Source organism: Tenrec ecaudatus, chromosome 8 (genome assembly GCF_050624435.1).
Source record: "Tenrec ecaudatus isolate mTenEca1 chromosome 8, mTenEca1.hap1, whole genome shotgun sequence".
NCBI classification, from domain to species: Eukaryota; Metazoa; Chordata; class Mammalia; order Afrosoricida; family Tenrecidae; genus Tenrec; species Tenrec ecaudatus.
The window spans coordinates 139,996,791-140,125,538 of record NC_134537.1 but is presented as its reverse complement, the minus strand read 5'-3'; the positions used below and the strand labels follow the sequence as shown (position 1 = coordinate 140,125,538).

The following is a 128,748-nucleotide window of genomic DNA, read 5'->3' as shown; positions in this document are numbered from 1 at the left end:
AAGTCCACATTTCCAACATTCTTGTAACAGGATGTGATCCAGGCGTGAAATCCTGAACCAGGAAACAAACAACCCAGACCATGGAAGATGGTGAAAAGTGCCTGTTAGCTTGGGTAACTCCGAAACAACGGGATGGTGAGACTATCTGCCAGAAGACCGAAAGCCTTCCACCCCCACCCCCGCCGCCCCACCCCCACCCCGTGCGGGGAGCAACAATGTTGCAGGAGCAGCCAGTGTGTCCATGTCCGAAGGCAGTCAGGCTGTTTGGAAAGTTCGTCCAAGGACAGGCCAACGCCCGGGGAGCCGGGGAGCGTGGGGGAATGGTGGCCCCAAACAAGGACAAAGCCGTTGGGGGACATGGGGGCGGAGGGTCCTTTCCCCACCGAGTGCTCAGACTTCTTTGGGGGAAATGCCCCCACTGGACTTTCATGAGTACAGAGGCCTCGAGCCTGTGCCGGGTGCGCTCCTCCTGCTGTGGGAGTGCCAGGGGGCTTTCCCGGGAGCCAGGGGAAAAGCCAGCCTTCAGAAAACCCAGGGCTTTCCAGCAACAAGACCTGATGCGAGCTGAACCCGGTGGGATGCGGGCAAAGAAAGGGTGAGTGTCTGCGCCGTCCTCACGGAGTGGGTGCTCGCAGACCTGCCTGAGGGACACCCACCCCAACCCTGAAGCGGTCCTCTCAATGCCAGTGCGCCCGCCGCCGCCAGCCTGGAGGGAGTGCGAGGGGACCAGACGTGCGCCCGCATCGCCTTGACCTTCTTGCTCGTGGAGGCGGCTCTTCTGTCCGCCCATGCGCCCGCAAGTCACCGCCGAGTTCAAAACCTGTACAGCTCTGAAATCACCTCGGACACCCAGGTGACCTTTCCAGAGTCCGGAGCATCGTGGTCACACTCGGGTAGTCCCTTACAGACCATGACCTCGGCGGCTTGGCAGACATCCCATCCTGACAGGGAGAGCCTTTGAAGGCTGCAGGGCTCTCAGGGGACAGGGTGCCCATGGTCCCAGGAAGAGGACGGGGTGAGTTGGTGCAGGGGCGCAGGGCAGGGCTCACCAGAATAAGCCCTGATCTGCAGAAGGAGCAGCAGCACGTGCAGCTGAGGAAATATCGTGGGGGAGGCCCCAAGTTCATTGATAAAGAAATGAGTGCCAAGTGGATGGAAAGGGCTCACTCTGGACGGAACCTAATCCAGAGAAGCAATGGCAGGCAGACGTGGGGGCCTGGGAATGAACATGCTGCCTCTCACTTTAGGAACGTTTTGAAAAGAAGGCTGAAGCAGGTGACATGAGACAAAGTCTTAGTGAGAAAGGTGAAAAAGGACCAAGAGAAAAAAACACCATAAAGTGCGCTACTCAGAGTCATTATGGGAGGAGACTCTCCTTTCAAACAATCACATTTCTCCTCCTCCTCCAGGTTCTCTCCAGCTCCCAGTGTGATGAGAACCCCCAAACGCCAAATTTTTTTTAATTTTATGAACTGTATTGTGTTTTTATATTTAAACCAATTATTTCATTTTCCATTATTTCTTATGGGAAACATGGATTCAATTCTCAAACTTTTCGTTATTTGAACATGAATTTGGAATAAATTGAGTTTGCCATCGAAGTATCCCTGTAGTGGTAGTTCAAGTTAGAAAGGTCATGTATACAAGGTAAACAGCAATTGTATGGAGTTTGAGGTCTTATGTGCTTATAGTCTTATCTACTTTTCTATGTACATACACACCAATTTCCCCTAATATAAGCCTATGCTAATATTTTTTCATTTCTTATTTTGAAAGGAAAAGGAAGGCTCTGTGGGGGACCAGTCACCCCACAACTGAATGGGTCCAAAGGGCAGTTGTGTAATTGAAGGGTGAATTAAAGAGACATCGGACAAGATAAAGCATGCAGGGCTCACCTCTGTGAGTGCTCCAGGAACCAGGTTCTAGCAGAGAGAGCCCATAATGTAATCTCATGATGAGCTTATATAATCGCAGGCACGCAGGCCATGGTAAGCACATACATAGCAGGAAAGGGTTGTACAAGAGGCATACACGTAGCAGGAAGGGGATGAGCTAGGGGTATATACACAATAAGAGGGCTGTACAAGAGGCATACATGTGACAGGAAGGTATGTATGTAACAAGAGGGCAGGCTCTAGAGTCAAGGTGGCAGCCTAACCTTGGTCATCTCTGAGTTGGCTTGACCTCAGGTGTCTTTGAACTGTTCTAGGGGAGTAATCTATGGTCCCTATTAGAAGGGAGTGGGCCCGACTTAGGGTGGGACGGACTAAAGGGTCTGATTGCTTTTGATGGCAGACAGCCTTCAGGCAGATAACCTTCAGGCAGTTGAGCTTCAAGTGCACAGTAAGTAACCCTGTGCTGTGCGTGCCAACAGCACCTTACATTTGGCATTATTATGGGGGGACATCGTGAGGCATAACGTTCACTTTGGAGAATGTGAGGGGGTGCATCTCCAATGCCACGACAGTGAAGGTTTCCTCCACAGGAGCCCTGGCCTCCCAGATGCCTTAATGTATGAATGTGGAGAGTTTGTCTGCATACACTCTTCCCAGTTCTGTTTCCCACAAGGCTCAAACTTTGGAGCTGACTGATGAAGTCACATGGGAAAAATCACAAGGGTATCATAGCATGAGGATCCTGGAGGGAGAGTACCAGGTAAGTCCTGTACTAACTCTGCACTGTGACTTCTGAGAAAAGGCCTGAGTGTTAGCTGCCATCAAGTCGCCCCAGGTGATGGAGTAGAGCAACCCCATGGAGTGTTCTAGGCTGTGATCATCAGGACAGCAGATCACCAGGTCACCGGATCTTTCCCCCACAGAACTACTTGGCAGTTTGGAAGTGCTAACCTTTCTTTTTTTTAATTATAATTTTATTGGGGGTTCTTAAAGCCTCTTATAACAATCCATACTTCTGTTGTACCAATCACATTTGTTCATATGCTGTCATCATCATTTTCAAACATTTTCTTTCTATTTGAACCCTTGGTGTCATCTCTTTTTCCCCTCCCTCCCCAACCTTCCTTCCTACCTTCGTGAAACCTTGATAAATTATAAATTATTATTTTCATATTATTCGTCCCCCTGGAGGAGGCAGGGCAGTTAATACGTCAATCACCTCACGGTATTCCTGCTCCCACTGCTGTTCCTGAGGGGTTTCTCTGTCCTGGATTCCATGTGTGGAGAGCTCTTATCTGTACCAGTGTACATGCTCCACTCTAGCCGGATCTGAGACAGCACTGGGATGATGGTAGTGAGAGGGGGTAGGGGGAGGAAGCATGAAAGAACCAGAGGAATCTTGTGTGTTTTGTCGGTGTTATACTGCATCTTGGCTGACTGGACCTTTCCTGTGACCCGTCTGTGAAGGGATGTCCAGATGGGCTTTGGGTGTCCACTCTGAGAGGTTTGGGAAGTGCTAACTATTCCAGTAACCTAACCTAGCCACTTACTCACTGCACCAGGAGGGCTCCTCCTGAGATGGAATGCAGCCATTCCACTGACTCCAGAGCTCTGTGTGTGTACTCCTGGGCCTCCCCGTGCTTCCCGCTTCTTGTGCACACTCCCTCAGCCCAGGCCATTCATTGGAAATATTAAGTCAGCCAGGGAACCATTCACCACGTGCTCGTGTTAGTGCTTCAGCAAGGCAAGCAGAAATCAGCAAATTAAATCCCAGCAGAGATTAGTTTTAACAATGTACTTTAGGGAATCCAGGACAGATGATCCCTTCAGGACCAGTGGTGAGAGAGGGGATATCAGGAGGGTGAAGGGAGAGTGGGGGCAAAAGGGGGAACCGATTACAAGGCTCTACATATAACCTCCTCCCTGGGGGACGGACAACAGAAAAGGGGGTGAAGGGGGACGTTGGACAGTGCAAGACATGACAAAATAATAATTTATAAATTATCAAGGGTTCATGGGGGAGGAGGGTGGCTGGGAGTGAGGGGGAAAATGAGGGGCTGATACCAAGGGCTCAAGTAGAAAGCAAATGTTTTGAGAATGATGAGGGCAACAAATGTACAAATGTGCTTGACACGATGGATGTATGAATTGTGATAAGAGTTGCACAAGCCCCCAATAAAATGATTATTTAAAATGTATTTTATTTAACCCAACCGATCCCAATTAAAATGATACTAACATGAAAACAACTTTAACATTTCCAGTGAGACAGTTTAGCTTTCTTTTTCATTCTAAGTCACTCAAATATGAAAATCAGGAGAGAAATATAATCCTCTAGGACAGCGGTTCTCAACATGTGGGTCACGACCTCTTTGGGGGTCTAGCGACCCTTTCACAGGGGGCGTCTGATTCAGAACAGTAGCAAAATGACAGTGATGAAGCAGCAACGAAAATAAGCTTACGGTTGGGGGTCACCACCACATGAGGAACTGTATGAAAGGGTCTCCACATTAGGAAGGTTTAGAACCACCGGTCTAGGAGGTCAAAAGTAAGAAGCTCTCCCAGTAAGAAAGTCATACTTAAAATCTCTTGAGAAACAAAATCTAGAGTTTGTTGTTGTTTTTATCATTTTATTGAGGGCTCTTATAATGCTTATTACATCCATACATCAATTGTATCAGACATATGTGTACACGTGCCATCATTCTTTTCTAGACAGTTACTTTCTATTGAGCCCTTGGGATCAGCTCCTCCCCACCCTTGGCCCCTTGATAGATGATAAATTATTATTATTTTCATATCTCACACCGACCACTGTCTTCTCCCAGGGTTTCCATTGTCGTCTCCCCGGAGGGGGGACTGGTGGTTGTGAATTGATCATTATGATCCTTCTGCCTTCCTTCCCTCCTCCCCTGTTTGTTTTTAGACACAACAACAAAAACCAAAACTCTGAGTTGGAAATGGCTGCGGGGCAATTTGTTCTTCACCAGAGAGGGTCCCTAAGGTACGTCGTGGAGTTGTATTCCTTCCCCGTTCAGCAGCCCGAGAGGCCCCTGCACACCATCTGGCTGCAGCAGATGCGGAAAGCAAATGGTAATGCTGCCAGCGCTTCTTCTCCTGAACCTCCCCTCTCGGAGCTGCCGGTCCCCTTGCAGTTTCCCTTCCCAACAGGCCTGGCCACCGGCACTCTCATTCTTCATAAATGCCCTGCCCCAACTAAAGAACAGCTCCAGCTTTACCATGAGAGCCCTCCCTAGGAGGGGACTTCCCATGTGGGTCACAGCAGGGAGGGAGTTCTAGCTCCTCCCAGCCAGCCTCTGTCACAGAGAGCCAGAGGGGACAAGAGGGCAGTCAGGCTGTTGTTCCTGCCCAGCTCAGAATTCAGGTCGCAGGCTGAAAGGAGTCTCAATTTGGGTGGCTACCCAAAAACTCAGCAAAGAAGACCTGCATAAAGGTTTCCACATTGAAAATACCTCACCTCCGTGCGCTGGAAAGAGGGAACCGATTACAAGGATCTACATGTGACCTCCTCCCTGGGGGACAGACAACAGAGAAGGGGGTGAAGGGAGACGTCAGACAGGGCAAGATATGACAAAATAACAATTTATAAATTATCAAGGGCTCATGAGGGAGGGGCAGCAGAGAGGGAGGGGAGAAAAAGGACCTGATGCAAAAGGGCTTAAGTGGAGAGCAAATGCTTTGAAAATGATGAGGGCAATGAATGTACAGATGTGCTTTACACAATTGATGCATGTATGGATTGTGATGAGTTTTAAAAAGAAAGAAGGAAAATATCTCAAGTCCACAGATAAGTCTATGCTATATATATATCAGGGAATAAAATATACTTCTTATGCAGAGTAGCAAAAGAAACTCCACTTTTTAGCTGCTGAATTATCTGCCTCTTTCCCCCTCCATCTCAGAAAGTCTTACTAGTGATCAATTTTAGAATGGACAGTCATGTACCCAGGTTCTGGACACTATAATTAGTTTAGGTTATTCTTCAATATAATGTTTGTTTTCCTATTATTCCTTTTGATGTTGTCATCTGAATGGTGTAGTTAATCTTGTTATGGTAACCAGGATGCTGTAGTTGGATTTTGGTATTGTTTCTGTTATGATAAAGGAACGTACGGCATGCTTGCTCTTCTTGAAGTTACCAGAATGTTATAATCAATGCTGTACCCTGTAACGCTCCCTAACCTTAAAAGAATAGTAACATTCATTTTGTTTTCTGCTTCTGTCCACGCTTACTTTAATCTTAGACAAAGGATAAATGAGGATTTTTTTTTGCCTTAAAAGATAACTGAAATGTTGTTGACTTGGGACAATAATCAAAGAATCGCTTTTAGATGCTAGCAGTCCGGTTATAACTGAATAAAGATCCTTCTAAATTATCATGACATTTTAGTGATTGACATTTATTCAAACCTGCAACACTTCTGCCCTCATGATGTTTCTATTCAAGTATCGAAGATGACTGGGATCAGATAATCACGCATATAGATGAATAACTACAAACCGTGGTCATTGCTCCGAAGAAGAGCACTGTTTGTACGTAAGGGAGTGTTGATTCTGACTCATAGCGACCAGAAGAGAACCGATTTAGACTGGGAGTCAGGAAAACCTTTCTGAAGGAAGGTCATTTCAACAGAGGCCCCAGAGGATGAGCTAGCTGGGTGAAAAGAGGAAGAGGGTCCACTCAGAGCAAAGAGCGTGTGCAAAAGATATTGAGGCAAGTAAGATCCTGTTTTCATTAAGGAACCAAAAGAAGGCAGCCCGAAGACTGAGACAGGCTAGCAGGAGAGCGGAGGGAGGTGAGCCAGCCATCAAGGAGAGTGCGTCTAATTTGAAAAGCTGGTGACCAGCCTTTTCAAGGTTTTAGGGGAACAATAATCCCGTTTGATTTTTCAGACTGAAATGGTTAAGAAGCTATTGCTGTCTGGTTCGGAGAGGGAGTTGACCTGCACGGGGACAATGTTCAACAGGACATGGGATTGAGATATGTTTCTTATAAGACTGACTGTATAAGCTTCAATGACAGGTGGGGCGTAGTAGAGTCCAGGCTGGTTCTGGTTTAGGACACAGGCAGCTGCAGACTGATATTTCCGTTTGCTGAGATAGACAGGGAGGAGAAGCAGCTGTGGGGTCAGATGAGGAGTGGGCTTTGGAATGCTGACACGGAAATATCAGATGGATGTTTCCAGGGTGGAGATAGATGGAAAGTTATCAGTGTGGGGATGTGTATAGCCAAGGGGAAATGGAGAGAGAAGAGATGATCCCCGTAGAAGGGAGACTGGAAGGGGGTGTTCTAAAAGTCGGGAGTGAGGAGGAGTCCTCTGTCTTGGGTGATCTTGATCATGCCACTAAGATGGAGACTGGAGGTAATGTTCCTAAGAGGGCTGATCATGGGGAAATGGTCTGTGTTCTGCCCTGCATCACGGCAAGGAGAGGGGAGGAGAACCAGACAGAGGGATGGTGATAACCTGCAAACCAGGTGGACCTCCTGTTCTCCCACTGGCAGGCAGCTAGGAAAATAAATTTTTGAGTGGGAAATGATGGCAGTTTGGGTCATCAGTTGTGACGAGACCCCTCCTTACAGGGACAGAAGAGGGGCTTCTTTCTGCCCTGTCTGCTAAAGAGACAAGGAAGGAGCCTGTGAAACAAGTGGTGAACAAAGACGGTGAGAACTGGCGGGGTGAACACCTGAACCTTAAACTTTCTCGCAGATAATTCTGAGACACGGCTGTCCCTGAGCCACAGCCCAGATAAACCTGAAAGAAAGGATGTGTGTGCCCCAAGCGCGAACTCAGTAACTTATTAGAAAGTTGCTTGACCCTCTGGAGAGCAGCAATCCCCTCCCCTTTAAAATGCCACTGGAAAACTAGAAGCAATTGAAAATGATGAGGGCAGAGAAAGTACAGATGTGCTTTACACAATCGATGTATGTATGGATTGTGATAAGAGTTGTATGAGCCTCTAATAAAATGTTTTAAACAAACAAACAAACAAACTAGAAGCAGGCCCCTAGGCAACATTGTCACCGAGGGGCAGGGACAGACCTGCTTCACCCCCAGAGCAAAGGGTATGTTCTCTAAGTTTAGGGTGTCCTTCTCAGCGCCCAAGAGGGACCCCTGCTTCAGTTCTTTTGAAGTGACTCCATGCCTTAATAAACTTGTGGCTTACCTCTGCTGCTGGGTGTGCACGTGAATGGGCTCGTCAGTGAGCACGGCTCTCTCTGGCCCCTGACAAACCACACAGCTGCAGAACTTGCTAGTTCCCCCGTGGACGAGGGCCCGGGAACTAAACTTCACACGAATGTGGTTCTAATGCCATAGATATGTCTGTAATGGATTCATGGAGCCCTGGTGGTGTAGTGGTAATGCGTTGGGCCTTGGGCCGCGATCTGCATGGTCAGCAGTTCGAAACCACCAGCAGCTCCGTGAGAGAAAGACAAGGCTTTCTACTCCCATTAAGAGTGACAGCCCACAGGGTTTCTCTGTGACGCATGGACTCGGTGGCAGTGAGTGCTTAACTATTGCAACACCAGGGCTCCTGATCTAAATATGAGAGGAAGCCAAAACGGCTTGTGACTAAGATTCCAGTTCATACACGTATGGGCTTATCCCAAACAAAACTGCGTTTCAACATGCCTTTGCCAGACGGCTGCAGACAGGTAAGTCCTCTCAGTAACGCTCTTGTCTCAGTCTCACCAGGGTGCCTTACGGAAGTCCAACACCACACAGTGGCTTCTGAGGGACCAGCGGGGCCAGTTCAGTTTGAGGAGAGAGGTCAGCTCAGAAGGCTCTGGCAACTGTGTTTTGGGGGTTCCCAAAAGGTCATCTTGGGATATTTTCTTCTTCTTTTAAAATAGATATCAAAGTATATTAATAGTTACTAGGGTCAGTACAGAGAAAGTGGGGGGTGGAGGGTAGGGGTGATGGAAAAACTACATGGATCATGGAATGGTATGAAAAAACACATGGATGGAATGGTACGAAAAACTGCATGGATCATGGAGTGGTACGCTTGTGAACAGATTCTTGTAATTGCTGTCAATAAGGCTTAAACCTGGAAATCATAAACAGGCAAAAGTTGTGTGATCGATATACAAGGGGGCTTCAAAAGTTTGTGGGAAAGTTCCATTATTTTCAATTTTATTTGCAGTCACCGCTGGGGCTATTTCTTGCTGCTGATTTCTTTGCTGGCCTGCTCTTGCACCTGCAGGACCAGGACCAGGGCCTTCCCGAAAGCTTGCAGGACTGAGAAGCACGGCTACGGTAGGTTCTTCTTTGTTCTCAATTTCCTCCAGGTCGTAGTCCGGCTGCTTGGTCATCTTGGGAGAGCTGACTTTGAGCTGAAGACGTTCAAAGAGTCTCTCTCCGGGAGGAGGCACCGCTGGGCGTGCCGACTACACACTGCCCAGGCTGCGGGCACTTCTCTCTTGGACTATTTTCTTGAAGGACACACAGGACAATCGCATGGGCTTATTAGGAAGAAGGTTTTTTGTTTTGTTTTTTAAGGAAGAACTTTTAAGAATACTGAAAACTCTATTGGTGACCCCCACAAATTCACTTACTTATGAAAAGAATGAAGCACCTTCAGACTGAACACCCACATTGCCGAACCAAAGCTGAGATTTTAAAATGTTGTAAAAAGCAAACAAACAACAAACAAACAAACACCACCAACTCTCTGGTGAGAAAAAATGTGCTGAGGAATTTCCCCCATCACAACAGTGCACCTGCTCGCAGCCATTGTTTGAGAATAGCAAGGGTTCTCGTAGGACAATGGCACTGGGAAGTCTTACCTCAACCGTCCACCCTACAACTCTGACCTTGCTCCTTCAGACTTCTGACTATGCCCCTACCTCAAGGACATTGTGAAGCCCGGTTCGAGTCCCTCAGAGATCCCCAGGCTGTCGTTTGACCTGGCATCATTCAGAGAGCGCAGAATTCTTCCGAGGACGGTTAGTGAGCAGGCCCTCAGAAAGGAATAAGACCTGGATGTCCAGAACCCTAGCTTCACATTTTAATATCTTTGTTTAATGAAGACTCCTACAATTTTATATCAATGCTTTAAAAAATTTATCCTCATGTAAAGCTCCTGGAAGAATTCCATTACTAACTTCATTTTTGCCCCTATGAAGTTCCTGTGTGTGTCTCTGTGTGTGTGTGTGTTGCCATTTTCTCTAGCTATGCTTATACATTAGACTGGTAATCCCAAGGTCGGCAGTTCAAAATCACCAGCTGCTCCGCAGGAGAAAGGTGAAGTCTTCTATTCAGCGTAAAGAGTTACGTTTGGCCTCTGCCCTGTAGGGTCGTTATGAAGGGAAATGGCCTCAATGGCAGTGGGTTCAAGGTTTTTGTGTGTTTCCATTTTAGTTTCCTAACCCTAGATGAGCCCTGGTGTTGCTGTGGGTAAGGCATTGGCCTGCTAACAGCAAAGTGAGCTGTTCAAACCTTCCAGCTGCTCTGAGGGAGCAGGACGAGGCTGTCTGCTCCTGGAAAGATGGACGCTCTTGGAAGCCCTATGATGAAGGGTGGCTGTGAGCTGGAACGGGCGTGGGGCAGTTCATTTTGGGTATCCTAACTCTCAGGACCATGGTAGTGCCGTGTGTGGTCAGCTGCTAGTGAATGTGCAGCAGTTCAAACCCACCCAGCTGACCACAGCGGCATCCTAACTCCCACTTCCCAGCTGTGCCCTGCGGTCTGCAAATCCCACTGTGCTTCACCTGTCACACAGTGATGACACAGGACACTGTGAGGATGAGACGGTACACAGAAAAACAGTCAACACCGTGCCTGCGACGAGCTAACTATTATTAGTCTCAGGAGCTGAAGTTTACATCACTGAATTCTTTATCTTAAGATAATTTCCAAAGAGTTTTCTTTTTCACTGTCTTAGGTAGGAAAGGAGATAGATTCGAAAATGACATCAGCCACTGACTAGCAAATGATTATATTTTTTAAAAAATTATTATATTTTCTGTGCCTCGGTTTCCTGATCTATGAAATGAGGATCACAGTGGGCTTCAAAGAGATATTGTGAAGATTTACTGAATTAATCATCATAAAGCTTTTAGAACAGTGCCTGGCACATAGTAAATAGACTTTTACATTGTTTTTGGCTGCAAATCATCTTCCCAGTTTTACTGCCACCGTTAATTTTGAACTTAATAAAGCCAGGACAAATGGAAGGAATTATTTTTCTATGATAAAGTACAGGTGGTACTTCATGATACTTAATTATAAGAAAGTAGTAAGCAAAAAGCACAGTGGGTTGACCTCTAAACATCAAGGTCAATGAAGATGAATAAGCCTTTCCATAACAGTTTTGGATATTGCTTTTAGAATGATTGGTTTTTAGTCCCTAATAAAGTGTTAACAAAAATATTTACTAAATTAAAAAAAGAATGATTGGTTTTTAGTGTACTTTTATAAATGAGCATCTCTAGCCTTTAAAAAATATATAAAACATTTTGTAAGAGGTGAAAAGTCAATACAAGTTCATTTTAGTTGTCAAACAGAAGAGAAAGGAGGAGGAGGAAAGGAAGAAAGAGCGGGGAGGCAGGAGAGAGAGAAGAGAGAGAGAGAGAGAGAGAGAGAGAGAGAGAGAGAGAGAGAGAGAGAGAGAGAGAGAGAGAGAGAGAGAGAGAGGAAGGAAGCAGAGTAGAATATGACCTTCCACAAGAACCCATTTACTTAGGTGTTGTATAAACTGTCCGGAGCTTCTTGCTCTGCATGTTGATCACCACATCCTGCCAGATCCCCTGTCTCCAGCTGAACAGAACTCGATGGTGACAGGCATATTTCATAGAAGAACGTGGTTTGGGATGAAAACAGACCTGTGTCTAACTGTGGCACTGGCATTTCTAGCTGGTGACCATTGGCAAATGGCTTTACCCATGAGAATCTGCCTGCCTCTTCTTCTAGAATGCCAGGATCAGAACGCTGGTCTCACAGGGATCTTAGGATGCTCAGGGTCAATGGGGAGGGGTCTCTAGCACATCTGGCTCTGGTTAGTGGCCTAGGAAGAGTCCCCTTTGCCTCACCCTCTGCCTCTCTGTCCCCTTAGCTGTTTTGTCAGATAAGTAAAGACACCTTACTTCTCCTCCCCCCCCCCAAAAAAAGCCCCTTTTAACATTTTATTGTGGCATTGCACTATAAACATCTTGCTATCGAGTTGTGGTTTGGTTCACCAATCTAGAGCTATATTTATAATTTCATGAATAACTATGTTTAACAATGAAAACATTCGATGTTAAACCAGATTTGCCTGTTTGTTCCTGTTATTTACTTGCAACCCACCCATACAACAGATGACCTGCCAATCTCATGTTTTTGCATCCTTATTTCTCCTCGGTTTTGGAACAAAGCCTACGTTACACTTCCTCAGGACACCGTAAAGCTCCCTCCAAATCCCCAAGCGAAGGAGTCCCTGAATCAGAAGGCTTCCCTGGTCCAAAAGGCAAAAAAAGGAAGGAATTTAAGAAAAGACCTGGGAATCCTCAGTCCAGTGTTTTTCACTCATGGATTTTTCACCCTCTGGGTTGCTTACCATTGTTACCCAGTGATTGTTACATCATCTCCTGTCAGCTTGAAGGTGGAAGAGTGGAGGGGTGGAGGTTAGCCTGTCAATCAGGTCACAGCCTGATGATGCCTCCTTGTGGACGTGGCCTTCTCATAAGAAGGGTCCTAAAGACCACATATGCCACCCAAGCCATGGTATTTTCTTTTTTTGGGGGTCTCTGATCCATTTTATTTATTTATTTTTAAAAATCATTTTATTGGGGCCTCATACACTTCTTATCACAATCCATCCATTGTATCAAGCACAAATTGTTGCCATCATCATTCTCAAAACATTTGCCTTCTACTTGAGCCCTTAATATCGGCTGCTCATTTCCCCCGTCCCTCCCCACTCCCCCTACCTCATGAACCCTTCATCATTCATAAATTATTATTATTTTGTCATATGTTACACTGTCCGACGTCTCCCCCAGCCCTCTTCTCTGCTGTCCATCCCCCAGGGAGGAGGCTCTACATAGATTCTTGTAATCGGTTCCCCCTTTCCACCCCACATTCCCTCCACCCTCCAGGCATCTCCACTCTCACCACTGGTCCTGAAGGAGTCATCTGTCCTGGATTCCCTGTGTTTCCAGTTCCTATCTGTACCAATGTACATCCTCTGGTCTAGCCAGATTTGTAAGGTAGAATTGGGATCATGATAGGGGGGTGGGGTGGCGGGAGGAAGCATTCAAGAACTCGAGGAAAGTTATATGTTTCATCATTGCTACCCTGCACCCTGACTGGCTCATCTCATCCCCACAACCCTTCAGTAAGGGGGTGTCCGGTTGGTTACTGATGGGCTTTGAGTCTCCACTATGCACTCACCCCCATTTACAATGATATGATTTTTTGTTCCTTGATGCTTGATACCTGATTCTGTTGACAGCTCGTGGTCACACAGGCTGGTGTGTTTCTTCCGTGTGAACTTTGTTACTTCTGAACTAGATGGCCACTTGTTTACCGTCAAGCCTTTAAGACCCCAGATGCTGTATCTTTTGATAGCCCGGCACCATCAGCTTTCTTCACCACGTTTGCTTATGCACATATTTTTCTTCAGCAATCCTGTCAGGAAGGTGTGCATCCTGGAATGCCAATTTAATAGAACAACATGTTCTTGCATTGAGTAAGTGCTTGAGTGGAGGCCCAATGTCCATCTGCTGCCTTAATACTAAACTTATAAATATATGCACATAGATCTGATTCCCCACTCTCTTATATATTTACATACGTACATTCCAATCTTTAGAGCTCTATAAATACCCTTTGTCTCCTAGTTTTTTCCTCTTCTCCCACTATCATGCTCAGCCTTCATTTGGGTTTCAGTAATTTCTCTAGGTTACATTGCCCTTGATGAATCCCTACCAGGCCTCTCACACCCTCCTTGCCACTGATTTTGGATCACTTGTTGCTCCCCTGTCTCTGGGTTGGTCAGCACCACCTCCTTGCCCCCTCCTCCCCCTCTCCCGTATCCCCCCGGAACCATAGGTCCCATTGTTTTCTCCTCCAGACTATTCATCCAGTCAATCTTATCTAGATAGATCTGTAGAGATAATAATATGCACCAAACATCAAGCCATAGCAAGACAGGTGATGAGTGAGAACACAGCAACGACAACAAAAAAGGAAACCAATTACCCATAGAAGGATAAATTAATTAAAAGAAAAACATTTTTAAAAGAAAGAAAAAGCTGTAAATAGATCAAGGCCTGATTTTTGATCTCTAGGCATGTCCTTCAGTCAGGTCCGATGGGGTACCATGCTTTGGCCCCAGAGTCTGTCCTTTGTATTCCCTTGGCTGCTCCCTGCTCTGCAACTATGGTTGCTCTGCCGCATGCTTTTAGTGGTTTGCCTCAGTGTCACAGGGTCAGTCTGGGCCAGTCCTGACACTGAGTCTCCAGTGTTGTCCCCCTTAGGGCCCTGGGCCATCCAGGGACGGCGTGTCTCGTAGTGGGATCAGTCATATTGTCCACTCTGCATTGGCTGTTCAGAGCGGGGATATCATCCTCCAGGCCTGAAGGGCCAGGATGTGTTCCACTCTCTCTTCCTCCCCCTTCATTTGCTCCCATTTGCTCTGATCAGACATGCCCCTCTCCCCTAGCTGCAGCCTCAGTGCCGTCCTCTCAAGTAAATTCTTCTGGGGTGAGGGGCAGTTGTCCTCATAGCTGGTATGGGGGCCGAGCCCTCAGGCCCCTCCACTGGCTCCCCACTCCTTGCCAGCACACTGCATTCATCTGGCACTGGCTTTATATCTGGTCCCTCTTTCCCTGTGGAGACACAAACAATACTCTCCCCTTGGGTGAGTCAGCGCCCTATTCTCCCATCACACATCTTTTTTTTCTTTCCCCTTTCCTCCCTCCACCCCCTTTGTAGTTGGCTACCATATGTACCCCTGGATTTGGTCTGGCCCCTGCCATCCTACCGGGACCTCACTCCTGGAGTGTTTGTATACAGTAGCTCTTTCTCTGTGCCCCTTTTGCACTTACTTTTCTGTTCAGCGGACTCATGTTATACTTGTCCTTTTGTGCTTGGCTCACTTCACTGAGCATCATTTCCTCCAGTTCTTCCCATGTGGCGATATGCTTCATGCATTCATCACTGCTTTTTAGCGATGCATAGTACTCCATTGTATGTATGTACCACAGTTTTTTAATCCATTCATCTGTTGATGGAAATTTGGATTGTTTCCAACTCCTTGCGATTGTGAATTGTGTTGCAATGAACACTGGAGCACAGATGTCTGGCCGTAGTTTGTTTCTTGCCTCTTCTGAGCATATGCCCAGTAGGGGGATTGCCGGGTCGTATAGTAACTCAATTTCTATCTGTTTGAGAAATTGCCAAATCGATTTCCATAGTGCCTGTACATACCTACAGGTCCACCAGCAGTGGATGAGAGTTCCTATCTCCCCACAGCCCCTCCAACACTTGTTGCTATCTGCTTTTTGAATTGGGCTATCTTTGAGGGTGTTAGGTGGTATTTCATAGTTGTTTTGATTTGCATTTCTCTTATGGCTAATAATCGGGAACATTTTCTCATGTGTTTATTGGCCATTTGGATTTCAGATTCTGTGAAACTTCTGTTCAGGTCCTTTGCCCACCTCCTCAGTGGGCAATTAGTTTTTCTTTTATTGTAAGCTTGCAAAGTATTGTAGATTTTAGTAATAAGGCCTTTGTCTGTTGTGTCATTGCTAAAGATGTTTTCACAGTCAATGGACTCTCTTATTACTCTCTTGGTGAATTCTTTCGATGCACACAGGTGTCTTATCGTCAGTATATCCCACTTGTCTATTTGCGACTGCTCTGTATTTGTGTCCTTCCCTGTTTCTGATAGCCTATGTATTCCCTGTGCCAAGGTTCTCAGATTTGTCCCAATTCCCTCATTAATGGCCCTAATTGTTTGGGGTTTTATCTCAAGGTCTGTGATCCACCTTGAGCTTATTCTTGAGCATGGAGTGAGGTCAGGGTCTTGCTTCATTTCTCTGCAGGTAGATACCCATTTTTTCTGGCACCATTTATTGAAGATGACATCTGTTTCCCATTTAATATTTTTGGGCCCTTATCAAAGATCACTAGCTTACATGCTGATGTTTTTATTTCTGGGTCTTCAGCTCTTTTCCATTGGTCTGAATATCTGTCATTATGCCAGTACCACACTGTTTTGACTACTGTGGCTGTATAGTACGTGCTAAAGTCAGGTAGAGCAAGCCCTCCCACTCTGTCCTTCTTCTTGAGGAGTTCTCTGCTAATTCTGGGCAAGCCATGGTATTTTCAATCACTTCATAGGCCTGTGAAGGCTAGATAACAAATAAGGATACCATCTGAATTATGGTGCCAGCGAAGAATATTATATATACTCCCGACTGCCCAAGAACAGACAAATCTATCTTGAAAACAGTACAGTCAGAAGACTCTCTGAAAATGAGGCTGTACATGATCTCATGTCCTTTGGACATGCCTTCAAGAGGGATCCCTACCTGGAGAAGGACCTCGTGCTTGATGCAGTTTGTTGCTGTTTAGTGCCATGAAGCTGGTTCCGACTCAGCGACCCAATGTACACCCGGAGGAAAGAAACACCGGGTCCTGGGCTGTCCTCACTATACTCCTTATATGCGAGACCATCCATGCCGACACTGTCACTCCATCTGGTCCAGCACCTTCCTCTACTTTCCTAAGCACGATGTCCTTCTCCAGGGACTGGTCTCTCCTGACAACGCGCCCAGAGTACGTGAGATGAAGTTTAAGGTCAGTGGAAAGAGCTGTATTGACACAGTGGCTGCCACAATGGACTCAAACATAACCGTTGTGAGGACTGCGCCGGCTCAAGCAGTGTTTGTCCTGATACGAATCTCAGCCGACTCGACAGATCCAGCACCACCGCATGCAAATAGATCTTGTTGGGAAGAAGTGCCAATAAAACTGTTAAAAAAAACAACACCCCAAACCCAACAACCCCATAAATAGATTCTCCTCATCAAACTTTCACCGTTATTTTGGCATACTTTATTAATTCTTGCCTGAACCGATTTTTAGTACGATTTTGTGAAACGGTGCCTTTCTAACTCCGTGATTCCTCTTCGCTTATCCGTTGCTATTCCATCCGCTTGTCTTTTGATACATCTTTCTCAGTGCCTGGGATAGGTGCTCAGCCATTTGCTCACCGAATGAATGAACCCTCACCGGGGTTGGTGATCCCGGTCTGGCAGGGGCTTGCCTTCCTCAGCCAATCACCGCAGGGACCGAGGCTTCGAGCCTCCTCAGGGCTTCGCTCCCGCCTCTGCTTCCAACGTCAGCAGGGCTTTACCGTACTTGGCTGGGGTCTAATGAAGGCTCCGATTGGCTGCTGCAGTTACTGTGGGCCCAACAGACAGCGAGTAGAGTGGCGCATGGACCAATGGATGCTGGCAGGGGGCGGGCCGGGGGCGGGGCCCGCCACGCGGTCTCGCTATAACCGCAGGACCCGCGCGCGCGCTTCTCTCCCGGCGCGGTCCCTGGCACCAGACATGGCTGTGCCGTCCCTCGTGGCTACGCTGGCTGCCCGCTTGCTCCGACCCGCGCAGAGCTGCCGGTCCCGCCACCGCTCCCTCTGCCTGTCGGCAGTGCGGTAAGACAGTCGGAGAACGGGACCCGCGCGCGAAGCCGGCCCGATCGGGAGGCGGGGGCTGCCGGGGGGGCATTCTTTGCCGAGCGTCTCTGCCCGCGGCGGTGACCCCCGGGAGGGGTGGGTGTGGCGGGGCGACGTGGCTGCCGGGCGCCAATGCTCGCTCGCTGCGGTGTCCTGGTACCCAGAACGCGCCTTCCCTCGGAGCCGTTCTCCGGGCTGGGGCGCCCCGGGACGGGAGGAAGTGGGGGCGCGTGAAGGTGCCGGGTCGGCCCGAGCCCCCGGGCCTCCCTGCGCTGGAACGCCGAGGGACTCCGTGGGAGGGAAGGAGCGCTGGGGAGAGCGCCCTAAGGTCTGAATGGGCAGCTTGGGGCGCGCGGCGCCTTCCGAGGCCCTAGCGGCCGAGGGCGTCGGTGCAGTCTGATGAAATCCTCGCGCTGGTTTGCCCGCTGGGTACCCCCACTTCCCTCCACCGCCGGGGGTGGCGGGTGGGGGCGAGGTGGGTGTGGCTCACGCTGTGCTTCCCGCGCCTCCCGCCCCAAGAGTTACCGCTCCGGGGCCCCCAGGACTGATTGCCCACTTTCAGCTGAGGAGTGCCAGGCAGCATCCAACGGAGTGGTGATACTTAGGGAAGGGCCCAAGGAGAGCTATTTTCATCAGGGATGCAATAGGTCTTTCCGCTGATTTTTCGGGACCCAACGCTAGGAAGCCTAACCTTTGGGGAGAATGGCTGGGATTTCCCTCCCCAAATGTTTGCACTCTCCATCTCCTCAATTTTTAGAGCCTTCCCATTGCCAGGGTCCCAAGCAGTCCCATTACTCAGCAAATGCACTTCCTGAGTGCCAGGCACTGGGCCAAGCTGTGCGGACTGGGAGGCAAATAAAAGCTGCTCCTTCCCTGGGGGAGTCTCTGTGCCTATTTGGAGCAGACGCTCTCCAAAACCAAACTCCCAGCCCGGCAGAACTGCCCCGTGGGTTTTCAAGGCTGTAACTTGTTTGCAGGAGTAGAAAGTCCCGTCTCTTTCCCACGGGGAGAGACTGGTAGCTTCACACTGCCCATCTCGAATTTAGCAGCCCACTGCATAACCGCTGAGCCAAGAACTACCACTCCCGGTAAAAATGCTCTTAGAGACATTTCCAGGTGGTAGGTAAGTGAGGGAACTTTGAGGGTGGTTTACAATGAATGAGATGAAATTAAAATGTGTATTAATCATTGAATATAAAATGATGATCTGCTCTGTACACCCTCACCCAATTCACCATTTCAAAAAAAAGGGGGGTGTATTTCCCAGGTTGGAGCAGAGACAACATTCAGGCTTTCCTTGCTCCAATTTGGCCTACACCCCCTTTCCTGAGTGCTGGCTTAATGTGCCTATGGACCAGGTGGGTCATACGGTGCTATCATGATTGAAAAGAGATTTAGAAAGGTCCTTTAATTTATCATGTACAACCCTGAGGCCATAAGACAATGGTATCATTTAAAAAATATATAAGCCTGCATGTATCTCCCCTCCCCCTTTTTCCACCTTTAGAACTGACGGGGCGGGGGGGGGGGGCTGTCTTTCATACCATAAGTTTCAGGTACATAAATGTAGGAGAAATAGTCCTGGTGTTATCTAGGAGACAGTGAGATCTTGAGAAAATGGATCACACCAGTTGCCATTGAGGGGCCTCTGACTTGGGTGATACATGTATGCCAGTAGATCTGTGCTCCATAGGGTTTTCCATGGCAGATTTTTTTTTGGGGAGGGGCGGCGTAGATCGCCTAGCTTTGCTTCTGAGACACCTCTCAAGAAAACTCACTGCCCTTGATTCCATTCTGATGCATAGTGACCCTAGAGAAAGGGTCTATAGGGAGGGCCCCTGTGGGATTCTGAGATTGGACATCCTTATGGGTGTAGGAAGGCGCTAGGGAAGGGCTCCTAATCTTTTAGCTCTGCTGGTGAAAGGTTTGCTCCACCCAGACACTCCCTTCGTTCTCCCAGGATCCTCAGTCACACCAGAGCGATGGTGAACATCACACATCACGTAGGCAAGGGCTTTAGCCAAACAGCAGCCCCCTGCCTTCTGCTTGCTTGCAGCTAATGGCGAAAATACCTAGCGTCTCATGGTGATTCATCCCATTCCATTCCTCCTTGTATCTCTGGTCACTCAGTCCTGGTTCCAGTGAGTACTAAACAAAGAACTCCATAAAAACCAACTCCCTGCAATCCAGTTGATTCCAGTTTAGGAAAGGACGGAACTGCTCCTTTCGGTTTCCAAGACTAAATACTGATGGGAGCAGAAAGCCTCATCTGCCTCCTGGGGAACAGCTGGTTAGACTGCTGACCTTGCAGTTAGCAGCCCCACGTGTGAGCGTCTAGTCACAGACCTCCTTTCCAAAAGAACTTGATCATTAATTGTAAAACACCTGGTGGCAGTTTCTCACGGCTTCACACTGGCTGCCTCAATGGGCTACTCGTGAAGATGGGGCCGACTTGCCATGGGACCGAGCTAACCAGTTTTTCCTGGGAAATTATAGTTCAGTAAAACTTGAATTGAGAGGAAAGTGAAAATACAACTGATGTTTGATTTAGAGCTTTATTTCTTTTGATCAAGAGGCTCTATTAGTCAGTTTTGCAAAATCGAGGACTCAAGTCTCATGAGGAAAGGGCCAGTGTGCCCAGCCCAACAGTGGGTCCAGGAGCCCCTCCCCAGTGTCCGGTTGGCTGAGCACTGTTAACCATCTCTCCCCAAGTGGTCTACTTCCTTATTTAGAGTTTCTACCTCCAGGGCAGATTGCCTTCCCTCCCCCATGCCTCAATTAACCCAATTTACTCGATAACTTGAGTTTTATTTGGACCGTCTTCTTGACTTCTTCCTAGTCTGTTGATTCATTATTTTGGGAGAGGAATTAAGCACATCTGTGAAAGGATTTAGCTCTCAAATAAATGTTGGCTAAAGTAGTTAGAGTTTTTGGATTCCCTGTGGGCCTTGCCTTTTCTCCCTAACACCCCCTCCTTGTCTCCCCCTTGGCTGAGAGGAGTTAGAGGTAGTCATGACTTAATTCCCTGAATTGTGTTTTACTTCTTGCAGACTTGTGGGAAGCAGAGGAGGGCTAAATATTATGACAGGTTGGCATTACATTGTACCTTTTTGTTCTTGTTCTTGTTACTTTTTGCCAGTTTTTCTTTGTGTGTGTGTGTGTGTGTGTGTGTTTAAAAACAAGTTGGCATAACATCCAGAACCTGCCTTTGGCAGCGAAGGCTAGGACTTGGAACACTGGGTGCTCCTACAAGCCTGTGTCCTTAGTGCCAGTGCATCATGTTTTCTCCCAAATTGCTGCAACCAACTGCTTTACCTTCCGAAGGACGTGCAAGCTAAGGCCTTCTCACACACACACAGAGGCAAGTCCTTCCTAGGCATTAGCATATCTATTGTATATTGTGTGTGTTTGACCAAGAGAGTAGAGGATTTTTGTGACCATATATGGCTGGTCCTTTCTCTATGCTACTTTATGTAGTATGAATGCTTCTCCTTTTTCAAAAGCACTGGGCCTGCCTCCTAAGTGTCCTGTAATCTTTTGAATTGTTGGGATCAACTTGATCCCATCTAGATGGTCCTTGACAGAGGACGACGCTCACACGGCTGCCCTTGTTAAGCAGGCTTCACGCTGCAGTGTTTCAGTTTGGAATGCATTTTTGGCCCCGTGGGTATTCCTGGTACTAATATAGATCAGAAACGTTGCCAGGGATATTTGCACCAGCAAAGCTCTTTTATTGGTGCCCTTCAATTCTAATTCTGAAATTGACTTATAAATACTAAAATGTTTTCATTTTTTTTAAATTTTAATAATTTTATTGGGGCACATACAACTCTTAGCAGAATCCACACATACATCAATTGTGTAAAGCACACTTAAACATTCGTTGCGCTCATCGTTCTCAAAACACTCACTTTCCGGTTAGGCTCTTGGAATCAGCTCCTCATTTTCCTTTTTCCCCTTCAGTTCTTTAATATACCCTGGGGACAGTAGGCTCCAATCTCAAATATAGTTTAAGGAGAACATCTATTAAGTCTTAAAAGGACAAAAGGCATCACACAGACTGACTGAGTACCTGGATCCGGGAGACCATCAGCACGAGGCCTTAAGTCAGGATGCGAGTCAAATGGACAAAGGAAACCTTCACCAATTCATGACTGGTGGCAGATCAGTGTGTCATCGGGAAGGGACCTTGATTGGGGAGCATTGTGTTAGATAGAAGAGCTTACAAGGTTGGTGCAAGGCCATCAAACCAGGCAGCTAGGGCAGTGCCGCCCATCAGACATACAGAGAAAGACGCCTCCACGGGAGAGTGCCCCTCCCTGGACTGGCCGGAGAAGGGTGGACGTACTCCACATGGCAGTGCATGCTGCCCGTTACCCCCTTGCCTTAGTGACCAGAAGGAAACCTGCGGAGGTTGGACCTGCAGATGGATTTTGCGTTTTCACTGTCACCCACAGCCTTTGGTGAATTCCGTGCTCAGAATTAGCGCTCTATCACAGCACGAGGCGCTGGTCTACATTTTGCGCCGTGTTCCTCTCCATCAAGGAGAAGGGATGGGGCACAGCAGCTGCAACGGAGGGTCCCCACATCACTGCGAGGATGGCGCGGGACCAGGCAGTGTTTTGTTCTCCTCGACACTGGGTTGCCAGGAGTCGGAACCGAACAGCCGCGCCCAGCACCAGTGACAACTGTATCACGCCTTCAGATCCGGCAAAGTCTTTCTTTTTTTTTTTTTTAGCCTTACATCATTTATTGTTAAACTTGATTAGGAAGCAAAAAACCAAGGAATAAACCAGATTATTTGCCAATAGAAGTTCAAGTCATCAGATGGGGACAAAATTTGAGCCTGGGAAAATGCAGCCATGCGTGCCACCCTTCAGGGGGCTCCTTACAGCCCCAGCTTGGTTCTTCTCCAATGTCTTCTCTTGGAGTTGTACCTGATTTTATTACCGGTTTTCATTCGAATCCATTGGGGACTGGGCCGATTCTGCTTCCGTTTCGTGGCCAGGAAAGTCGGAGCACCACCGCGCTCCCAAAGTCTTTCTTTAGTGCACCACAAACCCTGGGGCTCAGTGGGATCAGTCTTGCAGGAAGTGCAGCACCTTGCTGGTGACCTCGAGAACAAGATACGTGCTACAAGGAGAAGCTGGTGTCACCAGACCCAGAAATCTTCCGTTGACGCAGGGAGAGTGTCCTTTTTTAAATTAAAAAAATTTTATTTTTATTTTTGGAGAGCTTCCTAAGGAATTCTGTCCTAGGTCAAGCTGGCCTCTCAGAGGCCAGAGCAGAATCTCACTGCCCATTGCTCCCCCTAGGCGTTGGTTTTCTGACCCCTGGCTCCAGTTACCGCCCATTAACACAGTGGTTCTCAACCCGTGGGTCGTTACCCCTTTGGGGAGTTGACCGGCCCTTTCACAGGGTCATCTGATCATCACAGTAGCGAAATGACAGTGAGGAAGTAGCAGTGACAGTGATCTTATGGTTGGGGTCCCCACACGAGGAAGTGTATGACAGGGCAGTGGCCTGAGGAAAGTGGAGAACCCCTGCACTCACATGACTGCTGTCTTTGCTGCTTGATGTCTTTCCAGTGTAGCCCCCTAACGCCCCCCCTCCCCCAGCTGGCCCTCTGGGGCTTCTCTTCGAAGTCTCAGGGGGAAGCTCTTAGGGGTCCAGCTAGCTGCCACTGCTCCCCGTGACTCAGCGTTTTATCCACAGGACCACTGGCCAGCCTGGAAATTGCTGTCCGTGGCCAGATCCTCGCCCCTGGCGCGTGGAGAAGGCCAGTGCCATGCTTGCTGACTGAGAGTCCCTCCCTGCCACCCAGCCAGCCTCACTGGCCGGTCTCGCCTAGATGGGGTTGTGGGTGGGCTTGACCTGTGCAGTATATTTATTGGTTTAATGCCATTGAAAAACCGATTTATACACTCAAAAGTACCATAAAAAGGTGGAGATAAGCGAGTAACTAGGAATTGGTTCGTAACATGTAACTAGGTGTAGACCAAACTACAAATGGCACAGGAGCATGTCAAGGATAAAACAAACCACCATGTCTCCATCCTGGTACCTTTCAGGAAACCAAGCTCTTAGCCACCGAGTTGATTCTGACCCCTGCCAACCCTGCAGGGCAGGGCAGAACTGCCCCCGGGGGCTCCTGAGACTAAATCTTGATGGGAAACCTCATCTCTCTCCCTCGACGGGTGGGGTTGGGTGGCAGTTTTGAACTGCTGACCTTGCAGTTTAGCAGCCCAGCTCCTCCACCCTTCCACCCTCAGGGCTCTTGGAGACTCGCCGCGACCCTAGGGCACAGGCTGGAGCTGCCCCCAGAGGGTTTCCAAATCTGTGCACGTTATGGAAACGGATTACCACAGCTTTCTGCCAAGGAGCCGTCGGCGGGTTCCAGCTGCTGTTGGAAATTATATCAGCCAAGTGCTTGACCACCTTGTCACCTGGGCTCCAAAGGGCTCAGAGAAATGCAAGTTAAAACAAGGGAAAACTTATGCAGAAAGAAAACTATTTCCCTATCCGCTTAACAGTACTCAGGAGGCTGGGCTGGTGTGGTGACAAGCCCGGGCTCCGGTGGACAGACTGTGTGGCCCTGTGCTCGCTGCCTCGACCCTCTGTCTACTTTCTCCTCACCACGTGGCCAGACACAACCTGACCATTTGGAATCTGTCCTAGATTTCAAAGGTTATCCTTTGGATCAGGCACGGCATGGTTTAATCTAAACTTTTTTTTTTGGTTATTTTAATGACCTTTTTGTGTTTAATGGCTTTTTTTAACTCTTTGTAGTCTAGTCTTGACTTCTGACAACAGTTGGAGTTACAGGCATTTGTGATTCTCTCGCTCTCTGCAGAAGTGAAGCCGTCGTCATTTCTGGAAAGAAGCTTGCCCAGCAGATCAAGCTAGAAGTGCGGCAGGAGGTGGAACAGTGGGTGGCATCGGGCAACAAACGGCCGCACCTGAGTGTGGTTCTGGTCGGCGAGAACCCTGCCAGCCACTCCTACGTCCTCAACAAGACCAGGGCCGCTGCAGATGTGGGTAGGTGGCACTCTAACGCCGGCTGCTGTTAAGGTTGACCTTGGGCAGATTCATGATTCTTTTAACTCATGAAGGAATCCTTGTGGTGCGGTGGGTTGTACAACTAGCTGTTCACCACAAGGTCGGCAGTTCGAATGCAGCAGCCCCTCGGCCAGAGAAAGGTGAGGCTTTCTGCCCCCGTAAAGATTTACAGCCCCAGAGACCCACAGGGGCGTTCTGCTCTGACCTGTAGGGTCATTAGAAGTCACAGTTGGTGGCAGTGGGATAGGTGTGGGGATTGCTAACTGCAAGGTCGGCAGTTCAAACTCACCAGCTGCTCCTCAGGAGAAGCTAGGGCTGGGCTGCTCTTGTAAAGCTTTATAGTCTCAGAACCTCTATTAGGTTCTGTTGAGGAGGCTGTTGAGGAGGCTGGCGGGCGAGACAGAGGAGTGTGGCTGTATTCTCGGTGTCAGCTGAAATAGAAGCTACATTCGGTTCTGAGTTTCAACACTGGACAGATGCCCTTGACCACGTTTCACATGTCCTTTCCCTGAGCAACAGTGAGAGCACACGCGTGTGCTTGCGCATGCACTTAAACGGTCGCTGCTGATACATGTGCTCTGTTGAAAGATCGTGAACATAAGGTTGTCGCTATTAAAGTCTGTGGCAGACCAATGGGTTCCCAGCGATTTAAGGCATAGGTAAAGAGGTTGGGGGCAGGGAGATGGATGGGAGTGAAACAAGGCCGCAATATAAGAGTATATAACTAAAGTCACTGATCATGATGGCTAGAAACTGGAGTGGAGTAAGGTTTGCTACTTATATTTTCACTAAAAACACGAAAAAAGAAGTAGTGGGCCTTTGAAATGCTGAAGGGTGAGGCGTGGGAGTCTAGGGAGTGTGTGTTCTAGGTCTCAATGTACCACACAGGCTGCAGCCAAGAAGTGGGCGGGCTCAGATGTGTCTCGGCCCACTCATCCAGGGATCAGCGTCCGAGTGCCAGATCCCTTGCTGCTCCAAAGGCCGTGACTCCACAGGCTTGGCTGAGCTAAGAGTTATTGGGCCGATGAGTTCTTGGTATGCTCTGTTCTTTATCCCTAGGGTAGTGATCTCCTGGGAAAATCCTTAGTCCCCTCTAGGAAATGGGAAGCCGCCACGCCTTTTAAGACCCTGGCAGGTAGCCTGGTGCAGCAGAAAGCATTTGGATCCCCAAAGTTCTGGGCTTTTGCCTTCCGATTCTGACTTTGCGACTCACTGCCGGGCTATTGAACTTCTCTGAGACGCCTTATCTGTAAAGTTGGCTTCCTGAGGATTGCACAAAGCAACGGGAACTGAGCACTGAAGTAGCATCCCCTCCTGTCTGCACCCATCGGTGAAGTTCTTGTTTAGGCCCTTCGGGAGCCGTTTTAGCTTTGCAGCAGCCAGGACCTGCAGTGAGAAAAAGCCTCTGATCTGGCAGACGGCTGGGCCCTGCCGTCCTCGGTGGTTTAATTCTGCTGATCTTGAACTTCCCCTCCAGGAATCAGCAGTGAAACCATCTTGAAGCCCGCTTCAATTTCCGAGGAGGAGCTGCTGGACTTAATCAACAAGCTGAACGGTGATGACAATGTAGACGGCCTCCTTGTGCAGCTTCCTCTCCCAGGTGAGCCGTAAGCTCGTGTCTAAGACGCGGCCTGAGGCCTGGCAAGGCTGCGGGTCGGACTGTGCTTTTCCCTTGACTTCTTGATTCGGTGCATGGGGGCGCTGGGGCTGGGCGGAGCGATTGGACAGAGGGTATTGGTGTTGGGATTTGCCTGCCCCGAGGCCAGTTGGCACGGGGGAGAAGCCGGTGAGCCGAGTGTGGACGGCGACTGCAGGCCGGGGTCTGGTTCCCTTCCAGAACACATCGACGAGCGGAAGGTCTGCAATGCTGTTTCTCCAGACAAGGATGTCGACGGCTTCCATGTCATTAACGTGGGCCGGATGTGTCTGGACCAGGATTCCATGTTACCTGCCACCCCGTGGGGGGTGTGGGAAATAATTAAACGAACAGGTAGGTACCCCTCAGACAGCTATGGCAGCTGAGCACTGAACAGCCCCTGCACCCAAGCACCGCAAATGTTGGCCATTCAAACCCTTCCCCTGGGGTTACCCTAGACGAAGAACTGGCCACCTGCTTCTGTAAAGGAAGGCTCAGCCCTACCTCTACAGTGTGCAGTTCTGCTTGCTGGCTCGCTTTCCTTTGCTGCTCCAGACAGTCTATTGCGTCCACAGGAATCCCAACGCTGGGAAAGAACGTGGTTGTGGCTGGGAGGTCCAAGAACGTTGGCATGCCCATTGCCATGCTACTGCACACCGATGGTGCCCACGAGCGTCCTGGAGGTAAGGGAACTGCGATCGCAGTGGGCCCCACGCTCCCGCAGGCTGGCCGCGTGGGGAGTCGCCTTGCCCGTGAGAAGCTGGGCTCAGGGACACTAGGCAGGGTCGTGACGTTTTTTGTGATGGAATTCTGTGCCTCTTGAATGGTCGGGAGTTTCCTTCTGTCAGAGATAAAGACCTAGGTAGACTTCCACCGAGCAAGGCTCAGTGACCTTGATAGTTGGAGAGGAGGAGGCGCGGGCACGCCAAGCAAGAGGCAGCTTCCCCTTCCGTATCATTTGGAAGGGAAATTGGGAAAGCCTAGCCTGCACCGCCTCCATTCATTTCCATCTTTGAGCCCGTTGGAGCCACGGTGTCAGTCCGCCTTGTGGAGGGCCTTCCTCTTTTTCACAGACCCTCCACTTTACCAAGCACAATGTCCTTCTCCAGGGACTGTCTCTCCTGAGAAAATGGCTTAGAGTTCATCTTTTGCATATTCCACGTTCTCCTTTTGGGAGAAAGGTGGGGCTTTCTACTACTCCTGTAGGCAGTGATCATCTCAGAAACTCAGGGGCAGTTCTGCCATGTCCTATGGGGCCACTGTGAGCGTGCATCAACTCAGCAGGGAGTGAGTGAGAAAGACGGACACACACACACACACACACATTCTCATGATTAGTGGATGCTTGCAACTGTTTCTCCTCATTGAGTTCTGCTCCATCAGTAAAAGAAGGGCCTGCGAGCACTCCCCCGTCCACCTCATGGCTGGCTGCTTGGAGGAGGCTGCTCGTCGGTCATGCTTTGAGTGATTCCAACCCTAGGGGCTATTCTTCCAGCACTGTGTCAGACGACGTCCCAGGGCTATTCATAGAGGGTTTCAGTGCTAAGCCCCTAGAAGGGGACGGCCCATTCCTTCTGGGTCGTGTGTCCTTAGGTCAGAAACTCAGGTGATTCTGCAGGTACTTGAAATACCTGTGAAATAGCATCAGGCACAGCATGCACTCCATCACAATACATCAGAATTACAAGTAAGTGGTCGCCAAGCATTGAATCAATTATTTACCAGAGATTTAATTTAGAGTTGAATTCCTGTGGTTGCCCGACTGAGACCGAAGATGCTCAGAAAAAAGGGAGGGAAGTAGCATTTTAAAACCGTTTACAAAGGTAAATTATAGAGGTAGGTGTATGTGTGCGTGTGCACTAACAATCCCATCCTTGACTCAGACATCAAGACGCCTGCGTTTCTGTTGCAGGTGATGCCACTGTAACAATATCTCATCGGTACACTCCCAAGGAGCAGCTGAAGAAACACACCATTCTTGCAGACATTGTCGTGTCTGCTGCAGGTAGGCCCGCGAGAGAGGCGGGGTGCAGCCCTTACGGCCACCCGTGAGTCTGCACGTCGCCCGCTTCGCTGTCATCGTGCTCACTGTCCCCCTAGAATTGAGGATGGACATGCTGTTTCTCATTCGCATGCTTTGAGATCTTTATGTGTCCTCTGTGGGGTTTCAGAAGCCCTGGCGGTGGAGTGGGCCCAGCGTTGAGCTGCCCAGCACAGGGCTGGTCGCTGTGCGTAGGAATGACTCGATGGCAGCAAGCATAATACATAACGCTTACATTGTTCTCTGGTGAATGCCATTTTGGGTTGTGTCTTTTTCAATATTAGTGTTTATAAAGTCTTGACAAACCTAGCACATCTCTTGAAGGTTGACAGCAGTCTGCATTTCAGGACTACGTGCATTGATCGTCCCTCCTCCCTTTCCAGGCATTCCGAACCTGATCACAGCAGACATGATCAAGGCAGGAGCAGCTGTGATTGATGTGGGAATAAACAGAGTGCAAGATCCCGTGACGGCCAAACCCAAGTTAGTCGGAGATGTGGATTTTGAAGGTAAACGATAACAATTTTTATTTACTTTTTTATATAATTTTTTTAAAAACCCAGCAACTTACTATTGTTACTGAATACACAATCTTTGACTCTGCTTTTTTTGGTGTGTGTGTGTGTGTCTGATTCCTTTATTGTATTCTTTCTCCTATCTTTCCTATTCTTTTTTTTTTACATTTTATTAGGGGCTCAAACAACTCTTATCACAATCCATACATATACATACATCAATTGTATAAAGCACATCCGTACATTCTTTGCCCTAATCATTTTCAAAGCATTTGCTCTTCACTTAATTAAGCCCTTTGTATCAGGTCCTCTTTTTTTTCCCCCTTCCTCCCCGCTCCCCCCTCCCTCATGAGCCCTTGATAATTTATAGATTGTTATTTTGTCATATCTTGCCCTATCCGGTTGACTCCGCTTTTTTTGTGTGTGTGTGTAAGATGGGAGACTCCGCTTTTTAATTAAATATAAGCAGCGTTTTTCTTTTCCTTTAAGGGTTTAAGCTTGTCGCCATGGAAACACCATTTGACACTTTTTTATATAAAAGAAGTCTTAACATTGTAGCCATTCTAGAATAAAAGGTGTCAGGAAGAGCAGTAGAATCTTTTCCAGGGAGTAGTTTGCTTCCTTAGGCCTGTATCATCATTGAAAGAGCTGCATTACTTTAAACATGTCTGAAAATTTCAGGGAAGCAATTCTTTCTGTGTCATGGAGTTTCCTAACCAGGGCTACAGATGCCTCATTGTCACCTCACGAGCAGCGATGCAGACTGAGAATGTTAACAGGCCCAGGAACGTGCTGCCAGCCTGGCCTTCTGGAATATGCTAGCAGATTTCTCCTTCCCGTTCTTAATCTGCCTTGCACGCTGATGACCCTGTTTCTGACTTTCCGCCTAGAGTCATCAGGCCCACGCCTGGATGTTTCATTTTGCCCTTTTTCCGATTGGGTGACAACCATTTGCCTTCTCGCTTTCCGGAAAGTGAGAGTGATCCTTTAGATCAAGGACACATTTTAGTTGACAGTTCAGGCAAGGCTTCCCAGTGTGGCTATCCGGATGCCACCCACACGCGAGGCTGCGCCTTTGTTGACGGGCTTCATGGGAAGGAAATGTTATGTCTGACCGGTAACCTGTCAGTCACTCCTGTGCTCCAAACCTTTCACGCTTGAGTCAGGTGGGTGTTATGTTTGATATGTGTGCGTGTGCGTGCTTGAGGTTTATCAGGGCACTTCTGTCTCGTATTGCTTTCTCCGTGCATGTTAAGATACATACATTTTCTTTGCTCTCCACTGAGCGGAGTGCCTTTCCTGTTGGTGTGTAGGCGTGAGGAAGAAAGCCGGGTACATCACTCCGGTCCCCGGCGGTGTTGGCCCCATGACGGTGGCGATGCTCATGAAGAACACCATCATCGCTGCCAAAAAGCTGCTGAGACCCGAGGAGCGCGAAGTGAAGTCGAAAGAGCGTGGAGTAGCATCCAACTAAGGATTATAGCTTCCGTGTCACCAACAGCTTTCCAAGCCAGCACAGGAGGCAAAACAAGCCCATAGAAAATGCAATGTTCTTTATTTATTGGACTGAGATGGTGCGAAACGATACTTTGTATTTATTGGGAGCCTCGGTGGGTGGGCCTTTGCACAGACAGCCCAAGTTCCTTACAGGGGAGCACTCCATTGTTGTGCTGGATCTGGAGTCTAGCCAAGAGCAACCATGAACAGTGATTGAACACAGACAGGGGCACTGTCTCATTGAGAATGGGCGCTTCACTCTGCCCAGCCGCTTCAGCTGTTAACATTGGCCTTTTCTAGAATGACTTTTCCCAAGTGCTACTCCAATCAGAACTGATAGTTTAGGTTTCCAACCTACTGAGTTCCACTGGTCAAACCAAAGGGAGACTGCTGATAGGGAACATTGGGAATAGTAAAAAAGGAGGACATGGTAGTCATTGGGTATCTTCTGTAAAAGTACCCTGATGTGTACATGTGTTCATTGATGACTAGCTTATCTGAATAAAACAATTGGGTGGGAATGAAGGAGAGCTACCTGCCAATATATTCCTCAGCGGTCATACAGGGGTTTAACTGTTACTCACGTGACAGTGTTTGGGGACGGTCTCTGGTACAGCTCTTGGCTTATGCCTGGTCCCATTCAGCGAGCTCTCCCATTTTAGTTTTCCAGAGCTTGAGAAACTTGTTATTTTATAAATTATTCTTGTGTGTTATCATCTTTGGCTTTGGCTATACCTTTACACTTTATTGTTAATTTTTTATACTACTAAAGGGTATCTGTTTTCTTGGTTATCTTGAAACCTATTTTTGGAAGACAAAACCGATACAGAGTTGGGTGTGATAATCATTAGGCAGCTTATGTTCCAAGTATGTAACATATCTTTTTACCAAAGCGTTGTCCAGTAGCGATCTGGTTTTCTCCGAGGTACCTGCTGGCTTACTAGAAAGGCTTTTAAGAGCTTGAATTAATAATCGAAGGAAACCAGACTGCGATGAAAGCATTTTTTATTATTTTTTTAAATAAAACACTTATGTCTGGTATGGAATGCGTTTTTGAAATATTTGGTCCCATCCCACTGTTGAGTTCATTGAATGCGAATTCGTTTTATCAGAGTGCACGCTGATCATTGTGTCCCCATAGTGGACGATACCTCGCCTACCCGCCAGGGGGTGGTAACTACAGCCGGGCCGTGGGGCTTTCACAGGAAACTTTCACACGCGCAGATACCTAGACTTTATCCTGGATTCTGGGTAAGAGTACAAACAAACATTGTTATTTGTCAGAAGGATGGGCGCTGAGTAAAATTTTTTTGAAAAGAGCATGGTAGGTCAAGTAACTTTGGGAACCCGTGATCTAGATAGTCTTGTGTGTTTAACAGCCAGCCCCAGCCTGAAACACAGACGTGGAGAGCTTTGGTCTTTTGTTCCCAGCAGGCTGTGCCACCCCAGCGGTGCCATCTCTGTGAGGCTCACTGAAGTAGCTAATCTTGGTCTCGGTGTTTTCCATACAAGTGCTCAGTATACACATGGCAGTGAAGGACTTACTAATGTACTTGCCAAAATCTCTCTCGCTCTCTGAATACGTATTTTTTTAAGTTGTGAATTTGTTTGGACAGAATTCTGCCTGGAAGGCAGTTGCTGGGGTGGTCAGTAGGTAGTGTGTGGGCAGCCACACTGGGATCTGGGCTTTCACAAAGACCAGGGCAGCTCCTGCCCTAGGGAGCTTGAGGCCGACCGAGAAAGAACCCGCGGATGTTGCCCCACTTCCTTCTGGTCCCTCTGCCAGCTGCCTCTGTTCTTGCACCAGCTTGCTGGAGACTGTTTTGTAAGCCAAGCCTCTGCTGGTCTACCTGAATTATTGAACGTGGAGCAAGATGGACAGACAGGGTTATGTTTTATTGAATTACAGTTACATTACAAGTGGGAAAAGTTACTGGTCTGGAGAAGTAACAACCGAGTGGCTTGATAAAGCTGCTGAAATTAAACTGTTTCTGTTTATACAAAATCCAAATGCCATACGAAAGGTGAACGCCACAGTGAGCAATCAAAACATATTAACCTTGTCATTTCCCAGCCGGTTTGAGTTTCACACGCTGGTACTCCTGAAGCCACACGATGTCCACCGTTTAGTCTGGACAGAGTGCTGGAGCAAAATCAGCCAGGTTTCACAACTGAAGCATCAAAGAGGACACAGTTGGCTCTTCCAGATGGGCCCAGATGCAGACAGACTGAGCACTGGTGCGGGATTAATGAACAGGTAAGTGCTACAGCTGCTATCTGCAGACGGTGGTGGAGGTTTATAGTGGCACCTCTTGGCAGTATCCCTTGGGAGCTCTGAGCTTTAGCAAACATTTATTGAGCACTTTCTATGGAGTGGGCACTCTATTAGGCTTTGGGGATTTACAGAGACTGTCCTAGTACTCCAGGGTGGTGGGGGTGGTTAGTGACCTAGTGTGATTTGTCTTAGAGAAGGCAATGCACCTGTGAGTAAATGCAGCAACCCCCCAAAATGATTTGCTCCGGAGTTGTTCTCATCAGAGTAAGGACGGTTGCATTTGTTTTTCTCTTAGTGTGGCTGTCAGGCACATAGTAGGTGTTCAGCAAATCTTGTTGGCGTTCGTTGGGCGATTAGAAGATGATGAGTGATAATTACGTTCCCTGGGGAAGGCATTGGTCACGGCTTTAGTCTCTGGTTGTTTTACCCAAACTGCATCCAGTCGTTCCTTCCCGAGGCGAGGCCAGTTAGTACGGCTGAGCCCTGGTCCTCCAGAACTCGGACATCAGCTCTGCCTAACCCGCCACACCCTTACAGATGGATGTGTGTGTGCCTTTGGACCTGAGGCCCTGGGAGATTACGGGAAGGGCTGATCTTTTCTGTAGGAGTCACTGGTTTCCCCTTCACTTTTAGCAAAACCGACTTTACTTGTAAGATACTTTAGCCCCTCAGATGAATCGGTCCTTTCATCAGCAGAGTTTAGAAGGGGCTTTTCCCGTGACTACGGCCCCCTGCTGCATTGGTTTTGGTGCAAGAACCTAATGCGCTAGTTCAGACGTTTCATCGGACCCTCAGAAAACGGAATGAGATGGGAAGAAAACCCGGGGCTTTTCCTAAGCATTTCTTACTACATAAAACTGCAAACCAATTTCCACCCTTGACTTAACAAAGAGTGTTTTAGTACTTCTAGAGCCATCTAAGCGAAATCTTAACCTGCATTCACTTTTAAATGGAAGTTCACTATTGCCTCTTTATCTTAACTATGGTTTTGCTGTTTTCTGTTTGTTTTTCCAAAAAGAAACATTAACGCTTTCTCTGCTGGATTTGAACAGTAAAAGGTGTGCATTTGGCTCCCAGTCATTTGCTAACGACACACACAGAGAGAGAGAGAGCTTCTGGTCGACAAATCTCCAGCTTCCTGTCAAGCAGGCAGACTTCCTCTGATGAAGGAAACTGAGGCATAAGCAGTTTAGACCTTTGACCCAGGCTCTCCCGATTTAGATGGAAGGGCGCCCCCCTGCTCTGTGCGCCACCTGGGAGCAGCGTCACCTTCCTACAGCAGGGTCTCGCCGTCGGCTTCTCTTCGGTATCTGCCCACGTCCGTGAAGTCGTAGTCAGGCTCCATCTCAATCTTCACCTGGGGCATGGGGAAGACCGGGCTCCGGGAGTAGCTGAAAGCCGGTGAGGCTGGACAGGAAATTTTGAAATGCAAGGTGATGCTGAGGGAGAAAAAGACAGAAGGAAAGATGATTGATTGGTCCAGTGTTTCGGGCACTTGAATGTTAATCCCCAGAGTGGAACCCGCATGCAAATAGTTTGGTCTGTGCTTATGGAAGCCCACAATCTCCTTTAGCTGCCGGGTTCCAGCGGTCGTCCTTGAACTGGTCTGTACCCCATTTTGGCCTAATTGCTGCCCAAGTGAACTTCCTAACTCACACTTCTGGTCCTGTGGTGATAGCTTCCAATGCTTCCCTGCTCTCAGAGGATGGGGTCCAAAGACAAGGCTTTCTGTGTTCACACTGATGCCCATGTGTCGTTAGACTCCTCCCACTCTCCCCCTTGTTCCGTGGCGGGTGTCTGTGTGTATGTGCGCACACCCGCTCCAGTGTTGCGTCAGACCTGTTCCCATTTCTCTGACTGCCCTTTTCCTGTTTAGTCTTACCCACGCTGTGCATCTGCCAGATTCCTAGCCTTGCTCAGATTAAAATCTGCTTCCTGGATTTGAGCTGCATGATTTCCTTGCTCCCTGGACCCGACCATTGGCCCATCCTTGGTCTCGCACTGGGTCTGTTTCCACACTGCCTTTCTACATCCTGCCTGGTAGATCATTGACGCTTATTCTTTGCTAAACTTGCAAAAAGCACAGGAGTCTAGATATCAAAGGTCTGCAGGTCTAGCCTGGACGATGGCGGGGTGTGATTTAAGGGATAGGTATTAATCCATATTCTCCCCATTGCCTGCGATCGGGGGCGTTAGTGATGCGATTCCACACAGGTTATTTTTAAGTGACAGCAAATCAGGAGGGACGGCTGCTTTTCCCCTAACACATTTAGAGCGAGGTTGGTTGGTGGTGGCTCATGTCCGGAGGTGGGGGGAGGTGGGGGCGGAATGGAGGTGTCCTGGGTCATCCCCCAACCCAGGAGGCTTGAACTGATGATGACACGTCTCGTCATCTCATCCTGGCACAAAGGTGACAGTGCTGGCTCCTAGCTCACAGGGTGTTTTTTAGAAGGTTTGGGTGAGTGCCATTTTCCTGTATATTTATATGCCTCCAGACTCAAAATAGCCTGTGTCCCCCTCTCGTGCTGGATCTAGTGCAAAGGGATTCCTGCCCGTTTTAGGGGCGTGTGGGAGTGGGGCTGTCCCTAGCAACCACTGAGCCCCCCTTATGTAGAACACTGCTCCCACTGCATGGGCGGCCCCTCAGGAAACACAAGGAGCCGATGGGGGCTTGGCTCCCGAACTGGAGGCTCGAATCCCGCCAGTCCCACGTCCCTTTGCTGGGGCATCTTCGGTATTAAATTAGTTTTTTGCCCTTTGCTAAATAGCCAGGCCGGTTGCTTAGAGCAATGCTTCCCAGAGCGGGTGGCGCTGCCCCCTGGAGGGCGCTGGAACCATCCAGGGAGCCTGCTGCACTTTTTCCTGGGTGAGGTGCTAGAGTCAGTGTCATTGCCAGGGGACACAGTAAGTGTTCTTTTTTCCCCCTGAAAAAAGGGGATAAAAGTCACATAGATTGGGAGCCTGTGCCGTAGAGGAACAGAGTGGCTGGTCTTCTGACCTCAGAATTTACCCCACCTTGCAACAACATTAACTTAAATCCATTCCAGACTTTTTCTCTCTTTTTAAAAAAATATTTACTTTCAATTTCTTTTCAGTCTACTACTTTACAATAGCTTCCTTTCCGAATAGTGAATTGCTTTGTGTAATATAACTTACTACGTCAGTAAGAGGGCACCTTACAGTAACCAATCATCTCATCATCTCCTGATCATAATCGGTCATCTCAGAGTTGGCTCCCATTTATCTCCGAGTAGTGGGCCGCGAGAGCCCGTTCCAAGCTGCTCAGGCTTCCTGACCATGTCTTAGCCTCTGATCGAGCCTCCGAGGAGTATTACCGTACCTTCGATCCAGTTCCGAGTCACTGAAGGAAGAATCAGAGCGAGTAGCTCCAACTGGAAGATCTTTGTCCTGGCGGGAAAACGAATAAGCACAGATGAGCGGGTCTGGGGACCGTACCTGGGAGCAGCCTGTTCCATCAGTGCCCTCGGCCCGCCCGCCCACTTCTCAGCCAACACTAAACGGGAGGAGTGCGGGGCCTCAGCGCTGGGGTGCTTCTAGGTCTATTATCCCTTCACCCTTAGGGCTGTTGGTCAGGTCGGGGGGACTTGGGGCATGAGGAGGACCAGGAGGAGAGAAGGGTGGGAGAACACGAGTGGGGCTTGGGAGGGAGACTCCAAAGGAAGAGGCGTCTGTGAAGGAGTGGTGGTGGAAGCCTTCTAGGGCCCTTGAGGGGTCAGTGGGACCCCTAGCAGCCAGCCCTTAATCTAGGGCTCTGAGGGAAAGTGCCAAACCCTATACTTTGAGGACTGTGGTGGGGACCTAGCCTGGGATCTTGCCGGGAATTCCTAGGACAGGATGGACCATGCCAGTGTGGGGCTGAGACGGGAGGGGTGTTTGCAGCAACATGATCTGCCAGCATCTTCATAAATGTCTGGTCCCTCCCAGGCAGCCTCCCTTCAGCAGATAGAGGTGCTTTGGTTAATGTCTAAACACAGATCTGACTAGTTTACAATCCCTACTGGCTGGACCTGGTTGTCAAGGGGACACTAAAACCACTGAGTGCTCAGTCATTTCAACAGGCATGTCTGGACTGGCCTGAAACGAAGCCAGGAGGGAAAATGGAATGAGTGTTTTGCCTAAGGTGAAGAGTGATCGCTGGCATTCCGCTGGGTTTGATTTGGGGTTACCATCTGATGGGTGTCCCCCTTACTCTGAGCTTTCCCTAGTAGCCCAAACCATGACATGCCCAGAGTTCCTTCGGAGAAGGGCTGGAGGGTGAGGGGTCAGGAAAGGAGAGCGAACCTGTGTGGTTACTTACGGGCAATGCACTGGAGACCGTTTTGGGGGTCTGATGGGACACTTTCCATGGGAATCTTTACAACTGAGGGGGGAGGGAACCGGGGCTGGAGAGAAACAGTGGGAGAGGCTGGTAAACACCAAGACACCTTTGGCTCCTTAATCAAGAAGGAGCAAACAAGCACGCACAGTAGGCAACCCACCCTCCTCCTCACATCCAGACAACAGACCGGAAACCCAGACACTGCTGCCAAGACCGTGCCCCTGCAGAGAACAGTGGGGCTGCCCCTGGCGTTCCTGAGGCTGTCTTACAGAGCAGACTGCCGCACCTTGGGGCCCTGATGGGCTCAAGCTGCTGACCTTTCAATTAGCAGCTGGCCATTTAAAACTACTTCTGACTCCTAATGAGTTTCTGAGATGACATGTCTATGGGAGCCAGCAGGCTGGGTTATTTTGCGGAAGAGCAAGCTGGTGGGCTTGAACTGCCCACCCGGAGGTCAGTAGCTCCAGGAGGCGAATACCAATTCTTGAGCCCATTGGAGGGGAACCCTTCCAGTCTGCTGGCCAGCTGAAGACAACTGCCCCAGGAGCGCTACTACGCTCATCTGCATGACAGCAACTAGTCACTAATGAGCTTCACCCAAAAGCTGCGTTATGGAGACGTGCCAAAAATGTTTGGTGTGCGTGGAATCTGTTGAATCTAGCTGGTCATTCAGAGACGCTGTTTCCCAACCTGGAATCCTTTGTGGCACATGGTAGCCACTCAAGTGTTTGTTGGATGAATCAATGAGAGGAAAAAAAATGTATTTGTTTTCAAAAGGCACTTTGCCTTTGCTTTTTCCTGAGCCTACCCTTACAAACTGCCTACCAGGAAACCATGTGCATATGCCATGGGACTCTGCCTTCCCTGGGAGAGGGCAGTATGAGGACCTCACTACTACCTCCGCCCGGATTTGCCTTTGCCTCTGCAGCTTCCATTGGCAAGAGATAAGCTCGGGAGGAGGACAGGGCAAGGTGGATGCAGGGGAGGTGGGTTGGGGTCCAGACTGGGAGACTGGGAGCCAGTCAGAAGGAGATAGCATGGGAGGCTTAGTATATTGGGAAGACAATGGTCAGATTCAAGGTTGGGGCGCTTCCTTCCCTCTTAGACATTTAGCTCTACGCCAGCTTGGGCAGGTCCTTGCCCTTCTGGGAGACAGTTTGTCTTCTGTAATGAGCACCGGAACTAGTGCTCATTAGCCTAATGCTTTGTAGTTGACCACCATTTCTGTCTGGACTCCATGTATTCAGGGGGTCAATGGGAAGAAGCACTGCATGAGAGGGGTACCTGGGACAGGTGGTCTCAGGTATCAGAGGCAACGTGGAGAAGTAGCCACCCTCCTCCACTATTCCCCTGGGGCTGGCCCATCCAATGGACTGACTGTCCAGGGGTCCAGTGTCTACTCGTGAATCCCCATCAGGTCCCTGCCCATTCTCTGGAGGTCAGTCCTGACATCTTCCCAGGACGGGAAGCCTGTCATCTGGTTCCCTCAGCAACCTGTGCTGTTGTGTAGTCCCGGGTCATGGGACAAGTGGGCACAGCCCATCAGAGGAAGGGTTTTATTCATTCTGGCCCCCCACTGAGGACAGTCACTGTGAACAGCTGAGCTCAGTGCCCACCCACGATAAGCCGAGGCTTTAGCTCATCCCGAACTGGACCCTGGTCACGCTATAGGCCGTCAGAGGAGCCGCCCGCCGCCCAGGGCCTGGCTGAGGTGGAGGGAGAGTCTTGATCCTGGTCCTTCTGCCCAGTCTGCACATCCTCCCCACCTCCTCCTCGCTGTCCTCATGGGCCCCCTTCCTTCTCTTCTTGTCGGTCTCCTTTTTCTCCTTCTCTGGGATGATGTTGTCGATCCAGGCCAGGTCGTGCTGCGAGAAGATGAAGTCCAGGAGCCTTCGGACAAGGATGAGGCCCAGGATCTGAGGGTGAGGAGACAGACAGGCTGAAGGGTTGTGGGACTTTGGAGAGAACTGGGCGGGGGTGAGTGTGTCAATGCTCCTGACTCAGGCCCGGCTTTCTGCTCTCAGTTAGCGAGGGACTTTGAAGCGAATTCAAACTTGTGTCCACTGCTTCACCCTCCCTCATCTTGGGTCCTTGAGTCCTGCTTCCACTGACCGCCAGGTGGTGGCCTCGTGTGAGGGGCATTGGTTACAATCACACCCAGGTGTCCCCCACACGAAAAGTGAAGAGTCCCAGGATAGCTTTTAAATCAGGGTTCTCGAACTTCAGTTTGTGCAGAATTGCCTGAAGCTCTAGTACCACTCAAGGTGGCGAGGGCCCACCCCCCAGAGTCTCTCTGCTGCTGGGTGGGCCTGAGAAACTGCCCTTCTGATCATAGAAATTGCCCTTCCCCATAGCCTGGCTGTCCTTTGTCTTCCCTGGTGGCCTGCTCCTGGCTGTGATGCTGGCAGCTGTGCCTGTGGGTTCAAATACCAACAGGGCTCCCCACCGGGACTGTCAGCCGGGCTTCCAGACTAAGCACAGGCAACCCTGGAGGACTCCTCCCCTCGCTTTGGAGGAAAGAGCCTGTAAAAGGATGCATCCTTCCAAACGCTGTCCTATATGAAGGCCTAAGGCAGGGAAGCAGGATGGTCCGAGGGCACTCAGAATGTGAGGGAGGAGGAGCTGATTTCTCAGGGGAGTCCCCAGGTAAAGCCTGTGGGCGTGGAGTCTTTGCGATCTTCATTTGCTGATGGGGAAGGAGAAACAGCTGCAAAACCCTGCTGATGATCGGGACTTAGAATGTGCGATGAATCTAGTAAAATGGAAAGTCGTCAAAAATGAAATGGAGCGCAAAGACTGATACCCTAGGCATTAGTGAGGTAAATGGACTTTTGAATCAGGAAATCATATGATTTACTATGCTGGTGTGGTAATTACGTAATCTGGTGCCAATTTGAGACTATTCAGAGTGTAGGGGTAGGGTTTAGCCTGTCAATCAGGTCGTAGCCTGATGACCTCATTTGGAGGTGTTATGAAGAAAAATAGCTCGCTGGAAGCGCAGGACACTGCTTCATCTTCCTGCTGACAAGCCAGATGCGCTATACTGATGGAGTCAGCCTTGGGGCCACATCACATCAGCTCTGAGATGCTTCCACCGCCACTGGATCCACAAAACTTTCCACCCACTAGCCTGTGATCTTTCTTCCTGCATTTGGCATCATTGCATGTGCTGTGTGAGTCTGAAGAAGAATTTATAGATTGGTAACGGACATACGGGCTAATATCAGATTTATGGACTTGACCTGGACTGGGATGTTTTCTTAATGTACAATTGTTTGATATAAAGTTCTCTCTTACACACGAGTGTCTGAATTTGTTTCTCTAGTCCACCCGGACTAACACAGACGGGGTAACACAATCAAGAGGAATGGTGTTGCATTCATTGTCAAAAGAGATTCCAAAAAATCAATCATGAAGTACAGTGCTGTTTGTGATAGATCATATCGATTCACCTTCAAGGAAATCAAATTAATAGAACTATTATTCAACTTTATGCATTAACCACAAAGGTTTGTGATGAAGAAATTGAAGAATTCTACTGATGACTTCAGTTGGAAATTCTTTAAATATGCAATCAGGATACACTGATGATTACTGGCAACTGAAATGCAGAAGTTGGAAACAGGAAGGGACAGCGGAGATCTAATAAGAGTTTTGCAAAAACAATGATTTCTACCTAGCAAATACCTCTTTTTCAACAACACAAAAAGACTTCTCCAGATGGAATACACAGAAATCAACTTGACTCCATCTATAGGAAGAGACAACAGAGAAGCTCAGTATCATCAGCTAAAACCTGGCCAGGGACTGACTGTAGAACAGACCATCAATTGCTTATATTTAGGGTCAGGTTGAAGCTGAAGAAAATTAAGACACAATTACAAGAGCCCAAACACAACCCCGAGTCTATCCCACCCGGATTTCTAGACTAGATGTGACACCTTGAACACTAATGTCTAGACCACTGTGGGAGGGCATCAAGAACATTCATGAAAAAAGCCAAAGGTCATTTAAAAGACAGGAAAGAAAGAAAAGATCAAAGTCGATGTCAGAAGAGACTCTGAAACTTGCTCTTAATTGTAGACTAGCTAAGGCAAATGGAAGAAATGATGAAATCAAAGAGCGGAACAGAACATTTCAGAGGCAGTTTGAGAAGACAAAAATATTAATAATGAAATGCGCAAAGACCTAGAATTAGAAAGCCAACATGGAAGAACACGCTCAGTGTATCTTAAACGGAAAGAACTGAAGAAAACGTGCAAGCTTTGAGTACACCATCGAAAGATTCTACGGGCAAAATATTGAATGATGCAGAAAGCCTCAAAGGAAGATAGAAAAAAAGATACACAGTTACTTTACCAAAAAACCCTAGTTGACAGTCCACCACTTCAAGATGGTATATGAGCAAGAAGGAAGACATTGAAGCTGCACTGCAGCATTAGCCAAAAACAAGGCACCAGGAATTGTTGGAATATCAATCAAAATGTTTCAACAGGCTGCTGAAGTACTGGAAGCATTTACTCATCTATGCCAGGAAATTTAGAAGACAGCTACTTGGCCAACTGACTGGAAGAGATCCATCCATCCCCAAAAAAGGTGATCCAACAAACTGCTCAAATTATTGATACCACATGCAGGTAAACTTTTGCTGAAGAGCAACCAACAGGTTGCAGCAGTACATTGGCAGGGAGCCGCCAGAAGTTCAGGCCAGATTCAGAAAAGGACATGGAACAAGAGCTACCACTGCTGATGTCAGCTGCATCTCGGCTGTAAGCAGGGAATGTGATATGCAGATGACATAACCTTACCTGCTGAGAGTGAGGAGGTTAAAGCACAAGCTGAAGACCAAGGCTTGGAGCTTTCAGTAAGGCTTACAATGCAATGAGAAGCAGATCCCAATGCTCACAACTAGGGCAATGGATGGCAGCATGCTCAATGGAGACGAGGGTGACGTTGTCAAGGACTTGTTTGGATCCATCAATGCACACGGAAGCAGCAGTCAAGAGATCAACAGACCACTTGCAGCTGCCACCCAAGACCTCTTTAGAGTACTGGAAAGCAAGGTTGTCACTTTGAGGACTAGGGTGCTTTGTTTCCTTTGCCTCACATGCATGTGAAAGGTGGGCACTGAATAAAGAAGACTGAAGAAGGATGGATGCATTTGAACTGGGGTGCTGGAGAAGACTATTCAAAGTACACTGGGCAGCTGAAAGGGCAGACTGATCTGTTTTGGAATATGGATGGCCAGAGGACTCCTTGGAGCAGTGGTTCTCAACCTGTGGGTCACGACCCCTTTGGGACATTTTTTTCACAGGGGTCGCCCGATTCATAACAGTAGCAAAATGACAGTGATGAAGTAGCAATGAGAATAATTTTATGGTTGGGGGGGGTTCCCATAACGTGAGCTGTATGAAAGGGTTGCAGCATGAGGAAGGTGGAGGACCACTCCCTTAGAGGCAAGGATGGCAAGACTTCATCTTACATACTTCGGACATGTCAGGAGAGACTCGTTCCTGGAGAAGGAACCCATACACTCAGTCAAGTGCAGCGAAAGAGAGGAAGACCTTTCAGGGGATGGGTTGGCACCACAGCTGCAACAATGGCAAGGATGGCACCCTTGGCCGGGCAGGGTCTCCTGTTGGGCATAAGGTCGCTGTGGGCGGAACCGACTTGGTGCAGCAACAGCGCCAGTCAGCTTCCACCTGGTGTTGCCGCTGCTGACTGGGGACCATGCTTCGCGTCCTGCCTCTCACTGCCTGCCTTGTGGAGAGCTGCCCAGCCTTTCACCAACACAGGACCCCAACAGTATCCTGGGCTACCTGCAATTCTTACAGGACATTTGGAACGCCTGACTGTTCTGGACGGAGAAGTTAAGGGGAGGAACGTGTTCAGTGGGGGAAGTTTCCCCACCTGGAAGCTGACATTCGAAAGTGCTGTGGGCCCCTGGGTGGGTCGCTGTGAACCAAGCACTGGTTCTGGAAGGAGGCCAGTGACAAAGCCACCCGGTGATGCAATGCTGACTCTTCCCGGCCCTGGAGCTCTGCGGTTGGGCAGCCCTGGGTTCTGGAGATCCTGACTCTGAAACAGGGCCGCCTGGGGGCCGATCTGTCTAGGAGGAGGCACAGCAGAATGTGCCTCCCAAGTGAAGCTGGTGAGGCTTTCCCCACCTCTGTTGGACGTGCTAGGTCACGAGGAAACAGGGACTGGGGGTTGTTCTTCTCCATGCTTCGAGACCTGCGTGTACAGGAGATTGGAAGGGAATCCGGCGAGTCCTTAGCCAGCCATACAGATTACTGGGCATGCGCCAATTCAAGCCTGAGCCAGGTGGCAGTACACCTGGGTGCCCCAAACTAGGCTCAGATGGGCTTCGTTCAACTCATGGGGTCAACCGATACCTTCGCCCATGCCTGCCAGGCAGAGGCCTCAAATACCTAACCAAGACCACCCCTCTTCTTCACCCTTCTACTCTGCCACCAGGCGGTCTCTCTGGCCTCAGGCCACCACGTGTGGGTGCGCAGTCCCACGAGGTTGCCTGTGTTCAGTGACTGTGAAACCTGAAACTTCTCCCGTCCTTGATAAAAACCCACTGGGATCACAAACCAGCCTTTGGCGTGAGGTCTGTCTCATGCGAAGCCAAGAACCGAGGTTCTTCCCACCTGAGAAACCTAGCACTGTCAGGAGGCACCAGTCCCCGGAGAAGAACCTCATGCTCAGACAGTGAAAAAGAGGCAGACCTGGAGATGAACTGACACGGGCTGCAAGAAAGGGCAGACATGTCGCCATTGCCAGGGTGGCACAGGACCGGGCAGTGCTGTGCCTAACAATGAGAACTCTCACATCATGGCTGGTGGTAGAGCACCACTCTGCACTTGACCCACCCAGAGGAGGTCATTGTGTCGGGGTGCTGGATCCTGGCCTCTTCCCCTGCTTGGTTTGGTGACTCGGGTCGCTCACTCACCCTACCTTTTCTGGTCACTCATCTGCTAATTTCTCAAAGGGAGCCTCTGAGAACTTCCCAGAGCCCTGAAAGCACCTGGCTGCTAACCAGAAGGTTGAACCTCCCCCGGGGCTCCTCGGGGGAAAGAGGTGGCCATTTTCCCTGTGAGACGTGCAGACAATCCTGGGGTCTCTGTGGGACAGCTCTGCTCTGTCTCCTGGGTCACCATGAGTCAGAATCAAGCCGGCACCCAGCAGTCTTGCTTTAGGGGCTGGCTTGAGGACGGCAAGAAACAGGCACTCAGTGGCCACTAGTGGCAGAAATTCTTACTGTTTACTCCACTCCCTTCCCTCTTGTTGGCAGCCTGTTGGGCGGGGATGGGGCGCTCCCCTGGAGTGGTGGGACAGCCCGCTGGCTGCACAGTCCACCTGTGGCCTGGAAAAATACCCTTGACTAGGTGTCCTCACAGGACGTAGGTATACTTGCCCTGCGTAGTCTTAGAATGCTTCCAGGTTGATTCTGGTGAGCAGCCTGTCAAGAACCATGAACTTGGGGGGTTACATAGGGGGTAGGGGATGGGGTGTTGAGGAGGTGATACCTAGGGCTCAAGTAGAAAGACACTGCTTTGGAAATGTTGATGGCAGCCTACGTACACGTGTGCTTCATACAATTGAGTGGTGGATTATTAGGAGATTTGTAAGAGCCCCCCCAATAAAATAAATAATAATAATAACAAAGAACCATGAACTTGGAGTGCCTGAGGGCTGTCTGGTGCCACTTCTGGATCCTCAGAAGCGGGCCTTAGTCCCGCCCACCCAGGACGCCCACCTGCCAGGTCTGGGCTCAGATGGGGTCACTAGGGGCCAACGACCCCTTGTCGTGTTTTTCCTTCCTTTTGGAACAGTTCCAAATTGACATACAACTTGCAGAATGGTCTACAAATCCCCAACACACAGCACTATGCTAATGTCAGCGGAGTTTGAAGTTCTTAATCCTTTCTCTCTTGCTGTTTGTTTGAAATGAATTTCTCACAAAAGACTCCAGGTCTCTCTTTCGATTGTACTTTTTTTTTTTTTTTTGCAGCTACTCAGACCACTAGGCTCCAGGGATTAGGAATTTGGAGGGGTTTGTTTATTTATTTGGGTTTTAAAGAAATAAGCTACATGTATTCACACAGCTCACAAGAAGCGAACTCAACCATATCCTGCTGATGTGGTCCTCCTCCTCCTCCTCATTCCTCCTCCCTCTCCCTTCACTTGTGGGAAACTAACACGGGGAAATATGACCAGGACTCTATTCCCTAAGTTATTACCGAGGGAATCTGGAAAGCTGGTATTCCACGGTAGGAAAGCCTCCACTTTGGGAAGTTAGAGGTAAAGTCCCAGTACATTATCCTGCTTTAAATGTCATTCCCCCAGATTCTCTCTCCTCTGAACAGCTCCACTGCCTTAAAGTGGGCACACGGTTGATGATATCTCCCTGAACAAGCAGACATGATCCTTTTGTTCTGTCAACCCTCTTTCTAGCTTCCCCCAACACAGGTATTAGGTTTCCTCACCTGTGAGCTCAAGGACCTTAATGTAGATACCACCCACCTTGTGACTCATGTAACTACTGAATAGGCATGTCTTTAATCTTGAAAAGAACACCCACACAACTTGAATGTAACACGCCAAGACTCTCTTATGAGTCATTTGTTCACACTCTCCAGTGTATAGACAACTTTCTGCATTCCTGTTAAGGCTACCTATAAATATCCCATGATAGTAAAGGCTCTCTCTCACTTCTCTCAGTTCCGAGTGGCCCGTCAAGAGGAGCAGAGGTGAGCATGCCACCATAAAATGTGCTGACTCCTTTATTTTACTCCCCGATCTTTCTTCTCCTCTTTGACTTCACTATAATCTTTACATATCTTCGCTGTACACTTGTGCCTCTGGCCCTTCGGTTGTTGGAGGCTGGCTTCCTCTGACATTCAATAACCTGTCTCTTAATGTCTCAGGTCTACCTTCTTTTCTGCCCCTTCCCTCCTCCCCAGTTATCTGTTCAAGTTCAGGTGTGATGAACAGTGGCCAGGATTTCGACTTAGCATGGATCCACTTCTGAGATCAGTTTGAATTGTGACAGTGGGGGATGTGTTCTTGAACCTGTCATGCCTCTCTGTCCCTCCCCAGTGAGGCAAGATTGAGCTGGGTGCCGGGGACATGGTGGAGGGGGTCACGGTGGGGTGCACCCACAGCACAGACACTCCTTCCTCTTTCCCATGCCCTGACCCCTTTCTGTAGCCTTGGCCTTGCTCTGTGCCTGCCTCTGCGGCCCAGGTCTTACCATGACTGGGAAGATGATGGCCGCCACGGTGGACTTGAGGACCCAGAGCACGGCCAGGCAGAGGGTCTGCACCAGGGTGAAGAGGTGGATGCGGCGCAGGGGCACGTGGCGCAGGAAGGCGTAGTCTGGCTGGTGCTTGGCCGGCATCAGGAAGAGCTTGCAGCGGTCCCAGAACTGCGGGAAGAGCTTGGGCTCAGCCACCTGGGGCCTTGGTGGGCCCACCAGGACCAAAGGCCATGATGGGGTCCCACAGAGGGCAGCCCTGCTCAGGCCTTCAGGTCTCCCTAGAGGGGGGCTGGAGGGGTTGGGAAGATCCAGGATGGGAGCAGGCGGCCCGAGGCGTGAGGTACAGAAGGGAATGGCCTCTGCCTACATTCACGGGGAGTGAAACTTATAGCAACCTTAGAGGACAGGGTAGAACTGCACGGGTGGATCTCCCAAACTGTATCTGTATGGGAATAGAAATCCCCATCTTCCTCCCTCAGCTAGTGGTTTCAAACTGCTGACCTAGTGGCTGGCAGCCCAACACGTAACCACGATGCCACCGGGGTTCCTCTAGGGAGAGCAACTTAACTGCAACACTGCCACTCTCCAAGGCATCCTGCAGCCTCGGGCAAACGAAGAACAGATCTAAGTGTGTTCTGTGGGCGTGGCCCGCCTCGGGGAAGAGGAGGAGGAGTGCCTTGTGCACTGGAGGCGGCCGGATCAGGCTATTGATCCTGAGCCAGAGGGGCCTCATCTGCCAACTGGGCCAGATCAAACTCACTGCCGAGCCGATGCTGACATGTGGCGACCCTGTGGGTTTCTGAGACTGCACCTGCTTCCCAGCCTTTCTCCCTTGGAGCCTACTGATGGTTTCGAACTGCTGACCCTGCGATGGCAGTCCAAGGCGTGGCCACCACACCACCAGAGGACCCCCTTCACAAGGAAATGATGTTGAGTAAATAGCGTAGCATCCCTTTCTCTCCACGCCACAGCATCGCCCGACAGTCAGAGCTGCCTTCAAAGTTATAGCCCCTGGTGGGGCCAAGCAAGGTAAGCGTGGTTTACGGATGCTTACTTAGGAATACGTTTGTTTCACCCCATCTTTGAACCAAACCCATTGCTGTGAACTGAATTCCTTGTCCCTGGAGGAGGGCGGGTGGGTCTGATGCGCTGAGCTTTCAATTGGCAGCCCGAAGCTTAACCCCACTACGCCACACGTGAAGCTGTTCCCTAGAGATGAGTAAGTAAGCACACACCTTCCCATGCTTACCGGACCAGTTGGCGGCCTGTCCTGTTGGCCTCGCACACAGTACGTGCAGGCAGTTGATGACTGCTCTTTTACTGAACTGGGAGCGTGAGCATTTGAGGACTTGGGTGACCCGCCACCAGGCCTGGGATGCTGACTGCTCAGAGTCTGATCAGCGTGGGGCAGGGGTGCAGGGGGTGGGGGTGGGGGAGTCCCTTACCTGAATGCCATTCAGAGAGGCCACGCCCATGTAGAGGAAGACTCCGTACAGCACCGGCATGGGGATGTACTGAGAAGAGGCCAAAGAAGAGCTTTGGGCTTGGGGACCGAGCCTGCCCAGTGTGGAGGCAGCCAAGGCCAGCCCTGGCCTTCACCGGGTTGGGGAGGAGCTAGGGCCTGAGGTGAGGGTCGCTGGGGCTCCAAGAAAACCTGTTCTTGCTGAGGTAGCCTGGCCCCTTCTGACCTTGCAGATGCCGAGTGGTCTGGCTGAAGACACGACTTGTGCAAACTGGGTAAGTGCCACAGACACCCCCCTCATTCCTGTCAGTCCCTGCCCAGCTGAGGCCCCCTCCTGAGGCTGCGTGCTCAGGCTGGTGGCTTGCAGGGGTCAGGGGATCGCCACTAGCAAGGAGCACCCAAGACTCAGGGCCAGTGAGTAGATTCCAAATCAAAAGGAAGGACCCTGTAGGGCAGCTGTGAAGAACCGGCCCTGGGGCTTTCTGAGGCTGTAAAGCTCAACCTCATGAGAAAAACCAGGCTCACTGGTCAGATAGAGACTGGCGAAGCCCCCAAAAGGCTTCCTTGGAAAATGTCATTCTTTGTACAATAAGCTTTCAATGTTTTCAGAGTGGCATTGTTTTTTTTCACATTGAACTCTTAGGTCGTTGATTAGCCTCCCCCGGAACACTTCCTATACATTGTCATTACCCTGTGGGGGCCCTGGGGAATCCCAGGGTCTTCCTCCTGTGCACCCCGTCTCCTCCATGCAGCCCCGGCCCCCACCGCCTCCTCCTCGGTGCTTTATGCTGTGGGCCATTGGTTGTCACACAGAAGCTTACTGAAAGGAGCTCCTATCCAGGGGGCACTGTTTATTTCAGAGCTGATCTATGATCTGGCTGACAAGCGACTTCCTTTCAGGAAGCGGGCTGAGTCCCACGTTTAAGGAGACACAGTCTCAGGGGTCATCTGGTCTCAACTGGCCCAGTAAGTCTGACCTTCCGTAGGGACTTGGAGATTTGTTCTGCATTTCGCTCCCTTCTATCTGGGCCCTTCCATCATGTTCCTGGCCAGAACATTGACTTTTTCTTCTTCCACTTTATTGTGGTCAAATGGGTGCTTTTATAATGGCAAACATGTGCCACATCTCCCTCTCTTCCCATGGGCAGTTGAATGACATTAATGATGTCCAGTGTGTGGTTTGGCCCTTCGAGTTTTAAAATTTGGAAAAGCGTGACCTAGGAGATACCAGCACTTCTGGATCTCAGCAAAGAGTAGGGCCTGGCCGAGCTCTGTCCTCCAGGATGAGAGGGCGGGCACTGAGGGCTGGAAGGAGCTGTGAGCGTGGCCTGGCAGTGCTAACAAATGCCGCATGCAGCACCACACACGACGGTAACATGCTGCATGCAGCATCACAGACGACGGTAACATGCTGCATGCAGCACCACAGACGACGGTAACATGCTGCATGCAGCACCACAGACGACGGTAACATGCTGCATGCAGCATCACAGACGACGGTAACATGCTGCATGCAGCATCACAGACGACGGTAACATGCTGCATGCAGCACCACAGATGGTGATGGCGATGCGCTTGCTGCATCGGCCCAGGGCTCTCCGTCAATGGGAGGTCTCGGAAATGAAGGGGGTCTGGAAGGGGTGGGGAGCCTCACCTTCAGGATGGGAGCCAGGAAGACCGAGATTCCCGTTAGGATGAAGACGATGATGCCGGTCACTCTCTGTTCCCTGGCAGAGGTAAGCAAGAGGCTGTGGTGAACTGGAGATGCCCAGCGACCCTCCCAGTCCCTCCTGGCCCTCTGTGAGCCCCCAAAGGTGGTCTCTAAGGCCTGGACCCCACAGGCTTTGGCTTCAGGGCCTGCCTGGCTGCCAGGAGCACAACTCTGCCTGAGCTCAGCTGCCCTCAACATGGGAGAAGAGGGAGCCTCTGACTGAGGACATTCTCAGGAGGCTGCCTCCCGTCGTGGCTAATGGCAAGAGTGCCAGGTAGAGAACTTGAATCGAATTTTGACTCTTTCATTTGGCAGTTGTATGGTCCCTAACTGTTTGCAACCTTAATAAAGTGAAGGTCACGGTGGCCTCTGCCCCAGGGCCACCGGGTGAGGGCTCAATGTGACAGGAGGTGCATGTTACCCTGTCCTCTGATGACAGTAAGAGCTGTGGCTGTAGAGGGCGCAGGACAGGCAAGGGTGGTGGCAGGGCCAGGGACTGGCTAGGTGGCAGGACTTTCCAAGTGTCCAGTAGCCTCTGCCCAGGCTGGAGCTCAGGAGTCTGGGAAGGGACATTGCCCTGGCCAACCCTGAGGGCTGGGGTCTGGTGGAGAGGGTGAGGGGGAAGGGCTGGGAACAGCCACCTGCCCTGCGAGTGTGTGACTGCTCTAGACTCTCTGAGAGGCAGGAGACACCAAACGGGCTGGACAAGGGTGCGTGAAAGCCAAGGGAAGGAATAGGCTGTGACCACGGGCGGGCGGGAGCAGAGGGCCCCAGGAAGGCTTTCCCAGAGGCACGGAGTGAAGCAGGACCTGAGTCCGGAGCAGGAGCAGGACTCTGGTATTGCCTCAGGGGGTGGGGGTGGGGTGAGAACAGACATGAGGGTCTTAAGGGGACAATAGAATGACAGGCCATAAGGAGATCCTTTGGGGGTCTGGGGTGGCCTACACTAATGTGTGCCTGGGTGTGGGGCACGTCTGCAGCATCTACTAAGACAACCCCACTTAAAACTCCCTCTGGGAGCTCCTTCCGGTCCTGGTACTTCCACAGGGGTCTTTTTTTTTTTTTTTTTTAAAGATCACATTATTCCGGGCTCTTACAGCTCTTATAAGAATCCATACATCCATGGTAGCAAGCATCTTTGTACATATGTTGTTATCATCATTTTCTAAACATTTACTTTTTACTTGGTCTCAGCTCCTCTTTTTTTCCCCTCCCTCCCCACCACCCCAGTGACTCCTTGATACATTATAAATGATTATTGTCTTCGTATCTTACACTGACTGCTGTCTCCCGCCACGGTTTCTGTTGTTCCTCCCTCCGCACACTCGGGTGGGGAGTGTGTGGTTATGTGTTGATTACTTCAATTGGTTCCAAAGTGGTCCTTTTTGCCCAAACATCTTGATGGAGAGTCAAGCAGGCTTCCTGCCTGCCGTCCACCCCCCATGGTGGTCCCCAGCTCCTCCTACCTCACCCCTAGGAACTGGGGCTGCTCCCCAGGGGCGCTGGTCTCCGTCTCCATCTTGAGGCTGTCGATGTGGGCGATGGAGATGACGGTGGCAGCCACGTACCAGGGCAGCCCCATGAAAGAGCACAGAGCCATGAGGATGCCCACCCAGAACAGGTCCAGGTGGTAGCCGGCGGCCTTCTGTGGGCAGGGGTGGGGATGGGAGAGATGGAGACTCAGGCTTGACTGCAGTCAGGATCTGAGCCCCCGGGGGAAGGGCTCTCCATTGCTGAATGAAGGGCCCCGGGGGGGTCTGAACGGAGTCAGGAGATGGGACCTGAACATTCTCAGACCCAGAGTTGGGCCAGGTGGCAGTCTCTGGGACCTGGAGGTCCAAAGAAGCTCCTCTCTTCACCATCTCAGGTCAAAATCCCCCTGTCGGGATCGGCTGGGACTCCCAGGTTCACTGGCAGGAGGGGCAGGCACAGATGGACGTGGAGGGGTGACCCTGGGAGAGGAGGGCTGTCTGCCAGGGACCATATGGCTGGCTCCTCTGGCCCTCCTGGTCTTGAGCCCCGCTGCCCTGGCCTTGTCAGCTGAGCTGCATGTGGAGGTCACACCAAGGGGGACTCTCGACGGCCACTCATGCTCCCCTTCATTCCTCTGCCTCCGTGGGAGGGAACAGGTCTCGCCCTTACCCTCAGCTTGTTCTCCTTCCGGTTGACAATGACGGCGGTGATCTGCTGGTCCATGAAGATCAGGATGGTCACCAGCAGGGCGGGTAGGATGCTCGCTGGGTACACCCACCATGGGTTCTTCCCAAACGGGGGCACGAACCAGCCTCGGTCGGGCCGTGTGGGCTGAGCGAGAGCAAACGAGAGGGGCCTGTCTCCCCACCCCACCCTTGCCCAGGTCCCCTCTCCTGGCCTTGGGGACAACCTCTCCCCTTCAAGAAATCAGGACTCCTGCAACTTTAGAGTCAAGAGAACAAGGAGGCCGCCAGCCCGGGAAGGACTCAGAGAAGGTGCCCTGGGGCTGCCTGGGAAACAGGTGGGAGAGCAGGGTGCAGGGTGTGGGTGGGGGGGCACACGGTCCCTAATGGTCAAATAGCAAAAAGTAGAAATGAGGGTTGAGGGTCGAAAAAAGAGTTTCAATGGACCCAGCCCCTGGTCCTTGTGCCTCCCTTCTGAGTCACCTGCCTGTGGGACACGGAACAGAACTGTCTGTGAAAAACCTCAGGTCAAGCCCTGCATGCGGAGTCTGGGCTAAAGACACAGGAGCTGGGCTGCGGTTTATTCAAGAGCAAGGGTCATTCTCATTGCCAAGGCCTCTGCGACAGGGGTTCTCAACCTTCCTCATGCCTCGACCCTCATGTGGTGGCGACCCCAACCATAACATTATTTTCCTTGCTATTTCATCACTGTCATTTGGCTAATGTCATGAATCGGGCGACTCCTGTAAAAGGGTTGTTTGACCCCCACCCCCAAAGGGGTCGTGACCCACAGGTTGAGAACTGCAGCTCTAAGAGTTGTAGGAGACTTGCTCCGGTTTCTGAGGAGAACCCTGAAATAGTCTTTCCGAGGGCCTGGTTCCAAACCCGGATCCCCACCATGGTTTTGCTGGTTGGGGCTCCCTGTGAGGGGGTTGGGCGTGAACTTGGCAGCAAGAGCTGGCAGTGAGACTGGACTAGCGGGTTGCTTCCCATACAGGGGAGCTCAGACCTGAGTGGGGCTCCCATGCCAGCCGGGACCGGCCTAGGGCCTGAGGAAAGGCAGGGGGGCAGCCTCCCCAGAATTGCTGATTCCTTAGGTTGGGGGCCAAGACTTTGTATTTCTAACTAGTTCCCAGGCAAGGAGGGGGTGCTAGTCTGCGGACCACATCTTGAGAACTGCAGCCTAAGGGGTAGCCAGTTCCCAGGTAGCCCAGCCCATGGGCTGCCTTGGGTGGGCAACAGGAAACCGCCAAGTGGCAATCAAGGGTCCTCAGATGCCCGCCTGTGGAAGGCGGGACAAGCACTTTCTCCACCCTGTGGCTTTGCAGCAGGATTTCCCCATCTCCAGGGTGTGGGAAGTTCCTCATTGGAAGCTGAGACCACTGTAGATCTGGTGCTGCCTCACCCCTCCCCTGGAGGGCTACAAGGAGGGGGTAGGGTGGGGTGGGGACACACAAAGACAACCTCCAAGGTCAGGTGGCAGAGAGGAGGAGGTCTGATCGGTGTGCAGGGAGGGCCCGAAGCGAGGGCAAGCAGAAGGGATGCCCCGAGCAGGATCCATGGCCATACCTTGATGACACTGGGCACGTGCAACTTGGGGGTTTCCAGGCCAAAACAGGCATCAATTCCACAGAACATCAGGATGGAAAAGACGATGGAAAAGTCAGCCACCAGCGCCCGGACCTGCAGAAGGGAGGTGGTCAGTCGGCGAGGTGCTTGCCCAGCTCGGGGCTGACTCAGGCCTGGGGCCGAGAGGAAGGAGCCTGTTGAAGGCTTTGGACTCTCTCGTCCACAGACCTGGTCTCAGATCCTGGCTCCGCCCTGGCTGGCAGTGGACCCTTGGGGCAACCTGGTCATCTCTCTGAGCCGCAGCTTTCTTGGCGTCAGATGAAGCAGATGATCGTTCCTGCCTCGTAGGTGTAAGTGAGCTAGGATGCACGTGGCGGTTACACAGTCTCATGTCAACTTGGTAAGAGAATGAAGGGGTGGGGTCTAGCCTGTCATTCGGGCCACTGCCTGAAGATGTCTCCTTGTGAGCGTGCACCTAATCATAAGGATTCTGGGAACTCCCTGTCTTCCTCCTTGGAAGTGGGACACTCTCTCTTTCTGCTTCACCATTCTGTTGACAAGCCACATGGAGCCATGCTGGTGGCAGCCGGAGCCCTGGAGATGCATCCACCACCATTGGATCCACAAGACGTTCCACCCACTGGCCTGCGATCTCCCTGCATTCTGCATCATTGTATGCGGTGTGTGAGTCTGAAGAGTAATTTATAGACTAGGATTAGACACATGGGCTAATACTGGACTTTATGGACTTGATCTGGACTGGGTTGGGGAGTGTCTCTGGATTTATTTCTCTAGTCCACCCAGACTAACAGAACACATTTGCTGGCTTGGTTTTTCTGGGCCAAATTCGCCACTTTTCGAGCAATTCTTTCAGGAGAGAATACCTCCATTTTCCTTCTCTGACAGGTTCCTGCCTACACAGATTGCATCTTTTGTGGGTTTTATTGTCATACCTAGGGGGCCATGGCAGCCACTACTGAAGACCTTTGGGGGCATGGCAGATGAAACTGGTCATCCACCAGGTGTGGGAGGGCAAGGGCTGAGCTCAGAGGAAACCTGTTTCTAAGATCCGATGTAGATGGTTACACTGCCACCTGCACTAGGAAGGTGCCCCTCAAGTCCTGGGGGTCAGACCTTCTGACCGTGTGGTGGTTACATCATCCATGGTCTATTGGAGAGGATTCAGAGTGAAGGGGTGGAGTCTAGCCTGTCAATCAGGTAGTAGCTTGATGACCTCATTTGGAAGTGCTAAGGAGGTAAATACCTCACTAGAGGTGGGACACACACTCACCCCCTGCAAGACATTCTTGTTGACAAGCCACATGGAGACAGGCTAATGGCAGCCAGGCCTCAGAGCTGGAGATGGAGAAGCCATGTGGAAACTCCTGCCAGTGCTGAGATGCTTCCACTGCCACTAGATCCACAAGACTTCCCACCCACTGGCCTGTGGTCTTCCTGCATTTGGTGTCATTGCATGGCTGCCTGAGTCTGAAGAAGAACTTATAGACTGATGTTGGGCATATGGGCTAATATCAGATTTATGAAATTGATCTGGACTGGGCTGGGATGCTTTCTTAACATACGATTACTCTTTGATATAAAGCTCTTTCTTATGTACTTATGAGTCCCCCTGGGTGTGTTTCTCTAGTCTACCTGGACTAACACAGCCCACGACAGGTCCTCGTCCCCCGGCTCCTTCATTTTCAGGAGGCCCTTCCTAGGCCAGGTTCTGAGAACTCCGGCCCTGTCCTTTCTGGACCAGTCTCCTCAGAGTGCTTCCGCATCAGTCAACATCCCAAGTCTCAGACACACGAGGGTCCCCGGAAGTCCAGCCTGCTAACCAGCTGGTGGCTGGCTATTCAGAGACAGCCATCTCTTGAGAAACTACGAGAGAAGTTTAGGAGAGCAGGGGCAGGTGAGAGCACAAGAAATGATTTTCCTGGACTTCCTGCTCCCCTTTAAGATTGTGAGCAAAATAAGGTAGGTACTTGATTTTTAAAACAGAATATTATTAAAAACAAACCAACCCAAAAACCTTCCAGTGAAAATCGAAGCCCTGCCTTCCAGTCCAGGCCCATTCACTTACGTCTGCTCAGCTTTAAGCGTCCCTCCCTGTCAGTAAAAATAATAGTACATTTACAGTGTTGTGTTCTGATTTCCTAATTTAAGGCACTCTTTAGCTCTTTCCCCTGCTATGAGGGCTGCTCTTTGTATCCCTATGTATCTATCGGTGCTCCTTGCTATGTTTCTATGTATCTACCCATCTATGTGTTACTATCAGTGTATCTTTTTAAGATACATTCTATTTATTTTCTTCTGTCTGGTGTAAGTAAGGAGCTAGCTGACTAGCGGGAGTCCTGCTCTCTCCTCCTTTCTAGTCTGGCGGAGTTGTTTTCTAGTCTGGCGGAGTTGTTTTCTAGTCTGGCGGAGTTGTTTTAAAACTCTCCCAGGGGTATTCTGGTGGTTACGCATTGGGCTGTGATCCACATGGTCGGCAGTTTGAAACCACCAGCAGCTCCTCGGAAGAAAGCCTGGGTTTCCTACTGGAAACGGTGACGAGGTCTCACCATCTTTGCCTGCTGGTTGTACATCTTCCCAAACAGCTCCGGCTGCTCCTTTGGCAGGCCGTGCATGGCACTTTCAGTGTGCTTCACCGGCACCAGAATCTTCTTCCCCAAACAACATACAGCATTTCTCCACGTGCCTATTTATTTATTTTCCGTTGCACCAAAATGGCCTTGTGTTATTTGTCACCTTCCACTGCGCGCTTCCCTTGCTCAGCATCCTGCCTGGTGACTTTCCTTTTGGAGGGAGGTGGCTGCGCAAGCTCGTCGCCTCATGTGTGTACGGAGACTGTTCAACACATGTTCACTGTGGACAGAGCCATGTGGATCCGCTCTGGTATCTTTCTGGTTAGAGCCGAGGTTCCTTCCGGTAGACATTCTTGCGCACGTGTGGGGGCTCTTCTGGGGTCCAGCTGGCAGTGGATGTGGAGGGTGGGAGATTCTCCCAGGGTGGGAGACCCGCCCCCTCCAGTTTTCTCATAATGCCTATTGGCTCTCCAGATCCCAGGCTCCTCTGTACATGCCCCGAGAACTGCAAACAGTTAATACGCTCAGCAGCTGCTGACCCCCAAATTAGAGGTTCCAGTCTACACAGCAACACCTCAGAAGAAAGGCCAGGCAATCTACTTCTGAAAGATCCGCCACTGAAAACAGTGCACAGTTACACTCGGACACACTTGGGATGACCCGTGTCAGAGCTAAATTCCGGGCACTCTGTTTGGATGTGGATGTGGACGTGCAAAGCCCAGGTCCATTTGCAAAGTCCCCACAGGGATTAAGCCTCCATTGAATTCCTACTGACTCTAACTAAGGATGTGAGCAGGCTTGCCCTTGGGCACAGTGCATTGGAAATAGATTACCTTGACTTCCCTCCAGCCTGCAAGCCCAGAGAGGGGCAGTCTGCTTGTGTCCTCGATGTGTGTGTGTGTGTGTGTGTGTGTGTGTGTGTGTGTGTGTGTGTGTGACCGTATTGGGAGGGTAATCCTAGTCATGAGTCATGTCCTGACTGCCTGGGTCAGAAGGCCCTGGACCAAGTTTGTAAGCCCCTCGAACATCATGCATGGGTCCCATTCCTGGTTTAGTTCCCATGTCTGGAGCCCCCTGGTACCAGGGATGTTTTGATGCTGCCGCCCATCATGTTTTGGTGATAGTTCCCTTGACCTCCCAAGTCCTTTTTAAAGCTTGGCAGCTCAGCGGCCCCCAGGACCCCATTATGGTCTTGTGCCGATCGATGCCCCTCATCCAGGTGACACGCCCCTTCATCTCTGTCCTATCTGACATAAATGTTCTTGAATTACACTTGGGATTTGGGGTCTCTGGTGTCCTTCAAGAGAAGGGACTTGACAACAACTGGCTTTTCATTCACTCCCCCTTCATTGCTTTCATCAGTGACTTGGGCACTGGTGGTGAGAAACAGGGCAGCCTCATCAACACCAAATTCCAGATGGCATCTGAGCAATTTTAAAGCAATTTTTTTTTGGAAAAATTGGTGGCAGACACATTTCACACTAATATAATCCTAATGATTCCCCCGGCGATGTGACAAATAGACACTCTGTGATGTCACTTCTGCTCTAGAATGTCTACAGAAGGGAGCCTCAGGGCAGTGCCTGGTTGAAGTGGGAGATCTGGGGGGGTGCATGTGTGTTGCTGGACACTGTTGTTTACACGGTTGGTGTATTGCAAAGCTTCCTGAAGGGCCTTTGATTCAGTCCTTACTGGGGGAAACGCCATTGTGAGTGCCATTATCACTACAAGTGACAGTGGTATCATTTGTCTACAACAGCATTCTGAGAGTGCTCATGGCTTGATGGTGGGGAATCGTCGCTGAAATTCTTCCAGGATCCCTGGTGGCACGGCGGACTACTTGTTAGGCTGCTCACCAGTTCAAACCCACTGGTCTCTCTGAGCGAGAGATGAGGCTCGTGGCTCCTGTGAAAACCGACAGCCTAAGAAACCCAAAGGGGTTTCCTTTCCACTCAGTCCCACACGGTCTCTGTAAGTGGGAGGGTTTCCAGGGAGTGCGTCTCTCCTCCTGACAGCCATTTCTCAAAACAACAAGTGCTTCCGCTTTGGTTTCTGAATTTGTTTGTCCAGCCACAAACAGAAAGTGACATTAACAGATAGCAGTTCACATTTACAATGACATTAAAAAAATAAAAATACTTAGGAATAAATCTAGCCAACAATGTGTAAGACCTCTCCAAACCAAGACGTGTAAAACACAGCAGGGAAAGAAGAGATCTAAGCCCCCCGAGAGGGATGCCAGTTTGTGGATCACAAGAGCCAACATCGGAAAGCTGTCGAGTCACCCCAGGTTGACACAGAGAATCAATACGGTCCTATCAAGAAGACATGTCTTGACTTTGGCAAAATTGAGGACAACTCTAAAATTCATGTAGAAATGCAAAGGGTTAAGAAAAGCCAAGTGTGGTAGTCACCTAATCTGGTGTCAATTTAAGGCTGAAGAGTGTAGGGGTGGAGTCTAGGCTGTCAATCTGGAGATATCCAATGAGACTTCTGTGCGGGCATGGCCTTCTCCTGAGAATTCCAGGAAATCTGGCACTTCCTCCTTGGAGGTGGAAGACAACTCTCTCTGCCACTCCTTGGGAGACATTGCAGAAGACAAGCCACATGGAAACAACCAGACCTTGGAAGCCAGAGAAGCCACAGTGAGACCCCTTGCCAGCACTGAGATGCTTACAACACCACTGCACCCAAAGACTTCCTACCCACTGGCCTGCAAGCGTCCTGCATTTGGCTTCATTGCATGTGTTTTGTGAGTCTGAAGAGCACTTTATAGAATGGCATTGGACATATGGGCTAATATTGGGTTTATGGCCTTGGACTGGACTGGGTTGGGATGTTTTCTCAATGTTCAATTCCTCTTGTATCTAACCCTCTCCCTTATATGTACATGTGTGTGTCCCTGGATTTGTTTCTCTAGCTTACCCAGACTAACACACCAAGACACTCTTGAAAAAGTAAAACAAAAAGGGAGAATTTGGATTATGAGATGTTTGGGCTTATGATAAGCTATAGAAAGAAATACAGTGTGGTCTTGGTATAAGGGCAGACGACTAAGTGACTTTTGATATAATTTTGATCTATCTGACTACAGCAAAACTAAGAATTTGTGTTAAACCAAAGATACTAATAAAATGAAACAGTCCAAAGAGTCCAGAAATAGACTGTGGCGTGCGTGGATACTTGATATAATGGAAAAGTAAGCACTGAAGAAAAAAAAAAACCATCAGCATTAGAATGAATGAGTCTTTAGACAAAGCAAACCAACCAACAAAAATGGTACAAAGGAGAGTGGCCGGCCCCACACCGCAGTCAGTTCTGATGCACTGTAGCCCTGGTGTGAAAGGGAAAGCAACGAAGCTTGAGATGTTGTTTGTCCGGTATCTTCCTTAAGGAAATATTGTTATCTCTGACGACGGTTAAAACTAGCCATTTCTGTTCATCAAAAAATATCAGCAAGAAAGTAAAAAGTCCAGACCCAGATCTGGAGGAGCTATAGGAAACACCGATGACGACCAAAGGGTTTTTACCTAGAATCTAAAGAACTCATGAACCTCAGAAAGAAAAGACAGAGTACGCAAGAGGAATGTTCCAGACTCTGAGTGGGCACTTCCAAAAAGAAAGTCGCATGGCCGTCGGCCAATAGACACACAGTAAGGTTTTCACCTCAGCTGTCATCGGTGAAGTGAAAAAGAAATAAATGAAATAAAAGCACAAGATACTACTGAGACAGAAAGGTTAAAGATAGAAGTCCGACTGTACCAAGTGTTGTCAAGGGGACTTGAACCCAGTTCCCTCTGGTCCTGAAATCTGTGCTCTTCCTGCAACCTAAGGGATGTTGGCAAAGCTCTGGGCCAGTGCTGGTGCAGTCGGATCCATCCTGTTAGAGGACCAGCATCCTTCTGACTCTGGGGCGAACTTACCTTGGTAGGGAAGTAGCGGCTGGATTTGAACTTCTTCAAAGTCAGGGTCATGGAGTAAGTCCCGAAGAAAAGGATGAAGGAGAGGAGTGCAAGGTCTGGGATGAACCGGCAGGAATCCCCAAGCAGGCTCCCACCGTAGCTCAGACACTCCTTCTTGCTCAGCAGGGACCAGTCAAGCCCTGTGAGGTTAAGGGGGTTGTACTTGGAGACCAAGAACAGGAGAGAAAGAGTTAGGGTCTTCCTGGTTGGTCAGATGTGTCCAAGTCCCACTTCCTCACACCACAGTGCCCAGGCAGTCTCCACCCCCTTCACTGCCCTCCAAGATGCCCTCACCCTCCCACCCCCTGAAGGTGTCCTCGGCAGCTTGGGGGTGCTCCTGGGGCCAGGCCAGTTCAAAGACTGGACAGCAGTAGGCTCCCTGGGGAGATTGGGAACCAATGTGCTTCTGCGTTATGTTCTTGGATACACTGCTGTGCATGTAAGGAGGAAACACGCAGACCTGGCTCCCAGCACAAAAAGCTCAGGTCCTCTGGGCTCGTCCGTCCACCCAGTCTTTCTGTCCTTCCTCCTCTTCATACGTCAGAGCTCACACCCTCCCAGTTCACCTTGTTCATTTCTCCCTGGCCTCCAGAGGCCGCAAGGCAGAGGCTAAGGAGGGCCAAAGGTGGCATGATGGCTCAGTGCTTCACCACTAACTGAATGGCCCACCCACTGCCCCATTGGAGCAAAGCCCTGGTGATCTGCTCCCAGAGAGATGACAGCCTACATCCTGCGCCTGGAGGTGTCTCCTAGAGGTCTGAAGGTAGCGACCTCTGGTCATGGCTGCTTTGTTCACAAGCATCATAAAAGTGGGACCCACTCGAGTGTCCACCCGTGGAAGACTGGATGAGCAAAACATGGTGCATACATACTCGGCTACCATAAATAACAGAGATGAGTGCACGGAACATATGACACCACGATGGGCCTTGGGGGCAGGACGCTCAGGGAAACAAGCCAAGCGCACGAAGACAAACCTTGCATGGCTCCTTGTTTACAAGAAGACAGGAATAAGACAGGGGTGGGGTGGGGGTGGGAGAGCAGTGCTGGTCATGGATACCAGGAGGAGAAAGGAAGGGAGGGAGGGGGACGGATGTTCTAGAACCTCGAGTCTAGACTGTAAACACATGTTACTTTTTGGTGGTGGGGAAAGGGGTACTAAATGAGTCCAATGAGCTCAGCACGACCACTGGAAATGAGGCCACTAAGAGGCACTCTTGAGCAGAGGAGGCCTGTGAGAAAGAAATGGATACGCATAAGAGGGAAAACAACGTGGCAGCTATACAATCGCTTGTCAAGTTGAGGATTAAGAGGGAAAGGGTGGAGTCGAGCTTGCCAATCAAGATATAACCAACAAGGGAGGCCTCTGTGTGGGCCTGGCCTTCTGAGCATTCTGGCAACTCCTGATTTTCCTCCTTGGAGGTGGGAGACATTCTCTCTCTTGGCTCACTCCCTTGGAGACTCTCTACTGACAAAACTCGAGACTCACTCCCTTGAGAGATGCTCTACTGACAAGACACATGGCGCTACACCCTGGGAGCTGGAGAAGCCACATGGACCTACCCTGATGCAACCAGACCTCTGGAGCCAGAGAAGCCACGTAGAGACCCCTGCCAGCGCTGAGATGCGTACAATGCCACTGGATCCAGAAGACTTTCCACCCACTGGCCTGTGATCCTCCTGCATTCAGCATCATTGCACATGTTTTGTGAATCTGAAGAGGACTTTATAGATTGGTATCAGACATATGGGCTAATATTGGACTTATGGACTTGATCTGAACTGGGCCGGGATGGTGTCTCAATATTCAATTGCTCTTGTTTATAAACCCCTTTCATGTACATATATGAATTTGTTCTTCTAGTCTACCCATACTAATAACAAAGGACAGAAAAATAAATCTAGAATTAAATAAGGACAGGTATAGGCATATACATCTATCAGTAAGTATAGGTGTACACGTGTGAGAACATAGAGGAGAATATATGTATGTATAAATCTTGACATGTGTAGGCAGACACAACTATCACAGGATATAACCAAATACCTTCCAGGATTGGTTTTCTGGATTTAAAGGTTTAGGACCATAGTCTCATGGGACAGCTCAGTCAGTTGACTTGATGTAGCTCACAGAGCTCCTGTTCTGGTGAGCTTAGCAGTGCCTAAGGTCTTAAAAGCTTGTGCACAGCCCTATAAAACTACTAGTTTTAACTTATTAGGAGCAAAAGCGTAAGAAAGGCAGCCAACATCACAAGGCTACAAAGCTGATACCCCACAGGAGCCACAACCTCAATGACTCTGAGACCCAAAGAGCTAGATGGTGCCCGACCAACAACACTGACCGATCTGCCTGGGGCACCACAGGTAGTCTGGTTAAAATGGGAGGAAACAGGGTAGAAGAATGCAGCTAGAGACCAGAACCTGGAGGGCTCCCTCAGTGCTCTTCAGATCCTGCCCAAACGATCCCAAGACGATCTTTTAGCAGAACAGCAGCGCACCAAACAAAATAAACCCACGATCAATGCTCTACTGGAGAAACATCTGCATACGTCTAGAAGGTTGACACTGAATCTCAAGCAAAGTTGAGGTACTGGGGGGCGGGCGCAGAGATACTAACGTCCTGGACACAGAACCAAGGGAACACAATGAACGAGAACGCTGTCACCATGTGAAACATGGAGCGAATGTCAGCGATCAGTTTCTGAGGAAATTGTCAGAGAGAAACCCCACTTGCTGTGGAGACGTTCCTTCAAAACTCCACCCGGAAGACCCTCTGGGGCAGGTCTACTTTGTCCCATAGGGTAGCTCCAGTTGGAATTGACCCGGCAGCATAAAGACCACCACTGTATACATGAGGGAGCTTCAAAAAGTTTGTGGGAAAATAGAACGGCAGGGTCACAGAAGCCCCCTGCTTATGTGGGTGACAGGAAGGATCCTTGGTGATGCTGTGGGTTAGGCATTGGCTGCCAACAGAGAGGTTGGCAGTTCAAACCCACCAATAGCTCTGTGTGAAAAAGATAAATGGTCTGCTCCTGGGGTGGGAGGGGTGGTGGTATAGTATGGTAATTACATTATCTGTCGTCAATTTGAGACTTAAGAGTGAATGGGGTGGAGTTTAGCTGCCAATCAGGTCGCAGCTTGATGACCTCATTTGGAGCCGCTAAGGAGGTAAATAGCTCACAGGAGGCGGGTCACATTCTCACTCCCTGGGAGTCATTACTGAGAATGAGCCTGATGGAGCTACATTGATGCAGCCAGAGCCCCAGAGCTGGAGGAGTCACGTGGAGACCCCTGCCAGTGCTGAGATGCGTCTACAGCCACTGGATCCACAAGACTTTCCACCCACTGGCTTGTGATCTTCCTGCATTCTGCATCATTGCATGTTTCATGAGTCTGAAGAGGAATCTATAGATTGGTGGGCTAATACTGTACTTAGGGACTTGATCTGAACTGGGCTGGATGTTTTATCAATATTTAATTGTTTTATTTTAAAGCTCTTTCTTATACACATTTGAGTGTCTGTGAATTTGTTTCCCTAGTCTACCCTGACTGACACAGGTAGGGAAAAAAGAGGAGCTGATACTCAGGGCTCAAGTAGAAATACACTGTTTTGGAAATGTTGATGGCAACATATGTACAAGTGTGCTTAATACAATTGAATGAAGGATTGCTATATTTTGCAAGATCCCCCAAATAAGATGATTAATAATAATAAAAAAAAGATTATACACTTTTGGGAACTTTCAGTGGTTCTCAAACTTCCTAATGCCACAACTCTTTCATACAGTTCCTCATGTTGTAGTGACCCCCAACCATAAAATTATTTTCGTTCCTACTTCATCACTGTCATTTTGCTGCTGTTAAGAATCATCATGTAAATATCTGATAGGCAGGATGTATTTGCATGATTACAAATTGAACATAATTAAAGCATAGTGATGAATCACAAAGACAATATGTAATTCCATATTGTGAAATATTTATTTCTAATGACAAATAAATGAAATTTTGTCTTGAAGCATGGGAAACAGTCTTCATGCCCGGTACTCATATATGGGCGTATCTGCATGTGGGCAGACCCACCTGGAGACGGACAGGGGAGTGGTGTCTAGGTTCCTAAGACCATTGGAAATATGTGTTTCCGATGGTCTTAGGCAATCCCGGGGAAAGGGTCATTCGACCCCCAAAGGGATCTCAACCCACAGGTTGAGAACCACTATTCTAGAGTTCATTGAGTCCTCCTAGTGGCATGGTGGACTGCTAACCTCCAGGTCAGCAGTTTGAAACCAAGAGCCGTTACAGAATCACAGTCTGGGAAACGCAGAGAGGCAGTTAGTTCTACTCTGTCTTACGGGGTCACTATGAGTCGGGACCGGCCGATGGCTTTGGTATGTGTATACATGTGAATTGATAGGACTGTACGCAGTATGGACCCACGTGGATTTAATAGGATGAGGCAGGCTATTGAAGAGGAGAGTACAAAGCTTCCTGTCTGACCCTGGAGAGCAGAGGGGGTGGATCTCCACGAGATTGGACGCCCCAAACGGACCTCGATTTCCCAACTCTTTCCTTGTGGCCCTCACGGACAAAAAGCCTCAAAGCTTCCGGCCCAGGGGAAATACTCACCAGAGAAGCATTGGTACTCAGAGCCCGCGGGGCTGAAGCATTGAACGTGGTGATGTTCACTGTGGATGAGCACACAACAGGAGGTGGGTCAGTGTGGTTAGGCTGGCCCACGGCTTGCCCCCGCCCCCACCAGGCGCCCACCCCATGGCCTCTCCCTCCAGGAGGGAAGCCATGAATAGGCTTTCATTGTGGGGTTCCGGCCATTCTCTCCCCTTTGCCGAGGGCCACCGAGGCCAAGCCCAGAGCCCTGACAGACTAGCGGGCCAGCTGGGGCATCCCTGTCTGACATGTAGTGCTGACTTCCCAAACTGAGTCAAGGGATCCAGCGCCAACACAATGCAGGAGACAAGTTGATGAATAAGGTTCCCTGGGAAGCTCCATAGCTGACTCATTTCTCTCCATGAGATTTAAAAACATCTCCCCAGAATCTAATCTAATCTTCTCTCTCTCTCTCTCTCTCTCTCTCTCTCTCTCTCTCTCTCACACACACACCTTACATGACCTTAAGTTCCTAAATCCCCACGAGCTGTCCCCGTTTGACGGCTGAAGTAACTGAGGTGGTTCAGAGAGGCTGAGTGCTGGAGTGTGCTGCCTGAGGCCACACTGCTTATAACTGGGTGGAGACAAGATCCCACCACAGGCAGGTGGCCCACAGTCCTCCCCCTGCCTTCCTGTCTTTACCAAGAGAGCTGCTTTCTCTATGGACACTTCCTTTCCCTCCCACTCTCGTCCACACATGCCTTTTCATGGTCCAATGAACCTGTAAGCATGCATGGGCTTTGATATTATCTTCTCGAAGCTTTCCCGGAAATGCAGGTCAAGAAAAATGTCACCAGGTGCGGGCTTGCAGGACCATCAGGAGAGCAGAGGCTCTGCTCTCGGGGTTCACCCTGCAATGGGCCGTTTCTAGCTTCTGGGGCCACAAGAAGGATGGAGAGCCTCCCTCCCATCCTCTGTTTCCCACGCAGGACCTCCCATGCCCCATAGGCTGGCTTCACTTGTTCCCCCAATCGTCCGAGGACGTGGCCTCTCATTTAATGGGCAGGCATGGAGGGCCACAGCATGCCCTCTCTCTCGTGCCTGTGAGGCTTGGGTGCAGGAGAAAGGCCAGGCTGTCCTCGCCTTCCCCTTCCAAGTGGCAGGCCACTGCGTAGTTCACCACAGCAACTTTGGGAGGTTTGTCTACCAAACCAGATTTGCTGGTTGTGATAATGAGGCTTTGTGTGTGCATGCACGTGCACCAACCTGGCTCCCATGGGAACTTGTGGGTGGGGGTTAGCCTGTCAATCAGGTCTCAGTGTGATCAAAGGGCTAAGAGATCAATGGCTTGCTGGAGGCCAGCCACACTGTCTCTGCTTCACTTTCCTGCTGGAGACCTGCCAGAGACCTTTGAGACCCCTGGAGACGCATCCACCGCCATTGACTCCACAAGACTTTGCACCCACTAGCCTGTGATCTCCCTGCATTCTGCATCATTGTTTGTGGCTGCGTGAGTCTAAAGAGGGATTTATGGACTAGTAGCAGACTTTTGGACTTGATGCGGACTGGGCTGTGGTGCTTTGCCGATTTATAACTACTTCTTGATATAAAGCTCCCTCTTATGCATATAGGAGTGTACCTGGATTTCTTTCATTGGTCAACCCCGCCTTAACACACTGGTGCTAAGTCTGAAGAGGATCCTGTGTTATCGTCGGTGAATATGGCCCTCCAGCCATCATTCCATATGTGACACATTGTAATTCTGGACTTTAAAGGCCTGTGGCTAGAGCCCCGCTTTGAGGGCATTCTTATCAAGGAGCAGGAGTAGGCTGGGATTCAGACCCTATGTTTCCCAGATGCCATCTTTAAGATCCCATTGTAGAGCCCAGCGTCCCTCAGGCCACGTGGTTTGTTTTTCTGGGATGTACAATAGCATGTCAACGTCCTCACCGCACCTGGAAAGCCAGACGTCCATTTCCCTGGGCTTTGGTAGAAGCAAGAGGATCTGCTGCGACTTCTGGACGTCATTGACTTATGGCTCTGGCCCCTACATCTGGCTCACCCCTGCCTGGCCTTCAGATTTGGGGCTGGATCGTACCCACCACCATGTGAGATGTTTCCTCAAACTTGTGTGAGTTTCTATGGGGTGTGGCAGCGATTTGCAGAACCCAGGGGATGGACTAGACTCAAGGGAGGAGTGTGTGTGTGTGTGTGTGTGTGTGTGTGTGTGTGTGTATGTGAAGGGTGGGGGGTAATGGAGCTGAATTGCATCTCAGAAGAGTTAGACACATGGGACATCATTGATCTCCAGTTCCCTGGGACTAGTCTGGTATCATTTCTTGAGAAAGAAGTTATGACCTCACATCTCAAGCTTCATTTGGCTCCTGCTGGTTAAGAACCCAAGAGGAAGAAAGGATTCTTGTCGAAGCTTTGCCCAACTTCAACAGCTTCCCTCAGGGTTGGCGGCCCGGCAACCGCAAGCTTGCTGTAGGTTGCTGACTCCCAGGGCAGCTGGGGGTGGCCAAGGGATTCAGTCTTGACCCAAGGAAGGACATTCCTAAAAGCACTACAAGCCCACGAGTCGGTGGCAGTCGGTCTGAAGAATGTTCCCGTGCTGCTGTTATTATGCCTTGAGTCAGTGATCACTCACAAGGGCCTCGTGTGCAACAGAACACAACACGGTGCATCCTCACAGGCCCCGCGTGGTTCCAGCCTCGCCGTCACTCTCTGCCCGAGCCGACTGTTGCCGCCACTGTCCATACAATCTCATCAAAGGCCTTCCTCTTTCCTTCGCGACTTTCTCCTTTGCCTTCTTCAGGGACCAGTCCCTCAGGACAACATGGCCACTGTTGACGTGACCGAGTCTGGCCGTCCTTGCCTCCAAGGAGCATTTGGGCTCCACTTGTTCCAAGACAGGTCTGTCTGTCTGTCATCTTGGAAGCCCACGGCATCTTCGCTATGCCTCACCTGCACCACTGTTCAAACGCAGCCATGGCTTCTGTGTTCCTCCTCACTCTTTGCGCAGCTTCTGTCATGTATATTTGGTACATGGCTTGGTTCAAGTATGTGTTAGTCTGGGCAGACTAGAGAAACAAATTCATAAACACACATATGTATATAAGGGAGGGGTTTATCTATAAGACGAGTTGAACATTGAGAAAACATCCCAACCCAGGCCAGTCCAAGGCCATAAATCTGATATTAGCCCATATGTCCGATACCAATCTATAAAGTCCTCTTCAGACTCACGAAACACATGCAATGAAGTCAAATACAGGATGCTCACAAGCCAGTGGGTAGAAAGTCTTTGGGTCCAGTGGTGGTGTAAGCATCTCAGTGCTGGCAGGGGTCTCTCTGTGGTTTCTCCAGCTTCTGAGGTCTGGTTGTGTCCATGTGGCTTGTCTTCTGCATTGTCTCCCAGGGCGTGGCAGAGAGAGAGAGAGAGAGAGAGAGAGAGAGAGAGAGAGAGAGAGAGAGAGAGAGAGAGAGAGAGAGAGAAAGAGAGGTGTCTTCTGCCTCCAAGGTGGAAAGTACCAGATGTCCCAGAATTCTCAGGAGAAGGCCATGACCACACAGAAGTCTCATTGGCTGCCATGACCACAAAGAAGTCTCATTGGCTGCCATGACCACACAGAAGTCTCGTTGGCTGCCATGACCACACAGAAGTCTCGTTGGCTGCCATGACCACACAGAAGTCTCATTGGCTGCCATGACCACACAGAAGTCTCGTTGGCTGCCATGACCACATAGAAGTCTCGTTGGCAGCCATGACCACACAGAAGTCTCATTGGCTGCCATGACCACACAGAAATCTCATTGGCTGTCTCCAGACAGCCTAGACTCCACCCCTACACTCTTAATCCTTAAACTGACACCAGACTAGGTGACTACCACAAAGTATTTTAACGATACATCTTTTCTGTTTTTGTTTTTAAACATAATTTAGAGCGCTTTGGCAGCAGATTTGCCCAGTGCCATCATGTGACTTCTTGACTATTTCCATGGGCACTGGTGGCGAAAGTTTTACTTACTAGAAATCAGAGACATCGATTGTCTTTCCTCCGGAGGCTCCATGGCCGAGGGAACAGGATGAAAAGCAAATGGGGGCAGAGAGGACGTGCTAGAAGGACTGGCTCGGGACGTCCACAGAAGAAAATGCCAACGGCCGGGTGGGGGGGGGCGGGTGGGGCGGGTGGTGGTGGAGTAAGGCTCAGATCCTTTTAGAACCAGACATTCTCAATGTTTTTGGTTCCGGTTGACATATTCCTTCACCTTGAGAACTGCGTATTGTTTACCTGGAAGTCACTTTGAGGTGAAGACGGAAGAACTAGAACATGGAATATTCCAGAAAGGATCTATGTCTAAAATATTTCAAAGCTCTAGTGTTTAGGAAGTGGTACTCACTTGGGATTGAAAGCAGCCAAGTCAGTCGTGCAGCATCAACAGAGAGAATACATACCAGTTACAGTGGAAACAAAATGAAAATAAAAGAGAGAGAGGGTGTGGGGTTGCAGAGGCAGGAGGGGAAGCCACATGTGTGCAGGGGGAGGAGGAGGAAGGGGCGGGACCCTCTGCTCTTTGCTGTTTTCCTGTAAACTTAAAACCAAGTTCTATTAATTAGAGAGAGATCTCTCAAACTCGTTCAGATTAAAAAGAGGGACAGGGACGGCTAATGTGCCAACATTTGGGGACTTAGTTTTTCAGCAAAGCGAGTCTCCTGGAGCCATTAGTAAGCAGGTGCCAGCATACTGGGAAAGAAGTGCTCGTCAGTATCAGGCACCCTCCAAGATCACCGAAATGCCTAGAACTTTCCTTTCCACATTCTTCTAATCAGAGCTAACTGGTCCTGTTTTCAGTTCCTTTACTCCACCCGAGGGGCCTCAGAAGAAAGGCCTGGTGATCACTTTCTGAAAAATCAGCCCCGAAAACCCTACGGCCCGCAGTTTCTCTCTGGTCTCTGACAGACGTGGGTTGAAATTGACTCAACTTTTTTTTTTTTTAGTTAAGAAGTATGTGGTAGTTACCTAATCTGGTATCTATTTGGGACCTGAGAGGATTAAGAGTAAAGAGGTGGAGTCTAGTCTGTCAATTTGGTCATAGCCAATGAGGCCTCTGTGTGGGTATGGCTTTCAGTCGAGGATTCTGGGAACTGCTGTATTTCCTCCTTGGAGGCGGGAGACAGCCTCTCCCTTAGCTCACTCCCTGAGCGACACTCTGCTGACAAGACACATGGCACTGAGCTGATGGACTGGAGGAGCCACATGGAGACCCCAGACAGCATGGAGATGCTTCCACAGCCACTGGATCTACAAGACTTTGTACCCACTGGCCTGTGATCTCCCTGCATTTGGTGTCATTGCATGCGTTTTGTGAGTCTGAAGAGGACTCTATAGATTGGTATCAGACATATGGGCTAATATCGTACTTATTGACTTGGTCTGGACTGGGCAGGGATGTTTTCTCAATGTTCAACTGCTGTTGGATATAAAGCTCTTTCCTATACAGAGGAGCATGGCCATGAATTTGTTTCTCTAGTCTACCCAGACTGATACAAAGTAACAGCTCAGGAGTGCTGCGGCATAACCGGTTATGCCTTGGGCTGCTAACTACAAGGTCGGCAGTTCAAGATCACCAGCTGCTCTGCAGGCGAAAGACCTGGCTATCTACTCCCGCAGAGTTACAGTCTCAGGAACCCACAGGGACAGTTCTACCCTGCGTTAGAGGGCCACCCCAAGTCAGCATCAGTTTGAGAGCAGTGAGGAATTTTGTTCTTTACACTAATAGCTCAGTTGAGCAGTAGTTCTTAAACCAGAGCAAGCATCTGAATCGGAGAGGGGGGCTTGTTAGGACCCTGTGGCTGGGCCCCACCAGAGTCTCTGAGTCACGGGGTCCCTCCGTGGAAATGGGAGAATGTACATTTCTAAGCAGTTCCCCGAGGGCACTGAAGCTGCTGGTCTGGTCCAGGGCCCACGCTTCCGGCACTGTAGCAGTGCCATGATCCAAAGAACGAGGCCCCATCAGGCTCCTGACGAGGGGACACAAGGCGGAGCCAGGTGGTCTTAGGCCCTTTCGCTCCCACCTTACGTACTCGTCCGTCACCTGTATCCCGGAACTCGGGCTCTGGCTCCTCCCCGGACAGCCGAGTCTCAGAGTGGCCCCAGGCATACACACACATGATCCTAGCACGCTGTTTCTAAGAGAATTCTAGGCCGCGCTCTTCTGAAAGCGGGACCGTGTGTGTTTGATGCCGTGAAGGCAACAGAGCAGCACAAATGGCAAGCTAGGGTCCTCGCCGTGGCCGGCGGCCTTGGGATGCAGAATGGAGAGGCCAGCGGCAGGTGGGGCTTTCTCTGAGGCTGTGAAAAAGCAGGTGGCCCGGCTCAGGGGAAGGGATGGCGTTAAATGGAACAGCTCATATTGATGGCAGGAAAAACACCAACAAGACCAGACATTTTCAGGAACTCATGGTTGTGATCCAGGGAGGAGGGCAATGCCCAGCTTACCCTGCGGTGGGTAGGACTCCTGGACCACTCCCACACAGCCTGGCAGCGGTGTCTGGTTGTCTGCATGTATTTGATTGGCAGCCTGTATGGAGGGGCTTAGTTCCTCTATCCTCATCTGGGTGTAGGAGCCCTGGTGGCGTCCTGGCCACGCGTTGGGCTTTGAGCCGCAAGGTCGGCCGTTTGAAACCACCAGACAGGGCTCTCTACTCCTGTAAAGAGTTACAGTCTGAGAGACCCACGGGAGGGGTGGGGGACAGTTCTACCCTGTCCTACAGGTCACTGTGAGTTGACGCGGACTCCACAGCGGTGAATTCTTTTGTGTTTGTTTTAACTGCATTTGGATTTGGAAACGTCACAGGGGGAGTCCCGTGGGGTGGGTGAGCATCGATATCCCTTTCCGACATCTAGGGAAGCGGAAGTTCAGTAGGCCCTGGGTGGGCTGTGGACCCAGCTGGCTCCTTGTGGACCAGCCTGGGGGTCTAGCCTGGGGGTGTGTGTTGTGCAAACGGATCTCTGGTTTTGTAGACATCTGGGCATGCCCATTGTCGGCCCGGACCTCCAGTCAGGGCTCAACTCCTTCTCACCACACCCTTGGTGGTGGACATCCAGCTTGTGTTCAAGGAACCGCGACCACCCAGAGGGACTGAGACCCCTGATGGCGGATCCGCCAGTTCTTCCCAGTCAGTTCCCTGGAGTCCCTGCTCCTGCGCCCTCCCCCTGGGATTTGTAGCTATGTGGGCCCTAAGTGACACAACCACCCCTCGGTCAGAGCTCTCATCCCAAGAGGCAGACTAACCCCAGGTCTCCAGCTCTTCTGGCTCAGGGCTCTGCCCTGGCGGCCCTCGGCTGACACGTTCCCTCTGTAGCTTTTCCGGAGGGTCAGGCTCGGTGGCAGGGACAGCTCACAGTGCCACTCAGACTGGGAAGGCTAGCCACCAGCTAGCCTACTTCCCTCCAGGGGCTGGAAGCCCTGGGCAGCCTCCACATCAGCTCTCGGCCCCGAGGCCAAGGGTGCCCCCTCCCCTCCTGGGCTGCCCTGCTCTCTCCTGATTGTACCCTGGCAGCAGCGGCAGTGGGGCTGGGGGCTGGGTGGTGGCGGCGGCTGCGCTGTGACTCTGAACAGAGCTGCTATCCCACTGGCCTCCTTCCAAAAGGGCGGGGGGATGGACCCTGCACTGGACAGCTCGGCTTGGCTGATCTGTCCCTCCTAAGCAGGTTCACGTTTCTGTGCCAGACTGGCGGGTGGGCGGGAGGGGCCCCGAGGCGCATCTGGGCTTACGGACGGCCGGTCACCTGTGTCGGGGGCGATGCACTCGCACTTGTAGGTGGTGATGGCGTCCGGCTTGAAGGCCGTGTTGATGGGGTAGTACTTGAAGGCCCCAATCATCTTTTTGATGGCGTCGTAGATGAAGATGAAGCTGATGAGGGTGGAGAAGCCTTCCTCGGTGAAGCGGGTGATGTACTTGATGATGAAGCTGGCGTCAGTGGCCACCAGGATGAGGCACTGGACGGCTGAGTGCAGGCCGATCCAGAGGCGGAATTCCATGTAGTCCAGGCCATTGCCTCTGGGAGGCAGACGGTGGGTGAGCAGACCCTGGATGCCCTCCGCTCCCAGACCCACCTCAAAGGGTGACCAGACGTGCCCCCTGTCCCCCAGGACTGTGAGAGGGAGAATTCCTGGGTGGGGTGGCCTGGTCTTTGAAAACCCTGGGGTAAAAATCTCATGGGGATGGGAGGAAGGGGGTGTGTTAGGGAGGTGGGGAGACCCCTTCATTCTCATGCATGTGTTGGGGAGCAGCCAGAGCAGAGGAAGGAACATGAGAACTCCACCAGAGGAAGTTGGAGAGGCCTTGGGACACGTGGGCTTGGCAAGGCGGCCAGGGAGCAGCCTTCTGACCTTCCCCGCCCCCCGCCCCCCACCTCCACTCAATGGCTCACCCATGGAGTGGTTTGCATTTACTGCCCTTCTTTGGCCTGGGTTTTACCCTCCGCTAATGAGCACTCAGAGGGCCCAGGGGAAGGTGGTAGTACTCCTGCCAACACCCTGCCCCCCACTGAAGATACCTTTTTGGACCCCTTCTCCCTCTGCCCAGACTCTCGGCTCAGCCCCAAGGGTGAGTGCGGGTATCGCCGGCAGCAGCAGGGGCACCTACTTGCTGAAGTCGAAGAGGAGCTTCTCGAAGATGAGGATGGGCCCTGTGCTGCTGAGGATGATGAGAGGCTGTCCCGAGAAGAGGCAGAACAAGGAGCCGGCCATGGCAGTGCCCAGGAAGCTCTCCATCACGCCCTGCGGCAAGGGCGGTGGTGAGGCTCTGGACTTGTCCGACCCCAGCCGCTCTGAAGGGCTCCAGGCCACAGTGCTCACTCTCTGTTTGCAGGCTCCCGTGTCTCCCCTTCCCGGCACCCCATGTCCTAAATCCTGCTAGTGCACCCCACCTCCTGGCCCCCCACTCCCCTAATCCTGCTAGTCCACACCCCTCCTGGCCCCCCACTCCCCTAATCCTGCTAGTCCACAACCCCTCCTGGTCCCCCACTCCCCTAATCCTGCTAGTCCACACCCCTTCCTGGTCCCCCACTCCCCTAATCCTGCTAGTCCATATCCCCTCCTGGCCCCCCACTCCCCTAATCCTGCTAGTCCACAACCCTTCCTGGCCCCCCACTCCCCTAATCCTGCTAGTCCACAACCCTTCCTGGCCAGCCTGCACACGTGCAGCTCGGCCTGCAGCCTTGGTGCCCATTCGACTCAGTGTTCATTCTGCCAAATATGTTGGGGGTTTGGGTCATTCAGATGTTAGAGCATGCTTCCTTTTGGTCACAGTCTGCTGTGCTGTGCCTACTGTATGCCGGGCCCAGAGCCCCGGTGGTGCAGTGGGCACCTCATTAGGCCGCAAACCACAGGGCAGCCTCGTTTGAATGCACCCGCCTTTCCGCACGAGCTTCCCATCAGGAGCTTCCATCTCGGAAAGCCACGGCACAGGTTCTGCCCTGGCCTTTGGGGTTGCCGTGCTTCAGAATCCACTCGGAGGCAGTGAGCATGGCTTTGGCTTTGGATAGACCAGGTATTGAGCTAGAAAGCAAGGACCCACCAGTGAACAGGACATCATGTCTTGAATTTAGTGGAAGACATACTAGACCAATGCAGAGTTTCTTGGCGGACCCAGCACCGCTGCCATCTGGCTGGATTGTTCCTTGTTGGGGGTGGGGTGGGATGGGGTGGGTGGAGACTGGCCTGTGCCCTGCAGGGTGATTAGCCACATGTGAGGTCTCTACCCACTAGATGCCCCATGACAACCACCCAAACTCTGCTTGGATATGCTGCCAACTGTCTCTTGGGAACACACTGGCCCTGGTTAAGCAGCACTGCCCAGGGGTGCGGTCAGCTGGGAGGAGGGCCAGTGGGGTAGAAATGTGGATGCTGAGATCTAAAATCCAAGTAGGGTCTGGCCAGAGGGACAGAGCAGGCAGAATGACGAGGAAGGACATCCCAGAAAGAGGGGAGAGACCAGGTGTCGAAAGGTTAGAGTCTGCTCCGGAAGCAGAGATAGATGACGGGGCCTGACGGGCAACAGAATGCAAGGCAGAAGGTGAGCAAGGCTGAGCGCAGCATGTGGGAACCAAGCACACACGCAACGCAGGCCTGCAGGTCCCGTGGGGAAGCTGTGCTGTATGCTGAGTTGAAGAGGATGCCTGCTTCCTGGTGTGGGCGCTGGGCCACTCCATGAGCTAGGGACATTGATGAATGACCTGTTGGCAGTGTGGGTTGAGCCATCCTGAGCGGCAGCTGTGTGGACATTCCCAGGAGTTTATCTGGGAACTGGGTCTTCACCTTGATGCTCTGGGTTTACCCCGAAGGCCCTACTGGGGAAGGCAGGCAGAGGCTGGTGCTTCGTCTGAGCTGACATCTCCCCAGGGAGCTTACAACCCTTCGCAAGATATAGAAACTCTGAGCTAAGACTTCAAGGTTGTGTTTTTTTTTTTTCAACAAAAGTGCTTTGAGAAAGAAGGTCACCGTCAGCAACAGCCTCTGGCTAATACTGTGGATTACCTTCACTCCATCATCAGAGGGAAACACCAAACTCACCAATTTGGACTTATTTGCACCTTCCTTATTAATGTTATTATTTAATGCCACGATTCTACATCAGATGTTTTATTGATTATGTATTTAGAGCAGACGGTCTTTATTGGTGGCCATGGAGAGACAAGGTGTATGACATCTCCTTTAGAATCTAAGTGGCAGTCTCAGAAAGCCGGATCTTTTTGAGATGTTGGGTTATTACTACTATTTTTTCCACACCACCTACTATTACTATTTTGAAGGGTAAAGATGCTTTAAAAATCCCCACCTGGGTCTGGCTGCAACTGCAGTCCTTTGCATGCTATGTGAATTATATGCCAATGAAATTTAAAGAAAAAAGCAAGTGGAGCCTCGGTCCTGGGATGGTGGATGAAGCTCTTCACTGCCACTGGGTGGCAGCATAGTTTGATGAGATCTGTATCCAAAACCAATCCAGTCTGTGCTCGCTTCGGCAGCACATATACAAAACCAAACCAGTGACTGCCACAGACAGAATGGATTCTGATTCATAGCGACCCTACAGCACAGAGCAGACCCCCCCCCCCCCCGTGTGTTTCTGAGGCTGTCAGTCTTCAGAGGAGCAGAAAGCTTGATCTTTTCCCCCTGGAAATAGCTGGTAGGTTCACACTGCTGACCCTGTGGCTAACTGCCTAATGGGTCACCGACTCTACCTCCAGGACTCCTTCCCATGTCCCCCCTAAACCAAACTCACTGCTGAAGAGTTGTTTCTGACTCACAGCGACCCTATAGGATAGGATAGAGCTGCCCCTATGGGTTTCTGAGATGGTAACTCTCGCAGGGAGTAGAAAGTGTCATCTTTCTCCATCAGTGGTTTCAAACTGCTGGTTTTGCGGTTGGCAGCCCCACACATAACCACTGCACTGCCTGGCCTGGGCTCCCTCCCATGTCTCTAGTACACGTACGTTCACACACACACACACACACACACACACACACACACACACAGCCATCGAGTGGCTTGCAACTCAGAGCCGCTCTGTAGGGCAGAGTGGAACTGCTCCTTGGGGTTCCCAAGACTGTCAGTCTTTAAGGGCACAGACAGCCTCATCTTTCTCCACAGAGCGACCAGTGTGCTCAAACCGCAGGCCTTGTAGCTAGCAGCTCTATGTGTAGCCCACAAAGCCACCGGGGCTCCTTGACACACCTGGTAGTTGTCAGTGGCGTCGCCCAGAAGCCCACCAAAGGTGATGGCGTTGGTGATGCAGCCGAGGTAGATGAAGAGGATGGCAGAGATGGACTGAATGTGGAAGCCGTCGCAGAAGTCGCTTGGGAACCAGGGCAGCTTCCTCTTGATATCCAGACACAGGCCGCCGAAGAACCTGCTCGAGACAGGCCGGGGCGGCTTTCTCACCACTGACAGCAGTGCGAAGGGGGCTGAGGAAAGGGGCTGGGCCAGGGACAAGGTGCCTCCCTCCAGAACATTTAGGCCAGGACTGAGAGTTTGTGGTCCGCACCATCCACTCTGGGCAGGTGGCCATGGCCACTGACTGGACAGGAGAGGGAAGGGTCGTGGGAGTGTCTCTGGGGCAGAAGGAGCCTCGCACGGGGGTCAGAACTCCCAGCCTCCAAGACAGGGGCGCGCCTTGCGTTCCTGGTCATCCCCTGTGAACGTGGGTCTGGTGAACACAATTTTAGGAGAGAGACACCCCAGATGAGAGCACTGATGCTTAAGGGCAGAGGCTGAACCTTACAGACGGTGTCTCTGCTTTCTGGAACATGTAAAGGCTTTTGGCTTTAGGGCGAATCTATTGTAGCTGCTCCTACCCATGTGACCCGCGCTGTCCTGAGCACGGAGCCTTGCCTCCGGTGACATTTTGAACGAGATCAGCCTTCGTTGTCAGAGGTGGGCCCGTGTGTTGTAGTGGGCCCAGCAGCAGCCCTGGCCTCTGTCCACTGATACCGGGAGCACCTCTCCCCGGGCTATGACAAACAAGGATGTCTACTGGCATTGCCCAGGGTCCCCGAGGGTGGAAGTCCAAATTGCTCTTTCTTTGAGAACGATTGGCATAGAGCCAAACCAGCCACCCAACAATGCCACATCAAATTCATGCCACCGGGTTGATTTCCACCCATAGCGACTGGGTGGAACTGTCTCTGTGGGTTTCCCAAACGGTAACTCGTCTTTCTTCTTCAGAGCTGCTGGTGGTTTTGAACTGCTGACCTTGCGGTTAGCAGCCCGACACCTAGTAGCCATGACCGCCACCGGGACCCTGTCCTAGACATTCAAGGGTATCTAAAGGGCGACTCCGTTCTGAAAATAGCAATTTACATTCAGCTTGGCAGGCCACCCCCACCCCCATCCAGGAACTGGCAAGGACAGCCAAGACAGAACTTCCCTTGAAGAAAAGCTTGCTGAATAGGCAGCAGCATCAAGTGCGCAAAAGAGATTGGATGTTGCCAGCCAGTATCTAAAGCAGCGGTTCTCAACCTGTGGGTCGCGACCCCTTTGGGGGTCGAATGACCCTTTCACAGCAGTCGCCCGATTCATCACAGTAGCAAAATGACAGTGATGAAGTAGCAACGAAAGTAATTTTGTGGTTGGGGGGTCACCACCACATGAGGAACTGTATTGAAGGGTCGTGGCATGAGGAAGGTTAGAACCCCTGCTCTAAAGAGAAGTTTGGCTTCCTCCTGTCCTGTTCTGTCCTGTCCTGCCCTGTGTCTGCCCTCTTTCTGAGCAGCGGATCCAGGCCGGGTGGTGAGGACCAGTCTGGGGAGACCCTGTAGGTGCTGGGGGTTAGGGGACGGGGAGAGACTTGGGTGCACAGTGGGGCCATTGTCCGGGTGGGCACCTTCCAGTCCAGAGAAGCTCTTCCCCAATTTCGTGCACAGCTGGCATCTCATCTTCATCCCCGGCCCCTCCGCTGGGCCCTCCAGCTCCGCCGCCACCACCGCCACTGCAGCTCCCTGCAGGGGGGCCTCCGTCGCTGCCCCCGCCACCGCTGCCGCCCACGGAGCCGTTCATGGGGCCAGGCTCGGCCCCAGAGAACACGGACTTCCTGCAGGGAGAAGGAGCCTTTCAGTCGGGCTGTCCCCAGAACCCCTTACCTGCCCAGGTGTTTAAGGAAAAAGATGCAGAGTTATCTAAAGACCGCGCCCCTCCCCGCGCAGGCCACCCCGATGCCACAGGGGTTCACATTTTAGGCGTGTAAGGTGTTGCTTCAGAACATTTCTGTTCCGCAGAAATGAAATGATCCAGAGCTCCCCCCCTGGTTGAAGCTCCCCTTGCATGCCCCCAATCTCCCACTCCACCCCACCCCACCCCCAGCCGCACACGAACGCACCTCTTGTCAGCAGAGGGCACTTTCTTGGGGGGCTCGATTCGGATATTTGGGTCCCATTCTCCAGGGGGAAGGACGATGACCTCGTCCAGAAACTCGTCAATGCCGGCAATCAGATCTTCCCTACTGCGAGCTTTATAGGCCACATGGCTGAAGAGCTGGGCGGGAAAGGGAGGGGAGGAGGCGTCCCATCTTACTCCGTCACCCCCCCCCCTCGCAACGCAGGGCACCACTCAGTGTTTCAGAGATCACCATCTCTCTGCCTACTTGTTCTCAGGTGCAGAGGGCAGAACCAGGGGAGGTGGGGGGGACCAGGGGCATCCAGCATGGGGAGGAGGTCCCCAAATAGTGTCCCTGTCTAAACACCTGACACCTGTTCTGCAGGTAACTCTACCATCCCACCAAGGAGCCTGAGTGGCCTGTGGGTTACATTAGCTCGGAGATTCTCCGGGGTTCCAACCCACCAGCTTCACAGGAGACAGCGGTTTTCTGCTCCTGGAAAGATGTTCGGCTTCAGAAACCCACAGGGGCAGTTCTGTTCCATAGGGCGCTCCCTACTAGTCAGAATTGACTCCATAGCAGTGGGTGTGGTTTGAGGGGGTTGGACCATAATATCAGCTCAAAAATATAATTCAAGCTCACTCATCTTACACTTCACACATTACGTCACGGCATGGAAATTATAACCGCACCTTGCTTTCGCCGGTGGAAATTGGTCTATGACGTGCTCAAGGTCATTTATTTTTTCCCCTAGTTTTTTTTTTCTTTTCTCTTCCTGTGCTTAGCAGAGCAAAATCACACAGGCTGCCTTGACTCCTGTTATTGTGTTGGTGCCATTAAGTCCATTCCGACCCACAGCGACCCTCTCTGCACAACAGAACGAAACAGTGCCTGGTCCGGCGCCATCCTCACAATTGCTCCTATGCCCGAGCCCATCGCTGCAGCCGCGGAGTCGATCCGTCTCCTCCAGGGTCTGTCTTCCCCTCTTTCGATGCCCCTCTACTTTACCAAGCATAATGTCCTTCTCCATGCAGTGGTCTCTCCTGATCGCATGCCCAAAGTCTATAAGGCGAGCTCTTGCCATCCTTGCTTCTAAGGAGAACTCTGGCCAAGACATCTTTCAAGTGCATCTTTCAAGGCAGATTTGCTTATCCTTCTTAGCAGCCCATGGTACTTTCAGTGTTCTTATCCAGCACCACAGTTCAAATGCATTGACTCGCTGGTTTTCCTTATTCGTGGCTCAGAGAGGTTCTCAAATATGAAAGCATTCAAGGTAAATTGTTGAACAATAACAGCTGGCACTGGAAACTTCAGGGTGAATAGAAACTGCTCAGTGGTGCCCACCTTCCAGTGGCACACAGGACACATGCCATACTGCCTGCTGGTCCAGCTCTGCCTCCTGGCTCTCAAGGCCAGGTTTCCAGATTCTAGCTATATGGCCTTAGCTGAGTCACTTAGCCTTTTTAGTTTATTTTCCCCTGAGAGCACAATTCGCTGCTGCTGAGCAGTCTCCAATTTACCATGAGTGTACCCTATCAGTAGGGCATGGCAGACCTTTGGAGAGAGCCTCATCCTCCTGTGGAGTGGTTGGTGGGTTTGAACTGCTAACCTGGCAGTTAGCAGCCCAACCTGCAACCCATGATGTCACCAGGGCTCCTCCTCAGAGCAGGCAACGTTGGGAAACCTTTTCAAAGTTCAAGAAGTGCAGGTATTTTAAGACTGCCCTACTACTTCCTAGCCTTTCATCGGAGTCTCTGGGCAGTGCCAACAGTTACAAATGCCGCTGCTAACCTCGAGTGTGGAGGTCTGAATTCACCCAGAGGCACTGCAGAGGAAAGGCCTGGGGATGGATTCCTGGAAAACCAGCCCCCCACCCCACCCTACCCCATGGAGCTCAGCTCTACCTGTGGATTGAACCCTTCCTTGCTGGAAGGCCAGCCTGCCCCTTCCACGCGGTTCCAGGTGTGCTTTCTGAATCACAGGTCTGCTCAGGTCATGCTCAGGTGTAAAGTGTTTCAGGCCCTCCATCACACCCTGTCCCCAGAGTGTGACCACTCGGCTCTGCCCTCAGGCTCTGCCTACACAGGCTCCCCTCTCTGGTGTCACCTCCTGCCCACCAAGCTCAATGAGCCACTTCCACCCAGTGTCCCCATCTTAGGGCCAGGCGCCCACCTCCAAGGCCTTAGCTGGATCTGCCTGATTCCTGTTCACCTGCGACTGCTCGGGCAGGGTGAGCCCCCAGCCAATTTTATCCCGAGAGCTCTTCTCACTTGATTGGAGTCCCAGAGAGCAGGACCACCGCCTGGTCTTCAGCCCTCTGCACAGGGCTGGGCACACGGTGCATGCGCACAACAGGCCTGCCGCGTGCACGCACGCGCGGAAGTGCAGGGACACCCCCCAGTTCAGAGCTCGTGTTTCCCGTCACCACTTACGTCATCTACCATGAGGGTAGCAATGGCGCGGCCAATTTCATTGTAGGATTTTGCTCGGCCAGAGGGTCCCAGCAGGATGAACAGAAACCTGCAAAGAAGGTGACAGCGCGCATGAAACAGATGGGAGCCGGGATGAGGGAGATCAGGAGACGAGGCTGAGGGGAGGGGACAGCAGGTGCACAGAAGGATTTCCGGGCCCTGAACAGCATCCACCCTGAACTGTGTTGCTGACCGGAAGCACGTTCCTTCCCTCTCTTGCGTGCTGTGTTTGTCTCTGAAAAGACACCTCCTTTCTCGCCGTCAGCGTGCTCCTCTGAGCAGCGTCTCCCTGCCTGGCCCCGCGGTTGACATCCTTCTCGTGCATGCTTATTGTGATTTTCTAAATTCATCGAGGTCAAGAGCGATCTCAGAGAACACTGAAGAATCCAACTCTCCGTACACGTGCCAGGCGGTGGGGCTGGACGTTCAACACGATGCACAACCATGGCCTCTTCGGGGATGGTTTTCGATGATGTTGCTAAAACTCTTTCTGGTCCCACCCCGGCAAATCCTCCCATTTTCCCTCTGTGTGGGGTTTTTCTTTTGAGGGGGGGTGGGGATGGGAGGGAAAAAACAAAGTTGTATTTGGCGTGTACATCCAAGAGAAGAGAGGAGCCGGAAACAGATGGACACACCTTCACGGTTATGTCCGGCCGGGCCCCAGACTGTGGGCTACACTGGGGTGGCACGGGGCTCACCTGGTGGGGACGGGCACCTCGGTCACGCCCCCCAGCATGGCAGACTGCACGAGGCGCACGAAGGCGATGAAGGGCCGCTCCAGGAAGTCCACCTCGCCCACCAGCACGTTGGATGCTTCTGAGTCCTTGGGGATCTTCTTCATGAACTTGTTTTTCCGCTGCCCACGAAGGAGGGGACACAAGAGTCATGGACAGCTCACAGCCGGGGATCCCCCCTCTCACTCCCGCTCCCTTCAGAGGCCGAGAAGACCCCCCAGGGAGTCTCCAGAGCAGCGGCAGCATTGGCGCCAGGGCGTGACTCCTGGTGTGCTACTGCCATCCCCCCCCCTCCCCCGCAATCCTCCACCCATATCACACAACACGGAATCCTTAGGAATATCGATGATCGGTTTAAACCATAGGCTAAGATGGGATAAACATCCTTGTGAATGGCTAAAATGTAATGCTTTCAGGTTCTATAAATACACTCATAGCGGCTCATGCTCACCCTACACAAGATCGACCTGCCTCCTTGGGCCTCGCAGTCCTAGACTGCGAACCTCTGGGGAAGTAGAAATATCTTGTCTTTCAACTGAAGAGTAGCTGGTGGTTTCGAACTGGTGACCTGGTGGTTTGCAGGCCAGCAGGTAGCCATGACCCCACCAGGGCTCCTTAGATTATATGAATAGAAACAGCAAAATTATTTTGTAAGGTCCTTCTACATGGAATGGCACGATTAGGTATAGTGTGGCTGACCAGTAAGTGAGAAGTCGATTTCTTTTCATTGCGACCTCGTTCTCACAAGTACTGATTACCAGGCCGTGGCAGCTAAAGTACCAGAAAACTCGTCCACAAACTCAGTGACCGTGAACACAACAACGCCAGCTTGTGGCAGGCAGACAAAAGCACCAGTTTGGAAGCATCCCTGTAACGGGATTTCAGGACAGCTCTAACAGGACGCGGGGGTGTTCATAAGTAAGCCAGCATACTATTGTAGCCTCGCAACAGCTATTTTGATGCATATAATCTGGGCTGGAGAAAACAAACCAGTTTTTTTTCGTGTCATAACTAACTATAGGTACATTTCTAATTAAAAATGCATTTTAATTAAACAAATATTTCTGAAAAAAAAACAATACATTGAATTTAAAAATCCAACATTTCTCTAGTCAGCTGTTCCGATGGCATTTCCTCTGTGCCTCCATCCCCTCCACCCCCTTTCCACTGCTCAAGAGAAGGAAAAAGGCAGCGCTCTCTTCCATTCTGTGGTGGGGCGATTCACCCCAAGGTTGAGGAGCCTTTGTGGATGGCATACTTAGAAAAGGAATTGGCAAACACCTGGCTCACCTGCGGTGCGAGTGGGGCACAGGGCAATGGGAATCCTGAGTGCTGTCTCTGCATTGTGCCTCAGGTCTCACTCCCTCAGCTACCAAGATCCCCTCTCTCTGCCGCCACTGTGGGGACTGTGGGGAGATGGCAGGTGGGGTGAAACCTTGGGGCCTCACTGTGCCTGCGGGAGCCTTTCATGCTCACACACCATGCCCAGGGGACCTTCTGGGGCAACGCTCACAACTTCCCAGATTTTCCAGGGGAGCCCTACCAAGATGGTAGCCCTTCAGTCCCCCAGACAGGTGTCTGCTCCAGGCAGGAAGACGAAACAAGGCTGAATGAGTGGGGTCTGATGTGAGAGGCATCGGAGCAAGCCCTCTGCACCATTTAGCTCCAGTCTCTGCCCTATGACTCATTCTCAGGATAAAGGTGCTGGTTCCTCCTGAGTCCTCTTGTACTAAAGCGAGCTTTAGTCCTTAGCATTGTAGAGGAACTTCAAGTATGGCAGCTTTCCCTCCAGGAAAGGGATAGTGGTCCTTTGGGGAGGAGGGAGACGAAGCATCTGTGGGACCTTGGAGTGCCAAAGACAAGACAGGTCCTGCCCATGCTACCATCTCCCCACCAATCAGTCTCCCTTGTGGGTACAGCAGCCTCTGTTCCTCATAAGCCCTGGAAAGAACCAGGCTCCTGTACCCCTTCCTGTCCTGGGCAAGGGGCTGTTGTGGTCTTGCACAGGGTCATTAGGTCTTGCACAGCCACTTCCTGATGAGGGCAAGATAAGCCTATGAGCAGAGTCTGCCCCTTTGGAACCTTTGAGACCAGCGGTTCTCAACCTGAATCCCACCATGTAGCCTGATTCATAACAGTAGCAAAATGACAGTGATGAAGTAGCAACAAAACTAATTTTATGGTTGGGGGATCCCCACCACATGAGGAACTGTATGAAACGGTCGAGTTATGAGGAAGGTTGAGAACCACTGTCCTAGATCAAATCAGAAAAAAAAGAAGCAAAACCTCTCCACACCCGGCAGACCAGTCGGGCACAGCACAACCCCAAGGGTCAGAATCAGCAGGGGCAAGGTTCCCAGGAAGGCCACGGACCCAGGAGCCCCATGGCCCCAGGCCTGGCCAGCTGAGCTGTCAGCAGCATTCTTCAAGGTTGGGGGTGGCGGGGGGCTTGTCGAGGCAGGCAGTCCTGCTCCCTGGCCAGTGTCAGGGGCCTGGGCATTAGGCAGAGGGTGGGGGGGTGTCCAGGGAAGATGAGGTGGGGTGGACACAGAGCCAAGGAGAGCCCTGCTTGGAACACAGCAATGCGCCAGGGTGCCCAGCTAGCACTGGGCCCGGGAGAGAAGAGGAGTTGAAACGGAGCCGTCCTCTTTCCTGGGAGTTTGACGTGTTGGCTGCGGCCGTAAACCTGGTGGCATTGCAGAAATGGGGACATGCTGGCCGTCTGGCCTCCTGGCTGGACCATCCTCTAAAACCAGGGGACAGAGGTGCCATCTGGATCCACACAGCGCTCCCTGGGACCCCGCAGCCAAGAGAGGGCCGCTCTAGGGAAGCCATCGATGAAGCCCCGCCTGCAGAGCCAGCACCTCTGGGCGTGTACCTAAAGGGTGCTCACTGGAGCAGGAACCAGGGCGGGACAAATGGAAGGCAGGCAGCACCGGGCATCACTGAGGAAGCAGGCACTTTACCCAGGAAACACTTTCCGGGTACAAATGGTCGCTCTTGTTGCCACTGACGGCCATTGACAGTAGGGACTGCTTTGTTCTGGTGGCTCCTGTCTGTGGGTGACTACAATCAAGTGGCGTCTCTTTCTACAGAATATTCCAGAACGCAGCTCAGCTGCTGTCTTGCTGGTTGCAGAGCCTGGGGGTACCCCCAGAGGGGTCAGAGTGGAACTGAGCTTCACAGGGCACGCCAGGCTGCGACCCCATGTGGGCAGAGCACCCCATTTCTCCTGCCCGACCCCTGTGCCCAAAGGAAGGGCTGTCGGGTCCAGCGGGAGGGGCCGCCTCGTGGCTCCACCCTTTTGGGGTGCATGTCCTGCCTTGACCCTCAGTGGTCCCACAGGACTCCGGGCACCGCGGTGGCCCCTTCACAGGTAGAGCGCAATCTACACCAGGCACGTAGGGGCTGCTGGTGTGTAGCCTTCTACCAAACTATAAACTTGGACACGCCGTGTTGCCTGGAGGACTGGTGCCCGGGAGCTGCTGGCCTTTGGCTTCCCTGTTCCTCGCACCCCGAGGCAGAGGAAAGGGAGCCAGCCAGCCCCCTCCCGCTGCTTACAGCGATCTAGACTTCCCAGAGGCCTGGGCCCGGGGCTCTGGAGCCACGGGATTCTGATTTCACCCCAGGGGGGTGGAGGGGACAAGACGACGCTTGTCGTCTGTCCCACGAGAGGAGGACAGCAGAGAAAGGAAGACCCTTGATGAGATGGGTGGGCACCGTGCTGCCCGGGCGAGGGCTGGCTGCACTGCATGCTGCTGCTCTCAGAGGGAGGGTCGCTACCAGGGGGCACCCACTCATGGGCGCTGAACAGCCACAGCCCAGGGAAGAAAACACGCATACTGTCACTGCCAGCCCACGAGCCTGTGGTTGCAGGTGCTCTGGGGTCACGGAGAGCAAACCTCAGTCAGCACCCAGGACACCTGGAGCTCAGTGACAGCAGGCCCCTCCTCGGACCTGGCTTCCCTGCTCCTTGCCCCACCACACCCCCGAGTAAGCAGCATCACTATGGTAGCCCAGAGCCCAGCAGAGCTCATCCTGAGATGCCTGCTCCTTCCTGCAGCCGGTCGGGGATCCCTACTTTTGAAACTGGGGGCTGTGCCCTACCCCTGCCCAGGCCCCCCAGGTGCTGCCTTGATTACTTGGTCTGTGTTCGCTGTGCGAGAAATGTCATTCATGCTTCTGCTCTGTGCGTGGCCTGCGAGAGAGGGGAGAGAAGGGCTTTCAGGGGGGGTGGGTCCTCAGGCCTTTTCTCCTGGCCCCTACCCAGGCCTCCCCACACGCACACCCCCTGGGCCCTGCAGTCCCCACCATGTCCCAAGCCCCCACTATCTTCTCCTTTCAATGCTGGCTTGCTGGACATCCCGGCTGGACCAGAGGTTCCCTTCCTGAATCCCCTGTCCCCCACTTAGTCTGCTGTCCTCTGGCCTGGCGTCTCCTGGCTAAGCCTGCTCTGGAGGGATCTGGGGCCGGGCTACCACATTGAGGGCTGCTTGCTGGGCCTGGGGTGCCACCTCAGAGACCACGAACGTCTCTGGTGACGTCTCTCCGCAGAGCCAGGATTTGTCCCCAGGATCCCTCCTAGTCCCTTTGGCCCCCTGCCTGCACTAACCAGGTCCAGGGAAGACCACGTGACCCGAGCCCTTAGACCCCGAGGGAGAAGGCTTGGGATGGTGCCGGCCACCAGGGCCTCCACCTCTATTTGGCGGGCCCTGGGCTGCTCTCCGTCTTATCTGGGCATTTTAGTTAAAATGCTCAGAGGGAGACACCGTTATGGAAGAAAAACGTGCTCAGACAGAGACATTGCTTTCCCCCTTCGTCCTCATCTCCTCATTGACCCCAGAGTCTCACCCGCCCCAGAAAGCCCGGTCGGCCTCCTTCAGCCTTCCAAGACCCCCTTGGCCCTTTCCCAGCATGCAGTGGGGAGAGCATTTCCTTTTAATGCCGACACATCAGAAACCCCAACTCACCACCCTGAGGTCAGCTCAGGACAGGGCAGAACGACCCCTGTGAGTTTCAGAGACTCTTACCTTTTTAATGGGAGGATAAAGCCCCACCTTTCTCCCAAATACGTGAGTGGCTAGTGGTTTGGAACTCTGACCTTGCAGTTAGCAGCCCAACGCTTTACCACTGAGCCACCAGGGCTCCTGCCTGAGGGTGGTGGAGACTGTCATTCCCCCCCCCGGGGGGGGGTGTCTTTTCCTGTCTCCAGGGAGACAGACAGGTCGGTTTGGTTTTTAATTCTGTTTCTAGAGGGGGTTTCACCCAAAACAGGGAACAGTTCAGTGAAGGCACAAGAGTAAGAAAAACAATGCCCAGCGCGCAGGTTTGTGAGTGGTCACTCCAGGGTGGGGTCTGTGAGTGATCATGCCAGGGAGGGGTCTGTGAGTGGTCACTCCAGGGCGGGGTTTGTGAGTGGTCACGCCAGGGCGGGGTTTGTGAGTGGTCACTCTAGGGCTGGGTTTGTGAGTGGTCACTCCAGGGCGGGGTCTGTGAGCGGTCACTCCAGGGCGGGGTTGGTGAGTGGGTCACTCTAGGGCTGGGTTTGTGAGTGGTCACTCTAGGGCGGGGTTTGTGAGTGGTCACTCCAGGGCGGGGTTTGTGAGTGGTCATGCCAGGGCGGGGTCTGTGAGTGGTCATGCCAGGGCGGGGTCTGTGAGTGGTCACTCCAGGGTGGGGTCTGTGAGTGGTCACTCCAGCGCGGGGTCTGTGAGTGGGTCACTCCAGGGCGGGGTCTGTGAGTGGTCACGCCAGGGCGGGGTTTGTGAGTGGTCACTCCAGGGTGGGATTTGTGAGTGGTCACGCCAGGGCGGGACTCATGAGGTGCTCACAGTAGGGGAGTAAACTGGGCCCCAGGGCAGGGAATTGGGTTTGTGTGAAAGCTGGATCCCTCCCTCCTGGGCACATCCTGAGAGGTGCCATAGACAGATCCCAGGCCTTATCTGCTCGGCTGCATCGATGTCCCTGTCTGTACCCCCAAGTGGCCACAGCCAGAAAGAGGCCAGCACGCAGGACCACGGCGGCGTCACAGAGACGCTGTCACTTGGGTGAAGAACACAAGCACGCCCCTCTCGGGCAGAAGACGCCGCCGCACAGCCTCCTCCCCCCGTCGCTGGGGCGGAGGACACACTCACACAGCCGTCCGTAGTTGGTGCTTTCCCGCATTCGCAGGTCCTCGGTGGATCGGTGCAGGCTGGCGCCCGCGGCGGGGCTGCGGCTGGGGCTGCGATCTGGGAGGAGAAGCAGGGGGACACAGGGCTGGACGTCCTTGCTGATTGGGCAGTTTGTTTATAATCAATTGAAAGATAAGCCTTTTTCTCTCTCCCAGGAAGAAATTTCTACTTAAAAATCATTTAGGACAGTGTAACACATGACAAAATAGTAATTTATGAATGATGAAGGGTTCATGAGGTGGGGGGCAGTGGGGAGGGAGGGGGAAATAAACATCAGATATTCAGGGCTCAAGTAGAAGGCAAATGTTTTGAGAATGATGATGGCAACAAATGTACATATGTTCTTGACACATGGATGTATGGATGGATTGTGATAAGAGTTGTATGAGCCCCCAATAAAATGATTAAATTAAAAAAATGACTGGACGATTGGATGGCATGATACCTGGATTATGTCCTAATGAAATGATCTGGTAAAAATTACAAAAAAGAAAAGAAAAAATATCCTGCCTTGAACATGTCACTCTTTCAAACTTTTCAAGATCAAATTCCTTTCTGCCTTGATTTAAAAAAGAAAACATGTGCTTTCAGTCATAGAAGACATTTCAAATGAGAGGAAAATGGCTTTAAAATGAAATATGGATTTTAGTACAATTAGTGACATGCATAACTTCTGGGCTGGTCTCTGGTCCTGGGGTAGGTGGGATGAGGCGTCTCCTCGGATTCATGCAGTTACATAGGCCACCACCACCAGATGGCAGCCCACGATAAAATGGGGAAGGCGCTCTCTGTTAAATCATCCAGGCAGTAAAAAAAAAACGTGTGCTTGCACCACGGGTCAGGAAAACGTTAGGGATGATCGACAAGGGACGAAAGTGACAGCAACGCAGAGATAAGGCCGGTACCTCAGGGAGCGGTGAGCTGATGCAAACGGAGGAGGAAACACTCAGTAGAAGGGGGTGGGGGGGCTAGAATGTCTGCACCAGTTGAAGCCCATGATCAGGGTCAGTGACTCAAACACAGAAATGTTAAATTGGTGTGTGCTTTGCTGTGGATGTTCTCAAAAATAATAACATCGAAATAAAATTTGAAAAATAAATATAAAGTTACCTCCTGACTACCACCACCATCCAAGAGAAGAAAGGGCTTTGTGTGTTTGCGAAAAGCAATGTAACAGTCTGAATACGACCACAGGGGGAATGTGTGGACGGGGGATGTGAGAGAGAGAGACTCACAAGTGGGCTGAACCACCAGCACCAAACTCACCGACATCCAGTGGATCCTGACTCAACGAACTGCCCCTGTGCGTTCCCAAGACTGTAACCCCTTGCAGGAGTTGAAAACCCCATCTTTCTCCTGTGGGGGTGCTGGTGGTTTCGAACTGCCGACCTTGAGGCTAGCAGCCCAGTGCAAAGTCACTACCCTACCAGGGTCCTCAATTAAGGAGGCAGGGTGCAATGGACTTCCTGGGTCAACTTGGTCCCACCACCTACAGGCTGTGTGGCCTTAAGAAAGTTGCTGATGCTCTCTGTGCCCCAGGCTCCTCATTTGTAGCGGAGGGGTGGTGGTGGTGGTAATGATGAGGCCCTACCTATCTACCTAGCTCATGGGATTAGTGAGAGGATGGAGTCAGCTGACATATATCAAACACTCAGAGGCTGCCTGGCACATATAACCAGCTCCTGCTATTTTTAGATAATTCATTTAGGGCCATTTGTCAGGATTCATTCTTTAGTAACTTGATCAGCTTTGTTCTGCTCACTGATTTGTTTGACAGCGGGGATCAAGTCTCTGAGCATCTCTGAAAGGCAGAGCAATCCCCTTTACCCAACAGCTCGAGGCTTTGTGAATCAGATTGGCACCAGTACCCTGGCCGCAATGCCCGGGCTCCCTTGGTCAAACCCTCTCGCTGTCATAGAGTTGATTCCGACTCATGGTGTTTCCAAGACTGCAAACCTGTGTGGGAGCAGACAGCCTCTGCTCTCTCCTGTGGCCCCCTGGATCAACAACAACAAACTCACTGCCATCGAGTTGATTCCGACTCATGGCGACCCTAGTAGACAGGGTAGAACTGCCCATGTGGCTTTCTGAGACTGTAACTCTTTATGGGAGTAGAAAGCCCCACTTTTCTCCCTCAGAGCAACTGAGGGTTGTGAGCTGCTAACCTTGAAGGAACCACCAGGGCTCCTTGGACGCCCTTGACCCTAGCCTGTAATCCAGTCCCTTTGACCATTGTGATGTGTCATTTTCCTGCTGAGGTTCTTGGCTCCTCTTGGGGGTTTGGTGCGAAACTTGGGGGCCCTTTGTCATAAATACACTACTCTGGTTGGAAGTGGGGGCCAATCTGCCATTCAGCCCAGGCTGAGAAGTGCCCCTCTGCCTACACAGGGCCTGCTGTGACCGGGGTGGGACAGCACTGGGGTGTGTCGCTGAAGACCTGCTGGAGAAGGAGACTTAGGAGGGCTTCCTGGAACCTCAGTGTTTCTTCAGCACAGGACACCCGTGAGCCTCCAAGTGCCAAGGCACCACTGACCCCTGAACTGGGCTCACCATCACCAGGGCTTGGAGCCAGTCCCCGGATGACCAGTTCCCAACACACATGGCTGGACTCACTTGTGGTAGACGACACGGACTTCCCAATGTCCACCAGGGAGCGGTGGATGGGCTTCTTGGTCTGGTGCCGGTGCTTTCGCAGGAGGACGTAGCTGACCCTGTCCCGGAGCTCCGGCCGCAGGAGGCCCTCCTCGATCTGCTTCTCAATGACGTCATCTGCGCGGGAAACAAAGTACCCCGCCCACTTGGGACAGAGCCCCTGGGGTGACCAGGATGTGTGTCCTTCCAGCTGCGTTTAGTGGAATTAAAAGCGAGCTCACAAAAGAAAACCTCACGGCTATTGAGGCAATTTGGACTCATAGTGACCCCACAGGACAGTGTAGAACTGCCCTCTGGGTTTCTGAGACTGTAATGATTTATGGGAGTAGGAAGCCTCGTCTTTCTCCCACAGTGCACCTGGTCGTTTTGAACTGCTGACCTTGCCATCAGTAGCCCAATGGTGAGTCCATGATGCCACAGGGCTCCCATAAAGTGGGCTAACAGGGGGCAGGATGTGTGGAATCCTGGTCAAGCCGGGAGCCTTGCCTTTCCTCCTACGTAATTGATGTCCCTGTCTGCCGGTGCACAGATTCCTCCGACCTCCCAAGGTGAGTGTGTGCAGCAAACGACAGAGCACAGACAAAACTGCCCTTAGCAGCACAGAAGCCTGGCGGTCAGATGGTTTTAGCCCTAAAGTGAATTGTCTTTAGAAAAAGAGTTTGGACAAAATATTTTGGGCAAATACTAAATGCACTAGGATAAAGCCTTTTAGGGAGAAAAAGGCAAGCCACCTCCTCCCTCTGCCACGCCATTCAGTGAGAGCCGGGTCCCCAGGCAGGAATCCTTCCATGGAAGCTTGTTATCAGCTGCCGTGGGAGTCAGTTCCTGGACTCAGAGCACACTGGCATGAGACAACTGTGAGCTATCTGGTTTTCACTGGCTGGATTTTGGAAGTAGGTCATCAGGTCTTTCTTCCTAGTCTGTCTTAGTCTGTTCGGCACCACAGCAAAGCAAAAGCCAACCGTGACAGGCAGCAGCCGCAACGGAGCATGAGGCGCCTTGGCCGGGGACTGAACCTGGGGCTCCTGCACGGAAGGCAAGAACCCTACATCTGAGCCACCAGGGCACTGCCCCCATGGCTCATCATGTCGGCGGAGGGTGCTCAGGGGGTCCTCTCCTCTCTGAGCAGTGCTGGGACCGACCCTGGGCGCTGCTGGGATTCCGCAGACGGAGGGCGTGAACCAGCACAGCCGGAGTGATGCCCGCGGGCGGGCGGTGCCTGCCTCACCTATGATCTGGGGTAGGGAGCCGCCTTCCAAATCCAGCAGCACCGTCCCCGTCTGCAGGCAGGCTCGCAGCTCGAAGAGGCTGTGCAGGGACAAGGTGGACACGTGCGGCTTGCTCCAACGCTCGCCTCCTTCTTCCACCTTCTCTTCAAACTTTATCCACCTGTAAGGGGTGGAGAAGGGCCTCAGCTCCACCGCTGCCCTCAGGAGGCGCCCGGCAGTGGATACTGCTGGACCCTCGGGCAGAGGATCTCTGGGGACCCGTGCCGGTCTCCTCCTCACCCCCTGACACTGCAACGCTCAGGACAAAGCCTCCTGAGGACGACTGCTCATGGCCCAAGGACTGACCTTCACTGTGCTCCATCTGACGGATGACTTTGCACCGTCCTGCGAAATGACTAAAAGACACTCGATTGTGCACTTAATGCGAGCCAAGGTGAAGGTACGCCGATGACACCTCCATAGGGCAGGTGATGAGAGGGTCACCGGGACCGGCCCAGCTCCTGCAGGTCTCACGGGGTGTCACTTGCTCCGGACAGGGACGATGCCTCCTGAGAAGCATTTCCCTGTGTGTGTGTGTGTGTGTGTGCATGTGTGTGCGTGTGTGTGTGCGCACGTGCGTGCGCCATGGCCGCTCTGGGAGTCTGGGCTCTGAGAGCTTAGGGTAAAGGAGGGCACTCAGCCTGAGGACGAGCAGGAGCTTGTCCATTCTCAGAGTTGTCTTGCCTTACCGGTCGTACCTCCAGGGCTCCTTTGGGGCAGGCTACTCCATATCAGATCACTTCTGTTCTCTTAGGGATGATAAGAATTACCCACTGCCATCAAGTTAATTTTGACCCCTCGCAACATCATGCAGGGTTCCTGGTGCTGTGAGTTCTCACAGGAGCACAGGGAACCCCATCGTTCCCCCCACAGACTGGCTAGCAGGTTTGAACAGCCAACCTTGAGGGGGTCAGTCCGATGCTTACCTGATAGCACCCCTGTGATGCCTTGGGAACAATAACTGGAGCACGTAATATTCACCCTCTAGTAACAGTAGCTATTGTTAACATTTTTTAAAAAAAGAATTTACTTTTGTAATTCTGGAAATCATGAAGTAGAATCATTCAAAACTCCCTCCTCCCACAGGACACCACGGTTTGAGATCTGCCTGTGTGCACACGTGCATGACCACACTCAGACCCCACCACCTCTCCATCGATGACACCTGGAGGGCATACCTTGGACATCTTCTTAGGTTTGCAAATATCCATCACAATGCAAATAGGCCTCGTGGTCCCTAGCATTTTAGACCCTTTATTATGCTAACATGGGAGGGCACTTTCATGGATAGGAACAGTCCTCAGTTTGGGGATATTTAGATGAGTTCTAATTATTTTTTTATCGTAAACAAGGCTGCTCTTTGCATCCTTTGCTCCTGCTTAATCATTTCTTTGGGAGAGGTGCCACGAAATGGAGTCACCATGTTGGCACATTCTTACCAAACAGGCTTCTCGAAAACGTGTACCAATTTACGCTCCCACCTCTGTGGATGAGACTGGGCCGTTGCCAGAAGTCTCCCAAATGCTGGCATTTGCGTTTCTATGCCCATGTCTACAATGTTCCCAGATGATGTCCAGACTGCTGCACCAGGGACCCCGGGCGGGACTGGTTCTCACCTTCGGTTGCACGTATGAACGACCTGGAGAAAGGCATCCTGCTGGGTAATGTAGGGGGCAGAGAGAAGAGGCAGTCCCTCCACCAGATGCATGGGCACAGAGGCTGCAACAATGGCTCACGCCTAAGAACAAGGGTGAGGCTGGCACAGGGCTAGGCGGCGTTTCGTCTGTGGTGCACAGGGTCACTAGAGACAGACCGACTCGATGGCACCCAGCACCCACAATGGATCAGCCACGACGCAGGCTCCTGTCAATCGGTCGGAGCAGTGGGCTCAAACACAGCAACTGTGAGGACGGCCCAGGACCGGGCAGTGTTTGGTTCTGAGCGCCCGGGGCTGATCTGTGTTCAAACCCACTCAACAGCCCTTAAGAACAGCAACACGGATCGTCTTAGAAGCATTTACAGTCTGATGCCCCCATCATATTCTCCACCAATTCAGATCTGGGGCAGGCTCCAGGTCACCCTGGACTGGGGACTGTTTGGGGTAAAATGAGTGACTTCTGAAGTTCACAGCTTACAATAGCAATGCCATGTTTTCTGATCATCTTGGCATATGTGTGCCTCCCTAGCCAGATGTTAAGCTTCTTGAGGACATTGACCATGCTTTCTTGCCTCTCCGGTGGCCTCTCACAGTGCCCTGCCCAGTACGGGGGCGGGGTGTGTGTGTGGAGGGATGGGATCTCACTGCCATCAAGTCCATGCTAACTCATAGTGACCCTATAGGGCAGGGTAGAACTGCCCCTATGCGTTTCCGAGACTGTAACTCTTTTCAGGCGTAGAAAGGTCTTTCTCTTGGGGAGCAGCTGGTGGTTTCGAACCACTGACCTTGCAGTCAGCAGGTCAACATGCAACCAACCACTCTTCCACCGGGGCTCGTAGAGGGGCCCTCACGAACTAACTGCCTGCTTCCTCTGCTGGAGGGAGACACTTGACTGATCCCTCTGGGGAAGTTTGACTGTGAGAAAAGGACTCTCTCAGGAAACTCTTCGGTTGAAGTCCATGTAAGAATATTCAGGATGACCTGGCCATGGTCACTAGAGACGGTCAACATCACAGACACCTCCCTCCCACCCCCCACCCCCAGCTGGGAACGCTGTAGTTCTGGACAGGAACCTACCACCACCTATGAACCAGGCTCACACACAGAGTCATTCATAGAAAAGACAGAGAGCAGAGGGGCATGCTCAGTACCGCTGCAGGGAGACAGACGGCAAACCCAGAAGGTGAAGAGGGACATGCAGGGCAGACGGTGCCAGTTTGTCAATGATGGCAACAGCCAGGGAGGGCCAAAGGGGGAGAAGCTGTGGATGAAAAATGACCTAGATCTGAGGTCTGGCCCCAATCCCAACAATGTGGACACCTGCCCCTCCTCTGAGAACAATTTATTTCAGAGGATGGCACTGAATCTGCAGCTCTGGGACAGGGGCATGTCTGATCAGAGCACATGGGAGCCAATGAAGGGGGAGGAGGAGAGAGTGGAGCACATCTTGGCCCATCAGGTCTTGAGGACGATGTTCCTGCTCAGAGCAGCCAGTCAACAGAGAGGAAACATGGCTGGCCACACTGTGAGACATGACATCCCTCACTGATCCATAGCCCTAAAGGGGACAACACTAGAGACACAGTGTGGGAATTTCACCTGATCTGATCCCGCCACACCGAGGCAAAACACCAAGGGGGTGCAACAGAACAGCAAGGGAACGGAGCGGCAAGGTCCCCAGGGAATGCCGAAGGTGGACTTTGGGGCCAGGGCTTGGTGCTCCAACAGATTGGACTGGAAAACACTCCTAACGGCCAACAAACAGTCCTTGAACTGACTACAAGCTTTTCTTTCTCGTTATGTTTTGTTTTTTTTGTCATTGGTTTGTTCTTTTGTTTTATATTGTTGCTTTGTTTTGTTCTGTCTTGTTTTTGTGCATGTTATTATCTCCGCAGGTCTGTCTAAATAAGATAGGCTGGATGAACAATCTGGAGGAGAAAGCAATGAGACTGACAGTTTCAGGGGGACATTGGAGAAGGGGAGGTGGGGAGAAAGGAAGTGGGTGTTAACAAACCCAGGGACAAGGGAATAGCAAGTGATCCAAGTCGGTGGTGAGGAGGGTGTAGGAGGCCTGGTAGGGCGTGATCAAGGATAATGTAACCAAGAGGAATTACTGTAACCCAAATGAAGACTGAGCATGATAGTGGGACAGGAGGAAAGTAAAAGGAAATAGAGGAAAGAACTAGGAGGCAAAGGGCATTTATAGAGGTCTAAATACAGGTATGTTTATATGAAAATATATTTATATATGAGGTTGGGGAAATAGATCTATGTGCATGTATTTATAGGTTTAGTATCACGGTAGCAGATGGACATTGGGCCTCCACTCAAGTACTCCCTCAATGGAAGAATATTTTGTTCTATTAAACTGGCATTCTATGATGCTCACCTTCCCGACACAGTCACTGAAGACAAAGCGGGTGAATATGTAAATGTGGTGAAGAAAGCTGATGGTGCCTGGCTATATAGCATCTGGGGTGTTAGAGGCTTAGACTGTTTGTTGGCCATTAGGAGTGTTTTCCAGTCCAGTCTGTTGGAGCACCAAGCCCTGGCCCCAAAGTCCACCTTCGGCATTCCCTGGGGACCTTGCCGCTCTGTTCCCTTGCTGTTCTGTTGCACCCCCTTGGTGTTTTGCCTCGGTGTGGTGGGATCAGATCAGGTGAAATCCCCACACTGTGTCTCCAGTGTTGTCCCCTTTAGGGCTATGGATCAGTGAGGGATGTCATGTCTCACAGTGTGGCCAGCCATGTAGTCCTCTCTGTTCACTGACTGCTCTGAGCAGGAACATCGTCCTCAAGGTCTGATGGGCCAAGATGTGCTCCACTCTCTCCTCCTCCCCCTTCATTGGCTCCCATGTGCTCTGATCAGGTAAACAAGCGGCCCTCTAGCTCAGAAGCAACAAAGCCCACATGGAAGAAGCACACCAGCTTGTGCAATCACCAGGTGCCAAAGGGATCAGTTATCAGGCATCAAAGAACAAAAAAATCATATCATTGTGTGCTCACCTGCAAGATACGATCACTGAAGACAAAAGGGTACATAAGCAAATGTGGCAAAGAAAGCTGATGGTACCCAGCTATCAAAAGATATAGCATCTGGTGTCTTAAAGACTTGAAGGTAAACAAGCGGCCATCTAGCTCAGAAGCAATAAAGCCCACATGGAAGAAGCACACCAGTCTGTGCGATCATGAGCTGTGGAAGGGATCAGGTATCAGGCAACATCAGAACAAAAAAATCTTACCATAGTGAATGAGTGGGGGAGTGCGGAGTGGAGATCCAAAGCCTTACAGAAGGGTCTCGAGGAGGAGACGAGCCAGTCAGGGTGCGATGTAGCAATGATGAAACATACAACTTTCCTCTAGTTCCTAAATGCTTCCTCCCCCCCCCCCACTATCATGATCCCAATTCTACCTTACAAATCTGGCTAGACCAGAAGATGTACACTGGTACAGATAGGAACTGGAAACACAGAATCCAGGACTGATGATTCCTTCAGGACCAGTGGTGTGAGTGGCGATACTGGGAGGGTGGAAGGAGGGTGGGTTGGAAAGGGGGAACCGATTACAAGGATCTACATATAACCTCCTCCCTGGGGGATGGACAACAGAAAAGTGGGTGAAGGGAGACGTGGGGCAGTGCAAGATATGACAAAATAATAATTTATAAATTATCAAGGGCTCATGAGGGAGAGGGAACGGGGAGGGAGGGGGAAAAATGAGGAGCTGATGCCAGGGGCTTAGGTGGAGAGCAAATGTTTTGAGAATGATGAGGGCAATGAATGTACACATGCACTTTACACAATTGATGTATGTATGGATTGTGATAAGAGTTGTATGAGCCCCCAATAAAATTATTTTTTTAAAGAAAGAAAAATGACCTAGAAGAGCAATCTGTGGGCCATCTTAAAAACACACCTGCACAGGAGCGCAGACAGTGTTGCCCCAAAGCTTCCAGGTCCTGCATCCGGGGCTCAGTTCACACCAAGCACCTGTGGGGCCAACTGGATTCCAGGCCAGCTCAGGTTAGGGAGGCTGCTTTTTGGAGTGTCACTTTGCTCTAAAGAGAAATGCCAATTACAGGGCTTCTTAGGATGGAATGTTAAGAAAATGGAAAACCTCCTTAGAGAGCAAAAGGCCAAGAAAACCGCATAAAGGAATCCCCTGCCCTCCGTCGCCCAGCACAACAATGTAGCTGTGCGTTCTTCAAGCGGGGCAGGGGCTGTCCTGGGAGAATTTGGTTGGAAAACCTGACCCGATCCACTTGTCCTCAAGCTCAAAGAACATTGAACAGGAGCATGGTCTGTCCAGCTGCTTTGAGATGGTGTCCGCAGAAGGCAGAGAATTTGGGGGGAAGGGTTCGAGAGAAGGAAATCCTGCCACCGGAAGGATAGACTGAATGCAGAGTATGTTGGGAAACAACGGCGTCACATTTTGATGTTTCTGTTTCGTAAAGGTTTCTGTGGTTACGTAACAATACTTTCTAAGCGTACGTACGTGTGTGTGTGTGTGTGTGTGTGTGTGTGTGTGTGATGAGCTCATTGGAAATAGGTCCACTGCCTGGTTAATTTTGTGGAAATTGAGGAAATGATGGGTATTTATTTCTAGATGTGATCATAGGATTGTGGCTATGTTCATTAGAAAGAGGTCTTCTCGTTTACAGCTGCAGATGAACTGCTGTGGTGTCTGGGGTGTTTGCTGACATGTGTGTGTCTGGGGGATGGGTGGGGAAGAGATGAATAAAAATGGGCCTCTAGTTAGCGTGTATCTGTTGAGGCCAGGTGATGGGTGCACAGGGCCTACTCTATGATGTCCTGACCAGCTCCAGGCCAGTCAGTCGGCTACAGAGTGACTCCATGCTGAGCAGTAGAACTGCGCTCCCAAGTGCTTTTGGTGGCTGATTTTTCAAAAGATCACCAGGCCTTTCTTCCGAGGCACAGTGGAATCCAACCTCCCTCCTCTTGGTTAGCAGTCCAAGTCATTCACTATCTGCTGCTTTCTAACACATGTGAATTTCCCACTAGAAAAAGCCTAACCACCCTCCCACCCCACCCCCGTGCGCCCCGGGGGAATAAAGGAACAAGCTCTTCTGAAAGCCTCGTGCTAAAGCCAGGCTTAAAGACTCAGGGCCCCCAGGCCCCGGACAAACTGGTTCACGTATAATCCCATGCAACTCACCGCAAAGTGACTTTTAGACCAAGGTTGGCTTCAAAAGGTGGGGAGTTAGAAACAGGTCAAGTGGAAAGAGAACCCCAGGTTGGTCACACTCTTGGCGTTTTGCTGATCTCCAGGCGGCCTGTGTGTGTGCCAGAGCTGGGGGGACCTGGAGTGGTCCCTTGCCCCAGCAGCAGTGCTCTGTCACGCAGGGCTTGGGGGGAGGTCGAGAATGGAGGGATTTTCTGCGATTAGTTAACTCGGTCAGGAACGATTAGAGAAAGCCGCTGTTCAACTCGTACCAGGACCAGAAGAAAGCATCAAAGGACGGACTGCCACATACAGCCAAAGCTTTCCTACCTGAAATGATGGTGCTGGGAGGGGAGAGGTTCTTAATGCAGCATCTGCAAAGGGCTGAAGACCAGGTCCAGAATTCTGCTTCCAGCCCCCAGATGGCGGCTTAACCCTTTCAACATGGAATTATTTTCTGCTTTTTAAAAATTGAATCCATGTACTTTCAGTAATGGCAGAGGATTTGAACTAATTTAAAGGAAAAAAGGAAGACATATGGATTTGTATACAAATTAGTGGGATATCTGTATCCCAAGAGGTTGTTGATGCTGTTTAGTGGGATGAGGCCAGGGTTCTTCAGATTTGTGTAGTTCTAAATGCACCCACCAGATGGCAGCACACACCTAAAGTGGAATAACACCAAAAGAACCATTGCCCTGAGTTGATTCAGATTCATTCCTAACAACCTTCTAGGACAGAGCAGAACTGTGCCTGGGAGTTTTTGAGACCGAAACTCTTCATGGTTGTAGACAGCCCTCCTCTCTCCTACAAAAGTGGACTATCAGGTTCCTACTTCACCTTGGGGGAAGAAAATACAAGTGAATATGTACCACAGGAAATTCTCCACTGCCCATTCTGCCTTGGTTAGAATATGTACCAGTGGTTCTTACTGGCTGCATCACAATCACCAGGGAGCTTTTGAAAAATCCCAGTGCCCAAGGGGAGCCTCAAACAAGTATGTCAAAATCTCAGGGTGCTCAATCAGTCATTATAAGGGATACATTATAAGAACACTTTGAGAGGACAACAGAGTACGTGTGGTGAAGTCAGTTGTTGGGGAGCAACTGGCTCTACCTGATGGGGACCCCATGGCCCCATGGAGTAACTGACTAACTGATGGGAATTCCATGGCCCCGTGGAGTAACAGACTCTAACTCATGGGATCCCATGGAGTAACAGACTCTAACTCATGGGGATCCCATGGTCCCATGGAGTAACAGACTCTAACTCATGGGATCCCATGGAGTAACAGACTCTAACTCATGGGGATCCCATGGAATAACAGACTCTAACTCATGGGGATCCCATGGCTGCATGGAGTAACAGACTAAGTCATGGAGATCCCATAGTCCCATGGAGTAACAGACTCTAACTCATGGGGATCCCATGGTCCCATGGAGTAACAGACTAACTCATGGGGATCCCATGGCCCCATGGAGCAACAGACTCTAACTCATGGGGATCCCATGGTCCCATGGAGTAACTGACTAACTGATGGGGATCCCATGGCCCCATGGAGTAGCTGACTAACTGATGGGGATCCCATGGCCCCATGGAGTAACTGACTAACTGATGGGGATCCCATGGTCCCATGGAGTAACTGACTAACTGATGGGGATCCCATGGTCCCATGGAGTAACTGACTAACTGATGGGGATCCCATGGTCCCATGGAGTAACAGACTAACTCATGGGGATCCCATGGTCCCATGGAGTAACAGACTAACTCATGGGGATCCCATGGCCCCATGGAGTAACAGACTCTAACTCAAGGGGATCCCATGGCTGCATGGAGTAACAGACTCTAACTCATGGGATCCCATGGTCCCATGGAGTAACAGACTAACTCATGGGGATCCCATGGCCACATGGAGTAACAGACTCTAACTCATGGGATCCCATGGAGTAACAGATTCTAACTCATGGGGATCCCATGGAATAACAGACTCTAACTCATGGGGATCCCATGGCTGCATGGAGTAACAGACTAACTCATGGGGATCCCATAGTCCCATGGAGTAACAGACTAACTCATGGGGATCCCATGGAGTAACAGACTCTAACTCATGGGGATCCCATGGCCGCATGGAGTAACAGATTCTAACTCATGGGAATCCATGGTCCCATGGAGTAACAGACTCTAACTCATGGGGATCCCATGGTCCCATTGAGTAACAGACTAACTCATGGAGATCCCATGGTCCCATGGAATAACAGACTAACTAATGGGGATCCCGTGGTCTCATGGAGTAAATGGCTTTTCTAACTCATGGGGATCCCATGGCCGCACGGAGTAACAGACTCTAACTCATCGAGGTCCTATGTGTGTCAGAGTACAATTGAGTTGTACTCAGTTGAGAGCTTTCAATGGCTGGTTTTCCTGAGCTGTTAGCTCACCAGCCCTTTCTTCTGGGAGGCTCTGCGAGTGGCCTCTGGATAGTAGCTGAGCTCTATCGGCACTTGTGCCAAGGCAAGGGCTTCTATGTGTGGCTAGGTCCGGGTAAAATCTAGAGAACCTGCACGTGGAATTCTCAGTGTCAAAAGATGTGTCTACAGCTGATGACAACTGCTCACAGGGTATGTATCCTTACAAGTTAACCTTGGCAGTGAATCTGAAAGTGTATAAAGGACTGAAGATCCAGGCATGGGTCCTGGGAACCAGGAGGTCCCTTTGAGCACCAGAAAGTCCTGACAGACCTCTTGGGGGGAACCCTCCCAGTCCAGACTCAAAATGTATCTTTTTAGTATCTTAGAGAAGAAGGAGACCTGGTGGTATAGTGGGCTACGTCCCGGGCTGCTGACTGCAAGGCCAATAGACAGATGACGCTTTCTGCTTCTGTGAAGATTGACAGCCTCTGAAACCCACAGGGGCAAGTCCGCCCCGTCCTCTCGGGCACTGTGAGTTGGAACGGACTCAACAGCAGAGAGTAAGAGATGAACAGACGGGATGCTGCTTCACGCTAACCAGCCTCTTAAGAGCTGGTGAACGATAAACCCAAAGGCCAATTTATTTCATTCCCGATGAGATTTATACCAGTTACCGGGGTGGATTACTCCCATTCTTTCATCCTTGGCAGAAGTCTGGGAGAAGCCAACCCAGGGTCAGAAATCTGTTTGCTTAGGACAGGACAAGGCACGTTGTTAGGCAGAGTGATCTCGGCTATGACAACTCAGGACACAATGGCCAGAAACCCCCACCTCTGCAGACAAGCTGCGCCCGCACCTGGGACCCAACAGGTGGGGTGCTTGGTCTTAGCCTGTGATGGGAAGTCTTTCCTCTGGGCCCCTTGGCTGTCTCCTCTGAGGGCCGTGTGCAGTGTGGGCAGCATTGGAGAGGGATTCTTCCGGGGAAGTGGTGTGCTGCCCTGCAGGGGTGCAGCTGTGTGGGTGGTGGCGGGCTGTGGCAGGGGAGTCGCATTATTCTTGGGAGCTGTGGGGAGTGGAGTGGGGCAGGGGGCTCTGCTCCCAAGCTCATGCAATCACAAAGCGTCCCTCCTGCAGCCACCATGCTGCACATTCAGGGGTGAGCAGGAACCTTCTCCTCCACCTTCCCCCTCGGCTTACTCAGGGAGGCCCTCCACGAGATGGGCTCAGACAGCAACAGGTGAGGACAGGGCAGCCCCTGGCGGGGCTTCATTCTCTAGTACGCAGGGTTACTGCCGGTCCCAACCAAACTGCACGGCACCTAACCACCCCACAGTTCAAAGGTCACCTTCTCCAGGATGAAGCATCCCAGACGCCCCTCTGGAGAAGACATCTCCTTCCGACGACTCTTATCACTTTCTCGGTGGGTGCTGCGTGGTGCGAAGCTCACCGAAGCCTCAAACGGCTCCCAGGAGGAGAGTCTGCTACTCTTCTTGGCGCCCAGATGGGGAGACGGACACTTGGAGGACAAGGAGCTGCCCCCGGCCAGGCAGCGTATAAGAAACTCGACGCTCCAGTGGCTGTCCTCGCTGGGCAGTGTGTACGCCCCTGGGCTTATATCTGGGAGCACACAGCTCATCTTCACCCTACAGCAGGTTCAGCATGCCACGACCCCGGGGCACAAATGTGCCCCACGCCCTGGCCTTGCTCCGTCGGCGAGGTAAAAATGGAAAAGCAGGAGACACTCAAAGACACACTCTCTGATGGGGACCCCTCCCCCCCAGGGGCCGGAGAGGAAGGAGGCGGAAGGACTCACTGGTGGGCAGACATGGATGGACTTGGGTGAAGGAGCAGCCAACGTCCAATAATGAGGGGTCAGCCGGAAACTTGTGAGGACGGCAGTCAATGACATGAAACAAAAAGTGTGTGAATGGAAAAGGGGCCTGGCCTCGCGACGACACACTTGGTGACTGCTGGCTGGCCAGTGCGGTTCCCCGGGACAGATCTGTATTGTGCATCCAGCCCACCCCATGACTCTGAGCTGGTCCATGGCCATGGAACAAGTACCGCCGGGGAAACCAGATCCCATCTCAAAGAGGAGTTGGGGCGGAATCATAGGCACTGGCTCTGAGGGGCTGATGAACACGGAAGCTGAGGGCTGGCCAATGGCGGGGGCAAGCAAGGGAAGCCAGTTGCGGGGAGGAGGGGGAGGAAGGAGTCAGAGAGCAGGGAACCCAAAGGCAGAAAAGGGAGTCTCCAGGGCACCCCACACACCACGAGGTTGACCAGTATTCTGTGGCTGCTCTTCCTGTGGCACAAGTTAGTGGGAGTGGCTTTCTGAACATCCCACTGTAACCATGGCCTCTCTCTCCCCCTTGAGCACGGCGTGGGACGTAGTGATTAAGTGTTGGGCTGTTATCTGCAGGGTCTGAAGTTCGAAACCACCAGCCGCTCCTCAGAAGAAAAGTGAGCCTCCACCAGTCTCAGAACCCCCCAGGGGCAGGTCTCCAGTGCCCGACCAGGACTGCTGAGTTTGGTTCTGTCTTCAGCAGTAGCCACAGGCCTAGACAGCTCGCTGAGACTGTGGGAGCTGGAGCAGGGCATGTGGCTCTCCGCCAAATGGCCCAGCAGTCCCTGGCTTCTCCGATCACCTCTTCCACCCCCTCTCCCCCATCCTGGACCCAACATGGGAGCCACCAGGCAGGAGCTCTCTCCATGCCCCGCTCTGAGCCTCCTCTAGCTTTCTCCCAGCAGGAGAGGAGTCTGCCATCCTGGCCGGGCCCTCCCCCTGCTCCCAGGAACCCTCCCTGCTGCAGCCCTGTTGGCTTCTGATGTTTTTAAACCTCTTTCACGGGCCCTGCCTGTCTCTCCCATCCTCACCAAACCCCAAGCTTTCCTTCACTGCATCCTCTGAGAGAATTTACCAGCTCCTCTCCTTGGATGACCAGTGTCTTGGAAGGACTGTCCACACTTGCTGACTCTTCCTTCTGACTCACTGATGACCCACCACCACCAGTTTCTCAGCCCCTACTTGTCCACAGAGCCTGCCACCCTTGCTCTGTCCTTCTGCGCCTCCCTGCAGCCTCCCTGGGAAGTTCATCTTCTGGACTACTCCCTCCATCCTGGTTCCCAGGAACTCCGTATGTTCATTTTCCACCCCTCACCCCCTTCTCTCTCTGATAGGCTTTTCTCGGTGTCCCCTGTAGCTCCCCTTTCTTAGATCATCTCCCTTAAAAAATAAACCATTTTATTGGGGGCTTGTACAATTCTCATCACAATCCATCCATCCATCTATCCATCCATCCATCCATCCATCCATCCATCCATCCATCCATCCATCCATTGTGTCAAGCACATTTGTATACATGTTGTCATCATTATTCTCAAAATTCTTTCTATTTGAGCCCTTGGTATCAGCTCCTCATTTCCCCCTTCCCTCCCCTACTCTCCCTTCCTCATGAACCTTTGATAATTTATAAATTATTATTTTTTCATGTCTTACACGGATTGATGTCTCCCTTCACCCATATTTGTGCGTTCATCCTCATGGGAAAGGGGTTATAGGTAGATCCTTGTGACCAGTTCCCCCCTTCTCTCCCTTCCCCTTCCCCTCCTGGTATGGCTACTCTCAATATGGATTCCAAGGAGTTTATCTGTCCTGGACTCCCTGTGGTTCCAGCTCTGATCTGCACCCACGCATATGCTCTGGTCTCAGACCATCTCTCAATGGTGATGTTCTGGACCTCGATCCTGGGCCCACTCCCCCCTTCACAGGTCTCTGGATTGGGGGTGGTGGTGGTAGTGAGGGGGCACCTGATCCTTTTCTATGGCTTTTCTTTTCTTCTAGAAGCTGCCGACTCACAAAATCTATGTGCTGACTCAGTTTCTCTTCTGAACGCCAGACTTAACGGATCCCTATGCAAGCTCACTGGACAGCTCCACTTGGAGTTTCCCCAAACCAAAACACCCTAAAGGGGACTCATGATCAAGCTCCCGGAAACAAAAAGAACAGCCGACCAAGCAAACCCAGCTATATTCTCGGGTTCCCCTGGCTACCCCGAGTGGCCCACTTGCCCAAGCTGGGAACCGGGGCATCTCCTGACAGCTTTCTTGCCCACAGGCCACCTGTCGCCAATCCCATCAAGTCTATCTATGTGTTAACACATCTCTTTCAGCTCCATTCCTCCTCTCTGTCCAACATCTTAGTTCAATGTGGTATCATCATCTCTGGTCTACACCAGCCTCCTGGCTGCTCTTGCCTCCGCTTATCCATTCTCCACACCCAGACTAGTGATGGATCTAAAACACACACGGGCTAGCTAGTCCCTGGACCACCCAGAGTCCTTTGGTGGTTCTCTGAAGCTCACAGCAGAAAGTTCAAACTCCATCACCAGGCCTGCACCAGGCCCTAGCCATCCTCCAGCCCTGGCTCTACATTCCAGCCACAACGATGCCTGCCTTTCTTCTTCTGCCTGGCCTCTCCTGGCTAACACTTTCTCATCCCACAGGCCTCACTTTGAGCACTTCTTCCCCTGGGAAGCCTTCCTGGTCTCTTCTGTCTGTTGGTCTGAGTCTGGTGCCCCTTCATAATGCTTTTGTTTCATTGCACAGTGAAATGCCTTGTTATGTGCCTAGCTTCCCCATTAGACTGAGAGCCTGCACTGTCAGGGAGCGTATCTGCCAGGTACATTTTTGTCTCTCCGGTCTCTGGCTCTGGGCTTGCAGACAGCAAGCAGTGAGCAAACAGTGGTGGAGTGAACGAGTGAATGAATGAATGAATGAGGTCGATGACTTCTGTGCTGGGAGCTCTCAGGTTCCTGCTCTGCTCTGCTCTGCTCTGCCCTGCTAGGAGTGGACAGCCCTGGCCCCGGAAGGCTGGTTTCAGCAGGAGGGGGAGACAAGAGGGCTGGTGCTGCCAGGGGTGCCGTTTCAGAGGTGAACAGACGGTCCAACCACACCTGGTGTTTGCCATGCCTTGTATCTGCCTTGAGACAAACAAATGGACCCACTTCTCCTCGTCTGCCCTTGCCTGGCTGCTGCAGGAAAGTTCCCAGGGCATATGTCTCCCAAGAGCCTTCTGGCAGGCTTTTGGTCTGCTCTGAGCTGAGGTCAGAGGTAGCCTGGATTTGGAATTTGCTTGACTTTCAGAGCTTTTGAAAGGGGCACCAAACCAAACCAAACCAAACCAAACCAAACCAAACCAAACCAAACCAAACCAAACCAAACCAAACCAAACCAAACCAAAATCCACTGTCACTGAGTCAATGCCGACTGAGAGTGACTCTACAGGACAGGGTAGAACTGTCCCTGTGAGTTTCTGAGACTGTAACTCTGTACAGGAGTAGCAAGCCCCATCTTTCTCTGAAGGAGTGGCTGGAGGTTTCAAACTGCTGACCCTGTGGCTCACAGTCCAATGAACACAGAACCCCTCCCCTGCTGCAGCTCCGCTGGAAGATGCTAAGCTCTGATGACTTTCAAGTAACCACACACGGCCCTCTGCCTTTGGGCGGATTCCAACCCAGGTCTCTTTCCCTTCCCCCCTTCCTCTTGCAGCCAAGCAGACAAGAACTTGAGAGAGGATGGACTTCTGGGTAAATTGTTTGCTCAGAGTGGGCTCCCCCCTCCCCACCTCACTTGATCCAGCCCTCTCTTCAGGCAAGGTCATTATCAGCAAACAGCCAGCTGTGTTTCCCTGGGGGCGGGGCACTAAAGAGACTGAGTTAATAAAAATCCATGTTGTGAACAGTCTGACCTTCCCATATTGATTCCACTCAGACTGACGTCGGCACACACCACAGTCCCCTCTATGTGGGCAAGCGTCAGCGCAGCTCAACACAGCTCCCAAAGCCTCTGCAACCCACAGGGGGAGGGGGTACTCCTTCTTCAAGGGCCCCAAGTATCCCCCAAACTAATACTGCCCCTCCCCTGCGACAGAGCACCCACCGAGCACCACTGGGGAAAATTCCTTGCGGATTTGAGATTTTTCACTCTGTTAATCTCCAGGCTCAATAATGCACACACTCCCTGCTGAAAATTAAATACTTTTCTGAAAGGGTCCCCTCCTCCATCCTCTTTGATGAGGCCAGAATTGGCCCTGTAACCCTCTTGGGCCTAAGTGTGTGTGTGTGTGTGTGGGGGGGGGGGCTTGTTTCCTCTCCCCCATGCATCTTTCATTCTGTTCTTTTGGGGAGGGTTTCTTCTCTGGGTGGCGATGAATCCGACCTGACGCACCGGACCTAACACACTCACTGCTTCCCAGTCGCTCCAGACTCACAGCGACCTGACAGGACAGGGTAGAGCTGCTCCCGTGGGTTTGCAAACCTGTAGCTCTTGATGGGAGTAGAAAGCCTCGTCTTGCTCCAGCAGAGTGGTTGATGGTTTTGAACTGCAGACCTTACGGTTAGCCCCACGCTATGCCACCAGGGCTCCCTATACCAACTGGACAAACTCTAAACAAATTCACTGCCGTGTAGTCTATGCTGACACACAGCCACCCCTGTGGGTTTCTGAGGCTGTTACTGGCTACTGGAATAGAAAGCCCGGTCTTTCACCCTGGGAGCTGCTGGTGGTAGTTTAGAACTGCTGACCATGTGGATCACGGCCCAACGAGTAACCACTCCACCACTGGGCTTCCAGTGCGGCCTGAAACTCAGAGCCCTCTGGCTTCCCTGTGGATTGATCTCACTGTCAGCAGAGTGGCATGCTTCCCATTCTTTTGTGGGATGACACCCCCCAACTGTTCTGCCCCCCAGCACCTCCACTGCTACTGTTTTCCTGGAGGGGGACCCCAGTAAAACTGCTCAGGCCATGGCTTCACCCCGCTTCGACCTCATTAGAGGCCATCCAGAGTGAGCTGGCAGGTGGAGGGAGTTAGCTGGAGAGATGAACGTAGAGGACTCAGGTGTGCGGGAGGCCTCAGCGCTCTGCCCCGACGGCTTCCTCAGTGGGCCCTCCCGCTGCTCCTCTCTGGATCCGTCTGGAGACCCCAGAGTTCAGCCACTCTCGCTTCTGCTCAGTAGCACTTTCCTTTCGTTCTTGGTTTGAGCCAAATCCTCCCGACACCCTTCCACATGCTCCTCTGTTCTCAACACACCTGCCTTGAAGGGCTGCCTGCCACCTGCTGACAAGAACAACCGGCCCCTTTATGTCAGGGGACATCCTTATCTCTAGTGCAGAGGGTGAGAGAGAATGGATTTATCTGGTCTTTGGCGACAGCCAGATCCGTGAGGGGCTGGAGGCCTTCTCAGCTGGAGCTCTGGGGCTGAGGGAAAACGTGGGATGGGCATTCATGGGGGGCCTGGTCCTGGCGGTTGCAAGTGGGGCTGGGTACAGACCCTCTTGAGGGCAGGCAGTGACTTGAGAACCCCCTCCTCTGACCCATGATGAAGCCACAGTAGCTCAGGCACAGTCTTGGGCGCTTGTGGTGCCCCGCCCCCTTGTCAGCCTTGCTTTGTTGTCCTGAGCTCTGAGATAGTCACCCTTATCTCCCACCCCAATGAAATCAGAATGCCTCCAGGTGTACATCCTCTGTCGGAAGTCCCTGGGGGTTGGAGGAGAGGGGTGGTTGAGAAAATGAGGTGGGGCGCAGGGCCCAGGGCTCACAGCCCTCACACTGGGCAGGCAGGCAGGCCTCAGCTGGGATGCAGACTCCGCAGTCTGCAGGCTCTGACCCTTGGCACGTTATCTGCCCCCTCAACCTCGACATGCCCATCTGTAAAGCGGGGCCAGCAGCAGCCCTCTCCCCCGAGGAGTGTTGGCCAGTTTGAATGGGATGCCCAGTAAGGCGCAGGGGTAGAAGCCTGGCCTTCCCTGTGGGAGACCCCAGTCTGAGTCCTGGCCCAGGCACCGCATGTGGCCTCACCGCTGTCGGTGGGTGGAGGTTTGTGCGTCCTTATGACGCCAAACAAAGGTTCACTGGAGCTTCCAGATGAGGATGAGCCAGGAAGAAAGTCTGGGACCTACTCAGCTTGTTCCTAGCCAGTTATGTTATCTTCCACACATGTACCTATGTATCTGTGCACATGTGTTTCTCTCTTTTTTGAATTCTACAAAATTTCAATTATTTCATTCCCTTTTCCTGTTTTCCCTGCCACTCTCCCTTTGCTGGCTTCTCCGTAACCATCAAAGTCTCTCTCTTTTCATATGAAAATCATTTTTCCTTGATCTTTATTTTCCTTTTGTAATAATGGCCTCACACCGCATCTGTCTCTCTGAGATTGACTTTTTCAAACCAGCCACTGCAAGCCCTCTGGAGCACACCGGTCAGGGCCCCACCTTACGGCGGGGACAAGGCAGGACGAGGCACTGTTTGGCTCTGTTGTGTGCAGCCCCATAGGCAGGGGACAGACAGACGGCAGCTGGGCTGGATGAATGGACAGTAGGGAGGCTGAGCAGTGTCCGGGTAGGGACTGGGCCTACCCAGATGTGGGGCTGGGGATTCTGTCCTTAAGACCAGGGGAGAGTTCCTAGTCTACCCTGTTGCTTTCTTCCAGAAACTACAGTCCAGCTGAGAGCGGGAGAGGAGAAGGTTGGGAAGGTCAACATCTGCTCCCTCCTCCTTGGCATAGTAACTGCCCACAGCCTGCTCCTGGGTGACAGAAATTGCGAGAGAGCGGCCCAGGCCGTGACTGGGGCACAGCCTTCAGGCTCTGGGAGTCCTGGTGGCTTCCAGGTCATGCTGGTCCTGTGTGCAGCTCTGAGTCTGCAGCACCCACCTCAACACTACCACGCTCAAAGGGGTGAGATCGGGTCTGAGGGAGACAGCAATGGTAAGTACTACAATGGCCTGTAACCTGCCCAAGCCGGACAGAAATCTTGTTCCTTGGAATATTTTCGCTCTGATTGGAAGTAAATTAAATTGAATCAATTTAATGTACGCCGTAGCGAGTTATGTAAAATGGCCTTTCTAGCTAAATTTTGTGATGTCCACCAAATGACTGGGTGGGGCTATGCAAAAGGGGTGTGTGTGGCCCACAGAGGGCTTTGGGAACCTTGAAAATAATGTAAATAAGGTGCAAACCGAGGGGGAAGGGAGACAGCGGTTAGTGTAAGATATGAAAATAATAATCATTTATCATTTATCAAGGGGTCACAGGAGTGGGAGCGGGAGGAAGGGTGAAAAAGAGGAGCTGATACCAAGGGCTCAAATGGAATGTAAAGGTTCAGAAAATGGTGGCAACATCTGTACATGTATTCCCGATACAAGTGATGTAAGGATTGTTATAAGAGCTGGAAGAGGCCCCAAGAAAAACATCTTAAAAAAGAAAAAGATGCAGGGGACCCTTGTGGGGACGGAGCCGTACAACTAGGTGTGTAGACCCCTAATGAGGGGATTGGCCAGTTTTGCCATCCTGCTGGGATTAACATGAGCCACCTAGCGGAGAAAAGGGCAGAAGCTCACCACCGCTAAGGAGAGAGAGCTAGAGGTGAGCACGTCCTTTAGAACCAGCGTCCTTGGGCTGGGAACCTCCAGACCCAGCAGACACACAGCGAGAGAAAGCTGGAAGAGAGGCTGGCAGGAAGAGATGGCAGAGAGAGGGTTGCGTCAGAGGGAGCAGGACCTGGAGATGGCGCAGCGGGGGTGCCTACCCAGAGAGGGGGAGAGCTGAGTGCTCTGGAATGCACGCTGCTTGCAGAGTGAGGTGTCTCCAGACAGGACCTGGCAGAGCTGGAAGAGCTTTGTCATGCTTGTCCAAGCAGGCCAGAGGCTAGGTGGAGAGGCCACGAACCAGAGAGAGGCCTTCCAGCAGACAAGGGCCGAGAAAAGGCAGCCTGGTTGAAAAGTCTGTATCTTGCTGTCTGTTGTAACCTACTGTTTCCTTAGACACTCCAGAACTGTGAGTCTGGCCGGGAGAGCTATTGCGGCAAATGATCCTACCCAGCCGTGAAGGCGGAGCACCGTGGGAGGGACCACTGGTATCAGAATGAGGAGAGAGGTTGGCGGGCACCGGCCCGGGGGACCTCTGCCTCATAGGAATCAGCATTGGGTGGCTGCTCTTGATTCTCCCTTTAGCTAGTGAGGTCAGATGCCACCCTGTATTGCCCTTCTCAGAGTTTAAATGAAAATGGTTTTCTGGAGGAGATGTATGAGCCCAAAACATTGAAGACGTCAACACAGCTCATCGTCCAGACTCTCACACCCTCGTCTCCAGAGGGCCCCCTCCTCTTGCCAGCCCATCCTGCTGTCTCCACCCAGCCCCCACACCCCCCCCCCCCGCCCCCTTGGGCTCTTTGCAGCATTGGGAGCTGCTGACCAACCCAGTCCAGTTCAGAGGCTGCTCTGTCCCAGGCACGGATGATCTGGCCAGCCCCCCTCCCCACCCCGAACCCGCCCTTCAATAACACGCAGCTTGAATATTGGCATTGTTCCATTTGACATTGAAGAATATGTGCCTGTGCACAAGGGCGCTTCAAACAGTTCAAGGGCAAATTCCCATCATCTTTCAATTCCAGGTTTCCACAGACTGTGAAGCCCTGCATCCTATCATGGTGTGACCCCCTGGGTGACCGCTCTACTTTCTCCCTCGGATCCTAATTTCCCTGAGGTTAAAGACAAAGCCATCCACGTGGGGCTTCCTCTTCCATGTCCAGACCCCAAGAAAGGCAGTAGGAAAGCCTTTGGGCACCAGGAAGCCCCCAGGCAGAAGGCCACGGCTGGGGTGTCACGGGTGGGTGAGAGGACTCCAGTGCCACCCTCCCAGGGCACCCGCCTCACCTGGCTGACTCCTTCCACTCCATGTGGTCTCCGTCGTGCTGCAGGGTGTCCATCTCTGTGAAGAGGGTGGGGTTGGGAGCCTCATCTTCCTCCCCCAGGATGCCCCGGAGCTGCTCCGCAGCTGGAGAGCCTGCAAGAGAGGGCAGCAGGGTCTGCTGAGTGGCCCACGGAGGACGGGAGGGCCGAGGGGCCAACAGAATCGGAGCAGGGACCACATGTCGGGGAGGCCATTTCCTAATCCAGCAGCATGAAGCCCAACTTCTGAGTGAGGCTGGATTTCTTTCACGCTGAGTGAGATGTAGGCGAAAAAATCTCGAAGGTAAAAGAGACGGGAAAGATCACGTCTCAATTCAGACGCCAGAAGAGCCTCAGACCGGTCACGGAATTAACAACAACAACATCACTGCATGAGAATGGATTCCACCCTCACTCACAGAGACCCCACGCGGGTTCCCGAGGCTGTACATTCATCTTTGTGGGAGCAGATGGACTCTTTCTCTCACAGAGCAGCTGGTGGATTTGAACCTTTGACCTTGAAGGTAGCAATCCAAAGCTGACCCAACAGGGCCTAGAATGGAAAAGGCCACGGCTGCACCCAGTGTCTCCCCAGGCAGGGAAGTCAAGGGGACAGGTGGGCAGCTTGTACCCTGAGCCCCAGCCTGCCGGCCCAGCCGCTCACAGGATGCTGCCCCCTGCGAGTCTCCTGAAAACAGCCTTCCCACCCTCAGGCCAGCACGTGCCTCCAGCGGCCATCCGCCCGTTCATTTTTCTACTCAATATTCAGTGGGCACCTCCTGTTGCCAGCTGGTGCTGTGCGAGTTGGGCAACCAAGCTGTGGGGCAGGCGAGATGCCCATGTTCTCGTAAGCCTATTGTCTCGTGAGACAGATCATCAACAAGGAAGTGGGTAGATCATTTCTGAGAGCGACATGAATACGTGCTCTAAAGAAAATAAGACAGCTGAGGGTTATGCCCTAGGTCAAGGCCAACCTCTCTAAGGAGGGGGCATTTGAATTGCGCTTGAAAGGTGAGAAAGTTACACGAGGTCAGATCTTGGTTAAAGACCTCGCAGTCTACCCAACTGCGCGGGCTGGACACCTTGCAGTTATCCTTAACGTTTCTCACCTCCAAGCCATCCTGAAAGTGCTGGAGGATATGCTCCCCCCTGACCAACCTCATGGCCTCTGTTCAAGTTCAAGTTCAAGACTGTCCTGGACCTCGCTCAATCTTTCCTCCCTCCTGGCATCTATGTCTCTTTAGTTTGTCAGCTCTTTCTGGCCTCATGTCTTTCTTGATGGCTCCCTCAAACTCCAAAAGCCAAACTCACTGCCACCGAGTTGATTTTGACCACTCATAGGAACCCTAAAGGACTGAGCAGAACTTCCCCTGTGGAGTTCCTAGACTGTAAATCTTTACAGGACTGGAAAGCTTCATCTTTCTCCCTCAGGGCGGCTGGAGGGTTCGAACTGCTAAACTTGTCGTTGGCAGCCCAGCATGGAACCCACGAGAGCCCACCAGAGCTCCTCATCGCTGGGTTCCTAGTGGCCAATTACTTCAACCGCTCATTCCTCACTCATTGGCTTCCCATGCCAGCACACCAGCCAGCACACCAGCCAACACAAAACCAGCATCCATGGATGCGGTCTGTATTTCTGCAGGGTGTCTTCTGCACAGGCTAGAAGAGAGGCAACGTGGCACAGGTGGAGGCGTGCCTAATGAGCTTTCAATCCTGAGGAGCGTGAGCCTCGGAGCTGCCACTCGTGAGTGAGTGGGTTCAGCCCATGAACAGAGTGGCTGGGAGGGATAAACCAGATCCAGAGACTAGAGCACCTGACGCACGGCCCGCAAGGGAACAGGTGTGGAGCCTCCACTCACGGCCAACCCCAGCACCCAGGCTCAGGAGCCTCACTGGAGAAAACGAGCCGGCTGTGAAGGTGAAGGATTTCCAGATTTCAGAAGGGCAGCAGCTCTGCCCCCATCTCCCCTCCCCATCTCCAACCCCTTCCCATGGCCCTCCACACCATTCCTAAACCACGCCCCTCTCTTCAAGCCTATTGACCAATCTCCAACCACACCTCCCCAAGAAAATCAAGGCCACCAGGCATGAAAGGTGCCAACTCCTCCCCTCCTCCCTTCTAGTTCTCTGTCTTTAGCCCTGTTGGAGTCCATCTTTGACCAGAAAGGGGTCCTTTCTCCAGTTTAATCCCTGGACTCACCCACCTGAGCGTGCCCCTCCTCTCTTTGGTTTCTCTAAACCTATAATCCGACCCACCTCAAACCCTCCCTTCCCCCTGCCTCCTTCCCAAATTCTCCTGCTCCCCTGCTTCCTCCTTGGACCCCCAACCTCTTGAAAGAGACGTTGCCACTCTCTCCTCTCTCTCCCTCCTGACCTGGTCATTAACCCACGCTCACTGCTCTGGCCCCACCACACCAGGACCGCGAATCAGGCCAAGATTTCAAACTGGTAGCTTGAAGATGCATTTGCCTCCGCCCTAACAGAGCATCACACGGTTTTGAAAGAATTAAGAAACTGTGAAATTTTACATAATAGCTCTGTATCTCCAGCTCTTCTTGAGAATTCAGAGGCTTGGAGGACCGTGGTACTCTTGGGACAGCCAGAGTTGGGTGATGGCCGCCTTGTTGGGTGATGGCCGCCTGAGGAGCCACGGCCCGTCACTCCCTCCCTGCAGTGCCCTGCGACGCGCCCTTCACAACTCTTGCCCTGAGAGCCCTCTCTCTTGGTTTCTTATCCTCAAACCAGCAAATCCATAAAACCAATGAAGCTGCCAGCACCGTGACGCTGTGGTCTGGTTTCCAGGTCTGAACGGCAGCAGGGGTGACCGGTCCCTCAGACTGGAAGTGGATAGAACCCACTTTCTTGATCCCCACCCCTGCCCATAGCCGCCCTGTCTCAGGTCCCTGGGTGACACAAACGGTCTGCACTTGGCCAAGGGGCTGAAACATAGCACCCAGTGGGAGGCTGGCTCAGGACGGGCTATGACCAAGCCAACTCCACAGCACCTCACAACCACTCAGCTAAAGGTTGGCAGTTCAAAGTCACCCAGCGGACAGAGAGACCTTCCTCATGGCCTGGGTCTTACCTGCCTTTCCAGGTTTTTACCCTGCACCTCAACATAGAGAGCCGTTCTACTAGGGGCCTGGGGTTGGGGGGGGGCATGAGTCAGAGCTGACCTGAGGACAACACTGGTGTGTAGCTTGGTCCCCTTTCGATGTGCGTTCCTGGCTCCTGTTGCCTGGCTGACTCATGATGTGGAACTTTGCCCGGGTTCCTCTGTCTCTCTGCATTCTCCCCACCCTTCCTGGACCCTCAGGTCCTTGACAGTGCCACCCTGTGGGCAAGGGTGCACGCCGGGACACCAGGCCCACCTGTATGGGGCATTTCTAACCGCCAGTGAGACCCTCTAGCTGGGAGCGCTGCGGCCTCCTCAAGGCAACATCAACAAATGCAAACCACCAGCCCACTGCCCCTCTCCACCCGCACCCTGACCCTGCTCCCCGCTGTTCTGAGTGTTAGTGCTCGCTGTTACCCGGCCAACCAGACACGGAACGCTGGCCCAACTCCTGCAGACTCTGTTCTCGCCAGCCAGGCCCCAGCAAACCCTGATTTCCTTCCGTTTCTTCCTCAATAGTTCCTGCTCCATCTCCTTTACCGCCCCCCTGCCCCTTCGGTTGCCACCACCTTTGGTCAGCTCTCATTACCCCCGGCCCTTGGGCACAGCCACTTCCCAGCCTGCTCCCACTGCCTCTGGCTGCACCCCCAGGCCCCATTCATTCCCTGCGTGCAGCAGACTGTGCTGTAAGGACACTTCATCTGAAAACACCGAGAAACATTTCCAGCGTGTTCTCACGGCGCACCCCTGGGAGTCGGAGGGCTCTCTGGGAAGCACTGTGACAGACGGTGCGTGTGAGCTGGGCCATAGTCTACAGGCAGACGCTCCTGTGACCTTATCTACCTGCAGATCGGTGACGCCGAAGGCTCAGGGGGATTTTTCAGAAACACAGCATCACCGTGAGAAGACGTCCAGAATTCTAAATGCTAATTTTTCCCTTCAGACGGGGGAGAAGACTGCCTGCTTGATTCATTCTGCTGCTTTGCGAAGGTAAATTCGACCAGGCAGGTCTCCAGCTGCAAGTACCAGTGGTTTCCTGTTGCCTAAAGCTCCCTGCTTGAACAGCCCTTGGGAACCGGTCTTATCCCCTTTCTAGGCTGTGGCCTACGGCTCCAACAGCCCCCCAACCCCCGGTTCCCAGTCACCCTGCACCCCAGTCTCTGTAAAGGAGGGCCTGCTCCCCCTCAGACATTTGTGCCTGCTCCCTTAGGCAGGAGTCCCTTGCCCCCTTCAAGGCCAGGCCTGATGGCAGATCAAGGGGAGGATCATGAAGGCAAGCCACAGGGCAGAAGGTGGGAGGCTTGAGTCTCCCATTGAGGGGTTACCTGCTCCCTGGAATAGCTGAACACTGGGGTCTCCGGCTGTCGGGGCTGCCCCTGGCTGCTCCTGCTGCTGCCACCCTGGCTGGTGTCTCCAATGTCCTCTTCCCCACAGGCCGGGCACTACAAACTGACTTGTGTCTCCAGTTAAAGGACCCCGGAGGAGGCACGGGGAGGCAGGGGGGAGACACACACACACACACACACACACACACACACACACACACACACAGAGAGAGAGAGAGAGAGAGAGAGAGAGAGAGAGAGAGAGAGAGAGAGAGAAGGAATGTGTGAAAGGGAGGTGGGGAGAGAGATTGTGAGAGGGAACAGAGACGTGGCAGGTGTAAGAGATGGGGAAAAATTGGGAGAAAGAAGGAGCTATTGAGATCACTGTGAGTGTGAGAGATTAAGCGAGGCTGTGTGGGGGGGATGGAGAGGTAGCTGGCTGGGAGGTGGACTACAGGGAGGAGCTGAGGAGCTGTGAGAGGGCTGGCAGCCCTGCCCTTCTCCCCCCTCTCCCAGGAGCTCTGCCCACCTGCGGGGGCCTCCACTCTCCCTGCAGATGCATGATCTGCGCAGGCTGCCCGGGCCTCCTTGAGAGGTGGCAGCAGGGGAGTGACTTGGCCTGGCAGGGCCCTGTCCTCACAGCCACATGGTGGGCAGGCACTGGGGTGGGTTTGGGGGAGTGGGGGCGGGGCTGTGCTAGGGTCTCATATGTCACAGGAAGCAATAGAGTTTCTCCCCTGACCCTCTTCCTGTCCACCCCTCTCTAAGACAGAGTGCCGCAGTGGGTATTTTCTGAGAGCCCAGCGATAGTGGGCCCTGATCATGTCAGGGTGTGTGGCAGACCCCACTGGGAATTATTCTGTTCTCCTGGGAAACGTCTAATCTCCTGGGGTTCCGTTCAGCCAGTGCTTACTGAGCCTTTAGAATGTGCCAAGGTTGATTAGAGGTCGCTAAGTGCAGGCCACGCCAAGGAGCTCTGGACCCTGAATTCACTAAGTCTCAGGGCTGGAAGGGAGCTTAGAGATCAAGTCCAAATCCTGCAGTACCCGGCTGAGAAAACCAAGCGAGACCTCGTTTACACCAGCTGAAGGTCCCAGATCTCGTTTACACCAGTTGAAGGTCCCAGGTGGCACTCAACTCTCCACCGACAAGTTAGCGGTTCAAACCCATCCGTTGGCTTCACGGGAGAAATGCCCGCAGCTCTTGCGTAACTACGGCGGCCCAGAAAACCCAGGTCTGCCATGTGCGCCTGAACCGGAGTCTGCTCGATGGCCATGTGTCTTAGTGTCTGGGTTCTAAGTCCCTCTACCCCCGTCCCTGTGTCCCAGGAGAAAGAAGAGGTTTTCTAGTCCCAGGAAGAGTTACACTCTCAGAACCCCACACAGGCAGTTCTACTCTGGCCTCTAGGGTCGCCGTGAGTCAGAATCAACGGGCGGTGTGCTTGGTTTGGTTTTCCTGCCCTCGGCCGCAGAGCCGGTGAGCTGGAGGGTCGCCACCATCTGCCTTTGCCACATCTTCACACCAGAGGTTCAAAGACCAAGCAAGTCCATTGCTAAGCCTGGAAAGCCGATGGTGAGACCCAGGGCCATGTGGTGAGATGCCGGGGCCACCACCACACAGACCCCCGAAGGAGGTCCCAGGAATCCCTGCCTGGGTGGGCTTCTCCTCAAGCCGGCAGAGAGGGGCAGGTCCACCCTGATACCCAGGCCTCTACAACTTGCCCTGCTCTGTGACTGAGGCTGGCTCCTGAGTGGCCCCTCCAAGTCAGGGTCTGTGGGTGACATCAGCATCCCCAGAGATGCACGCACAGAGTGGTCACCAGGGATACCAGAAGCATTCCCTCACTTCGCATGGTGCTTCCAGAACCTAGATCTAGGCTCAGCTGCTAGGTTGATCATTACCAGCAGTAGGGTCCTGGCAAGACATCCAGACTCTCTGAGCCTCAGCTAGGTGCCCTGGTGGCATAGTAGCTATGTGTTGGGCTGCTCCCTCTAAGGTCGGCAGCTTGGAACCACCAGCCATTCCAAGCGAGAAAGACGGGCGCTCTACTCCCAGAAAGAATCAGTCTGGGAAACCCACAGGGGCAGTCCTGCCCTGTCTTGTAGGGTTGCTATGACTCGATGGCAATGGTTGGGTTTGGTTGAGAGCCTTAGTTCTCCCAATTACAGGGTAGGGACTGGATTGCGGTGGAGATTAAATGAGCTCATCTACACAATGGACTTGACGCAGTGCTTGACGTAGGCCAGTCAGTCAATAAATGAGTGCTATCCCTGGTATTTCAGCACTGTCTGCCAGCTGGTCACTCTGTGGTGCTTGGGGTGAGGCTGGAAATCACACCACGGGCGTTTCAAATCCTAGCAAGGTCATTCATCCCTGTGCCCTTGGCATAGCTGGTGCACAGTTTCCGTGGAACTCACAGACTAAGAGAGACCAGACAGAGAGGCCTGATGATCTGTTTCTAAAATTAACCAATAAACCTCCTTAGTCACATGTGATCCACTCTAACTCCAAAGCAAACTCACTACCATCGAGCCAATTCCGACTCACAGCGACCCTATCAGATGGGGTAGAACTGCCCCCATGGGTGTCCGAGAGTGTAACTCTTTACCGAAGCAGAAAGCCTGGTCTTTCTCCCGCGGAGCAGCTACGTAGTAGGTTCGAACTTAGGACCTAGAGGTGAGCAGCTCCATATGTAACCACTGCACCAGCAGGGCTCCGCGGCCCAACATAGTGCTGGACAATGTGCCTCCGAGGTTGGAGGAAAACACGGACTCAAACGTGCTGACCACGAAACTGGCCCAGGATGTGGCCATGTTTTCGCTCTGTGGTGTCTGACTTGACAGACAGTCACCCTCAGCCACAGTCACAGTGTCACCGGCAGATGTGACATCTTCCCTCCTCATTGCCTATCACCAACCTGTCCCTCCTGCGTACTCCAAGGGCTCAGTGCCCACGCTACGCCCGCACCTCCACGCTCTGGCCCCTTCCCTCTCTCTGTCCTCCCGTCCAGCCCACGGAAAGTTTAGCACACACCGTGCTGGGTACCCTAGTGCAGCGTGGCCCACGTGCGTGCAGCACTTCAGAAGTTAATCCATGCTGCGAGAAACGCCCCAGCAACAGCCGCTCTGTCCTGCAGCTAACAGGGAGGGCGGCCTTGGAAGGTCCGCCCAATGGGGGTAATGTCCCCTTGGCTGGGACAAGCCTCGAGAAGCAGGCGGAAAGAAGCAAACACGACCATGCTTTGGTCAGGTGGTGGCTGTCCCGTCGCTGGATGAGCAAAGCAAAGTGACCAAGTGGCAGTGCAGCTTGCAGGTCGCCCAGTCCCCCAACGTGTGGGCAAGGAGGCCAGTGTCCACTTTAGCCAGCTCTCCATGCATAAGCCTGTGCATTATAAAACTACACATGGGCTTACCTCCTTCCATGGCACTTGGCTTCCCAGTGCTGTGCAGTTCCTGTTTCTTGCAAGTTGAAGGTTAAAGGCAGCCCTACACCAAGCAAGTCTGTGGGCACCACTTTCCCGACAGCCTTTGCTTGATTCGTGTGTCTGTGCCGCCTCTGGGGATTCCCACAGTATTTCAAACGTCTCCATGATGCTATTGCACACTCAATAGACTACAGTATTGTGGGAGCGCTGGCGGTGTAGTGGTACCGTGTTGGGCTGTTCATCACCAGGTCAGCAGTTCAAAACCATCAGCTGCTCTGATGGAGGAAGATGAGGCTTTCTGCTCTTTTAAAGAGTTGTAGTCTTGGATACCCACAGGGGCCAGTTCTTTCCTGTCCTACAGGGTTGCTACAAGTCGGAACTGATTTGATGGCAGTGAGATACTGTGTGAACATCACTTTTATTTTATGTCACAGGAACCCCAACATGCGCGTGGCTCGTGTCATTGGGACCGTCTCTTTATTATGGTGACCTGGAATGGATCCCACAGTACCTCGGAGGGATCTCTGTATTTATCAGGACGTCCACGGCTGCCCTGGTAACTCTGCCTCCCAACCCTGGTTTCCCCAGAAGGCCCCTCTCCCAGGACTCTCTTCTGATAGGCTTTGTTGTTTGGAGTTTGCCTTTGGTTTCAGGAGAATGGCCCAGGACGCTGGGGGAGGGAAATGCTGTGCATGTTAATTCCCGTAGATCCTGGCTTTTAGATGCCAGCGAACAAGGAGAGAGAGTCCAGTAAGCCCAGTCCTCCCTTGGGGGGATCTGACTTTGCCCTCCTGCCTGTTGCCTTCAGAGGGCCATCAAAGGTGTCATCAAAGATCTGGAATGACCTCACTCCCCTTTTTCTTCTTTCTGGCTTCTCCCTGTTTCCCCTTTGGTGACAGACAATGGGGAGGGAGCTTGCCCCTTTCTAAAGCGTCAAACTGCAGAGGAAACCCTGCAGCCTGGACACCCAGCTGGCCCGAGGGGGGGCTCCGTGGAGTGGGATTGGGGAGAGAAGCTTGTCTGCTTTCCTGATTCTTGCTCCTTCCTCCCCCGAAAGGGGGAAAGACAATAGGAAACATCTTTGGGGCCCCACGCCTTTGAAACCACGTGAGGCTCAAATATCTGCAGGAGAAATAGCTGTTCTCTCCTTTCCTGCTCCTCGTGGGCCGTTTGATCTTCAGGGACTCCCAGTGGTTCAGTGTTTCCACACCCCGCTCACCAGAAGGCGCTCACAAGCCTCGTGGTACTAATGAGAGCAGCCAAGCCAAACACATGCCCACTTGGAGTGGGAAAGATCTTGGCTCTTGCTCTTAAACTGGGTGAATGTGTGTAAAGGCTTAGGGGAGGTATGTTAAGTGCTGGCCAGGAACCAGGCACCCGGCGAAGCTTCTTATGGGAGCAGTAGCGGTTCAGCGCCAGAACCCTTGCCTTCTTGTAGGAATCGTGGGTTCAATACCTGTTCAAAGCATGTCAAGCACCAGCGCCGTCATCAGGCTTGCATGGGTTATGATGCTGAACAGGTCCTTAATGGAGACCAAGCCAAACTTGCTGTCACCAAGCCAATGCTGACTCATAGCGACTCCCACCCCCACCCCTGTGGGTTTCCAGGAATGCAATTGTTTGTTTAGAGGAGTAGAAAGCTTGGTCTTTCAAGCACGGAGCTGCTGGTGGTTCCGAACTGCCAACCATGCGGATCGCAGCCCAACACAGAACCACTACACAGCCAATTCACTTCTGGACATCGGCCAATGAAACCGGGGAGTTCACATGGTTCCACAAGAGGTGGTGTAGCGTTCCATTCCATTGTCACAAGGTCAGGGGCCAGGACTGACCCTGTTTTAGATCTGTACATCCCGTGTCCCAGGAAACCACCCCCCTCCACCCCCGACATTCCATACGGGGTCATAGAGACAGCTGGTGGTCCTACAAGCACCTGCACTCTGCAGATGAGGAAACTGAGGTGCCAGGGTCCATGTGCTTCCTGCAGGGCCTGTGGGACTTGTTTCTCTGTGGCTCCAGCTCCTCCAGGCAGCCTGGACGAGCTGGCCTGTCACTACATTTGGAAAGCCACAAGGAAACCTCTGGTTCCTGACTGCCTCTGGGGACGGCTGAACACACGGCTCCTTATTGATCGTCACCACTATCTGATGGCTCTACCCATCAGACATGCTTTGCTTGAGTAGAGACTGGCCGCTTGCTACATATTGATGCCCTCAATCATGTTCAGGCGGCTGCAGGGTGGGAGTAGAGAGAGAACCAACCCACCCCTGCTGTGGTGCATTAATTCTACCCCACCCCTGAGGTGGTTTGGTTTGGGTGGAAGGCCCTATGAATCCTCCCCAGCACCCAGCACGGTGGCTGACATGGACCCACAGACTTTGGCATGAGCACACCTGTTTTCAAGGCTCTGATCCTCTGTGAGGCTTGGGCAAGTTTGCTGACTCCCCGGGAGCCTTGATTTCCCTATCTGCACATGGAGATACATCTCCCTTTTGATGTTGACGTGAGGACTGACTGAGAAAATGACTACATTTCCTTATCTTCTCCTGGACACCTTCCCTAGCTAATTTCTGTGCCTCCTTCACGGCCGACTTCAGGTGTCACCATCTCCAGGAAGCCAGCACTAACCGCTGTCACCCCCAGCTCGTCACCTGTGGGGCCCCTCATCATACCCCTGCAATGGCCTTTGCTACACCATCCCACCCTTAGGCATGCCCCTCTATGGGCATGTCTTGCTCATAGGAAGTTGACTCCAAGGGATGCTGAAATGACCCAAAGAAAAGCTCTAAAGCCCCCACCGGGCTGGCTCTCACGTGTAGGCGTGGAATCCGCATGAGAAGCCCCTTGGAAAATGTTGGTGGATCGAGGAACAGCTGTTCAGGGAGGTTACAGGGTTCTGTTTCTATGTGGTTCAAAGGCCCTCCAAGACAATGGTCCTTTGTCACCCTTCCGGTAGGACTGAACTCAGAACTAAGCCTGTTCGAATAACCAGCCGTGGAAGACCAGATGCGCGGCACTTGCCCAAGGACAGTGCTCAGAGAGTTAGGCAGAAGGAGAAGTGGACGTGGGCAAGACAGAGAGGACGTGCGGTAGGTGGGGGTCCGCTGAGGGATGGCAATGTACGGGTTGGATCAGAATGCCTATGAATGAGTGAATATAAAATGAGCATCTGCTCTGAAAGCCTTCAACCCATTCACAGCGAAAAGTTCTGATGCTGAAAACAAAGAAGCATTCATTTTCTTTAGGATCGTGGATTGGGGGACATGGGTTTAATCGTACACTGCTATTGATGTCTGTTCTTGAGATGGGCTGTGTAAATGCATAGAGTATGTTTCTTTAAAAAAAAATCCCCCAGATTCCTTCTCCCTCAAACTAGAGTGGTTTGAGTGGCTTAACTTTTTTTTTTTTTAAGGAGGAAAAGTAAAATTGAATGCACGGTTGAGTGTCCTATTAAGGGAACACATGGTAGATTCAGACAACTCTGGTGGGGTAGTGAGCTACGCACTGGGCTGCAAACCACAAGGTCTGTAGTTCGAGCCCACCAGGGAGTGAGTTGAAGCTGCAGAAATGTAAAGTCTTAGAAGCCACCAAAGGGGCAGGTTGACTCTGTCCTATAGAGTCACGATGCAGTATCAGAAACTACTTGATGGCAGTGAATTTGGAGGTTTTTTAATTTTGGGGAAGGGGGGTCAGATGAAATGCCTTCTGTCATGTTTTGATGTCCCTCCTCCAGACCACCAGGGCACAGCTTGTATCTGGAGCCTATATAGAGGCCCCCAGTTCTCTTGAAAGAAGTGAATGGCTCGGGGTGGGGAGGGGGAAGGCTTCTATCACCCGTGGAGAATGCCGTGCAAGCTCAGCCCCCACAGGAGGCAGGACAGCCACGCAGGTGGTGGGCTTCGCGGGCAGGCGTGTGGTTCCCGTATACTGTGGTCTTGAGTGTACTCTTAGGGGTATACCTGGGCTCTACCTGAATTGTTAAATCTCTGTGTTTCCATTTGGATGATAATTGTAACAATATTGCTTTTATTGGCTATAAGAGCAAGACTGCTGTTACCATTCACGAGAAGACATTCTTACACAATAAACTCTCATCAATCAAGATACGGCTTTCTAAACTGGGGTGTGCGGTCCTCTGGGCCTCTCCCAATTACAGGCACATTTTCATGGGGCCCCAAGAATCTATTGCTCCTTTAAAATGGGCCCCTACTTTCCTCTGATGGGGTGGTCTGCTTCTGTAAAGATGTACAGTCAGAAACCCCGAGGGAAGCTTAACCCTCTGCTGTCCGCTAGCGTCATGGAGAGCGGTTTACTTTACTTTGGGATCCAGAGGGGGTGCTGACGGGTAAGTGCCTGGCTGCTAACCACAAGTGTGATGGTCATGTCCGCCCAGAGGACCTTGGAAGAAAGGCCTGCATCCGCTTCCAAAGCATCAGCCAATGCAAACCCCAGGGAGCGCTCTCTGATCTATGCCGACACACCGACACACCCGGGGTCACAGGAGTTGGAGACAATCTGATAGGAACTGGCTCCTGGACTCCAGCTTAGAAAACAAGCTCAGCCTGAGCCCCCCTACTCTCTGATGCTCTCCTGTGCCTGTTGCCTCACCAGGGCCAAGCCAGAGACATACCTGGCCTGGGAACCAGAGGCCCTGCAGGCTGTGAAAGAAGAGACTCGCCTGAAGAATTCTGCACCTTGGCACCCGGTTACAGCCAGAGTCCTCTTTCCTGAACTAGAAACCACCAAACAGAGGAGTCCGCTAAGCGTTGCCCTCTGTGGTTTCCCTTTGAGCTGAGAGCCCCGCTGAGAAACAGGTTCTTCTTCTTTGACCCTGCATGTGGGGAGGGGCAGGAGGCTTCCCCACAAGGTTTCCTTTCCACTTGGTCCTGCCTTTGAACATGGGGCCACCACCTTTCTCAAAGGACCTCCCAGGACCCCATCTTTTGAATCAGCACCTCTGCTCTGGGAAGGCCTTGGAAGGAGGTGCAAGATGACCGTGGCCTCTGGGGTGGGGAGTACGCCCACCTCCCCCCACGGGGATGCCGAGACACTGCCTCTGACGGCTCTTTCACAGTTCACATAGTCAAAGAAGCCCATTTTGTCTGGCTCGGCAAAGTGGAAACACAGAGGAAACCAATTGAATGCCACGCATCAGGCAAGTGTGCGATATGCAAGGGGTGAAACCAGGTCCCCAAACATCAGCCACATCCAGAAAGGATAGCAGGTCATAGCTGCACGCCAAGGAGGGCAGTCCTTTTACCCCTCTCAAGATGGATCATTGTCTTGTCCCAGAAGGAACAAAATGGGCCCAGTACTGACTGCTGCAGGGACTTGGGCCCTTTGGCATACTGGGAAAGTCTCCCTGGGGCCTGCCAGCATTGACGCAGGAAGATGACAATTCTGTCCTATTCCATCTTCATGCTCAGGTGAGAGGGGCAAGGAGGGACTCTAACATGGAATTGATTGGACTGAACAGCCTGCCTTCCGCCATCTTTTCGTGTTTGTTTTTGGGTTCCCATGGGCAGTGGTCATGTGGCCTCTCACAAATCCAAACCAAACTCACTGCCGCGGAGTCCACCCCTGTGGGTCTCTGAGACTGTAACTCTTTATAGGAGTATAAATCCCCATCTGCCTCCCGTGGAGTGGCTGGTTGGTGGTTTCGAACTGCCGACCTTGTGGTTATGCCACCAGGGCCTCTAGGCATCTGGGAAGGAATGATTCTGAGGGCAAAAGTAAAATTTCACACTCTGGGTCAGAGGGGGGGGTGTCCTGGAGCCCCCAGACAGAGACTCAGGGCTTCATTCTGACTAAGTCAATGAGCAGAGCGAAGGGGGCCCAAGCGGAGAGCCTGAGGGCCACTGCCACATTCTCCAGGTAGCTCCCTGCCCCACCTGCGTGTCCTCGGCCCCCAGCGGACTCACGGGTCCTGCTGATGTGATCCACTCGGCTGTCCCCGCTGCTGCCCCCGCGCCCCACACTGGTCAGCTCCGGATGCATCTGGTCCGGCCGCTGGTCCCAGTGGACTTTTTGCAGGCTGGCAGGATGTCCTCTCTGGTCTCTTTTTCTCTGAGGATAACTGGAGACTGGCAGGCCCCTGTGGAGGGGACCGCCATCTGCAGGCAGAGAACAAAAGGAGGGGCAGGGTGGAGATAGTTACTGGAAATGGGCATTTTTATTAAAAAATTTCCCATCGGCGGGAAGATGGTGGCACAGCGGAGCACCTGGGGGACGTGGACGTGTGGGAACGGCTGCTTCCTCCAGGACTGGGTGACGGGATTCCATCTCCGACTAGCCCGGCAGCTGTTAGAAGGGCAAACATGCTACTCTAGCTAGGATCCTATTAGACTGATAGACATGGCCTACGACACCTGATTTAGAAGAGGGTCCCTCGCCGGCTCACAGGTTTGTCCCCAATTGTCATGTCCTTGCTCACTGCAAGGATGCAAGCCCCCCAGCCACTCCGAGGGGGGTGAAGGAAGCCATCTGCTCCCATAGGAAGGAACGGCCTCAGAAACCCTGTGAGAGGGTTGCTGTGAGTCACATTGATTCAACGGCATTGGGTCTGGGTATTTTTTGAAGGGGTGGTCGGCTCTTATGTCAAGAGCTATGTTAACTTGAGTTTGTTTGCCTTTATTTAGGAAAAAGAGCTGCCTCGTGGTTCAAACGGAAATTCAGATGCTTAGAGGCCTGGGCATTTGTGGGCAGGTGATACCACACAGGAACCATGCCAGCTGAACCTCGAGGAAGCCCGTCTAAAGTGGCTATGAATTGCACTGCTAACCCCACGGTCAGTGGTTTGGACCCACCAGTGGCTCTTTGGGTGAAAGATGAGTCTGTCTACTCCTGTAAAGACTTCAGGTCTCAGAGACCCAAAGAGGCCGTTCTGCTCTGCCGTGTAGGCCGTCTATGCGTGAGAATGGACTCCATATTGTGTGCTTGACTTGATTCACTCTGTGACGAGGGCCTTGCATGGCTCTGGGGGTTCGAGGCCCTTGGTGTCAGTGTCTAACTCTCTCTAGAGCCTCAACTTACTTCACCTGACACCACTGCATGCTCTCTGGACCCCCAGTCTCTCTGGAGTTCAGCGAGCATTGGCAACGGCCAGTGGAGGTATCGATGATATGTAACCTGGCTTCCAAGTAGACAGGATGACCTAGGTCACAGGATGACCGGCCTTCCCCCTTCCTTCCTGACCCCCTCTGCCCCATACGGCATCTTTTTGAGCACTCGGTCATTCAAGGTGAGGCATGGAAACCGCAGTTAGAGGGAGATTGCCTCATCTCGCATGAGTCATGTCACTGCAAGGACTTGTGGGTTGGAGCTTTCCAGGGACAACCTCCTGCTTACCAAGCGGGAGGCCCAGAATGGGATATCACAAAGGCATCTATCTCCCCGAGAGTCCGCTGACCTGGGTGCTCCCGGCTTGACCTTTCCTAGTTCTGTGGCCACAGATGTCCTGCCCTGCTGCGGGCTCCTTTCCTCATCCGGAAAGTGGGAATGAGAAGCTATTTCCGGACTGTGCTGGGGTTTTGAGAAGATAGGATGGGGTCATGGATTATGACTTTGGAAGTGACTGGACATACACACAAGATCCCTGGTGGTGCAGTTGGGTGAAGGGTTGGACTGGCAACAGAAAAGTCCGCGGTTTGACTCCACCTGCCAGGCTCCAGTCTGCCTCTATCAAGATGACAGCCTTGGACGCCCTGGGGGGCTGTGCTACATCCCCTCCCACTGCCTTGGAGTCGCTTCTGACGGCATAGTGACCCTACCGGACAGAGCAGAACTTCTCCATTGGTTTCAGCGACCATACATGTTCACAGGGGCAGGCAGCCTCAACCATCTCCTGTGGGGCCGCTGGTAGGGTTGAACCCCTGACCTGGCCGTTGGGGGTGGTGGTTGTGGCTAGGTGCTACGGAGTGGGTTCCAATCTGCAGCGACCCCACGCCCGGTCCCGCGACGCCCTCACCACGGTTCCCCCTCCTGAGCCCATTGAGGGCCTTCCTCTTTTCGCTGCCCCTCTGCTCTACCAAGAAGGCTGTCCCTCTCCGGAGCGCCCCCAGGCTTCCTGACTATAGACCCTGTTTTCAGAGTAGGATCTTCTGGTTTCCATGCCTAAGGGTGGTTCCTACGCAGTGCAGCGCTATCAGCTGACTCAACCCCCCACCCCCCACCCCTTGCCCCAGATACACCGATGGAGGGCCTGGCAGTCTGCTTCCCGAAGGGGCCGGCTTTGAAAACCTATGGGGCACCACTCCCTTCTGGGCCGCACGAGTTGGAATCTACTGACAGCGAGTGGTTGGATTTCTGTTTAGTTTGGTTTTCCCCCCACCCCCACCCCTCCTACACACACAAAGAGTCTCATTGCTAAAGAAACCTAGGGGGATTAGGAAAATAACCTGCCAGGGAAACAGTTTGCTTTTTGCCCTAGTTCAAGCATATGCTATTTTTCCGTGGCTTGGGTCCGGATCATCGCAGCAGGGTGTGGAGCTGGTGAGCAGGGCAGGGCTTCCCCACCGCGGCCTGCGTTCTCCTTCCTCCGCCCCTGCGCGCCGCTCCTCTCCCCGGGACAGCGTGTCCAGCTTGGCTCGGGACCCTGGTCACGCTCTCCTGGCAGCTGGCCGCCACGCCCCTCTCAGGGGGCGGGCCCGGCGGGGGCGGAGCGCACGCGCACGCACGCTGCGGCTCAGCCAGCGCCCAGCTGGGAAGTGGGCTGGGTGCTTTCCTCCCCGCGGGCGGCGGCACAGCCCTCTGGGACCGCCCCGGCCCCAGCCTGGTGGCCGCCTCTGGAGAGCGTGGGCTCTCGGGTACTCCGTTTGGAGCCCTGGACAGCGGCTCCGGCGCAGCAGCCACATTCCCATGGCACGCCTTTCTTGTGCTGCTGTGTTCGGAAGCGGTTCGGTTCAAGAAAGAGGAGCGTGTGCTCTTGGGGGAAGCTGTGCTCTGATCCAGACAGCTGGAGAGTGGGGTCCTCTGTTCCCACCACACTGCTCCCGTCAAACAGGGGTACCACCAGATCTGGAGGAGACTTGGGGACCCACCCTCTGGAGTCCCCTGCTGGAAAGGGCCTTATAAAGTCACTTCAGGAATTCTGCAGTCCCCTCCCCTCCTCCCCCTGCGTTTGCATGAACATGACCTCACCTCCTGGGTTCCGACCTCTCCTCCTGTAGTTAGAGGGGTCCAGCGTTCCTGCCCCAACCTTCTCCTCCACCTTCATGGCTAGAAAGGAAAAGAGAACCGATAGCTTCCAAACGTGCATGCGAGACCACTTCCACCCATGGCCTTGACAAAGTCAGCGCATGGAGGAGGAGCATTCAGAGAAGGCTCCACCAAGGAAGGTCTCTTCCACGAACCCTTTGGAATTATTGGCCTGATATCATTATTGATCACTGTAGCTGCTCTCTGGTTCCTGATCATTTTTGATCACTTCCCCTTTTAGGAAACAACTGATGTCAACTGAGGAA

General features: G+C 52.0%; 2 protein-coding genes across 2 annotated transcripts; one reads left to right on the top strand and one right to left on the bottom strand.

The window, feature by feature from the left end:
- Positions 1-17,426: 17,426 nt before the first annotated feature.
- Positions 17,427-31,374, top strand: MTHFD2 (methylenetetrahydrofolate dehydrogenase (NADP+ dependent) 2, methenyltetrahydrofolate cyclohydrolase). Its single transcript, XM_075556922.1, has 8 exons — positions 17,427-17,564; positions 24,439-24,623; positions 26,122-26,244; positions 26,482-26,634; positions 26,856-26,963; positions 28,193-28,285; positions 28,705-28,830; positions 30,150-31,374. The coding sequence occupies exons 1-8, from the start codon at positions 17,464-17,466 to the stop codon at positions 30,308-30,310; spliced, it is 1,050 nt and encodes a 349-aa protein (XP_075413037.1). The 5' UTR covers positions 17,427-17,463; the 3' UTR covers positions 30,311-31,374.
- A 4,607-nt stretch (positions 31,375-35,981) lies between these two features.
- On the bottom strand, positions 35,982-128,501 carry SLC4A5 (solute carrier family 4 member 5). Its single transcript, XM_075556921.1, has 25 exons — positions 128,426-128,501; positions 125,209-125,400; positions 111,409-111,538; positions 91,413-91,573; positions 90,146-90,301; positions 87,494-87,589; positions 85,502-85,557; positions 81,324-81,481; positions 80,587-80,674; positions 78,158-78,312; positions 77,666-77,872; positions 76,018-76,192; positions 72,928-73,061; positions 72,068-72,339; positions 64,293-64,351; positions 59,628-59,828; positions 53,114-53,227; positions 51,531-51,692; positions 50,855-51,033; positions 49,332-49,404; positions 47,661-47,729; positions 46,210-46,383; positions 38,714-38,863; positions 36,927-37,011; positions 35,982-36,016 (listed from the first exon to the last, which is right to left on the bottom strand). The coding sequence occupies exons 1-25, from the start codon at positions 128,499-128,501 to the stop codon at positions 35,982-35,984; spliced, it is 3,357 nt and encodes a 1,118-aa protein (XP_075413036.1).
- Positions 128,502-128,748: the final 247 nt, after the last annotated feature.

Bases quoted from the DNA above. Each gene is read 5' to 3' on its own strand.
- MTHFD2 (XM_075556922.1), top strand. From the start codon at position 17,464: ATGGCTGTGCCGTCCCTCGTGGCTACGCTGGCTGCCCGCTTGCTCCGA. The intron at 26,964-28,192 runs GTAAGGGAACTG...TTTCTGTTGCAG, and splicing joins TGCCCACGAGCGTCCTGGAG to GTGATGCCACTGTAACAATA. The intron at 28,831-30,149 runs GTAAACGATAAC...GTTGGTGTGTAG, and splicing joins CGGAGATGTGGATTTTGAAG to GCGTGAGGAAGAAAGCCGGG.
- SLC4A5 (XM_075556921.1), bottom strand. From the start codon at position 128,501: ATGAAGGTGGAGGAGAAGGTTGGGGCAGGAACGCTGGACCCCTCTAAC. The intron at 51,034-51,530 runs GTAAGGGCGAGA...CCCTGCCCACAG, and splicing joins GGAAGGAGAACAAGCTGAGG to AAGGCCGCCGGCTACCACCT. The intron at 49,405-50,854 runs GTAGGAGGAGCT...TACCTCTGCCAG, and splicing joins CCCCAGTTCCTAGGGGTGAG to GGAACAGAGAGTGACCGGCA.